The sequence below is a fragment of the Myotis myotis genome, unplaced genomic scaffold (assembly GCF_014108235.1).
Source record: "Myotis myotis isolate mMyoMyo1 unplaced genomic scaffold, mMyoMyo1.p scaffold_m19_p_2, whole genome shotgun sequence".
NCBI classification, from domain to species: Eukaryota; Metazoa; Chordata; class Mammalia; order Chiroptera; family Vespertilionidae; genus Myotis; species Myotis myotis.
The window spans coordinates 158,593,855-158,738,033 of NW_023416324.1; the positions used below are offsets into that span (position 1 = coordinate 158,593,855).

The 144,179-nt window shown below is 41.8% G+C and overlaps 2 protein-coding genes, 1 non-coding gene and 2 pseudogenes across 4 annotated transcripts; 4 read left to right on the forward strand and 1 right to left on the reverse strand.

Moving 5' to 3' along the window:
- Positions 1-13,711: 13,711 nt before the first annotated feature.
- On the reverse strand, positions 13,712-14,425 carry LOC118677128 (ubiquitin-conjugating enzyme E2 R2-like). Its single transcript, XM_036351935.1, has one exon. It carries the CDS (start codon positions 14,423-14,425, stop codon positions 13,712-13,714), a length of 714 nt encoding a protein of 237 aa, XP_036207828.1.
- Positions 14,426-14,588: 163 nt separating this feature from the next.
- Positions 14,589-16,428, forward strand: LOC118675733 (annotated as a pseudogene).
- A 4,423-nt stretch (positions 16,429-20,851) lies between these two features.
- Positions 20,852-114,904, forward strand: CASR (calcium sensing receptor). 2 transcript variants are annotated; one of them, XM_036352617.1, is made up of 7 exons: positions 20,852-21,207; positions 72,339-72,739; positions 74,362-74,668; positions 78,444-79,328; positions 88,632-88,862; positions 110,414-110,537; positions 111,786-114,904. In XM_036352617.1, exons 2-7 carry the CDS (start codon positions 72,555-72,557, stop codon positions 113,282-113,284), a joined length of 3,231 nt encoding a protein of 1,076 aa, XP_036208510.1. In that variant the 5' UTR covers positions 20,852-21,207; positions 72,339-72,554; the 3' UTR covers positions 113,285-114,904. The 2 variants fall into 2 exon arrangements, with proteins under 2 accessions (XP_036208510.1, XP_036208511.1); XM_036352618.1 differs by having other exon boundaries at positions 20,852-21,180.
- LOC118677997 lies at positions 70,417-70,618 on the forward strand (annotated as a pseudogene).
- A 1,350-nt stretch (positions 114,905-116,254) lies between the features above and the next one.
- LOC118677983 lies at positions 116,255-116,391 on the forward strand. The gene has a single exon (XR_004974680.1). It is a non-coding gene; the product is annotated as a small nucleolar RNA SNORA42/SNORA80 family (small nucleolar RNA).
- Positions 116,392-144,179: the final 27,788 nt, after the last annotated feature.

Genomic DNA, 144,179 nt, shown 5'->3' on the forward strand with positions numbered 1-144,179 from the left:
GTTTTTTTATTTGTTGGCATACTATCTATATATATAAAAGCCTAAGCAACCATCAGACCGTTTGACCATCCAACCAGTAGCTATGATGCGCACTGACCACCAGGAGGTGGTTCTCAGGTGATACACCCAGAACCAGAGAGGAGAGAGCCCGATTCCAGGATGCATCACCCAAGAACCACTCTCTTGCAATCCAGGACCCCTCAGGGGATGTCGGAGAGCCAGTTTCAGCCCGATCCCCACAGGCCAGGCCGAGGGACCCCACCAGTGCATAAATCCGTGTACTGGGCCTCTAGTTTTTAATAATATTCTTTAGTAAGCCTCTTTACTTCTATAAAGTCTGTAGTAATCTCTCTTCTTCATTCCCTATTTTAGTAATGCATGTCTTATCTCTTTTTTTTAGTTTAGCTAAAGTTTTAAAAATTTTGTCAATCTTTTCAAAAAACCAAATTTTATTTTATTGATTTTCTTTATTAGTTTCTATGCTCTATTTCACTTATTTTCCTTCCTTTTGCTTGCTTTGAGTTTAGTTTTTATGCCTTTTTGTTTGTTTCTTATGGTGAAAGGCAAGATTATTGATCTTTCTTCTTTTCCCCTACAGATGTTTATAACTATACATTTCCCTCAGATTTATCCGCATCCCATAAATTTTGGTAGGTTGTTCATTTTAATTCATCTCAAAGAATTTTCTAATCTGCCTTATTATTTCTCCTTTGACATATTAGCTATATGGAGTATGTTGTTTAATTTTCAGATGTTTACTAATTCCCCAAATTTCTTTATGCAATTGATTTGTAATTTCATTCCATTGTGGTCAAAAAACATACTTTGTCTGATTTCAATCTTTTTAAATTAATTGAGGCTTGTTTTATGGCCTAACATATGATCTGTCTTAGTCTGTTCAGGCTACTATAACAAAATAGCACAAACTGGATGCCTTATAAACAACAGAAATTTATTTCTCACTGTTCTGGAAGCTGAAATGTCCAATACCAAGAAGCTTGCAAATTTGGTGTCTAGTGAGGGCTCTCTTCCTGGTTCAGAGATAACTGTTTGCCATGTCCTCACATGGGGAAAGGAGGCAAGGGAGCTCTCTGGGCCTCTTTTATAAGGATATTAATTCTACTCATGAGGGCTCTACCTTCATCACCTAATCACTTCCTAAAAGCCCCATCTGCAAATACCATCACATTGGGAATTAGGTTTCAACATATGAATTTTGGGGAAACACAAATATTCAGTCTACTCTATAGTATTGTCTATACTGGAGAATTTCCATGTATACCTGAGAAGAATGTGTATTCTGTTATTCAGGGGTGTTATGTTCTACAAATGTCTGTTTAGTTCTAATCAGTTTATACTTTTATTCAAGTCTTCTATTTCCTTGTTGATGTTCTTCCTAGTTGTTCTATCCATTGTTGGAAGTGGGGAATTGAAGTCTTCATCATTGTTATTGAGTTGTCTATTTTTCTCTTCATTTCTGTCAGGTTTTAGTTTGTGTGTCTTGCCACTTTATTGTTATGACACATATGTCTATAATTGTTGTCTTTCTGGTGAATTGACCCTTCTATCACTAAAAGATTTCTTTCCTTGTTTCTGGCAATAATGTTTGTCTTACAGTGTATTTAGTCTAATATTGGTATAAATGCTCCAGTTCTCTTTTGGATACTGTTTGCATGGTATATCTTTTTCTTATTTTAAAACTATGTGTGTTTTTTAATCTAAAGTATGTCTCTTCAGAGACATTGTGTGCTGAAGGCCTGGGGTGAGAGGGCAGGGGTAGGCTGGAAGGGGTCAGTGCAGGGAGAAGGGGACATATACTTTCTACAATAAAAAAAATTTATTTAAAAAAAAGAAATTCAACATCAAAAAAATAAAGTATATCTCTTGTCACAGTATATAGTTGACTCATGTTTTTTATCTATTCTGCCAATTTCTGCCTTATTTTCAAATAAGAGATAACAAATGGATTCTGGGCACAAGAGACAGATAGGTAGCTGTTGATTCCAGGCAAAATTCAAGAAAACAAAATAAATTATTAAATACTTTTTTTAGTATTTAGAGTCAAGAGTCATATTGAATTGATTGATACAAGTTGAACCAAAATATTATAATTGCTTCTTGTTTTAACAGAATTACTGGGCATACAATAGGGAAGGTGTTATTAGATTTCTTGAGTTTAGCAAGTCTCTCATGAAAGTAAAGTTACTTGGATGGTTAAGTAAGAACTAGATGGTAATATGGTCAGCAATTTTGTAGCTTACTGATCAAATACATCTAAAGAGGGTTGGTAAAGCGATTGGTATTTACCCAAAGGTATAAATAAGTGAAGAGCAGCAGGACCTGGACTTTAGCCTTGTCTAGGTTTATAGGTGTTAAGTTACTTGGACCTGCTTATCAAGTTTTCTAGATATATAAGGCAGTTAATAATATAATTGATGATTGCATCAAGACTCAAAATGATCTCAATTAACTGGAATTCTAGTTTAAAATTTAGTGGAGTCAGATCCAGGTTTCGCGAGGCCTGAAGCCTATAGAATTTGGAAGCCCCTCTTTAATTTAAAAAAGTAACATTATGAACACAAAACGTAAAGTACAAAAGTAAGTATTTATTAACATAATAAAGAAATCATCACAGCCATGGAGTTAGCTCACTTTATTCAGCTTTCAGAATCTCCTTGCATTCACAGGGGCCTGACAAATGAAGGCCCTTGAAGCTTAAGCTTTCATTAGCTTTAGGGTATAACTACTCTGGCAAAAAAAAATTTGCATTTATGTTAAAATAACTAAATTTTATTTCAATAATATAGGCTGGGGGGTATCGTCTGATTACAATCTTACTATGCATCAATATTGTGACACAGCAAATAAAAAATGAGCCAGCTCAGGCAAGTAGTATTCTAAATTCATCATATGCATTGGTCAAATGAGTTCTGGAAGCCCAGATTGAGAGGGAACATTGGCAAACCAAAGCACATATGAGGGAGCAGACAATCTGATGAAAGTCTCTAAAACTTGCCTGTGAGGAACTTCTGAAGGACTGAAGTGCTTGTCTTTGGGAAGGAGATGCTGCTGCGGTACTGCAGAAGAGCCATCAAAAAAAAATGAAATGTATTCTGTATTGTCCTAGAGCAGTGGTCGGCAAACTGCGGCTCGCGAGCCACATGCGGCTCTTTGGCCCCTTGAGTGTGGCTATTCCACAAAATACCGACTTCTGCGCATGGGTCACGAAGTTTTGATCGCACTGTACATGTGCGCCCACACGTGGTATTTTGTGGAAGAGCCACACTCCAGGGGCCAAAGAGCTGCATATGGCTCGCGAGCCGCAGTTTGCAGACCTCTGTCCTAGAGGAAGGAAGTATGGGTTGCAAGAAGAAGATTTCGACTCAATATATTCAACAATATATTCTACTCAATTCAGCAATATTTATGGTGCCTATTATGTGTTAGGAACTGTTTTGGGGCATGGGATAAAACTGTAACCAAAATGGGCAAAAATCTCTATTTTCACAAAATTTACTTTTTGTGAGACATTAACATAAATATATGTCAGGTGATGATTTGTCCTAAGGAAAAACTACAGCAACAAACAATTAAGATTAAAATTTTAAAAGGGTACAATTACATCAAAAAGCATAAAAACCTAGGAACAAATCTGTCAAAATATGTGCAAGGCTGATAAACAGAAAACTATAAATTATTAGTGAGAGAAACTAAAGATGACTTAAACAAGTGGGAGGATATGCCCTGTTTGTGGCATATCTAAATATTATAAAGATGTAAAGTTCCCCCAAAATTGACCTAGTAATTCAATGTAGTCCTAATCTTTTTTAAAAAAAGTATTGGTGCCCTGGCCAATGTGACTCAGTTGGTTGGAATGCCATCCTGTGCACTAGAAGGCCATGGGTTCAGTTCCCTGCTGGGGAGTGTACGGGAAGCAACCAATCAATGGATCTCTTTCATATCAATTTTTTAAAATGTATTGGTGTGTGTGTGTGTGGGGACAAGCTAATTCTAAAAATATATATGGTCCAAGAGGAGCCACAATGATCTTAAAGAAGAATAAATTTAGAGATCTTACTGTACCAAATTTCAAAACTTTAAAGCCACAATAAATAAGACTATAGTATTTTGGCAAAAGAAATGACAAATAGACCAATGAGATACAATAGAGTCCAGAAACAGACCCACACATATATGGGTACTTTATGGCAAAGGTGATACACAGAACAGTAGAAAAGGTTGATCTTTTCAATAAATGGTGACAAGTCAACTGGATATTCATTGGGGGAAAATGAAAGTTGAACCAGGAGGATTGTAGATCTTAATTTAAAAGGCAAACAGTAAGATTCCTAAAAGATAACATTGGATAACAGGGTCTGGCCTATAGAGGGGCTTTCAGTCCCAGCAACAACAACAACAACAACAACAACAACAATCACAGACATTTCCAGAAAACTGGGATCTTAAGCCAGCCAAAGGAATGACATTTCAATTTTTCATTTTTATTTTTTTATTATTATTTTGTTAGCTTTTTTGTTGCTTTTTTTGCTTCTTTCTTTGTTCTCCTTTTGTTTGTTTGTTTCTTTATTTGTTTCTTTATTTCCTACTTCTTTTCACATTACTTTTTCAACCACATGAGCAGCAGACATGAGAGCGGTGCGCTCTTGTCCAGGGAGCATCAGCCCTGTGAGCAGCATGCCTCGAGCCTAAGAGAAGCAGCCTCATGTGGCCTGCCCCTGTCCAAGGAGCAGCAGCTATGTGAGCAGCCACTCCCCCGTCCAAAGAGCAGCAACCACGTGAGCAGTCCGACCTATCCGAGGAGCAGCAGCTCCACGAGCAGTCTTCCTATCTCTGAGGAGCAGCAGCCCTGTGCAGCCCGCCCCCATCTGAGGAGCAGTAGCTGCGCACAGCCCGCACCCTGCACTAGTCCGAGGAGCAGCAGCTACACAAGTATCTTGCCCTCGCCCAAGCAGCAGCAGCTGCACGAGCAGTCTGCCCAATCCAAGGAACAGCAACTGTGAGAGCAGCCCGCCTCCATCTGAGAAGCAGCAGTTCTGTGAGCGGCCCAGCCCCATTAGAAGAGCAGCAGCATCCCATCCCAGTCTGAGGAGCAGTAGCCACAGGAGCAGACCGTCCACATCCGAAGAGCGGCAACCCTACGCAGCACACACTGGTCCGAGGAGTGGCAGCCCTACGCAGCACACACTGGTCCGAGGAGCAGAGCCAAAACAGCCTGCACCTGTCCGACGAACAGCAGCCGGTCATACGAGCAGTAGCCCCACAAGCATCCCAACCACATCAGAGGAACAACAGCAATGTGCAGCCAGCCCCCATTCAAGGATCAGCAGCCACGTGAGCAGTCTGTCCCAGTTCAAAAAGTAGCAGCTGTGTGTGTAGCCCACCCCCATCCAAGGAATAGCGGCCTCGTGATCAGCACACCCTCTGTCTGAGGAACAGCAGCTGTGTGTGAAGCCTCCCCCCACCAGCCAGAGGAACCACCACAACTGTGAACGGCACCCACCAGAGGAGCTGCTGTCACCTGAGAAGCAGCTGCTACCACAACCACCAGAGGAGCAATCACAGCCCGAGGAGCCACTGCCACCCAAGGAGCAGCCCCTGAATGACTCAACATCTAGATATGTCGGTGAGATCAAACATGGGCAGAGAAAGAAACCCCCAAAGGAAAAAAAAGGACTCACCAGAAAAGCAGCTAAGTGAAAGAGAGGCATGCAGCATGACAGAAAAAGAATTCAGATTAAGGGTCCTAGAGTGCATAAACCGGATAGAGGAAAAAAATCAACAACTTATGCAAGAAGCAAGAAGAAACAGATGAAAAAAATCAATAAATTATGTAAGAACCAAGAAGAAATGAAGAGTGATATGGCTGCAATAAAATACACCCTTGAAAGTTTCAACAGTAGACTAGGAGAAGCAGAGGACCGAATTAGCGAATTAGAAGACAGGGGAACAAAACACACCTAAACTGAACAGCAATTGGAGAAAAAAATTAAAAGACAGGAGGAGAGCCTAAGGGAGCTATGGGACAACATGAAATGAAACAACATACAAATAATAGGGGTGCCAGAACAACAGAAAGAGGAACAAGGGTTAGAAAACCTATTGGAAAAAATAATATCAGAAAACTTCCCTGAGGTGGGGAAGAAAAAAGTCACCCAAGCACAGAGAGTCCCAAAAAAGGTGAACCCAAAAAGACCAACACCAAGACACATCATAATTACCATGGCAAATGTTCAGGACAAAGAGAGAATCTTACAGGCTGCAAGAGAGAGACGGAAAGTTACATACAAGGGATCTCCCATTAGATTATCAAATGATTTCTCAACAGAAACACATCAGGCCAGAAAAGAATGGACGGAAATTTACAAAGTGATGCAAAGCAAAGGACTGAATCCAAGAATACTCTATCCAGCAAGGCTATCATTCAAAATTGAAGGGGAAATAAGCTTCACAGACAAAAAAAGGTGAAGGGAGTTTATCACCACCAAGCCAGCAATACAAGAAATGCTAAAGGGACAGGTGTAAAAAGAAGGAATAAAAAGCTCAGAAAGAAAACAGCCACAAAAAATAGAAATGGCTACAAACAAGTACCTTTCAGTAATAACTTTAAATGTAAATGGACTAAGTGCTCCAATCAAAAGACATCGAGTGGATGAATGGATAAAAAAACATGACTGATACATTTGCTGTCCACAAGAGACCCACCTCAGAAGAATGGACTCACACAGACTGAAAGTGAAGGGATGGAAAAATATCTTTCAGGCAAATGGAAATGAAAAAAAAAGCTGGAGTAGCAAAACTTATATCGGACAAAATACACCTCAAAGTGAAAGCCATAACAAGAGATAAGGAAGGCCACTTCATAATACTAAAGGGATCAATACAACAAGAGGATATAACCCTGATAAACATATATGCACCCAATGCAGGAACACCCAAATACATAAAAAAAAAAAAAACAACTCCTGGAAGATATCAAGGGAGAGATCGACAATAATACAATCATAGTAGGGGACTTTAATACGCCACTGCAATCACTCGATAAATCCTCTAGACAAAAAAATCGGCAAAGGAACAGCAATCCTAAATGACTCACTAGATCAGATGGACTTAATTGACATCTTCAGAACATTACAACCCAAAGCCATGGAATATACGTTCTTCTAAAGGGCTCATGGAACATTTTAAAAAATAGACCACATATTGGATCACAAAGTCTCCCCAAATTCAAGAAGATTGAAATCATACCAAGCATCTTCTCAGACCACAGTGGCATAATATTAGAAATAAACTACAATAAAAACAACCCAAAATACTCAAACACTTGGAAGCTGAATAGCATGTTATTAAATATTGATTGGGTTACCAATGAGATCAAAGAAGAAGTTAAAAAAAAAAAAACCATCCTGGAAACTAATGACAATGAAAACACAACAATCCAAAACCTATGGAACACAATGAAAGCAGTCCTGAGAGGGAAGTTTATAGCTCTACAGGCCTATCTCAAAAAACAAGAAAAAATGGTAGTAAATCATCTAACTCTACATCTCAAAGAATTAGAAAGAGAGCAACAAGAAAACCCCAGAGTGAGCAGAAGGAAGGAGATAATAAAGATTAGAGCAGAAATAAATGACATAGAGACCAAAAAAACAATACAGAAAATCAATGAAACCAAGAGCTGGTTCATTGAAAGGATAAACAAGATTGATGAACCCCTAGCCAGGCTCACCAAGAAGCAAGGAGAGAGGACCCAAATAAACAAAATCAGAAATGATAAAGGCGAAATAACAACAAACCCCACAGAAATACAAATGATTGTTAAAAAATGCTTTGGACAACTCTACTCCAACAAACTAGACAACCTGGAGGAAATGGACATATTCCTAGAAAAATACAACATTCCAAAACTCAATCAGGAATAATTTAAAAATCTCAATAGGCCAATAACTATGGAAGAAATTGAAGCAGTCATCAAAAAGCTTCCAGCAAACAAAAGCCCAGGACCAGACGGCTTCACAGGGGAGTTTTACAAAACATTCAAAGAAGAACTAAAACCTATCCTCCTCAGGCTACTACAAAAAATCCAAGAGGAAGGAACACTTCCAAGCTCATTCTATGAAGCCAGCATCTCCCTAATACCAAAACCAGGTAAAGACAACACAATGAAAGAGAATTACAGGCCAATATGTCTCATGAACATACATGCCAAAATCCTCAACAAAATCTTAGCAAATAAGATCCAGCAGTACATCAGAAAGATCATACACCATGCCCAAGTAGGATATATCCCAGGGATGCAAGGATGGTACAATATCCGCAAGTCAATAAACATGATACATCACATAAACAAATTGAAAGAAAAAACCACATAGTCATATCAATTGATGCAGAAAAAGCAATTGACAAAATCCAACACCCATTTTTAATAAAAACTCTCAGCAAGGTGGGAATAGAAGGATGATACCTCAACATAATAAAAGCCATATATGACAAACCCACAGCCAACATCATACTCAATGGACAAAATCTAACACCATTTCCCCTAAGAACAGGAACAAGACAGGGATGCCCACTCTCACCACTCCTGTTCGACATAGTACTGGAAGTATTAGCCATTGCAATTAGACAAGAAGAAGAAATAAAAGGCATCCAAATTGGAAAAGAAGAAGTAAAACTGTACCTATTTGCAGATGACATGATATTGTACATAAAAAACCCTAAAGACTCCATCAAAAAACTATTAGACTTAATACATGAATTTGGCAATGTAGCAGGATACAAAATTAACGCCAAGAAATCTATGGCATTTCTATACACCAATAGTGAACTTACAGAAAGAGAGACTGAAAAAACAATCCCATTTACCATCGTACCAAAAAAATTAAGCTACCTAGGAATAAACTTAACTAAAGAGGTAAAAGACCTCTACTCAGAAAACTACAGGACGTTGAAAAAAGAGATAGAGGAAGATATAAACAGACGGAAGAACATACCATGTTCTTGGATTGGTAGAATGAACATTATTAAAATGTCCATACTACCGAAAGCAATCTATAAATTCAATGCACTTCCCATTAAAATACCAACGGCATATTTCACAGACCTAGAACAAACTCCCCCAAAATTCATCTGGAATAAAAAAAGACCCCAAATAGCTGCAGCGATCCTGAGAAAGAACAAAGTAGGTGGGATCTCAATACCAGATATCAAGCTGTATTACAAAGCCACTGTTCTCAAAACTGCCTGGTACTGTCACAAAAACAGACATATAGATCACTGGAATAGAATAGAGCCCAGAAATCGATCCGAACCAATATGCTCAATTAATATTTGACAAAGGAGGCAAGAACATACAATGGAGTCAAGATAGTCTCTTCAATAAATGGTGTTGGGAAAATTGGACAGCTACCTGCAAAAAAATGAAACTAGACCACCAACTTACACCATACACAAAAATAAACTCAAAATGGATAAAGGACTTAAATTTATGAGGGAAACCATAAAAATACTAGAAGAACCCAAAGGCAACAAAATCTCAGACATATGCCAAAGCAATTTTTTCACCGATACAGCTCCTAGGGCAATGGAAACTAAAGAAAAAATAAACAAATGGGACTACATCAAAATAAAAAGCTTCAGCACAGCAAAAGAAACCATCAACAAAACATCAAGAAAGCCCACTGCATGGGAAAATATATTTGCCAATCTTATCAGTGATAAGGGTTTAATCTCCAACATTTATAGGGAACTCATACAATTTAACAAAAGGAAGATAAAATATCCAACCAAAAAATGGGCAAAGGACCTAAATAGACACTTTTCAAGAGAGGGCATTCAGAAAGCCAAGAGACATATGAAAACATGCTCAAAGTCACTAATCATCCGAGAAATGAAAATCAAAACAACAATGAGGTACCATCTCACACCTATCAGAATGGCTATCATCAACAAACGACAAGTGCTGGAGAGGATGTGGAGAAAAAGGAACACTCGTGCACTGCTGGTGGGAATGCAGACTGGTGCAGCCACTATGGAAGACAGTATGGAGTTTCCTCAAAAAACTAAAAATGGACTCCCATTTGACCCTGTGATCCCACTTCTAGGAATATATCCCAAGAAAACAGAAACACCAATCAGAAAGGATATATGCACCCCTATGTTCATAGCAGCACAATTCACCATAGCTAAGATCTGGAAACAGCCTAAGTGCCCATCAGCAGATGAATGGATTAGAAAACTGTGGTACATCTACACAATGGAATACTATGCTCCTGTAAAAAAGAAGGAACTCTTACCATTTGCAACAGCATGGATGGAACTGGAGAGCATTATGCTAAGTGAAATAAGTCAGTCAATGAAGGAAAAATACCACGATCTCACTCATTCATGGATAATAAAGACCATTATAAATTTATGAACAAAAATAGATACAGAGGCAGTGCTGCCTCAAACAGACTGTCAAACTACAGCAGGAAGGCCGGGGAGGGTGGGGGGGCAAGAAGGGGGAGTAAGAGATCAACCAAAGGACTTGTATGCATGCATATAAGCATAACCAATGGACATAAGACGCTGGGGGGAAGGGGAGGCCAGGGGATTGTCAAGGGAGGGGGGGAAAAGGAGACATATGTAATACCCTTTGTAATACTTTAAGCAATAAAATAAAATAAATAAAAAATAAAATAAAATAAAACAATTAAAAAAATAGATACAGAGGCAGAGCAGCCTCGAGCAGACTATCAAATTACAGCGGGAAGGCCAGGGAGGGTTGGCCAGGAGGGGAGTGGTAAGAGATCAACCAAAGGACTTGTATGCATGCATATAAGCATAACCAATGGACATAAGACACTGGAGGGAAGGGGAGACCAGGGGATTGTCAAGGGCGGGGAAAAAAGGAGACATATGTAATACTCTTTGTAATACTTTAAGCAATAAAACAATTAAAAATAAAAAAAATTTTAAAAGATAACATTGGAGAATATATTGATGACTTGGTATAGGGAAAGATTTTTTTAAGCATGACAAAACACACTAACCATAAAGGAAAATAGATAAATTGAACTGCATTAGAAATGAGAACTTCTGCTCATGGACAAAGCACTCTAAAGAAAGTGAAAAGTCAAACCACAGGATTGGAAAAGATTATTTTCTATATCAATAATTAATAAAGAACCTAGAATATAAACCTAGAATATTTTTTTAAAAAATAAACACATATGGCCCAACCAATGTGGCTTAGTGATTGAGCATCGACCTATGAACCAAGAGGTTGCGTTCGATTCCTGGTCAGGGCATATGCCTGGATTGCAGGCTCAATCCCCAGTGTGGGGTGTGCATGAGGCAGCAACCAATCAATGATTCTCTCTCATCATTGATGTTTCTATCTCTCCCTTCCTCTCTAAAATAAAAAAGTATATTAATAAAAAATAAACACATATGGAAGTAAAGAGATCACTCAGTTTTGTAAAAGGGGTGGGAGAGGGAGACATGAAGAGACACTTCATTAAAGAGAATATTCAAATAATAAATATATAAAAAGGGACTCAAATTCACTGGTCATAAGAAATGCAAATTAAAACTGCAATAATGAGATACCACTTTACACCTACAAGAGTAATAAATATTTTTCAAAAGATATCTGTAATAACAAGTGCTGGTAAGTAGGTGAATGAATAAGAACTCTCATTGACTACTGGTGGACATATAAATTTTTATGACTACTTTGGAAAATTCTTTGGTAGTATCTTCTAGCGCTACACATATGCATATTTTTTAACCTAGTAACATTACTCCTATATATTGTCCAATGCAAACACATGTACACCAAGAAACACATAAAGAAACATCCATGGCAACATCCTATATAACAGAAGCCTAATATGTTAAGTGTCTGGTTGTGCGGTGACTGGCTGACTGTTCAACCAATTAAAGCATAATATGCTAATGATATGCTAAGGTCGCTCAACCGCTCACTATGATGTGCACTGACCACCAGAGGGCAGACAGTTGACCAGTCAACCAGTTGCTATGATGTGCACTGACGACCAGGGGACAGACGCTCCAACTGGTAAGTGAGCTTGCTGCTGGGATCTGGCGAATCGGGGCTGAGTGAGATGGGCCAGACATGCTCTGGAGCCCTCCCCAAGTCCCTCCCTGGCCACGATCATGCACAGGTGGGGGTCTCTTGGACTGGCCTGTGCCCTCTTGCAATCTGGGACCCCTCGGGGGATGTCAGAGAGCCTGTTTTGGCCCGATCCCACAGGCCACTCCCCTCAGGATGGCGGCAGACACAGAGCTCATGGCTGGTGAGAGCTGCTGTGGCGCTGTGAACCTGTCTCGATCGGGACTGATTGGGCATGAGCCCGCAGCAGGCACAGTGGGGCCAGGATGAGCGAGAGCAGCAGGTAGGAGCTGCAGGAAGTGTTGGACTGAGGGTTTTGGCCCCGATCCCCACAGGCCACCCTGAGGGACACCACCCGTGCATGAATTCGTGCACTGGGCCTCTAGTTACTCATAATAGCTCAAGACTGGAAGCAACTCAAATGCCAACAAACAGTAAAATGAATCAATAAACTGATATTGTCACAAAATTGAATATTATACAGCAATGAAAAGAAACAAATGCCTGCACACTATGGGTGAATTTCATAAATTGTGGAATGAAAGAAGTTAGATATAAAAGAGCATTTACTGAATGATTCCCCTAATGTAAACATAAGTAATCCATGGTATTGTAAGTCAGGACAGTAGTAACTCTCTGGGTTTTCCTAGAATAGAAAAAGGTATTGGTGCTGGTCAAACTGCACATATTTCTAAACATGTTATACTTCAATAAAAGTCATCAATAAAAACAAACAAAAGAGATAGGCCCCATTTGAGTGTTTTAGAGTATCCTGAGAGGAGGTAAAATAAAAAGATGACATGAGCCACAGGTCAGAGTGTAAGAAAACCCTACAGAATGTGAGTAAATAAGAGACTGGGGACCCAGGAGGAAAGACAGTTATCAAGAAAGTCATAGTGGCTGAATACCCTATGTGTTTTTTTTATTATTATTTATTTATCTAAGAATTTTTGTGAGTTTATTTGAGCCAAACTGTCAACATATGCCAGGAAGCAGAACTATAACAAATTGAGATAATGCTCCAGAGAATGGCGGGGTTACATTTGTATTTATACATTTGCAATCAAAGGAGGGACACAGGTGTGTTACATGAAATTCATTGGTGATAGATTAAGGAGGAGGGATAAAGCAAAGCAGGGAAACACCTGGGATTGGATAAAAGTAAAATGATGGACACATACTTAGGTGGGTACAGGTAAAAGTTGACCTTGTCAGGTAAGATACCGGTCTAGGACAAAAATGCCCACCATAAGTGCTTTTAGCTAAAGTTTAATTTCAGGCCATCCTTTGTGGTGACTTTAGGTCTCTGAGTTTGTAAGACTGCCATGCAGGCCTCCCCTAAGCTTGTAAGGTCACCATATGGCCCCTTTCATTCACAATTACCTTCTCTCCGTTAAGAAGTCCATCAAAAGGAGCAAACTCAGATCCACAAGGGAGTCAGTAGGAGCCATGTTTGTTTTCCCCACCCCCCCGGTGATACGTTCTTGCTGAGGGGCCACTGCTAGGTCCCCACTTGCTTCCCTCCCTTTGGCCTGAGATGGCAGGGCAGTCCAGGGGCTCCAAAGGAGCACGTCACTACTCCTCATTCCCAGAATCATCATCATCATAACAGTCAGCATCTTCCTCCTCCTCATCTTCATCATCAATGTCAAGGTCGCACAAGTCATCATAAAGCCAATCTGAGCTGTTGTCATTGGAAGGCACTTCAGTTTCGATGCAATATTCCGCCAGGGTCATGGGGACTTTCACTCCATCCTTTTCTCCTTCGGCTTTAGTGGCTGAAACTTGTTTTCTAGTGATTTCAGCATATTCTTTGTCTTTTCCTTTATTGTCCCTCCATTTCCTGAACATAACTGAAGCCTCCACATTGGCTGGGAAGAAGGTGTTGGGCTCATTAAGCAATGAGATTACACTTAACAGGATAGTCCTGACATTCTGAGTAGGATTCCACCTTTCGGAGGGCAGTTCACCACTCTGTGGGTCATCTACGGGTGGATGAAGAATTGAAATGCATACGTGTCCATGGTCATAAATGTTGGGGTGCCACATTTTGGTCAAGAATCTGAAGGTAGGTGGTGAATATAGGTAGTCCATAGGAAATTTAATATGAGCCTTGAAGTAGCCGCCTTTGTAGAGGGTGTTGGGGGGTCCGAAGATGGCAACCTCCCAGTTGTAGAGGTCGGACTCATTCACCGGGGTGATGCGGAAGCCCTCCACCTGCTCCTCCTGCAGGGACTTCAGCTCCAGCATCAGGGCCTTCTGGGAGCTGGTCATCCGCTGCTGGGCCATCGAGGCGCGCCAGGCCGGGGCCCCAGTCCTCACTCACCGACCCACCCACCGACCTTTTCTTTAGAATAGTGCAAATGGGCAATTATGCGCTCACCTAAGGAGCAGATCCAGGGCTTTCCATAGCAGGAAAAATGGAAGAGGTCAGCTCAAGGATCAAGCCTTGATGTGTGGTTGCAGTCTCTTCCAGAAGTCTCCCCAGCCAGGTGAGTTCCCAAGACACTCTGTTCTGGAGAAGGTTGAGTTGTGCTCCCTGAGTGTTCTTATATTTGATTCTCTAGAGGCCACGCTTACTTCTTCTAAGGATTATATTTCAGAGGTCTTTAGATAGGATTAATTTCACACCCTAATTAATCTCCCTAAATAACCTCTATAAACATAATCTAATCAAGAGTCACCGATTTTACAGCAAACCAGCCCTAACGACCTGCCTTTCTATCTAAATATCTATACCCCAAGATCAGTATAAAATCATATCACCTAGAGAGTTATTTTGTTTTTGTTAATCCCTACCCAAGGACATTTTTCCCATTGACTTTTAGAGAGAATGGAAAGAAGTGAGGGGGTGGGGTGTGGGGTTTTGGGGGTGGTGAGTGGGGGGTCCCCACGTGCGCGGGCCGGCGATGGCAGCACTGTTGGCCTCCGAGGCGGCCCTGGCAGAGGTCGAGTCCCTCGGGGCCGCTTGGCCAATCAGGTACCCCCTGAGATCCTGAACAACCCCCAGCTGCAGGACGCCATTCAAGTCCTGCCTTCCAACTATAACTTTGAGATCCCCAAGACCATCTGGAGGGTCCAACAGGCCCAGGCCAAGAAGGTGGCCCTGCAAATGCCAGAAGGCCTTCTCTTCTTCCCTGCACCATTGTGGAAATCTTGGAAAGGTTCACAGAGGCCGAAGTGATGGTGATGAGTGATGTGACCTACGGGGCTTGCTGTGTGGATGACTTTACTGCAAGGGCCCTGGAAGCTGACTTCCTGGTGCACTATGGCCACAGCTTCCTGGTTTCCATGGACACCTCTGCCCAAGACTTACGGGTGTTGCATGTCTTTGTGGACATCCCGATAGACACTACCCACCTACTGGACTCTATCTGCCTCACCTTTCCCCCAGCCAGTGCCCTTGACCTGGTCAGTACCATACAGTTTGTGTCAATCTTGCAGGCAGTTGCCTAGGAGCTGAAAGCTGAGAATTGCATGAGTGTCTCACAGTGTAAGCCCCTGTTCCCTGGGGAGATTCTGGGCTGCACATCACCCTACCTGCCCAAAGAGGTGGAGGCTATTGTATATCTTGGAGATGACCCCTTCCATTTGGAGTCTTTCATGACTGCCAACCCCAATGTCCCTGCTTACCGATATGATCCATACAGCAAAGTCCTATCCAGAGAGCACTATGACCATCAGCGAATGCAGACTAACCGCCAAGAAACCATAGCCACTGCCTGCTCAGCTAAATCCTGGAGCCTTATCCTGGGCACTTTGAGCTGTTAGGGCAGCCCCAAGATCCTGGAGCACCTGGAATCCAGACTGAAAGCCTTGGGACTTCCCTTCGTGAGGCTGCTGCTCCCCAAGATCTTCCCCAGCAAGCTCAGTCTGCTTCCACAAGTGGACGTGTGGGTACAAGTAGCATGTCCACGCCTCTCCATTGGCTGGGGCACAGCCTTCCCCAAGCCGCTGCTGACACCATATGAGGCGGTGGTGGCCCTGCGGGACATTTCCTGGCAGCAGCCCTACCCCATGGACTTTTATGCTGGCAGCTCCTTGGGGCCCTGGACAGTGAACTATGGGACGAGACCAGCCCTCCCAAGCACCCCACAGGCCTGCTCTGGGGAAGATGCAGGAGGAATCTGAGGGTGCCTTTCTCCAGCCTTGACTTGTGAGGGTTGCAGCTGCAGAGAGGAGGAAGTGGTGCCACTCGCTCCGTGAGACTTTCGCTCCTGAGTCTCAGGGTCCTGCCCTCCGGAGGAGCAGCCTCGAGGCTGGTGGTTTTCAGAACAGGGGGCAGACATTTTCTCCGCACTTTTTCTTCTTCCTCTTCTTAAGGAACACCTTTCAGCATTTCATATAATACTGGTTTGGTGGTGATGAACTCCTTTAGCTTTTTCTTATCTGTGAAGCTCTATCTGACCTTCAATTCTGAATGATAGCTTTGCTGGATAAAGTAATCTTGGTTGTAGGTTCTTGCTATTCATCACTTTGAATATTTCTTCCCCTACATGTTTTAAAGAACAGAGTATTTAATGCTCATTTAAAGTTGTTTTCTATGCTTTGATTTGCTCTAGCCTCTCTGTGATCCCATTAAGACCCCCCACAATTTATTGCTTTCAAACCATCAGTAAAGTGTGCAACACCCTAAATGTAATAAAGCAGGATAAGAAATGGTGATGGAATGGAGTGAATGGGAGAGGGAGGCTTTGCCACTAGGGGCCAGACACCCCAAAGGAACACCTCTCTGAAAAGGTAAAATGAATAGAGAGCAAAAAGCGTGAGGGAGAAGGGTGTTCCATGCTAAGAAAAGTAAATGCAGAGACTCCAAGGCAGGCTATGCTGGGCACATTTAAAGACCAGCAAGGAAACCAGGGTGTGTGGAGCCAAGAAAGATTTTAAGAAATGGCATCAGAGAAATAGCCAGGAGCCAGATAATGCTGGCCATGGATTTTAGTCTGAGTGAGACAGAAAGTCATTACAGTAAGGGTTTTGGGCAGAGAAATGACATAATTAAAGTTAATTGAAATGTATCACTCCAGTTGCGGTGGAAAGAATAGACTGTAGAGAGGCAGAAACAGGGAGGAGGTTTTCTAAAAGAAAGATGCTGCTGGCTTGGGTGAGGTCATTAGTGGTCGGGGTGGGGAAGAGAGGTTGTTCTGAGTGTATCTGGAAATTACAGCCAGCAAGACTTGCAGGTGGGTTGGATATGGAGTGTGAGAGAAAGAGAGCCATCAGGGGCGCTCAGGAAAGACCTTTCTAACCCAAGGAGCTGTCTGACATGGAATGAGCTGTCCCCAGATGCAGTCATTCAATAGTGGAGGCAGTTGGTCCTTCAGAGGGCTCTTCTCTCTCTAGCTTACCTGCCAAGTAAGCTCCTTAGAACATTTCTACCCTTAGAGGCAATGGGCCCAGCTGACCTCTAAGATACCTCGTGTGCCAAATACTTTCAGGCAGTTGGAACAGGGTTCTGTACTTCATAAATGTACAGGCTAAATGGTTGCAAAGTAAATTTCTTACACCAAAGTAACTTTTTGACTGCTGTGTACCTTTCCCACACACACACTCATTTTTATACTGATCAAAATGGGTTAAAGGGAACAGCAGGGACAACGGCTTTGGGATAAGCAGGTACCACACAAAGAAACCTGAGAGTGGGAAATGCTGATGTATGGAAGGAAGGGGGAGCAGCCCCATCCTTTTAGCCTTTGGGGATGGTTATGAATAGAGGCTACACCAGAAGAAGGTGTAATTGTAAATGACTGAATTGTAAGCAAACACCCTAACATTTTCAAATCCCCCCAAATGTTGTCTCTTTCAAAACAAGAACCTTGGGGTAATCTAGTGCTCCATAAACTATACAGTTGTCATAGTGGTGCTGCCATTGCTCAAAGCTTGCTTGGAACTCTTCTTTGTTTTTTTTTTGTTTTTTGTTTTTTTTCTTTTCTTGAAGAGAGTTCATGTAACTTACTCCAAAATCCAGTCTCTGAGGTCCCTGGGAAGCTCTGCTGTCAGGAACTTCAGATTCTTCTGGCTGGCAGGAACGTTAAAGCTTCTAGCCTATTTGGTGTTTGACTTCCCATGGCATCGTTAGTGACAAGCAGGCATCTAACCTCTAAGTCAAACCAGGAGAGAAATGAATGTGGTTAACACCCTCCAGGCAGCCTCAACACATCTTCCTATTCAGCTCTGATTGTCAGAAAGTTCTTTCATTTCTAACTAAAACCTGCCTCGTTGTACCTTCCTCCACTGGTCATCATGGAGTATGGAACAGAAGTCAGGCATTTGTGTACCACCTCCATTATTTTGCCATTTTTATCCTGTCCAAGTATCACTAGTCCTGTTGGTTTTTAATATCTTTCTTTCAAATGACCCAATTTCATAGGTGAGTAACTTTACCTTAAATGTAAAATACATCCCTTTGTAAGTGGAAACCCTACATCAATCGGAGCCTGACAGCATGAGGAATAATATCAGAAGGAAGAGAAAGTGATGATATTAAATTCTACTTAGGAAGTGTTGCCTAGCAAAGGTGCTGAGCCTGAGGCAGCCTCTCTGTTAAAACAGAGATTAGCAGATGTGGAGAGGTGTAGAGACAAAGTACCACAAAATGATACTTCTTCCTTATTGTAGGCTCAAGAGAACTGAAGGGGGCATACTGTTTGCACCATGTGGTCTCTTACTTAACCTCACTGCCGGTGTACCATTCAAAAGCATCTCCTATACCTCTAGTGGGAGGTGTACACATTGAGACCCACGGTGAAGGGGTCGAGCACTTTGGCTATGGTCAAGCTGATCAGATTGAGGTCATGGTTCTTCTGCCTCCTAGCTGCTCCATCCTATACACCTTAACCACTGTAAACATCAGTTTCTTCATCTTTAAGGTGGGAGTAGTATTAGCTCTTCAGAGTGATACTTTATGCCTGGGTCGTAAGCTGAATATTGAATATAAATTCAGCCTAAGACTCCAAGATCATTCAGCTTTGGGGCTGAATTAATTCGTCCTGTAGACACCAACCAGGCTGTGCTTGTAGCCAACTAAAATCGCTAGGCTACATTGGCATGTTCTGCCTGTCAACCAAATCCCCCATTGTGAACTTGTGTTACTGAGCATTTAGGCCCGAGGGAGGACTTGGCATTTATTCTTATTACCTAGATTCTCCCCTTCACTTTAACGTGGTGCTTGAACATTTGTTCAATGCCTTCGGCTACCCTGCATTTGAGGGAAAGGGAGTCAAATGGACAGAGCGGGGCTATGATGAGAATGTATTTGAGACTCTAGATATGAGTCTGCATTCTTTTGAAATAAGAGAATGGAAACTTTTTGCTGAGTATCCACTATGTTTCAGGTACTTTCCTCTAACATCTCATTTAATAATCCAGGAATCCTTTAAAATAGGTGAAATCCTCACTTTACGGAGCAGAAATCTGAATTTTTAAGTTGTTAAGCATGGTAATTATGCAATTTTTTTTACTATTTTGGCTTAATATTATTTCATAAACACTTTATCTGCTTTATCGTATTGCTTAATATTTTTCTGTTTTTTTCCCTTTTATAAATAAATGTCTTCTCCTTATTCTAAAAACTTTATTTTGTTGTTGTTAATCCTCACACAAGGATATTTTTGTTTTGATCTTTTTAGAATGGAAGGGAGAGGGAGACACAGAGAAACATTGATGTGAGAGACACATTGATTGATTCTCTCCGCACACCCCCAGGGCCAGATTAAGCCTGCCCTTGACAGGAATCGAACCCAGACCTTTCAGTCCACGGGCCTATGCTCTATCCACTGAGCCAAACCAGCAAAGGCTCTAAAAACATTTTGAGACCCTCTTACCTTGATGTTTATCATTTTAATGGTTGTATAATAACCCTAAGTTACCCAACCTTAATTTATTTAACCAATTTCCTTTTGTTGACAGTTTAGTTTTGTTTGTTTGCTTTTTGTGGTTTTTTAAATTATTTCTGTAATAAATGATCCTGATAGGGACATCCCGCACAGCATTATTTTGTTCTGGAAATTTCCCCAAGAATGGAATTACTACATCAAAGGGGATTTGGCTCTTTACAGAGACTAACGAACTGCTTATCCAAAGGAGTGTGTGGTTCTTGAGGGTAAAAAGAAAAATCTGGTTTCTACAAAAGAAATTAACTTTCCACTTATTCATAAAATATTTGAGCGCCTGATAGATGTTAGGCTCCGTGCCAAGGGCTGGGGACGGGGATGAGCAAGGTCTGGCCTGGTAGAGGCAAGGGCGCTTCAAGTCCCTTCCTCTGGACAGGGAGGACCGCACGCCCCTCCGCGCGGAGGGGTGGAAGGAGGGAGCTGTTGCGAGTACCGGGGAGATCTCCCAGTGCAGACAGCTCTCGGCCTGAGCCTTGCAGAATGAGTAAGAGTTTGGGTACGGGATTTATATTTATTTTATTGTGACTCTCTGCCCTTCCATCAGAAAAATAATTTCCCACTTTTGGCACAGAGACCATTGGAGCCCGAAGCCCCCAACGTCGTAAGCCTCTTTCCATCTCCTAGGAGGAGGGCAGGGGGTGTCTTCGACCGCGGGTACGGGGTCCCCGGTCCGGGAACTCCGGGCGCGGCACTGCTGGCAGAGGACAGGAGAGGACCCGAGCGCGGGGCCCGCAGTCCCCCAGGACCAGACCCGACGCGTGGCCCTCGGGGGAGGGAAGACGCGCCCTGGGCGCAGGGCTCCCGCGGAGTCAGCTCGGCGCGGTCAGGTTGGGCAGACGGTGAGGGAAGCGGAGCTGCTCGGGGTGCAGGGTTAGAGGGCCTCCGCGAGGGGCTCCGAGGGGAGCGGGGCTCAGAGCTCGCGGACCCCGCGGGGGCAGGCGGGCGGGGAGCGGGCCGGGGGCGGAGCTCCGAGTCCGGGGCCGCGGCGGCTGCCCAGAGGGTCTGCGGGGGCTGCTGTGGCCAGGCCCGAGGGCGGGCGCCTCTCCGGGACCCGGACCTTGGAACCGGGAGCGGGGACCCGCGCGCCGTCTTAGCTAAGCTGAGAGCCCATCCTCGCGGGGACCCACAGCCCACGGGCCGGCGCTGTCCCAGGTGAGGAAGCCCAGGCCTGGGCGCCAGGTAGGACCGAGGGCCTCCAGGAGGGCGGGCAGAACGCGTCCCAATGCGGGAGGGGCGGTGGCGGGTCTGGGGGCTGCGGGCTCCGGGGGCCAAACGAAGGGCGCAGGGCAGGCCCGAGCAGCTCAGCCCTGGAAACACTGGGTGCCGGCCACGGGGCAAGTCAAGTTGCAGGACCAAAAGCTTCCCTGCTGGACCCAGCGGCTCATTTACCCACAAGGGGCGGTGGGACCGACGCCTTCGCGGATGAACCGGAGTGCGCGCCAAGACTCGGGCTGTGGATGGTGTCCTGTGCCTGTGCCTGTGCCTTGTTTCTTCTGTCTGTATGTAGCATTGTCACAAAGAACACCTTTTCCGTGTGTGTTAAGGGGACAGACAGTTTTCTAGGCTGTTTGGAACGGAGGGCCACGGCATCTGCACCCATCCTGCTGGGCCATAAGCCCTCTTGGAGGATCTTGGCCCAACCCTCCAGCTACCTTAGGGACCTTGCCTGGGTGGCACCAAATTAAGGCCTTAGCCTCTGGGCCTGATCACCAGCTTCCATATTCCATATTCCTCAGGGAGTGAAAAAAAAAAAATTATATATATATATATATATATATATATATATATATATATATATATATATATTGAGTCTTTTATTATTTTTAAAATTATTTTTAAATTATAGTTTCAATAGATAACACATGCACATGGTTTTTAAAAATCAAGTGCAAGTTTAACTTCTAGAATAACGCCTATACTAGCATTTGTGTTTATTTTCAATTCCCTTGTTTTTTCACCCATATTCTTTCCTACTCTTTTTGTTCTGTCTCCTTTTGATTCTGTATCCCACCTCCTGCCTGATGAAAGTACTGGAAGATAATGACGTCACCCCACTGTCTGCAAACCTTAAGCCCACTAGCACTACCCCTGCTTTCTTCAAAGTCTTTCACTGCAGTTGCCCTTGGGGTAGGGAGCCCACTACCCAAGGATGTTTCCTTTATTTGCCTTAACTCTCCAGCAATGTGAAGAAAGCAGCATTGGGGAATTGTCCCTGAGAAGTTCTGTATTACCTGTTCTTTCCCTTAAACTGGACTTTCCAAGTGCAATTTCAGTGGAGGCTGGTAGCGAGGGGAATCAAGGAAGGATACTTCCTAAAGTGCTTTAGATTTCCAGGAACCAGTACCTCACTGGTTCTGATTCCTGAATGTGAAACTCTGCCAGTTACATCTTTCCATTGCCCTCCTCTTTCCCCCCGGGACCAGCATGGAGGTTTTATATTTGTGAAGGGTGGGGAGAGGTGGGCTGTAGAGGAAAGAGGTACAGGCCAAGACCCCTGAGTGGAGAGGAATCCTGGGGTTCAGGGCCCTGTCACTCAGGAATAGCCTCCAGATAATTTTGTAAGAGACCATATATGTGGCTTACTTCTTGCCAACCATCAGCACAATCAACTTTTTTCCAAGGCTTTTTCTATGCAGAGCAAAACAGGTTGAGAAGTAGAAAAACAATTAGCAAATAAGCCCATTTTTATCAATATGATAAAATAGAAGTTGTTCAAATTCCTTTTACTGAATTATAAGGTATTTTAGGAGTTGTGTAGAGTGTCTAAACCTAGTAGCTACTACAGTCACTACATTTTTCCTTTATTTTTTCATGTTGCATGACCCTGACCTGGATCCCAAACATGTCGAAATATACAGGTTGGTTAGAAGCTGCCACTTCTAAGAAGCCTTGTGGATTGGGGGGTTGGGAGGGAGAAGATTACAAAATAAGGACTTATCCTTTTGCTAATGTAGGGAAATAATGGAAAGGAATGGATTAAGTATCAGCTTGAGTTTGGTAAGAAATTGATATAAGAAAACAGGGAAATGAGTAAGAGGTGAAGGAATCACTCACCATTCATTCATTCAAAATGAGTACAGTGCGCCTGGCAATGTGCCAGTTACTGGGGGAGAAGGGGTAAGGGTGAATGGAACCAGGCAGAATCCCTGATCTCCTGAAGTTTACAGATGCTTTGGGGGAGGCAACTGCTAGTAAAATAACTATTGAAAATGTAATTGCAAACTAAGCTCTCTAAAGGAAAGAAGAGTGTGTACGTGGACTGCACTGCATGACCAAGTAAGGCTTTCTCAAGGAGGTTTCTCTTGAGCTGATATTCAAGGGGAAGTGGGAATGTTGGGGCTAAATACTTGGTTTTGAGATAGGATCATAAAGTATCAGTTAGGAATTGCATTTAGCTGCTTGGAATCAAGAAGTCTGTCTTCCATGTGGTGTTTGCCATACAGTGTGTGCACGCACGTAGAGTTGGCATTTCTGGAATTTGGGGAAAGGATGCTTTGTTATCATCGCATCATTTGTCCTGTCTTGAGTTGGTCATGGTTTTCCATTGCTGTCATTCTTGCTTTTAAATTAAATGTTTAAATTAATTTTATTCTTACAGTGGCAGTTTATTGTTATCACTGAGTGCTTTCCCAGGTGAAAACAGGTGTTGCAGGTAGACTGCAATATCTTCTCCCCAGCCCTGAAACTGCTCCTACCTTTTCAAAGTTTCATATGTAGTCCTTAAGTAAAGGGGGGGGGGGGACTAATTGCATTGATACTGTAAGTAAAAGTAATCTAAAGCTCACAATGGGGTTCTCTGACAAGCAACATATTTTATGTGCAAATAAATATTTTCATTTCTTCCAACACTACTTACAGCAAATTTTCTAATGTCCAGCACTGTGTTAGATACTATGGATAAAATGGGTTAGTAAGACATGGTCCCAGCATTTAAGGAGTTCATAGAAGTCTAACAGGTGGGACTCATACTCATCCATGTACGGCTAGGAAAGAACTGTGGTTGCTATAATAAAGTTACAGTGATGCACCGGGGAGGGAGTGGTCAGTTCTACCAAGGAAAGGAGGGGCTCAGAAAAGTTTCATGGAAGAGTTAACATTTGAGTTGAATCTTGAAAGATGAGATATTCCACAATCTAGACAAAGGAAAAAGGGCATTATAGAAGAGGGTTTAGTATGCAAAAACAAACAAACAAAACCCACAGAGGCATAAGGTCCAGGACATTCATGTGGCTCAAAGAACTGAAGCATAAGGAACAAAGAGGAGCTATTAAGAGATAAGACTGTAGTGGTGGGCAAGGCAGGTCACAGAGAATCTGCACGCCATCATATGGATAGCCTGGTGGTGAAAGTATGCACTCCAGGGTCATATGGACCCAGATTTGAGTCATAGCTTGGCCACTTTCTAGCTGTGGAACGTTGGTTAAGTAACTTGGCCTCAGTATATAATGGTAATGAAGGTTGTACCACCCTCATTGAGTTGCTGCAAGAATTGAGAGAAATCTTGTAGTAACTGGCACAGATTATAAACCCAGTTATTGTTGGCTATTGTTTTCATTATTCATCCTAGACAAAGGGAACCACTGGAGAGTTTTAAGTAAAGGAGTGATTGAGTGAGCATTTTGTTTAAAGCACAATCATTCTGGCTGCCTGTGGATTCCGGGTTAAAGGGGAGTCAGTTTGGGGCAGAGGAACCACTTGAAGAGATTATAATCATTCAGATGACAGTGAAGATGGCATGAATGCTGGTGGCTGGGGTAGTAGCCCTGGAGAAAAGGAGACAAATGCTTGAGATGTCTGTGGGGTAGGCTCCACAGAACTCAGTTACTCATTAGGTGTGGGGAACGGGATTCTGATCTGTCATCCTTTGGTTCTGCCATCCAAGTGACCTCAGGGTAAACAAAAAGAAGCCGGCGCCAAGCAGGACTAAGGATCCGGTATCTAGGAAGTGCTTATGTGAAGAGGACTTAATGATTGGTACCCATAAAGCTGTCTTCTAATTCAGAAGGTCCCTTGACAACTAGTGTGTCATAGAGTAAAAGGATCAGAAAGACTTAGTTGATCCAGAACAAATAAAATTCTTTGTTTCTCTCTCTCATCTCTGGGAGGCTTTTAGTTCAAGGTAAATGAACATTAGACTTTATCCATTTGCCATTGTCATAAAGTGGCTCATATAACCCTCACTCATGCCTGGCAGTTTTGATTCAACTCTTTCCTGACAATAACCTGATTGAAGTTTTTCTCCTCTTTTCTCGTGTCCTGCAATCCCATAAGCACTGGCTGAAGTGCCTTGATTAATGCCAGTGAGAATTAGAGGACTTAGGTGGACCCTACTGTATAATGCAGGGTAATGTTGGTTACCATTGCATCCATTCATAAAAGAGAAAATAACCCAGACCTGTGTGATAGTGTTTGCTGAAAAGTTTCCGGGAGCTTTATGCCTATTTCCCCCAAATGTGGATCCTGGGAAAAGCTGATTGATTGTAGTAGCTTGAACAACTGTATCATTACTCAAAGGCACAGAAATGAAAAGACATTATAATTAGGCAGGGCCAATGAGTGAGGTGGCAAAATGTGAAGTGAGGAAAGACTTTGGATATAAGTGGACTTTCCATGTCTGTGACCTTGGGCAATATATCTAACCTCTCCGAGCCTCGGTTTTTACTGGTGGACATTCTTTTGATATCTGTAAAACTGCGGTAATATCTCCTGCAAGGGCTGGTTGTGAGCTGTGTATGGAGGTGCCCAGCATAGGGCGGCTGCTTAACTGACCTGTATCCTTTGACTCGACTGCCTCTGAGGTCTCTCCTTACATTGAAAAAGCAGGAAGAATGAAGATTTCTCGGGGTGAGTAATCTGAATTAATTGGCTTTTATGTGTTTCTCATCTATGATTGATTTTTGCCCCCTGGTAACAGAGCAAATACCTGTTTTCCTCCACCCTCAGGGAATGCTTGTCAGTGATGATGGGGCAAAGGTAAAATGATTCCTGCAGAGAGGAAGCTAATTTTAGCTACTCTTCTTTCAACACACACACACACACACAAGCAAAATTACTAACACATAGAAAAATGGAGTGATTTGACTTCTTTCTCGGTGGAGTTCCTAACAAGCATTTTTCTTGTTTACTTGTTGTTTTTCATGGAGAAAGAAAGAAGCAGGCTCAAAGAGATTGTAATGGTTCTCCCATGCCCCGACCCCCTAATAATTGTGAGCTGTTTGTTCTTAAGGAAAAAAGTTTTGTTTTTCTCCTCTTAATAGGAGTTGATGATTGAAAGAAGTCTCATACCCTCCATATAGTTTTTCTAAATATTCTGTACTTCGATCAAAGCCTTCAGCTTAGTTCAGCAAGCATCAGTTGAGCTCCAACTGCATGCTATGGGGTGCATTGGCACTGTGGACACAGAGATGCCAGCTGTGGTACCCAGATCTCCAGTTGGTAGCCCTTGCAGAAGAGGCTGAGTAGGGAGAGGAGGTGGGTGCCAGCTGATTTAAGGGAGCCAATGAGAAGGGACCCCTCAGGCCAAGGTTCTCTCCTACAGTTTCAGAGCCCTGTCCATCAGATCATGAACTCCTTTAGGTCAGGATCCAGGTCTGCTCATATCTATGCTCCATGTCCTTGCATATGCGAGCCCTTTTGTGCTAAGTGTTTGTTGATTGAGAGATCAGGAGAAAAAGGCATGAGGAGGCCAAGTGGCCTTCTATTTCTGCACTCTTAAAAATGAAAATATTCCAAATAAAGGTTTGCTCTATGCAATTAGCCAATTTTCACGCTTATCTTTTGAGAGGCAGTGCAGTATAGTGGTTAAACGTCTGGGCTCTGGAATTAGAGTGCCTGGCCCTGTATCCCAGCTCCACAACTTACTAGGTGTGTGACCTTGGGCAAGTCATTTAACCTCTGTGTGCCCCAGTTTCTTTATTACCTACTTTATTGGTTGTTAAAAGGCTTAAATGAGCTAATACACATTGTTCACACTCATCAAGCACAGATACTATGTTCTATTCAACACTGAATCCAGCATGGTGCTTGGTACACTGGAGAAGCTGAGTGAATGAACAAATCTCAATATGTAGGCATTTGACTGACAAGGCACTTTCCTACCATTAACTCACTTGATCCTCAGAACATCTCAGGAGATAAATAAAGGAGATGGGCAGGATAGGTACCATCATCTCCATTTTACAAATGAGGAAGTAGGGCACTGCAAGATGGAGTAACTTGACAAAGAAAGACCATCTCTGTAAATGACTCATGCTTTTTTAAATTATTGGCTTAGAGAGCAGAAGGGCGGGGGGGGGGGAGAGAGAGAAGGAGAGAAACATCGATTTGTTGTCCCACTTATTTATTCATTCATTAGTTGCTTCTTGTTTGTGCCCTAATCAAAGATCAAATCTGAAACCTTGGCATATCAGGATGATGCTCTAATCACTGGGGCCAGGGCCTGATTCGTGCTCCTAACTCCATTTGTTCTTAGCCCTATGATCTTCCCACTATCTGGCTCTGGCTGCCCCTCAATCTTATGCAGGTTTCATGGAACTCAAAGGTTATCCACCAGCAAATATGAGCGCACATAGTTTTTTTTAGCTTTCTGAAGAAATGAACTTCTTACTGTAAATACACATAGTCAAATTGTAACTTCAAGTTAAAAGTTGAAGTTTGGAAAGTTTCGATTTGGGGGGATGGGGAGAAAAGCAGAGGATATTTTATGGGAATGAGGAAGTTCTTTCTATGTGTGAAAGTAGCAGAGAATCATGAAGGAAAATATGGACAGATTTTGCTACATAAATATTTAAGATACTTATGTATAAAAAGTCACAATTAAGTTAAAAGGAAAATAAACTTTAAAAAGTTGAATTAGCCCTGGCTGGTGTTTCACAATGGTTAGAGCATTAGCCCAAGGACTGAAGGGTCTTGGGTTTGATTCCCAGTCAAGGGCACGTACCTAGATTTTGGGTTCGCTTCCCGATCCTGGTTGGGGTGTGTGCGGGAGGCAACCAGTCGATGCGTCTCTCTCACATGGATGTTTCTCTCTCTTTCCCCCTTCCATCCTCCCTTCCACTCTCTGAAAAAAGCAATGGAAAAAATATCCTCTGGTGAGGAATGAAAAAAAAATTGCATCAAATATGTCAAAAGGTTAAACATTTCAGTATCTAAAGAGCTCACAGAATTTAATAGAAAAAAACATTAAGACCTTCTTTTCAAAAAAAATGGGCAAAGGATTAACAGTTTTCAAATGAGGAAAAGCACATGGTTGATGAACATATAAAATATTTTAACTTTACTTGAATAAAAGAAATAAGGTTTTTTAAAATGATATACCAATTTGTTTATCAAGACTATTACAGCTTTAAAGATGCTGGTGGAGTGAGATAAAATGGTTACCCTTATAAGAAATTATCCTGAAAATAATCACTTTAAAATTGTTTATAGAAAAGAAACAAGATATCTAAGAAACTATAAACAAAAACATGCTTGGTACTATTGTATGTCCATAATAACTACAGTGCTGAAGAACTATAACACAAACCTAAAAAAACTTATGCCTAAAAATGTTCTTCATAGTATTTATTTATGAATGTGAAACACTAGAAACAACCCATGTCCAATAATAAGGGAGTGTTTAAATAAATTATGATTGGGATGAAGAAGCATAGACTATCAGCTAAAAGCAACAAGTCTCACCACCTGGATTTAAATCCTGAATTGACTGCATATTAGCCCTACAATACCTCTTCATGCCTCACTTTCTTTTTTAAAAAAAATTAAATTCTTTATTATTTATGGTATTACCTATGTCTCCTTTTTCTCTCATTGACCTCTCCCCAGGTGCTCCAACCCCCCCCCCCCCCAGCACATGCCATTACCCCCCTACTGTCTGTGTCCATGGGTTATGTTTATATACATGCATACAACTCCTTTAGTAATACAGCTTGATACCCGGTATTGTGATCCCTCCAACTTTGTTCTTTGTTAGGATTGCTGTGGCTATTCAGGGTCTTTTTTTACTCCATATGAATTTATGGAGAGTATGTTCTAGGTTTGTGAAATATGCCGTTGGCATTTAAATGGGAATTGCATTGAATTTAGAGATTGCTTTGGGCAGTATGAACATTTTAATGATGTTGGTTCTACCAATCCATGAACATGGTATAGTCTTCCATTTGCTTATGTTTTCCTCTACCTCTTTTTTCAACGTCCTGTAGTTTTCTGAGTACAGGTCTTTTACCTCTTAAGTTTATTCCTAGGTATCTTAATTTTTTTGTTGCAATAGTAAATGGGATTTTTTTTTTTTTTTAGTTTCTCTTTCTGTGAGTTCATTATTGGTGTATAGAAAAGCCATAGATTTCTGGGTGTTAATTTTGTATCCTTCTACATTGCTGAATTCAGTTATTAAGTCTAATAGTTTTTGGATGGAGACTTTAGTGCTTCCTATGTACAATATCATGTCATCTGTGAATAATGACAGTTTTACTCCTTTTCCAATTTGGATGCCTTTTATTTTTTCTTTTTGTCTGATCACTATGGCTAGCGCTTCCAGTAGTATGTCAAACAGGAGTGGTGAAACTGGGCATTCCTGTCTTGTTCTTAAGAGCAACAAGAAAAGACCAGAGTAAGCAGAAGGAAGGAAATGATCAAGATCAGAACGGAAATAAGTAACATAGAGACCAAAAAATTATAGAAAAGATCAATAAAACCAAGAGCTGGTTCTTTGGAAGGATAAGCAAGATTGATGAACCTCTAGCCAGGTTCACTAAGAAACAAAGAGAGAGGACCCAAATAAACAAAATCAGAAATGAAAGAGGTGAAGTAACAACCGACCACACAGACACACAAAGGATTATGAAAAAAATACTATGAACAACTCTACTCCAACAAAATGGACAACCTAGAGGAAGTAGACATATTCCTAGAAAAATACAATCTTCCAAAATTCAATCAGGAAAAATCAAAAAACCTGAATAGACCAATAACTACTGATGAAATTGAAGCAGCAATCAAAAGACTTCCAGCAAACAAAAGCCCTGGTCCAGATGGCTTCACAGGGGAGTTTTACCAAACATTCAAAGAAGAACTAACACCTGTCCTCCTCAGAGTATTTAAAAATATTCAAAAGGAAGGCACACTTCCAAGCTCTTTCTAAGAAGTCAGCATTACCATAATCCCAAAGCCAGATAAAGACACTACAAAGAAAGAGAATTATCCCTGATGAACATAGATGCTAAAATCCTCAACAAAATCCTAGCAAATCAGATCCAGAATTACATTAAAAAGATCATACACCATGACCAAGTGGGATTTATTTCGGGGATGCAAGGCTGGTATAATATCTGCAAATCAATAAACAATTTGAGAGAAAAAAATCACATAACCATATTAATTGATGCAGAAAAAGCATTTGACAAAATCCAACACCCTTACAGCGAAGTGGGAGATTTATATGACAAACCTACAGCCAACATCATACTCAATGGGCAAAAACTAAAACCATGACTCACTTTCTTCATTTATACAGAGGTGACGAGAAGGGTACCTACTGCATGGTTTATGTGGGTTAAATGAGTCTATATAGGTCCACAATTCCAAAATTCTCAAAGCTCTACAAACCTAAAAGTTTTTGTAAATTTATTAGCAGCAAAATATGATTGAACTGACATAACTTTATCCCACTTTCTATTACTACTAGTATATTCTGGGGCTATAGTCAATCTTAATCCTTTCCATAGTTTTATTTTCTCCGCAGAATCTCTAAGGTTCTCTTATGAATTAATAACCCTCATGAACATGTGAAAAGATTAACTGAGGTCAATGCTAATTGGAGTCAGGTATATCTACTTTGAGCTAATCCCTTAGCCTAGAAACCTTCCAAATCCTCCAGCCCAGAACTTTCAAACTTTAAGATGGAGTATTTTTATTTTATTTTTATTTTTTTGTTAATCCTCACCCAAGAATATTTTTCCATTGATTTTTAGGGAGAGTAGAAGAAAGAGGGAAAGTCAGAGAAAAGCATCGATGTGAGAGAAACACATTGCTTGGTTGCCTCCTGCACAAGCTCCTATCAGGACCCGGGCCGGGGAGGAGCCTACAACCGAGATACATGCACCTTGACCAGAATCAAGCCCGGGATCCTGATAGGCAGGCGAACACTCTATCCACTGAGCAAAACTGGATAGGGCAAGATGGGGAATATTATTAACTAGATTGCTGAGCTCCATCCCCAGAAACTCTCACTGAGTAGGTCCGGGGTTGGGTAAAATGTCTGTAGTTCTCACAAATTCCCAGGTGATGTTGATCGTAGACCACGAGTTAAGTACCCTGCTCCAACCCACCCCCTCTTTAATTCGTATCGCCCCTTACACTGCACCTTTTTTATGTGAACATTTTTATTTCTGGAAATCTTCAACTTGTGTTTTTTTTTATTCTCTTATCTTCTCATTTCTATGCTGTGCTTTTGTTTCTAAGGGTAGTCACCTAATAAAATTATCACTTTCTAAGCACTAATGTGCCAGGGACTAGTGTTGTATTAATATTAATATGTTAGTGCTGTATTAATATTTTTTTTCATCTTTTCAACCACCCTGAAAGGATATTATCCTCATTTTAGAGGTGAGAAAACTGAGGTCTCAGTAAGTGGAAGGAAACAAGTCCTCTTGGCTCCAAAGCCCAACCTCATTTTATTTTACTGTGCCATCCCTTTCACGTGGTGGTTCATGTCACCAGGTCTCCGGGCTACATGTTTTCTCAATCCTGCCTCGGCTGTGTGGCTCCTGCTGAGTCCCTAATCTGTAATCCCATCTCTATTCATCACTTATCCAGATCCCATTGATTAGAACTTCTAGCCAGGAAGCTCCCCCAGCTACGCCTGGCCACAGCCTACACTGCAGTGCGTCTTTTGTTCTTACCTAGCATTTACCATATGGTGTGTTTGCTTTTTCATACCAAGGGATTGTCTTCCTACCTGGATTAGGAACTCCTTGAAGGCAGGGCCCCTCTCTGGCATCTCTGGGTCCTCCCTTGAAATAGCCATCGTGGGGACTGATTGCCTTCCTTACCCCTCTCGTACTTTTCTCCCTTCCTGTCCTGCCATCCCCACCACTTGTCCCTCCTTATCTTGGTGGCTTCCTTCACTGACCCTTTTGGGGACCCCATTTCTGTTTCTAGAGAGTGGAAGTGTCTGTCTCTGATCTCTTTATATTCTTCTAATCCTTAATATCATAATTTCAGCCTTTGATTTGGGCCTTCCCTGAAGCTTTTTATTTTAAAAACATGTTCTACCACTTGACTCCTGAGATGGGTGAAAAGCTTTCAGACTCATGCCCTTTTTTAGGGCATAATCAATTATAGAAGGAACAGTTGGACCTCAGAAAGTAAACTACTAAAAAAAACATTAATTAGCATTCCCTCTAATAAAAATGTGTGTATGTGTATATATATGTGTGTGTGTATGTATATGTGTGTGTGTGTGTGTGATTTTTTGAAAAGAGTAAGTTATCCCTGAACAATAACAACAACAAAAGTTTAATAACATAACATTAAATGAATCATAAGGGGATATTGGACAAGTGTTAAAGAAGTATTTGAAAATAGGTTAATTAAAATGTAATAGTAAAAACAAAAAAAAAAAGAAATATCTTAAATGTCCAGCAGTAGATGATCGGCTTTGTAAATTTTGACTCATATACCATGAGCCACTATGAAGTAATTAAACATGCTTATTACACACTTATAACAATAAATATATATTGTCAAATAAAAACAGGTTGCTGACCAAAATGTATATGAATGTTTCCAATGCTGTAAAATGATATATGTATGTGTATACCTAGTCACCAAAAGGAGGTCTTCTGGTGATGGACTTTTGGGTGATTTTAAACTTTCTGTTTCTTTTCATTTTTTTTTTATACTTTTCTATGTTGCTTGTATATTTTAATTAGCAAAAAAATCCAATTTTTTTTGTAAATTTCACAACCAACTTTATTAAATAAGATACTTTTGATATCTGTTCATTATGTTACTAAACTGGCATTTTCCCCTGCGAAAATGTTAAAGAGAAGTGATGATGGGATATCCTTGTTTGTTCCCAATTTTGAAAGGAGGGCTTTTAACATTTGATTATATAGTGTTTGGCACCTTTAGCAGCCAATTGCCATGTGTTCTGGAGCAGACTTTTCTCATACTTTTTGGGAAATGTTCAGCTTGAGTTTAGCCTTGGAGAAAGAGACACACTGCATGCCTTCAGTCTAGATTACTTAGACCAGTGGTCGGCAAACTGCGGCTCACAAGCCACATGCGGCTCTTTGACCCCTTGAGTGTGGCTCTTCCACAAAATACCAACTTCTGTGCATGGGCCATGAAGTTTCAATCGCACTATACATGCATGCCCGCATGTGGTATTTTGTGGAAGAGCCACACTCAAGGGGTCAAAGAGCCACATGTGGCTCACGAGCTGCAGTTTGCCAACCACTAACTTAGACTAATAGTAGGGTTTGGTGCTCAAGTCCCAGCTAGTATTCTCTTTACTTGCATTTCCTCTGAAACCTTGAAGGCAGGATTTGGATAGTTCTGAATCCTCAGCCAAAAACCACCTACTAAGGCAGTGGGTGAGTATCAGAATCACCTGTGGACGGTTGGGCCCAACCTCAGGTTGAATGATTCAGCAGGTGTGGGGGTAGGGTCTGATTATTTACATTTCTAAGAAGTTCCCAGGTGATGCTGATGCTGCTGGTCCTCGAATCACACTTGGAAAAAGTGTCCCAATTCTGTCTCCTTAAAACATCCCAATAGTGGATAGTCCAGAAACCAAGAAGCAAAACTATTAAAGTGCCTGAGAAGGAAGGAGGAAGACGGCAAAGAGACAGCAGCTGCAATGAGGACCAGCCCTGGAGAGTGACAGGTGGCCACCTCCAAACATGGGAGAACGGAAGGAGAGGGAAACACAGGAGAAAATGGGAGTTTCGGGACAGAACAATGGAAGGAGCTCATGGGAAAGTATGAAGGGAGACCACAAATAAACACATGCACCAGGTGCAGCTCATTTATTCAGTCTGCATCTCACAAAGAACATAGAGGGAAGGATGGCAGTGCGATCTGTGTAGCTTTGGGGAGGGTAAGTGACAGGATGGGCAGGGTAAGTGACGGTTCCTTATAAATATTCCACATAGAGAAGGGCCTCTGCCAAGTAAGACAGTGGGTACTAGATAAATCAGAAGCCCAAACCCCAGAAAGTAAGAGAATTAATGCAAGCTCCCTATTAAGCAAGTAAACTGGATTTATTCTTAAAGTAGAAAAGAAAAGGGGAGATACTACAAGTAGACAAGGCTTAAGGTTATGTTCATCATGGCAGGAGCTGCAGCCTACCAGAGACTCTTTGAATTGGGCCCATGGCCAGCGAGGTGGGACAGGGACAGTCCCTCAAGGAGGATGAAGTTCAGGCAATTGTCCTACTGGATGGAACGCAATAGCAAAGGTGCCAGGGAGAGCCAAAGGCTAACTCTGCACCAGGGGCTGGAATCATATGATGTTTTTGATACTGGTTTGTTGGGGTTTTTTTACTCAACAGTGTGAATAAGCAGCTAATAAAAATTAGAAAGGGTTGCCCTGACTGGTTTGGCTCAGTGGATAGAGCGTCAGCCTGCAGACTCAAGGGTCCCAGGTTTGATTCCGGTTAAGGGCATGTACCTTGGTTGTGGGCATATCCCCAGTGGGGAGTGTGCAGGAGGCAGCTGACCGATGTTTCTCTCTCATCGATGTTTCTAACTCTCTATCCCTCTCCCTTCCTCTCTGTAAAAAATCAATAAAATATATTTTTTAAAAAATTAGGAAAGGTGTAAGTTCTCCATTTCACTTCTATAACTCCTGCCAGCCACCTGCCTGTCAAAGGCTAGCTGGCTTTCTAGGGAATCATGTCTCAAAGCTGTCTCTGGCTTTGATAGTCATGTACAACATATCAGCTGGAAGGAACCATAGAGGAGATCCTCATTGGTCCAGCTGGGCCCATTCAGTAGGAGTGCCTGCCAAAGGTCAACTAGGGTAACTGCGTTCATTTACTTTTCATATTTGTCAGTAGAACTGCTTGTTTCAATTGATTGACTTATTGAAACATATACCCATATTTCCTGTATGGAATCTGAAAAGGTTGCCTTGGATTTATATAGTATCTTGTCTCTGGGTAGACTCAACTAGTTTCATCTGTGTAACTGTATAAAAACCAGTGAAAATTACATTCCTAGGAAAAGTTTTGAACTAAAAATAGATACCATTTTTTAGCAAGTTGCTTCATTGATCTGTGATTCATTGACTCTTGTGAGACTAAAGGTAAAAGCATTTTAAGTTTCAAGAAAAAAAGTTGCAATATAAATTCAAGATGGTTTTTAAAATTTCAGGTTCTTCTAGTCACTAGAATCTAGTGGGACATGCAGATCCTGTGTCCACACTCATTCAGTGCTGGATACCCTCTCCACTCCCTTCACACCTGAATACCCAGCTTCTTCCTGAACACTTTTACACCCACACTTCAGGAGACATGTATTTCCATTTTTGTGTAGCCCTAATTGTTGCAATAGGAAATTTTTCTCATGCCATGTTGGAAACCTAGAGCATTGCTGTATAGTTCTGATGGATAAAATATTCTTTATATCACACCAAAACCTGCCTCCCTGAAATTTCTGCCTAGCTGCTCAATCCTATTCTCCATACCCACCTAGAAAAGAAACAAAGACCTTTATCAGTATCCTGAAGACCTCAGTCATGTCCCAACTAAGAGTTCTTTTCTCCAGGCAAATTCTCAGGATTAGCTCCCACAATCGTTTCCTCCTCTTGGCTTCATTTCCAATCTTTCATTGTACTGTTTGCCTTCTCCGGTCATGGGCCAGCTCATCTGGGTTCCCTTCTCTAAGACTGAGATATACATATACTTGAACACCGTACCACATATGAAGTCTAGGTCAAGGGCTCTTAGTCCTCCTGATCCCTGTTAACAACCCACTGCTTTAGCAGTCACTGACCCTGTGGCTCATATATTGCTTATAAGTACCATAGACCCTTCTATGTCTTTTTTTCTGTACTATTTGGGTACAGTTGCTAGGCCAGTGTCAAAAACATCTACCTGAATTACTGAAACCAACACTGTCTTTTTTAGTCTGCATTTGGACAACCATCACAAAGAGAGGTCAGGGATAATCTAGGATGACTTGTTCAAGCTGGCTCCCAACTCTTTCAGCTGCGGTTTCTGGGAGGAACAAGCCCTGCACTTGAAAATATTGTTCTCATTTCTCCTGTGTGGTTGTTCCTCCTGACCAGGATCTGCCAGTTGTCCTGGACCTGCATTACCTCCTCAACATTTGACGCTGTGTCATCCCTTCTTGAAAACTCCAAGATGACTTTTGGAAGGGCCTGCGTATTGTTGTTGTTATTGTTTACTAATTTCTTATCCCATTGTCTCTCTGATATCTGTGCCAGATTCTGTCATTGGCTCTTTTAGGTTTGTTGATTCTACTTTATGACTCTGCTTTCTTTTTTCTGCCTACAGTATCCATTTAAAGATTCTTTAATGGAGAATGTTCACTTTACTCATTGAAGTCTTTGATTTGTGCTGCCTTCTAAAAATAAATGCTTTTCTCAGAACTTCTTTAAAACTATGCCACAGTAGCTGTATGGTATCTTAAAGAGGAGTGTGCAAAGCTGGAAGAGACCCTAGTTCTTCAATCTCTCCTTAGTTTGGCTCAGACAAGAAGATGGAGACACAATATTGCTATTCAGAATGTTCATAAACTTTGTGGGGATAATGGAGCTGGGCAGGAGGGGGGCAGTGGGCCAGCAACATCAATGTCATCTAATGCCACAAGCTGAACACATGTGAGTCCCAACTCTAGCCTACTAGGGAAAGGTACACTACTAGTCAGGTAAACTCAGTTGTCGTTTACTTTGTACTTGGATTGTAAAGGAATGCTTTATAATCTAGACTTTACTAGCTAGAATGTAGTCGAATATAAGCTCCCTTGGCTGCTAAGGAGTTCTTGGAATGAAAGTGGCCAAGAAAAGACCATGTCTCCTGACTGAACACGTGACAGCAGGGCAGTAAGGCTAATTCCTTATTTGAAAGTGCCCATAGCACAATATTTCTTCACCGACTGAACTAAAGGTCACACAAAAGTTCATGATAAATGACTTGCTTTTCTTCAGAGTCATTTATTAACCTCAGGAGTGTGGAATGCATCACCAAGAGGCTAATCTGTGCCACCGAAAGGACATAAACCAGAGTTTTCTGGACCACGAAGCGGGAGAGTGGAAGAAAGGAGGGAATGAGTTTACCCTTGCCTTTGCTACCATTCGAAACATGGCTGCCCCACCACTGTGAATAACAGCTGCATAGAGTCTTTGCCTACACATATGAGAAAGCTGGGCCATACTATGATTATAGCCCTCTTCCTCCAAGAGTGAACCAAGGGCACAACAAGTTGGGCTATGAATGAGGCATAGAATAACTTACTGATTTATTTCAAACCAACACACTGGTGTGGGCACAGCCAAATGAATGTGGTCTCCTTTTAAGTAAAGCTCCTTGAAAAGGTTTCCATTCATTCCATGATGTTTCTGTTGCTCAAATGATTGTTGGGAAGTTGAGTGAAGGAAAATACACATACACGCACAGATGACAACCATCTACATCTACAACTCAGAATTAGCTACTGTTACTATCTTGGCATATTTGTTTCCAACATTTGTTTTTATTTAAGAAATCTCTATTGTTTCTCATTAAAATAAAACATGGCTTTTTATAGATTTAAATAGTGTAGAAAAGAACAAAAAATACAAGGTTTTTAAAAGCATCTAAAAGTCCATCATTAATATTTGGTAAACATTACTCTGGGCATTTCTCTTTATATTTCATTCATTTGAATATCATTAGTTTTGGCAAAGTTTCCACCTTTGAGGAAGGATTTGGTTTTTGGAAATAGGTCAAAGTTGCCGGGAGCCAGCTAAGTCTGGTGAATAAGGTAATGTTTAAGCTGAGTAACGAGATTTTGGCACCAAGTCAGTGTGATTGGTTTTCTGGGATACCTCACATTGGCTCCAAGAGAGGCCCCTTGTCAGATGTGTTCTGAGCGCCAACACGAACTGCCCTCCGAGGGGCTCTCTATGAAGGACATGTGCATGTGGATAGCGGACGCCTTGGAAACCATAACCTCTGCAGCTGGGCCAGGAATGTGCCCCTTGAGGCCTCTGGGCCTCTGCCAGGTCCTTATCCCCCTGGATCCACTGTTTGCTCATCTTTAATGGGATGTTCATAATGTCCACTTTCCACGAACTGCTATGAAAATCAAATTAGGTCATGGAAATGAAAGCTCTCTTGCAAACTGTCAAGCCCTGTACAAATATAAGGCGTATTATTTATGTTTGTCAAATTCATCTTATTTCTTGATGGGTACATCTGCTACAAACAGCATCACTCCATTGATGGGCACAATCATCAAAACATAATTAGGTAGAACTATTCTATCTCTTTCCACTCCTCTCAGGCTACAGGTTTATCCCTTCATGGCTGCCTTACCTTGTGGTCATTTTACTTGATTTTTCCAACACCCAAGTCTGAGCAAGAGAAATCAGAGAAGGCAGGTGGGACACAATTTGAATCCCTACTGCTAGCATTCCTAGCTTTCAGCAGCTGTGGGGCGGGGAGGGGTGGGGTGGTGGTGGTGAATGATTGTAGTCTTGGATGTCTATTTTGGAATTTAAAAAGGATCTGATCAATTTACCGTTTACCTGAAAGTTCTTTTGACGTTCAACGCTTATCGACTACTTTTTCATGGAACAAGTGAATCTGAGATCTAGAAGACTTCTTAGGAGTTCCCATGATGCATAAAAAAGGGAAGAAAGGTTTAAAACTGTAGCTGTTGCATCTATTTTAAAAAAGGGGAAGTAATAACTGTACTATCCTAATAAATAGGAGGTTGAAAGGACTAAATTTCAGGCATTAGGACAGTCTGGCACATAAAAAGTGCTCCATAAGTGTTAGCCATTATTTTGGAAAGCAGCAGCATCTTTTTTTCTAGGAGTACTTATTTATTTGGTCTATTAACACCAAGATCTGAAAAAGCAAAACAAAACAAAACAAAACAAACAACAACTTCTAAACATAGGATAAGAAAACTTGGCCCAGCTGATGTGGCTCAGTGGTTGAGCATTGACCTGTGAACCAGGAGGTCAGAGTTCAATTTCCGGTCAGGGCATATGCCTGGGTTGTGGGCTCAATCTCCAGTGTGGGGCAGGCAGAAGGCAGCTGATTAATGATTCTCTCTCATCATTGACATTTCTCTCTCTCTCTCGCTCTCCCTTCCTCTCTGAAAAATAAATTTAAAATATTTTTTATTGATTTGAGGGAGAGAGGAAGGGGAGAGAGAAAAAAACACATCAACTTATTGTTCCACTCATTCATACATTTGTTGGTTGATTACTGTGTGTGCCCTGACAGGGGCTCGAACCCAAAACTTTGGCATATTGGGATGATGCTCTAACCAACTGAGCTGCCAATAAAAATATATTTTTAAATGATAAATGAAAATTTGAACATTAACATTCTTCTTCAATTTTGTGAAGCTCTGCAGTACAGAAAACATGTATACTTCAAATAGCTGAAAATCGTGTCTTTGGGAGAAATAGAGTTTCTATATTGATACAAGAAAAATGGGCATTTTCCTAATACAATCTAGTCCTGGGCAGGTGGAGGGTATAGAGTCACCACTTACCAACTGGAGGAATGCCAGCTCTCCCTTTCCCCCACTACCCACCTAGGGCTGGGCAGGCTGGACTGGGGCTTAAGACAATCTTAGGATGAAAGTAGAGGAAAATGCCACTTGGGAAAACACCAGATTCTCCACCCTGCTAGTATAAATATTGGAATTTCTAGATTCTATAAGTTAGAAAGGTGTCAGTGTACATGCCATCATTGACTTTTAACACATGAACAAGTGATTCATCAATAATGAGTTACTGTTACTAATACATAATTTATAGATATAATTTCATCATTTGGAATGTCTGCTTTTTATTTGCATTCATTCATTCAACATATATTTATTGGGTGTTTACTATATTTAAGGCATTGTGCCATCCACTGGAGATATAGCAGTGAACCAAATAGACATAGCCCTCATCCCCATGGAGCTATTGCCAAATGTATAAGATAATTCAGTAAACAAATTAATTACAGAAATGAAAATCTGATTATGACTTGTTTTAAGTGCAATACTGGGAAAATATAACTCTATGGATTCATGTAACTGAGTGGAGCCAAACTTATGTAAATGGGTGGGGAGTGGGCAGGGAGGATTCAGGGAAAGTTTCCTTAGGTAAATGACATGTGAACTGAGATCCAGAGAAAGAGCTGGACTAACATAGCAAAGGGTGAAGAGAAGCAGACTTCTGGTGGAAAGAACACCCGAAGCAAAGGCTGGAGGGAACAGGACATAGTCACAGCTGGAGTAGTGAGAGTGATGGGTTGTGGAGCAGAAAATGAGGTTGGAGGCTGAAGGCACTAAACCAGGCAGGGCTATGCAGACCATGATAAAAATCATGGCCTTGACCCTCACAGCAAAGGGAAGCCATTTAAGTAAGGACATGAGATGACCAGATTTGTGATTAAAAAATAACTCCCAGTGCAAGGAGAAGAATGGATTGGAGGGGAGTGAATGTACAGAGACAATGTAAGGGACTACCATAGCAAGCCACATGCAGGTTGATAGTAGCTTGACCTAGGGTAGTAGTGGTGGAGCTGAAAAGAAGTAGGAAGAATCAAGTTATTGAAGAGGAAAAATCAACAGGATCTCATGATGAAAATTGCATGGAGACGGTAGGACAGGGGAAGTTGGATAATCGATTCATTCATTGATTCAGCAAATATTTATTGGACTCTAATTAAATTCTAGACACTGTGCTAAGTACTGTGGATTCAGCTCTGAACAAGACAGACAGGTCCCTGCCCTCAAGGAATTACAATCTAGGTTTGGAATTAGAGAGTTGATAATGAATAAGTAAACAGAAAAATAATCACATGTTTGCATTTGTATATCATAAATATGTTACAGAGTATGTGATTACAGATTAGTGCTATAAGAAAAAATGAACAGCATGTCAGATGACTAGGGTAAGAGCAAACTTTTGATAGGGTAGTCAAGAAAGCCTGACCTATAGAGATGACATTTAAGGCCAGACCTGAAGATAAGAAGAAGGCAGCCAGAAGAAGAGCCAGTGGAAGAGTATTCCAGGTAGAGGAAGCAGTTAGGTAAAAGAGCTTGGTGTATTTCAGGAACAGGTAGGAGACTCGGGCAGCTGAAAATAATGAGCACAGGAGGAGTCATACAAAATGGGGTTGGAGGGGCAGATCATTTGGATGTCATACTAAAGGTTTGGGATTTTTCCCCCTTCTTTGCATAGCCAATATAACGATCTCATTGGTGTTTAAAAGGTTGCTCTTAGCATAATACTCTCCAGGTCCATCCATGCTGCTGCAAATGGTAAAAGTTATTTCTTTTTTACAGTTGTGTAGTATTCCATTGTATAAATGTATTGTAGTTTTTTAATCCACTCATCTGCTGATGGGCATTTAGGCTGTTTCCAAATCTGAGCTATTGTAAATTGCACTGCTATCAACAGAGGGGTGCATGTATTCTTTCTGATGAGTGTTTCAAGTTTATTAGGATATATTCCTAGAAGTGGGATCACTGGTCAAATGGGAGTTCCATTTTAATAAACTGATGAATAAAAATAGACTCAAAAACATAAAAGCCACAACTTCAAAATGTTTGAAAGTCACTAAATTATAATCTAAACCAAAAGTAAAAAATCGAAGTCTAGAGAACCAAGATGGCGGCATAGGTTAAAGCTGGAGTTTGCTGCCTTGAACAACTACTTCAAAAGTGAAACTAAAAAAACGGAACGGACATCACCCAGAACCACAGGAACGCTGGCTGAGTGGAAGTCCTACATCTAGGAGGAAAGAGAAACGCATACGGACACTCGGAGGAGGCGCAGTGCTGAAGTCAAATTCTGAGGTGCGGAGTGCGCAGAGCGGGCTGGCGGCGGAGGGCGCGGTTGGCGTTTTCAATCTGGAGGGAGTCGCAGACTCTGAGCTCCAGATACAGGCGAGTCTTTAGGGACCCAGACTCAAATGGGAGAAGCAGGACTGTCTGGCTTCAGTCAGAGCGAGTGCAGCTTTCTCTCCGAGGTTTGCAGCGGGTGCTGGGACTCAGAGAGGCAGAGCCCCTGGGGACGGGACTGAGAGCCGCCATAACTGCTCTCTCCGGCCCACCCTGTTGATCCTGTGCGACCCGCCCCGCCCAAGCCCTGCACAGAGGCATTTGCCGGATAGCCTCAGGCAAAGGCTAGATTAGCACCTCCCTAGAGGACAGAAGTTCTCTCACTGCAGACACAGCTGATTCTCATAGCCACTTGGCCTGGAGGTCAAACCCTCCCTGGTATTAGCTACAACAATCAAGGTTTAACTATAAGACTGTGCACAAAGACCACTAGGGGGTGCACCAAGGAAGCATAACAAAATGCGGAGACAAAGAAACAGGACAAAATTGTCAATGGAAGATATAGAGTTCAGAACCACACTTTTAAGGTCTCTCAAGAACTGTTTAGAAGCCGCCGATAAACTTAATGAGATCTACAAGAAAACTAATGAGACCCTCGATGTTATATTGGGGAACCAACTAGAAATTAAGCATACACGGACTGAAATAACGAATATTATACAGACTCCTGACAGCAGACCAGAGGACCGCAAGAATCAAGTCAATGATTTGAAATGCGAGGAAGCAAAAAACACCCAACTGGAAAAGCAAAATGAAAAAAGAATCCAAAAATGCGAGGATAGTGTAAGGAGCCTCTGGGACAGCTTCAAGCATACCAACATCAGAATTATAGGGGTGCCAGAAGATGAGAGAGAGCAAGATATTGAAAACCTATTTGAAGAAATAATGACAGAAAACTTCCCCCACCTGGTGAAAGAAATGGACTTACAGGTCCAAGAAGCGCAGAGAACCCCAAACAAAAGGAATCCAAAGAGGACCACACCAAGACACATCACAATTAAAATGCCAAGAGCAAAAGATAAAGAGAGAATCTTAAAAACAGCAAGAGAAAGAAACTCAGTTACCTACAAGGGAATACCCATACGACTGTCAGCTGATTTCTCAACAGAAACGTTGCAGGCCAGAAGGGAGTGGCAAGAAATAGTCAAAGTGATGAATACCAAAAACCTACAACCAAGATTACTTTATCGAGCAAAGCTATCATTCAGAATTGAAGGTCAGATAAAGAGCTTCACAGATAAGGAAAAGCTAAAGGAGTTCATCACCACCAAACCAGGATTATATGAAATGCTGAAAGGTATCCTTTAAGAAGAGGAAGAGGAAGAAAAAGGTAAAGATACAAATTATGAACAACAAATATGCATCTATCAACAAGTGAATCTAAGAATCAAGTGAATAAATAATCTGATGAACAGAATGAACTGGTGATTATAATAGAATCAGGGACATAGAAAGGGAATGGACTGACTATTCTTGGGGGGGAAAGGGGTGTGGGAGATGCGAGAAGAGACTGGACAAAAATCGTGCACCTATGGATGAGGACAGTGGGTGGGGAGTGAGGGCGGAGGGTGGGGCGGGAACTGGGAGGAGGGGAGTTATGGGGGGGAAAAAAGAGGAACAAATGTAATAATCTGAAAAATAAAGATTTAATTAAATCAAAAAAAAACATAAAAGCATGGAACAGACTGTCGAACCTCAGAAGAAAGGCATGGGAGGGTGGGTGAGAAGAGATCAACCAATGAACCTGTATGCATATATGCATCTCCCATGGACACAGACAGTGGGATGGTGAGGGGCTGGGGTGGGGGTCGGGGACTGGTTGGAAGAAGTCAATGGGAGGGAAAAGAGGGACGTATGTAATACTTCCAACAATAATGATTTTTTAAAAAGATTATTCTAACTGTGATGTGGCAGAGGTGGAATGATCATTTCAGAACAAGTGTGAAAGCAGGGAGACCAGTTAGGAGCCCGTCATTCAGATGACAAAAGATGGTGGCTTAGACTAGGAGTGTGTCAGTGAATCAGGGAGAGGTCGGCAGATAAGAGGTAGACAGATGCATTTTGTAGATAAATTCACTTGGCCTCATTTAGGATCCAAATGGCCCCGAAAGCAGTGGTAGCAAGAATCATTTGCAGAGGTTGATAGCCTGGTGTAACCTACCTATAGAAACAGAATCTACAATTCATCTACTGAGTCCAGGCTAGGATGGGGCTGCATTGTCCAAGCTCCAGAAGAGCAGGTTGTTGGCATTAGGGAGATCCAGCCCCACTGAAGCATCAGAGGCCCAAGCCAGGCACTAGACTAGATGGGATCAGGGCTCACCAAGATTACAGTTGCTGAAGTCACAGCAGCCCAGAGTGAAGGGGGAATTTGTTGAGCTAGGTCTTCACAAACGTGGCCTTCCTGGGGCCAGAAATGGGAACTAGTTAAAAACCCTGTCCACTGTAAAGGTTAGAGTGACAAAGCTACCAGTTAAAGGTTAGAGGGATGGAGATGTTCCACCTATCACACCAGTTTGATGAAACATTTGATGAGTGGTTCAAACATTTGAGATCTATTTGTAGAATAGCAAATAGTGGAGCACCAAAGCCCCACTGAAGCAAGTCTTGCCCTGGAGGGGTATTTCCAGCACAGAAGTTCTCCCACTACAGACACAGCTGATTCTCACAGCCAATTGGCCTGGAGGTCAATTCCTCCCAGTGATACATACAACAATCAAGGCTTAACTACAACAAGACTGTGCACAAAGCCCACAAGGGGGTGCGCCAAGAGTGTCCACCTCAGGTAATTGGGGAGGCTGAGCCACTGGGCCCTATAGGACACCTAGCACAGAAAGCCACTCAATCAACACAGGGAAGCATAAAAAATGTGGAGACAAAGAAACAGGTCACAAATGACAGAAATGGAGGAAAGCAAACTACTGGATATAGAGTTCAAAACCACACTTTTAAGGTTTTGTAAGAACTTTCTAGAAACCGCTGATAAATTTAGTAAGACCCTCAAAAAGTCTGGTGAGACCGCCGATAAATGTAGTGAGACCCTCAAGAAATTTAGTGAGACCCTCGAGGTTATGAAAAAAGACCAACTAAAAATTAAGCATACACTGACTGAAATAAAGGATATTATGCAGCGTTCCAACAGCAGACTAGAGGATCGCAAGAATCAAGGCAAAGATTTGAAATACGAAGAAGCAAAAAACACCCAACTGGAAAAGCAAAATGAAAAAAGAATCCAAAAATGCGAGGATAGTGTAAGGAGCCTCTGGGACAGCTTCAAGCTTACCAACATCCGAATTATAGGGGTGCCAGAAGAAGAGAGAGCATGATATTGAAAACCTATTTGAAGAAATAATGACAGAAAACTTCCCCCACCTGGTGAAAGAAATAGACTTACAAGTCCAGGAAGTGCAGAGAACCCCAAACGAAAGGAATCCAAAGAGGACCACACCAAGACACATCACAATTAAAATGCCAAGAGCAAAAGACAAAGAGAGAATCTTAAAAGCAGCAAGAGAATGACAGTCAGTTACCTACAAGGAAGTACCCATACGACTGTCAGCTGATTTCTCAACAGAAACTTTGTAGGCCAGAAGGGAGTGGCAAGAAATATTCAAAGTGATGAATGCCAAGAACCTACAACCAAGATTACTTTATCCAGCAAAGCTATCATTCAGAATTGAAGGTCAGATAAAAAGCTTCACAGATAAGGAAAAGCTAAAGGAGTTCATTACCACCAAACCAGTATTATATGAATGCTGAAAGGTATCCTTTAAGAAGAGGAAGAATAAGAAAAAGGTAAAGATACAAATTATGAACAACAAATACACATCTATCAACAAGTGAATCTAAAAATCAAGTGAATAAATAATCTGATGAACAGAAAAAAAAAGAAAAGAAAGAAAGAAAGAATAGCAAATAGAGTAATCCCAATGTTCTTCAGCTCTTTGTGGACTTGGTTTGATCCAGAGCATGAGACCTTTTGGTAGCCTTACTGGGAGCATACTAGCCTTCCTTGGTGCCATCCTCTGTTTCTCTGCCATTGCAACAGCATAATGCACGTAAGTGTATACACATGATGAGCCAACCATGATATGTGGCAACTGGGGTGTGAGTAATGGCTATTATAAGGTTCATTAACTTGCAGGGCAACAAGCATCTTCATCCCGTGAGTTACATTCAAAGTTAATGAATAAGCAAAATTAATCTAAAGTGATAGATACCAGAATTGTAGTTGGGGTGTAAGTGACTAGCAGGGGGCATGAGAGAGCATTTGGGGTGCTGGGAATCTCTGACATCTTGATTTGAATGGTGGTTACATGGATGTGTACATTTGTAAAAATCCATCAAGTTGTACTTTTACATTTTGTGAACTTCGTTATATATAAGGTATACCTCAATGAGGAATGTTTTTATGAAAGAGACAGAGAAAGAGAAGAGATACCTGATCCCAAAGCAGATAAGACAAAGGATGGTCTACTCTGGTGTCAGGCACAAAGAGCAGCAACGTGCCTCCTCTTGGAGCTGGTTTGCATTTCACCACTCCTTCCTGCTCTTGTTCCAATCTCAACCCCCAGCCAAGGCTAAATGCTACCCAGAAACATGTAAAAAGGCTGCCAAAGTATGACAATAAGCCACGAGCCAGTGAAGTGTCAGATCGTGCTGATTATTTCCAAGTCTTTCTTGTCTCCAGCCTTTTCCCACCCCAACTCCAGGACATCCCCTACCCAGAGCAAATCTTTACCTAAATGATCCACAGTGGGGGAGAGTGAGGATCTACAAAGGTTCAAAGGAAACTCTTGAATTCATTAATCTTTCATTCAACAAATATGAAGAATACACCTGATGGAATGGAAAAGGCTCTATTTCTGCAGTGTTTATTAAGCCACCTTGAGAATTGAACCCTGAACTCAAATCTTTTACCAAAGATGCAGAATGTTTAGTGATCTATTGCAGCTAGAAAGACAGTAACAATAAAACAACAACAAAAATCTCCAGTACACCAGTCAGGTCTTCTGGGAAAAATCCAACCTTGGTTTAAATTCTTTCTCCGTCATTTATTACAGTGTGACTTGGCCAAGTTGCTTTACCTCTATGAGTCTCACAAAGTTTATCCTGTGAATAGGGATAACATCGTGGAAATTGTTAGGAGGATTAAAGGAAAAACTATGGCAAATATAAAGTATCTTTTACTCACCTCTCTCTTATTTGTACATTTAACTCCCATCTTCTCACACTTCCTTTTAAATCTATTAAGCTAACACATTCCCCACACAGACACCTGAATCCACATCTGTTCTGCTCCAGGCACATTAACTGAATTCTACCAGCAAGGGCAAACTGGCCACTTTCTTCCAGGACTGAGATGGGATCAGTCTTTTTCTGGAACAGACTCTAAAAGACAACAGCATTGTTTCAGAGTAGAGTCTGCAAAGTGTGATAATGGGGACCAGAAGAGGCCCTTGGGAGGGTCCATTCCCAGCTGGGGACAATTTGCTTTGTCTTGGGTTTCTCATTTGCTAAGCAGTTCCCTAGGTCCCCACCAGTTCTGGTAGCCTGGGTACACAGGATATTTGCATAAAGTGCCCTGCAACTTGCCCACACCACTTGCCCGTGAGAGATTCAGGAAGCAGGGAGGACATCTGCTGAGCACATTTCTGCATCATTTCTTAAAATTTTAAAAAATTTCCCCTAAGGGCATCAAAAATGACTCTGTGGCCATGTCATTAAGGCTACTTTAGTCACATGTCCTTCTTGGAATGTATATACCTGTGAGGGACACCAGCAATCTGAGGAAGGAGTGGATTAGGATGGTCAGTGGAATTTAATGAACAAAACAAACTGTCCAACAAAATAGATCTGGAGACCTGGAGGCATGGAACAGACTGACAAATCTCAGATGGAAGGGGGTGAGGGAGAAGAGATTAACCAAAGAACGTATTGCATATATGCATAACCTATGGACACAGACAATAGTGCAATGAAGCAGGGAGTGGCGGGGGAGGAGTCGGGTAGAGGGGGTCAATAGCGGAGTGAGGGGCGGGGCAGGGGAAGAATGGTCAGTGGAAGAATACTGAATCAGGAATCTGAAATCTGGTTCTAGCTGAGGCTTTGCTGTGACTAATGTTGAGCAATTCACTTAACCCCCCAAATCTTAGGTAATTTTGTTGTTGCTGTTGCTTGTTTTCAGCCTCATGGGACTAATACTAGAAATCTCTTCCCTGTCTAGTGCACAGGGATATTAATAATGCTTCATCTTTTCTTCCTATGTCTTTTCATATTTTTAAAACAAATTGGTTGCATGGTACATGCTGTTCTATAAGTCTGTTTTTAATTTTTAACAGCATACCATGAGTATTGTCCCAAGTCTTCAGGTAGCTTTATTACATGTTTTTAAGAGCTGCACAGTCTACTATTATGAGGCTGTCTCATCTTTGCATACTAATCCTCACTCGTTGAACATGGAATTTCATTATTTGCTGTTATAAATAGTGTTGCCAGGTGCAGAGAAAATGAAGGAATCCGGGCTCCTCAAATGGAGATCACACCTCTTGCTTTCTACTTACATAGACCCATCTGTCCCTGGCTGGGATCAAGACCCTGAAAACAGGAGGGACTGAAGGACTGGCCGCTTAGATGAGAGGAAGGGGCTGAGTAGAATAGGGAAGGAGCCCTATGTCTTTATTGGGGACTGATGTGCCAGACAGTTTTAGATGTATTACAACAACAACCCTATGGAGATAGGTTATCCTCCAGCAAGGGCTAAAGTGAATCCGTGCTCACACCAGGTTCAGAGGGGAAAGTGAGCAAGAGGGGACCAGAACCAACACTGTGCCACCCCTCCTGTGTCTTCACCTACCCTACTCTCCCCACCAGGTGTCCTTTCTCCCCTCCCCCTCACCTGTCCAAGTCTTCCATCCCCCAATGCCCACTCCTGTCAAATACACCCCTCAGATACCCTCTCCGCACCATTCCCTGACCCAGGACCCACTGCTAAGCCCACCCCTCTACTGATTTGTCTTTTCTGGAATTCTCAGTCACATATTTAGTATTTTATTATAAACAATCTAATTTACACAGCCCTGCCTGTGTGCAATAAAGTCCCCACAATGTAGAAAATCTCCTTGTTTTTCTGAAATTATTGTTCAAATTTAATAATCCCACAACACTCAGAAGATACTCTATGCTAAGAATATATCATTATTGTAAAGTCTTAAATTTAAAACATACATTTTAAAGACTGCTAAGCACATTTCGCACCCCACACTCAAAATCAGGACACACGCTAGAAGCAAAATTTCCTGCTTTCCTACTGGAGTGAACATATGGGGTTTGTTTGCATTTTTATGAAGGTGGGTTTCTCTATTTGTTTAATAACAGCTGTGGCAGTGAGCAGGGTCCCTGGGAATCTATATTCTTCTCTGCCAGTTGAACAGATGATAGCTGAAAAGAGGGAATGAGCTAGAAGACTTCTAATATATTTCCAAATTTAAAGTTCTGTGTCATCTGAACATATCATTTTAATGTTCCAGTGAGATGGATCTTTCCTTTGTGGTTTACTTTCTTTTCAAAAAAGTTTGCACACTATAGTTTGCACACTAAAGTTAAAAATGAGAAGTTTTCCATTCCTAAGTAAGCTCAATGGAGTGAGAGAATTAAGGAACATTCATATCCAACTCCTAGCACCGCTCAAGCCTGGCCATGTGACATTAGCAAGCCTTTTCCCTCTCTGTGCCTCAGTTTACCCATTTGTAAATGCTAGACTTTAAACTAAACTTATTCTGAGATGCCTTCTTGCCAGGGCATTATTGGATTTTAATTATGTATTCATTTTGCTCAGTGTGTGTCTCTTGTCTTACGTTATCAATAGCCCCTCCAATGAGACGGGGTCTCCCAAGCCCAGCGTAGGCCTGCAGGGGCCGAGGTTTGGAGGGGTCGCCCTCATGGAAGAGGAGAGCTCAAAGGCCGTGTTCCCTCGCCAAGGCCAGAGAGGGCCTCTCCTTTGGCTCCACGAATTGCAAGTCAAAACAACCTCTCTTCCCTGCTGACGCCACGCCCGGCCGGTCTGGGGCTGAAAATCTACCTTCGATCTTTCTGCTCCAGCGGTGGATGCGGGTGCGTGTGCGTGGACGCATGGGCAGGGGCTGCTGACGGCGGGAAAAGGAGCCCGCTCCCTAGGGCACCCTCTCCACACCATTCCCTGGCACAGGACCCTCGCTGAGCCCCAGGGAGGAGTGAGACCCTCTCACCTGAACAGGGTGAGGGGAAGGAACAGGGAAGGGGGTGGCCACTGCTAAGCCCACCCCTCTACTGACCTCCTCCTGCCGAGAAGGGACTTAGAAAGACCCACCACACCCTGTCGCCCACCTCAGCCATCTTGCAGATGAAGAAACCAAAGCCTAGGGAAGGGCAGCAGCTGGTCCCCAAGGGCAGTGGCAGAGCCCAGACTAGGACCATGGTCTCCTGACCCTTCTAGTCTTCTGTCTCCTCGATCTGGTTTCTTCACCAAAGGGCTTTCTCCTGTCACACTGACCTATGCTTCTAAACCAGTGGTTCTCAACCTTCCTAACGCCACGACCCTTTAATGCAGTTCCTCATGTTGTGGTGACCCCCAATTTCATTGTTATAAATTGAACATAATTAAAGCATAGTGATTAATCACAAAAACAATATGTAATTATATATGTGTTTTCCTATGGTCTTAGGCGACCCCTGTGAAAGGGTCGTTTGACCCCCCCCAAAGGGGTCGCGACCCACAGGTTGAGAACCGCTGTAAAAGGTCACATTGACCTATCTGACTGATACATAAAGGGCGGGAGATTTGCACCTGAAACCTGAAACCCATCTCTCCCTACTGAGGCTACAGCAGTCTTCCCTTGATTGTTTTGCTTGCCATCAGACTTTCTGCAGCTCTCGGGGTGCCCTCATCCGGCCTGCAATCATCTTAGAGACATCAGAACACATCCTGATGGTGATCCCATCCTGATTGTATAAGTGAGTCACGCAGCTAATCTCACCCACCCTTTGGGCAGGATGCTTACTGCATCTCAGAGAGTACCGTTCCTCTAACCGAGCTGTTGGGTGGCTGCCTGGCTTCTGCCCCAGTCCCATCTCATCATCATACACTTGCTGTTTGAAGGTAGCCCTCCTTTCTGCTGGGTGAGCTAAACCAGGTGCATTCAGAGGGAGATAACAAGTGACTGTTCTGCTAAATTCAAGAGGGGAGACATCACTGTCATATTAAGAACTATGTTTATTAAGCATTTACTATGTGCTAGGCTCTATGCTAAGGGCCTATGAGTATTATTTTAATATAATTCTTATAGCAACCCCGCTACTGTTATTCCTGTTCCACAGATGAGGAAACAGGCACAGAAATTGAACAACTTGCCCCAAGTCACCAACTAGTACTTGTCAAAGCAGAGATTTGACCTCTGGCTTCATCCAGAGGCCCATGCCTTCAACTGTTATGCCCCATTGCCTCTTGTGATGAAATAATCATCTTGGTGCAAGGGAAAGGATTCTAGATGAGGAATGAGGAAACTTGGCTTCTATTCTTACTCTACCTCTGTGATCAGGGTCACATAACCTTGCTTTTCAGTCCATGAAACACCTGAAACAAATAGAATTATGGGTAGATGTGCATTTTTCTGGGAAGAGCAGCCATAATTTTCATCAGAATCTCCAAGAGATCCATATACTCCTCCCCTCTCCCCCAAACAGTCTAGTCTACATTCTCTCATAACATTTTAAACATGACAAAATGAGGGCTTCGGACTCCAGGACCCTCCCTGGTTCAGGAGTGTGAAGAGCTCCTGGCTGCACACTGGATTTTCAAGCACACCCGCATGTCCAGATAGTGATCACAGGAAGGACGACGCTGGGATGGGATCATCAAATTCATCCTGCACCTACTTGCAACACCTCAGCATTTTTCTTTTAGCCCATTGTATTCTTCACTTTCAGTCAGACTCTATGTTTATATAGATGCCCTAAGTAAAGATATTAGAACCCTTTTTTGATTATACTATAAAAAGAATTCCAGTGGTGCAGCTTCCACAGGGCTTGGGGCAAAGCGTCCATTCATTGTTGGGCATTATCTGTGTCCTGAGCATACAGCAGTGAATGAGATGGACCAGATTCCTGACTGCAGGGAGGCTCAGAGGGACTCAGGCAGGGAAGTGCTGGGCAGGTGCACAGAGCACCCGGAGAGTGAGGTCTGGAGTGTCCTTGAGAAGTGGTAGCATCCAATCCCTGAAGGATGGGTAGGAATGAGTTAAGAGGTGTAGGTCAGAGAGTAGGAGAGCATCCAAGCAGGGGAAGCAGCTGTGGAAAGGGCCCCAAAATGTAAAGAACTGACCCATTAGAGGACCTAAAGGGATGGGCAGGCTGGAGCACAGACAGAGGGACAGTGGTAGAGGCTCTCCCTACACCTACAGATAAGGCTGCTAAAGGAGGTAGGGCCAGTGTATGCAGGGCTCCCAGGGTCAAGAAACATGGGTCCCAGTACCAGCTGTGACATTAACTGGCTGTATGGTGTTGGCAAGGCAGGTAACATCTCTCATCTTCCACTTCTTTAACTTAAACATTAGAGGTTTAGCCCGGCCAGTGTGGCTCAATGGTTGAGCATCGACCTATGAACCAGGAGGTCACAGGTCAGTTCCCAGTCAGGCACATGTCCAGGTTGTGGGCTCAATACCACAATGAGGGGGCCAACAGGAGGCAGACAATCAATGATTCTCTCTCACCATTGATGTTTCTATCCTCTCCTCCCTTCCTCTCCAGAACAAACATTTCTTCCCTCACATAAAGCACTGGGCTTTGTCCATTCAGGCTTTCTCCTTCACACCCAACATGGGCTACTTGAGAGGTAGTGGTGTTTCTTTCCCAGCTAAACCACACCAATCATACCTCCCTTAAAGCCATCTTCACGGGAAGGTAACCGGCTCCAGGGAACTGACTCATTTGGGAGTATCGAAGGGGACAAAACCTGTGGCTGCTGATGACTCAGCTTCTTGGTTTGGAATTCCCATCCTTAGCTGAAGTTTTCTCACTAGGGGAAGGGGTATCCCCACCACCCAACCCACTCTATTCTGTTCATGTGAGCAAATGGCTAACAGACATGACCCATGATGCCTCCTGAGTCTGCTGGCAACCAGGGGGAAGAAGTGACCTGTTTTTCTGGCCACAAAACAGACTGTGTTCAGTTTAGTGCAGGTTAACAAACTTTCTCTATAAAGGACCAACTAGCAAATACTTTAGGCTTTATGTATCAGGCAATCTCTGTTGTAAGAACTCAAATATGCCTTTATAGCCCCAAATCAACCACAGATAATATGCAAGTGAATAGGCATGCCAGTATATCAATAAAATTTTATTTACAAAAATAAGAAGCCCATAGTTTGCCAACCAATCCCTGGTCTAAGGTAATCAATACATAGGAACAGCTGAATAAGAATGGGAATAATAACCTTTCCCATAACTATTTTTTCTTTTTATTGAATTTATTGGGGTGATACTGGTTAATAAAATTATACAGGTTTCAGGTGCACAATTCTATACTACATCATCTGTACACTGTATTGGGTGTTCACCATCCCAACTCAAGTATCCACCCATCACCATTTATCCTCCTTATACCCTCTTCCAACTCTTCTCATCCCCCTTCCCCGGCAATCACCACACTGTCGTCCATGTCCATGAGTTTTTTCTCTTTCAGCTGTCAGCCTGCTCTCTATGTATGAGTTTGTCTCTGTTTTGCTTGTTAGTTCATTTTGTTCATGAGATTCCATATATGAATGAAATCATATGTTACTCGTCTTTCTCTGACTGGATTATTTCACTTAATATAATGCTCTCCAAGTCCATCTATGCTGTCTAAAAGGGTAACATTTCCTTCTTTTTTATGGCTAAGCAGTATTCCGTTGTATAAACGTACCACAGCTTTTTTACCCACTCACCCACTGATGGACACTTGGGTTGCTTCCAAATCTTGGCTATCCTATACAGACAGTCCTCAGGTTATGTCAGACTCGACGTACATCGTTTCGCAGTTACGTCGCCATCTCCCATTTATTTATATTTTTTAAAAAAAGTTCCATCATTTCAACGTATGTGCATATGTGCTTTATGTTTTTTATTATTTATTACTACAAGTAAATGCCAGGAATTGTTATCTTTCTTTTAAATTTTTTTTACTTTTTCACTTCATTACTGCTGTGTGTGTGCTCCATGTGAGTGACATAGGTGCTTATGTAGGTGGGTTCTGACTTACGGCGAAAATCGCATTACCTCATGCCGTAGGAAGGGATCTCCAATGTAACCCAAGGACCTACTGTATATTAAAAGCCCAGTGACCAAAATGGTGGAACGACCAGTATGATCAGAATGACTGCAGCCCCTCACCCCTGCTGGCCCCACCCCCCGCTAGGCCCCTCCACCCTGATCAGGGGTGGGACCAGCTTGCAAACTGCTTGCAGCCCCTTGCCCCAGCCATCCCTGCCCCCCAGCGAGGACCCTCACCCCAATCAGAAGCCCCCATCAGGGCAGGCCAGCAGGCCCCCACCCAGGCACCGGCCTCTATCCTATATAATAAAAGGCTAATATGCAAATTGAATGATCGGTGGAATGATTGGTCGCTATGACACGCACTGACCACCAGGGGCAGATGGTCAATGCAGGCTCATGGCTGGTGAGCGCAGTGGCGGTGGCGGGAGCCTCTCCTGCCTCTGCGGCAGCACTAAGGATATCCGACTGCCGGCTTAGGCCCGCTCCCCGCAGGAAGTGGGCCTAAGCCATCAGTCAGACATCCCCCAAGGGCACCCAGACTGCAAGAGAGCACAGGCTGGGCTGAGGGACCCCCACCACCACCACCAAGTTCACAAATTTTGTGCACCGGGCCTCTAGTTGTAAATGCTGCAGTGAACATAAGGTTGCATATATTCTTTAGAATTAGTGTTTTGGGTTTCTTCAAATAAATTCCCAGCAGTGGAATCACTAGATCAGAAGGCAGTTCCATTTTTAATTTTTTGAGAAAACTCCATACTGTTTTCCACAGTGGCTGCACCAATCTGCAACATTTCCCAAAACTTTTAAAAGAGTTATTTGCATCAAAGAGAATAGAAGACTTAAAAAGTAGTTTGACCCAGTCACCGTAGCTCGGTGATTGAGCGTCAACCTATGAACCAGAAAGCCATGGTTCAATTCCTGGCCCAGGTTGCGGGCTCGATCCCCAGGGTGGGGCATGCAGGAGGCAGCCAATTAATGATTCTCTCTCATAACTGATGTTTCTATCTCTCTTCCTTCCTCTCTGAAATCAATAAAAAAAAATTTTTTAAATAGTTTGGAAACTTTGGGGGAATCAGAGTGGAAGAGCTCTTCATAAAACCTTCTGTGGCCTCTTCTTACCCTGACCAGCTCTTCAGGACCACCCCTGGCTTGGAGCAGGCAGAGGGACACTGGGAGCTCATTGGATAGCCACAGATTGCAGAATGTTCAGGACCATCCAGCTCCCAAAGAAGAGGCCTTTATGAGCCCCTAGAAAGATTCCCAGAGAGAGAGAGTGGAAGAGACCAGGGGGTGCTAGACAGAGGGGGTTTGTGAAGGTGACTTCTAATGGCCACATGTAAACAGCATCCTGGACCACCCCATCTGGGGTGAATGTACAGGTTGTGAGGAATATGTATTCATTTTGTAAATTTGAAAAAGGAATTTAATAATGAAAGATTTAGGTTTTAAAATAGAGCTCTCAAGATTCTGTCATGGAAAGGTAGAGGAGAATGATAACCAAATGTGTAAATCCCCTCCATGTGGCTGGGAGAGAAGGCAAGAAGTAGCTAATCTACAGTTCATGGCCATATTCTCTAGTTCATAGATCCTGCATACTGATTACAGATTCAGAAAATTACCCTAGCTACAGAGCAATGATTTCCAAACTGTGTTTTCTGAAATACTGGTGTAATAGCAGGTTAGCAATTACTATGTGAGAGATTTCAGGGAAACTGAAGAATGAATTGACATTGACAGGAAACTGTTGTGTATCTATTCCAATGCATTTTTGCTTTTCTAGGTTATGCTTGGTTTAAAAAAAGAGAGAGATAGTATTGGAAGAACAGGTTCATTTGGAAATCATTCTTAGGAAACAGATTTTTTGGAGTCAAGAACAGACTACCAACCTGAGCCAATGCAAATAAAAGAGTTTTTCAGATAAGTGTTGCAGTGGTTCTCAAAATTTGGGTGTACATTCGATTCACCCACAGGGTATGTTAAAACTTAGGTTGCTGGGCCACACTCCCAGAGTATCTAATTCAGTGGGTCAAGGTGGAACCCAAGAATTTGCATTTCTAACAAGTTCTCAGGAGATGCTGCTGATGATGGTGTCCTAGGACCTCACTTTGAGATCCACTGCCTTACACTCGGCCCAATGCCTGACAGATATGAGACTTTATACCATAACATTACATTTATGCTTGAGGGTTACCACATTATAGGAAATCTGTTGGATGGCTTTCCACCATGCGTGAAGGTGTGTTGGATAAACCAGCCTCAAAGTCAGAAACATAGATGGGCTTTATTTGGGGGAGCTTTATTTCTGGGACACAATCTTCCTCCCAAACAGCTGCACTTGTCATAAGCAGCGGCAACTGCACATAGCCTGTTTCAGGATTTAGTTTCTTGGTTCATGATTCTTCTGTGCAAATTTGGAGATGCCAGTTAATAAATCAATAAATATTTCCTGACAGGGACATGGTTCTTCAAAATTGGGAACAAAATTCAAAATGAAGTTAACAGGGGGCCATAGTTGTTCAGAAAAAAATAAATTCAGCTTGAACAATTGCAATGTGACATATTTGGGGATTAAAAGTACAAATACAGGTTCTGAAAGGACTACTCCAGCAAGGAGAACCTAAATATCTAGAATGTGGATCTGAGTCAGCCAAATGACGGAGTTATGGACAAAAGGCAACAAATACACCCTGAGATCTGTCATGTAATGGCTGGGACACAGTGCCTCTCAACCTCAGGTCTGTCTTGAACATGGTCCTGATTTTTGCTAGCATACTCTAAAAAATAACATGAAGCAGTTAGAAAATGTTCACGGGATATTGACATATATTCTAGAAAAAAACATGAAAAAGCAGAAAGGTTTGAAAGAAATTTGAGTTGTTAAGCCTAGAAAAAATGAAGATAACTATTCTACCTTTAAATGAGTAAGAGTTTTATGCCTCTGATCTTTCATTGCAGTGGTAAACTTAGCAAGAGGAAATATAATTCAAAAAATATATGTGATTTTAATTAACTGTGAGGAAAATATTCTTCAAAACCAGATGATAAAACACTGGGTGTGTGTCATTTTGGGCCTTGGAAATTTGCAAGAATCTAAGAGCAGTTATCCATTTTATTTGCCTTTAGAATTTCATAATCTCTTCCATGGGTGCTATATCCTGGAGCAAACTTGAAGGAAAGAACTGCCAAATTATCGAAATAGCTCAAATGTCGGTCAATAGGAAGGTGAATAAGTTGTGATATATTTGCACAGTGGAATAATAAACTATAGTAACATACAACAATATAGATAAATATAATATTAAGTTAAAAAGGTTTCAGAAGATTACACGCAGTAGGATACCCTTTTATAAAGTTACTAGAGGCCCGATGCACGAAGATTCGTGCAAGAATGGGCCTTCCTTCCCCTGGCTGCCTGCACCACCTTCACTCTGGCCGGAGCCGCCTTTCCACCTTCCCACACTGCCCAGAGGCCAGGAGTGGCTAGAGCGGTGCGGAACGCCTGCATCCTTGCACATCCCACCTTGCCCCCGGCCGCTCGGCGCCTATGTATGCAAATTAACCCGCCATCTTTGTTGGGTTGATTTGCATACTCACTCCTGATTTGCTGGTGGGCATCGTGAAGGTATGGTCAATTTGCTTCTTTCTCTTTTATTAGTGTAGATGAACAACTAAATTTTTTTAATCCTATATAATAAAAGGGTAATATGCAAATTGACCCTAATGGCCGAATGACCAGGAACAACCAGTTGCTATGACATGCACTGACCATCAGGGGGCAGATACTCAATGCAGGAGCTGCCCCCTGGTGGTCAGTGAGCTCCCACAGGAGGAGCACCACTCAGCCACAAGCCAGGCTGACAGTTGCGAGCATAGCGGTGGTGACGGGAGCCTCTCCTGCCTCCTCGGCAGCGCTGAGGATATCAGACTGTGGCTTAGGCCCACTCCCGAGGGCTCCTGGGCTGCCAGAGGGATGTCTGACTGCCAACTTAGGCTCGATCCCCCAGGGAGCAGGCCTAAGCTGGCAGGTGGACATCCCCTGAGGTGTCCCAGATGGTGAGAGGCACCCCTGGGGGCACCCCCCCACCCCCCTCCCGAGTGCATCAATTTTTGTGCACTGGGCCTCTAGTATTTTTATAAAAGGAAAACAAGAGATGACTACAGTGAAAATGACTGACAAGGATATGAATCAATGGAAATTCACGTATACTGTTCATGGGAAGATACATTGGTTACAACCATTTGAGAAATGTTTTGGCCCAGCTGGTGTGGCTCAGTGGTTGAGCATCAACCCATGAGTGAAGAGGTCCCTAGTTAGATTCCTGGTCAGGGCACATGTCTGGGTTTCAGGCTCAATCCCAGGAGGGGGCATGCAGGAGGTAGTCAATAGATGTCTCTCTCTCATGGATGTTTCTATCTATCCATCTCCCTTCCTCTCTCTAAAATCATACTTAAAAAGAAAAATGTTTTGGCATAATATCTACTGAAGCTAAACATACACAAACTCTATGTCCCAGCAATTCTCCTTTAGGTATAAACAACATATATCCATGGAAAGACATGTTCAAAAATGGTCATAGCAGCACTATTCATTAAAACCTCAAACTGTTCATTAACAGAGGAATGGATAATGTATGATATAAAAATATGTAACAATTAGAAAAAACAATCTAAGATTACACACAACAATATAAATGAGTCTTACAAATACAACATTGTACAAAAGAAGCCAGGCACAAAAGAGCACTAGTATATGTTACATAATTCCACTTATATAAAGTTAATAAGCAAGGAGAACGGATTTGTGATGGCAGCAGTCAGGCTACTGGCTACCTTGGGTAAGGACGATGACTGGGAGGAGGCATAACTGGGGTCTCTGGCGTCCTGGTTCTGTTTTTTATGTGGATGCTAGTTACAGGGATGTGTTTATATTGTGAAAATTTACTAATGATCGCACATGTCTGATACCTTATACTTTAATTAAAAGTTTATTTCAAGAGAAAAGAGAAGCAAGATAGAAGAGGGAAGGTGAAAATAAGAAAAACAAAATCAGCCCTCACCGGTGTTCTCAGTGGTTAGAGCATCAGCCCAAGCACAGAATGGTCTTGGGTTTGATTTCTGGTCAAGGGCATGTACCTGGGTTATAGACTCAATCTCTAGCCTGAGGCAACCAACCAATGTGTCTCTCTCATATCAACATTTCTCTCTTTCTCTCTTCCTCCCCCTTTCTAAAAACCAATGGAAAAAATATCCTTGGGTGAGGATTAACCAAAAAAAAAAAAAAAATGGAAGATGTAAAGAAGTAAGAAGTATCTAGCATATTTATCAAAAATATTTCAAAGTATACATAGTATGACTAGACAGTGAAATCTGTTACTGCAATGTTTTTCATTTGTGTTTAACGTTTATGTCTATTTATATAATCATCTCTTGAAATAATATTTTATAACATGTCAAATAACATTTAAAACATATTATGTTTATTTTTTTATTTAAAAAAACACAAGGAAAAATTCATTATTCCATCACTGAGGTCTAATTACTCTTAACATTTTCATGTGTATTTTCTTCTTTTTGTAAAATATATTTTTATTTATTTCAGAGAGGAAGGGACAGGGAGAGAGAGAGATAGAAACATCAATGATGAGAGAGAATCACTGATAGGCTGCCTCCTGCATGCCCCCACTGGGGATCAAGCCCACAACCTGGGCATATGCCCTGACCTGGAATCGAACCATGACCTCCTGGTTCATAGATTGATGCTCAACCACTGTGCCACACAGGCTGGGTTGATGTGTGTTTTCTTAATCTTGATTATGATTTTTTTAAAAAATTTTAAAGCAGGGTTGGTGTGTGTGGAGGAAAGCAAAGAAGTGATGAACGTATGGTTTAGGATGATGGTATTGGGTGGAAGAGGGAGGAGAACAAGATGCAAGAGGGGAAAGTACAGGTAGGGAACTATTGATGTTCTTTGTTGTGGATGGTAGAATATCAGATTTTCATTCATTATTTAAAATAATTCAATTATATGGCAATTTTTTAAATTAAAAGTATTTCTAAAATACAAAAGAATTAATGAACAATAAAAATAATTTAAGTAATATGAGAGCTCAGTGACATATCAGGACATATAATTAACATACAAAATCAATAGCTTTCATAGACAAAAACAATAACCAGCTAGAGGAGATAATGGTAAAGAAAGCCCCATCTACACTAATAAAAGACAAAGATGCTAATTGACTGTACCTTTGCTACACCCACCAGCCAATCAGAAGAGTATGCAAATTAACCCAACAAAGATAGCTGTTAAATTTGCATACTGCAGGTGGGGCAGGCAGCACCAGACGCCACCCGGGGAGGCAGAGCCAGCGATCACCCCAGCCAGAAGCTTGAGGCTTTGGCAGGGGCAGAGCCGGCGATCGCACAGGGCTGGGGGTCACCTGCCCAGGCCTAACGGCCCAGCCAGAGGCCTGAGGCCTGGGTAGGTGATTGGAGCAGGCTGGGGGTCCCCTGCCCAGGCCTAATGCCCCAGCCAAAGGCCTGAGGCCTGGGTAGGTGATTGGAGCAGGCTGGGGGTCCCCTGCCCAGGCCAAAGGCCACGGCCAGAGGTCTTAGGCCTGGGCAGGCGATCGGAGTGGACTGAGGGTCCCCTGCCCAGGCCTAATGCTCCTCTGGCCTGGGCAGGGGCAGAGCCTGCTATCAGAGTGGGATGGGGTCCCCTGCCCAGCCTTAATGCCCCAGCCAGAGGCCTGAGGCCTGGGCAGGGGCTGAGCTGGGGATCGGTGTGAACTACAGAGGAAACACCTTTTCTGACCGCTCATTGGCTAAGCTCCCTGTATGCCACTGGTAATATTCTTAGTAACTTGGGCAATAAGAATCCAAGAAGGTGATGTAGGGTTTTTCCACCTCATTCCTGGGAAAAAAAACACAAAGGTCTGCTGCTGGAGGGGCTAAGAAATATCATATCCTGTCCTAGCCGGTTTGGCTCAGTAGATAAAGCCTCAGCCTGCCTACCACAGGGTCTGGGTTCAATTCTGACCTAGGGCATGTACCGAGGTTGCAGGCTCTTCCCTGGCCTGGGCCCAGGTCAGCGCTCATGCAGGAGGCAACAAATCAAAGTATTCCTCTCACTTTGATGTTTCTCTCTGTCTTTCCCTTTATCTTCCACATTCTCTAAAAATCAATGGAAACATATCCTCAGGTGAGGATAAAAAAATAAATAAAGAAATGTCATATCCTATGAAAGACACATCTTGAAAATGCCTAAAGAAAGTTGTCATTTTTTCATGGTGAAGGGACTGGAGTCCATGTTGATGAAAACACCTTGGTGGCTGCGGTGACTGGCAGTGGCTGCAGCAGCAGGGTTATGGGGCTGGTTCCTTCCCCTGATCAGCCCGGTCACCTCCCAAAAAGGGAGGCCAGACTGTGGTTAGGCCCGCTCCCCAAGGGGAGCAGGGAGTGGGCCTAAGCCGTCAGTAGGACATCCCCTGAGGGCTCCCAGTATGTGAGAGGGGGCAGGCTGGGCTGTGGGACCACCCCCACCCCACCCCCCCAGTACACGAAATTCGTGCACTGGGCCCCTAGTTTATAATAACAAAAAATATTAAGTAATTAGGAATACACTACTAAAATGTGCAAAACCTGTAAGAGAAAATGCTGCTGACACAGAATTCATATTGAACAAAAGGAAAGTCATAGCTGTTTTTAAATAGGACAACTCAGTATCATAAAAATGTCAATGGAATATAATCCCAATAAAAATATTTGCAAGCTTCTTTTTATGGAGCTAATCAAGTTGATGCTAAAGTTCATAAGGAAAAACAAACATACAGGAATAGACAGGAACAAAAACTACAAAGGTGAACTAGTCCTACCAGGTATTAAACCATGCTGTAAGTCTCCTTAGTTAAAACAGGGTGCTACTGCCACTGGAATAGACATACAGACCAGTAGAGCAGATCTAGGGTAGATCTACCCCTGGGCTAAATCTAAATAAATTTGGAAATACTAAAGGTGGCCTCATAAATCACAGAAGTGAAGATGGGCTTTTTAATAAATGCTGCTAGCACAATTAGACTGGCACTTGGAAAAAAGATAAAATTAGATCCATATCTCACACCATGCCCAAAAATAAACTCTGTACTGATCAGGGAACTAAAGGTACAAAAACAAATTAAATAGAAAATAATTTAAGCTAGAAAAAGTAAGGTGAATTCCTCTATAAACCCTGTGTAACACTAGAAAAAGCTTTCTAACACTGGCAAAATCCAAGGGCTATAAAAGAAATGGTTCATTAATTTGACTACATAAAAAAGATTTTAATTGTATGGTAAAATGAAGACAAAGACCTGCCAAATAGAAGAAAACCTTTACAGTATTTATCACAGATAAAGGGCTAATACCAAAATATATCTAAAGAGCTATCAAAAGTTGAGGGGAAAAGGACCAAGCTCTGATAAAAAAATGGGAAGGGGGAGGTGGGGAAGAGATTAACCAAAGAACTTATATGCGTACATGCAAACCCACAGAAACAGACAATAGTGTGGTGAAGGCCTAGGGGCAGGAGTGAGAAGGTGGGAACAATGTGGGGAGGAGGGAAAGGGAACATCTGTAATACTTTAAACAATAAAGATACATTATTACAAAAAGAAAAATGGAAAAAATATAAGAACAAGAAAAAATAAATAAAAATAACAGTAAAGAAAGAAAAGTGCACCAGGCATAGATCAATGATGGGGATGTCACCAGCAGGTTAATCCAGTTTTGTGCACCTGAGGTCCAATTAAAACGACAAGAATGTCCAGAATAGATTTTATGCTGTAATTGAAAGTACGTTTGGACTTCTGGAGACCTAGAATGATATTAAGACACACTAGGGCACACTGACAAATCACAAAAAGAAAGGAAGAAAATGAATTTCTTTTCATCCCTAAACCTCACTCAGTTTCTGAATAACAACTCCTACACATGATAAACTTGGCCACCATGATGCAAACATTGCTGCGTCAGAAGGTTTCAGTGTGAACCAGACAAACTTCCCCGTTCCCTTCTGCCTCTAAAGTTCTGCGTTTCAGATTGATGGCCTGGTGTGCCCAAACAGTCTGCTTAAATCCACCCAGTGAATGAGGCAAAGGATGACCTTTCCAGACACTTTCCTCCTAATTACACAGGAAGTTTCCCCTGGGGATACTTCTCACTGTGTTCAGCCAAACTCCAGATTTACATATTTGTTCATGTGTTTATTTCCTATCATTATTTATGAAAATGAAAGGTTTACTAGGGGGAGGAAATTGGGGTGAAATAAGAGCAGAAATAAAAAGTAACACCATGCGTAATATTAAAACACAAAAATGCATGCTTTTGGTTTCTGTCTTACACACATTTGGCTTGCAGTTTCCTAACAGTCAGTGCAGAGAGGGAAACAGGAGATAGAAGATGAATATGCCTATGAAGTCATTTGGGTCAGTTTTTCCAAAGAAGACCAGTATTTCTGCTCGTTTAGACATACGTCCCCATGGTATGCTGGAGCGAGCAGGCTTCCACCATCATGAGAGCCAATGGTTAAATATCAAGGATGTTTGCAAGTTGGCTGTGAAACCATAATAGCTGGAAATCTGCCATGGTGGGAATATTCAGCAAACACTACAGATCAAGGCGCTTTTACCCTTTGGTTTTGTTTGTTTGTTTCGCCTTCGGAGAGCACACCACTGCATGTTCCAGTGGCACTTGTAGGGAGACACCATACGAGGCCAGAGTTGCTGCAGGAAAAAGGGAGAGAGGCTCCGTGTGCAAGCTTGTTGAGTGCAGCAGAAACATCCCTCAGGAGAAGAGAGTGGGAATATATGCCCAGGGCCAGAGAATGACTGGAGGAGTATGTCTCAGCACTCACCTATCCTACCTCAGTCCTGCCGGCTTTCCAATACTACCCTTTGGAATTTCATACATGGGCTTACAAAAAATGCTATGCCCATTGAGCAGTGAAAATGGGAGCAGTGAAATGTTCAATGCCAACGTAGATTTGGGAATGAGCAGGTTACAGTAAGCAGTTATCTTTTTTAACTTTATTTTGATGGTTGGCACTATTACAAATGTCCCATTCCCACCCCTTTGCCCACCTCCACCCAGCTCCCACCCCCCTTTCCCTCTGGCTATCACCACACTGTTATCTGTGTCTATGTGTTACGTATATATGTTTTTTGGCTAATCCCTTCACCTTCTTTCATCCAGCCTCCCCATCCCTGACAAATGTCAGTCTGTCCCATGTATCCATCCCTCTGTTTCTATTTTGTTCATTAGACTCCACATATAAGTGAAATCATATAGTATTTGTCTTTCTCTAAGCAGTTATCTTTAGGAGGTGAATGTGCCCTTGTGTCCCAGAGTGCACAGCAATTATCATATTTATTTTACCCCCAAAACATTTTGTGGTGGCACAGTTTGGGACACCAGACCAAAAATACACTCCCTTGGTAGTCAGGGCTCCTTGACAATTTTGAAAGACAATCTGGGACATTATTCCACAGAAATATTTCTTTCCTGCAGGACTTGAAGCTCTGGCATTTTTCTTATTCTTCTTTTTTTTTTTAAATATATTTGTATTGATTTCAGAGAGGAAGGGAGAGGGAGAGAGAGAGAGATAGAAACATCAATGATGACAGAGAATCATGGATCAGCTGCCTCCTGCATGCCCCCAACTGGGGATCAAGCCCACAGCCCGGGCATGTGCTCTTGACCAGAATCAAACCCAAGACCCTTCAGCCCATAGGCCGACACTCTATCCACTGGCCAAACCGGCTAGGGCTGGCATTTTTTTTTTTTATGACAACATGACTTGCACGTCTGCTTTTCACCTGAACGATTTCATTAAGCCTGTAGGTGTCCACACATCCGTCAGCAGAGCTGACTTAAGGGAAACGTTTCAGGACATCAAATTTCTTAACTCGCGGCCTGTGTGGGACACAGGCATTGGCCATATCAAAGCCCCAAAGCCAGTGTACATTTCAGCTCACAAGGTTCTGGAACAGAGAATGTGCATTTCTTTCATTTTTTAACCTTGAGTTTTTACTCCCACCCCTCAAATCCCATTCTGTTTTTTTATTCTTTTTCTGTCTTTCCCTTTCTCCTGGAGCTAGCCCTATAGACTCCTACGATGGTTTAGCATGTCTTCAAACTCCACACATGCATTCATTCACTCAGTCACTTAGGGGGCCCCTCCGTGTTCCAGGCCACAAACGAGACAGACCAGGCTCTGTCCTCAGGGAGCTCATAGTACAACATTTATAAGTGTTTGTTTCCTGTCCTACTTATTGTCTTTATTTGCTTTGTCTTGGCCATTTCTCCCCTCTTTGCTGGGTGCCCATGCTGCTCCCGCCCACCCTGGTTCATCCTCTCTCCTCCCTTCCCTGATAGCTTTTCCAATGACTAACAGGAACCCAGCTCAGCTGGTTTTTATCACGCTCCTGTCCTTGCATTTTTCCGACTCAATTAAGCCATTACCCGGGCTAAATGAGGCATGGACTCTCCAAAAGTCACACCTGTTGTCAGGGAGATGGAGGGTAAACCTGTGCAGCTGGCCGGCAGAGGCAAGTAGGCTGGAGGGAGGCAGTTGAGTGTGACCAGAAGTTTGTGTCCCCTCAGTGCTGACAGAGGACCCTCATTTTATTTTTTATTTTTATTGAATTTATTGGAGTGACATTGGTTCATAAAGAGTGTCCTCATTTTAAACAACATGCCCCTTGCTTTAATGCAGAAGGAATGAAGTCTGATACAGAACTGGGGAATGGTCACATTGGTGATGACAGATAAAATACCCCTAATTCTTTGGCAAATGTGCACCAGGTGTGCATAAAAACCCACATTGTGGACTTGTGCTCAGCAAGAGGTAAAAACAAAAACAAACACGCTGTAATCTGAGCCAGGTACCCACACAGTTTTGGTTGAACTTGCTCAGGGTTTCCCCGTCCACTCACTTTAAAACATACACCTTTCTCTCAGAGTGGCTTCCCACCTTACTGTTCATATTCTTTGTGATGCGTGTGACAAAAGAGGGCACTGATTACAGCACAATCAACCAGAGACAAATCAGCATAGTTCCCTAAAGAACATAAACCATCTCTATTGGGAATACATTTTGGTTTCATAATCACCTTTTTGCTAGGCAACCTAGAGTTTTTATGTCTGCTGTCTAGGAATTGAGAAATCATAGATTTTGAGCTTGCCACACCTCTAATTTACTGAGTGGTTTTATGTTCCGAGGTCTATGCCTCGGTTGCCTCTAGCTGGAATGTGGGCAAAATCATTCTGCTCTAGAATTACACAACTTCCAGGAATTGTAAAGCTCAGGGTGGTTTTTACTTTGATGAAAATTGAAATAGTGCAGTGTTCGATCTAACCTTGCCTTGCTATCCTCTGTTAATTTGTCCTCAGCTCCGGAGCTTGGATTAGCCATCCAACTTGTTGGACAAATGCAAGTTCACCATGTATTTTTTGAGCATCCATTCAGTACCAGGTTCCTTGTTCAATTCTGGGGATGCAACTGGGATCATGATGAAGCCCCTTCCTTTAGGAATCTTCAGTCTTGTGGGGTGACCCCTTCTCTATCCCACCCTAGAATTGCTCAACCAGCTTCTAGTTTTTCCTGATCATGTTTCACTCATTCATTCAGAAAATATCTGTGCAGCTTCTATTAAGTTCCAGGCACTGTGCTTGGTGCCAGGCTACAATGATGAAGAAAAGAGACAAACCATACCCTCAGGAAGGTTCCAGTCCTCACTTGAATTAATTCTCTCTTCTGGAAGCCACCAGAGAGAACATCACTCTTCCCTCTGTGCTCCCTCAACACTTAGTTTATGCCTCTTCCTAATATTTGCATCACTGTAATTATAATGCGTCCTTTTCTCTCCTTTTAAGCCATGAGTACATTGAAGTTAACAATCTCAACTTTTTCCCCAAGTGCCTTACACTCCCTTGTGTCTAGCACATAGAGGAGTTTAATAAATGTTTTTAGAGTGAATAAATAATCATATGAATTTAGAAATTCACAAATCTATGGAACCATAGACCAGTCTGCCTTGAACTTTCATCCCACATCTCTCTCTCTCTTTCTTTCTCTCTCTCTCTTTTAAGTATGAGAGAGAGAGATCGCTCTCTCTTTTAAGTATGAGAGAGAGATAGGAGGGGAGAAGGAGAGAGAGATAGAAACATCAATGATGAGAGAGAATCATTGATCAGCTACTTCCTGCACGCCCCCTATTGGGGATCGAGCCCACACCTGGGCATGTGCCCTGATCAGGAATCAAACTGGTGGCCTTTTGGTTCCTGGGTTGACACTCAACCTCTGAGCCATATTGGCAGGGCCATTCCACATCTCTTGGATGAAGAACTCATTGACCCATCATCTGTCAGTACTGGAACACTCCTCACAATTTCAAGGACCTTCTAAACATAAAACCAGCTGGTCCACGGATCATTTCTTCCAAATGTACCTGTCATTGAAATAAAGAACAAATAAAGCTTTAGCTTGTGTTTACAGTACTCTTTTTTTACAGGAAGGCAAATATGATTACATATGATTTAAATGAAATAAACTTATAGCAAGGAGAACAAATGAGTTTATTTGTGACTCTTGGATAGATACGGTTAATACAGCTACAGTAGGAAAAATATAATAACAGTGGCTTAAACAAGCTAGAAGCTTTTTGTCTCTGTCACGTAAAAGTCCATATGGAGGTTCTGCTCCATGAAAGCCTCACCTCGTGGCACTGAGTTCCCTGGGATATGGCTCATGGTTCAAGATGGGCTCCAGCTATCACTTCTCCTCCATACAGCAGAATGGAGGAAAGGGGGACGAAGGGACAAACAAGCACCAACTCTCTCTTAAGCAAAGGTTCCTGGAAGCTGCCACAGGGCACTTCAACTTAACATCCCCTTGGCCAAAACGTGGTCCTATGACCACACATAATTATAAAAGAAGTTGGGGAAAGTAGTCGTTTTATTTTGAACAATCACTTGTCCAACTGGAAACTATTTCACTATGGCACAAAAGGAGTATAGATGTGAAGGATACAATTAGAAGTCTATCACAAATACTAAAACTGAAGTGTTAGTGATTATTCAAGAACTTTTGTATTCTCACTATTATAGGCTGAGGTGACAATAATGAACTCCAATTGTTCATCCACAGTGTAACAATCATGGTTGGTACTGCTCTGGTTGTCCATAGCTAGGAGCAGGAAGGAGTGAAGAAGAAAGAAAAAAAAGCTTTTGTAATAAGGAAGTTGGGGTGGAGGTGATGCACTGAGGAAAGGAATGAAAGGAGGAAGGCAGAGTGGAAAGAGATGGTAGAATCAACAGGACAAAGTGATTGGATATTGGAGGAAAGGGAGAAGAGGGACCTAGAATGATTCTCTAATTTGAAAGCAAATTAGACCCTGGTAACTGGACTAAAAAGGGTGGTTTGGAGACTACATTAGACTGATGGAGTTAACTACTGCAAATTGACCTGAAATCTCCCCTTCATCTATTATTTCTTGCCATGAATTTTCTCTTGAATGGACTAATGAAGTTAATAAACTTTTCTAAGTAGTTAATCTTTCACAGGAAAAAGTTAACAGGTCTTAGTGACTTACCCAAGCCAGTTATAATGTTCCCTCTCTTAATTCAGTACACTACACAGGACTCCTTAAAATTTAGTTCTTAGGGCATTTTTAACTCAATGTCAGAATTTCTCACTTGACTAAGCTGACTGTTTGGAGAATCTATCCCCACAACTGGAAAGTAGAGTTGGTGCTGTTGCCCTCTTTACATTGTGAAGTTTAAAATACATTGAATGTTTAAAGGACCCGCCTCATGACTGGTTCAGTAAATGCTAGTTTCTGTCTCCCTCCAAAGTGCTTTTTCGAATGCATTCATACAAACATTTATTCAGTGGTTACTATTTCACACTGTGCTAAGTGCTGGGGAGAAAAAAATGAATTTAATCATTGAAAACAAAGTTATAATATTTTTTCTCATTTCTGGATGTTGAGGTAAAATGCAATCCTTTACACCAGAGTGCCTGCCCCCTGGACTGGGAGTTTCTGAGGACAAGGAACAGGCAGGTGTTTGTTACTTTATATCCCTGGGCCTTAGCATGTGTGTTTATTAAATGTACTAGAGGCCTGGTGCACAAAAATTTGTGCACTCAGGGGGTCCCTCAGCTCGGCCTGTGCCCTCTCGCAGTCTGGGACCCCTCAGGGGATGTCCACCTGATGGCTTAGGCCTGCTCCCCTGAGGATCAGGGAGGAAGGAGGAAGGCAGAGTGGAAAGAGATGGTAGAATCAACAGGACAAAGTGATTGGATATTGGAGGAAAAGGAGAAGAGGGACCTAGAATGATTCTCAGCTTTGAAAGCAAATTAGACCCTGGCAACTGGACTAAAAAGGGTGGTTTGGAGACTACATTAGACTGATGGAGTTAACTACTGCAACCCAGGCTCCCAGCCCCTCCTTGAGCGGAGGCCAGGCCAGCTGGAAGCAGGTATCTGGGATTTATTTATCTTCTATAATTGAAACTTTGTAGCCTTGAGCGGAGCCCAGTGTGGGCCAGGGCAGGTGGGAAGCTTGGCTTCCTCCATTGCCGGGGGCAACTCAAACCTCCTGCTGGCTCCAGCTCCATGGCCGCCGCCATCTTTGTGACAGAGTGATGAAGTGATGGTTAATTTGCATATTACTCTTTTATTAGATAGGATGATTGAATGTATGACTAAGACCCAAGGAATAAAGCCAAAAAATCTAAAAACAGGACTGGAGTTAGAGAACCGGGATGGTCAGTATTGTTCAGACATTACTGGAGGCCCTTCCATGAATCCTGAGTATCTATCTGCCGGGCTGCTCATGCCATGTGGGGCTTAGCACCGTCTTCTTGAATGGCTGTTGGAGGAGGTGGGGATCTTAAGAGACAAGGGGCGCATATGACAATGATAACAGCTTGACATTTATGCATATAATTATAATAAAGTTTGATGAATCTTTCAAGAATACTTACCTGGCAGGGGAGATACCATGATCACGAAGGTGGTTTTCCCAGGGTGAGGCTTATCCATTGCACTCCAGATGTGCTGACCCCTGTGATTTCCCCAAGAAAAAAAAAAAGAAGAAGGGAACTCCAAGATCCAAGATATAAAAGACTATTACAGGTGGACCTACCTGGTCTGAGGGTTCAGGGAAGGCCTCCTTGAAAAGTCCTATAAATTGCTTATTGCACAACTGAGGTGTTAGCATAGGTGGAAATCCAGACTGTGTTTCACTCCCCAGGCAGTAGGTTCACATTGGCCCAGGACTGTTTCTGCCCCCAGAGGCGTTCTTTTCTCCATTTACACAAAGGCCTCACAGTTCACTATGTCTTCCTCACTGCTACCCCTCAGCCATGCCTCCGAAGTTATAGACATCTGAAAGATAAGCAGATGTTTTCCAGACAAAGTTTAGGCCAGGTGGACCAATAAGGGGAGCATCATGTATGAGGCCTGGGGGATATAAAACAAGCCTGTGGCCTGGCTGGCATGGCTCAGTGGTTGAGCATTGACCTATGAGCCAGGAGGTCATGGTTCGCTTCTGGCCAGGGCACATGCCCAGGTTTTAGGCTCAATTCCCGCATCCTGCGGGGCGTGCAGGATGATTCTCTCTCATCATTGATTTTTCTATCTCTCTCTCTTCCTTCCCCTCTGAAATATTTTTTTAAAAAATAAAAGAAGCTGGTGCATTTGAGGATCTGAAGAAAGTTCACTATGGCTGGAGTGGGGAGTTCAAGGGGAAGTTTAGCAAAAGTGAGGCTGGAAAGGTGCTCATTACAACTGGCATTTTCTGTGACTTTACTAGCTGCACTCTGCTAATGGATATCTATGCATTATTTTATTGAGATCACAGAGGTTAAGTGACTTGCCCAGAGTCATATGTTAGGAAATAGTGGAATTATGATTCAAAGCCACGTTTAACTTCAGAGCTGGTGCTCCAAACCACTTGTTCCGTGGCATCAAATGATTTGCAACAGTGGGTTGCAAAGGGACATAACTGGAGGAAGGGAGGCCAGTGAGGAAATAGCTGCAGAAATCCAGGTAAGAAATGTTGGTGGACTTAACATGGCCTTGGAAATGGGAAGGAGTGGGAGGATTCCAGAGATATTTAGGAAGTACAATCTATGAGGCTTGGTGCTTGTTTGAATATGAAGGGCAATGATGAGAAGAGGGAGGAGATAAGGATGACCCTTATGTTGTGTCTTCGTGGATGGCATGTCATTTGTTGAGATAGAAAATGGTGGAGGGACAAGTTGGAAGCACCTGGGGAACATTCAAGTGCAGATGTCCAGTTGGTGGTTGGATGCTTGGGCCTGAAACTCAAGGGAGGCTGTGTAGCTGACGTCAACATGTAATTGTTAACCCACAGAGTGGATAATAGAGAGTGTAGAGTGAGAAGAGCAGAGAGTTCCTCCTAGGACAGCCATGCTAAAGCAGATCCAGCTGTTGAGCTTTGTAGAACATAACTGGACTCTTGGTTTACTTGCATCCTTTATCCTTTTCAAGAACTAGTCTTCAAAGGTTTGTGGAGTGTCATGCTATATAAATTGTAACCAGAGATCTGTGTTGAAGAAGCACAAAAAAGGGAGGCTACCATAATAAAGAAAGAATAACTGGCCTTCCTGACATTTTTGTTTGATTTAAAGTCAGATGTAAACTTAAATATGACTCATAAGAACATATGTGCTCAATAAGGTATTATTATTATTATTATACAAGGAATTGCCAATTGCCTATGCATTAATTACACAGAAGGACAAGAGCCATGCCTTCCCCTGCTGCCCTACAGCTTCTCTAAATAGAAATTCTGAACCACTTTTGTTGCAGTCGTCATAACAAGATGGAGAGTTAGGCTTAGTTGAATTCATTTTGTCTCTCTTTTCTCTTAGAAAGGCTCGCAGCAGTCTCTACATGATGTGGCTTCTAAAGAGTCAAGGACCATCCACCTTCCTAGTTTGCAATGGAAACGGCAGAAATGGAAATTCAAACACCACGACTTCCATTCTGTTATTAATCACTCTGTAGGCATGTGCCCCCACCGCAAGGAGTGAACTGCACCAAACTTCAGCACTTCTTGTCTCTCCCCCTGGAGAGGAAGCAGAACTATGGCGCTTTATAGCTGCTGTTTGATCCTCTTGGCATTTACCTGGCACACTTCTGCCTATGGGCCCGACCAGCGAGCTCAGAAGAAAGGGGACATTATCCTCGGGGGACTCTTTCCTATTCATTTTGGAGTAGCAGCCAAAGATCAAGATCTAAAGTCAAGGCCAGAGTCGGTGGAATGTATCAGGTAAGGGAAGGAGCCAAGTCAAAAATCTCTTCTCTTCTGGGTGGTTGGAGAAAAGCTGTACCAAACCCAAAACAATTCTTCAAACTTGGTTTTCTCTTTTCAAAAATGGTGATTGGTAATCATGCTGAAATTTATTATCCTCCCACCCCTGACTTTTTAAAGAAATTTTTCCAAAAGTATATTATCACCTTCCTTAACCTGGACACGAGAGACCATTACTGCACCCCAAGTCTTGACCCATCTTCTAAGAGAGAATAGCACCTTCATTTTGAGATTTGCAACTTCCAAAAGTGATCCAGCACTTTCCTTGGTCTTCCTAGTAGCTGAAAAATGAAAATGAAAAGTAGGATTATTCTAAAAAAAAAACTGGATTTTTGTTTATGTACTAGTGAGAGCTCACAAATTAGATAACATTCTCACATTTTTTTTACGAATTCAGAAAAACTAAGTGCAGAATTTTACTGGTCCTGATTAAATCCTTCACATAACCCCTGTGGACAAGAACCCCTTTGCTGCACCCTGCTGGTCAGAGTGTTGCATGTGCCACATGTATACCTAAGATCAAGCAAGAAGCTTGACATTGAGTAATATGTATTATATTAAGAAAGATAGCAAAATTAGCTTAACAGTACAGATGTTTTGTGTAATCAAAAATTCTATAATATCTCTTCACAACTTTTCAGATTTAAAATAAATAATTAAATAACAGAAACATAAAGAAAATGACTAAGAGAAAACATTAAAAGTTAGATCAGGACCTTCAGCACCCTAAACAATATAGGGGAGATTGTATTTCTCACCTCCTGTCATAGAGTTCAAGTAGTACAGCCCACGATGCAAAGGGAGAACCTGCAGAGTTGTTTTGGGCACAGATACACTGACTCAGCACATTTTTGGAGCCTTGACTCTGAGCCAAGTCTTCAGAGGATAAAACTATGTCACTGACCCTATTTCTCTGGGTTAATTTGCTTGATTTTTTTACTTAAAACAATATCCTTTGAAGAGCAATCCATGCTCATTTTTTAAAAAGAGGAAGTATAAATAAACCAAAAGCACACAATTTTAAAATCATATTCCACCACCCAGAAATAACCAATGCTTGTGAACAACCTTTCTATGCATAATATTTGCTTACTTGTTTATTTACAAAGGTGACACCACCCATTTCCCTTTCCCCTTTGACCTCCAGGACTGTCGTGGTCTAAATTTGTGACTTTGCAAATCTGAGGTTATTCTTGGGCTCCTACATATTAAAATCCTAATCTATTTTTATGTTCCCTAGTCCTTTTTCTTTTTAAATCTCTATATTACCAAGGAACCTCAAATTCTTTGCTGGGTGAGTCAGATACAAATTATTAATTCTGTTACTAATAACAGTCTTTATTCGTATTATTCCCTAACTCTGTGAGGCACCATGCTGAGAAGTTTGTATAATTATCGCTTGTTCCCAGCCACCCTATGAGGTCTGTGTTATCCCCATTTACAGAGAGGACCTTGAGTCTCAAAGAACCCAACATCATGAAACCAAAAAGTAACAGAGCCAACCCAGCTTTGCCCAGTCCTTACTCTAAAGTAGGTGACCAGAAAGCCTTCCATTTTCTTCCATTTCTTCTTTCTTCCAGGTACAATTTTCGGGGGTTTCGCTGGTTACAAGCTATGATATTTGCCATAGAGGAAATAAACAGCAGCCCGGCCCTTCTTCCCAACATGACGCTGGGATACCGGATATTCGACACTTGCAACACCGTTTCTAAAGCCTTGGAGGCCACCCTGAGTTTTGTGGCCCAGAACAAAATTGATTCTTTGAACCTTGATGAGTTCTGCAACTGCTCACAGCACATCCCCTCTACCATTGCTGTGGTGGGTGCAACCGGCTCGGGCATCTCCACAGCCGTGGCAAACCTGCTGGGGCTCTTCTACATTCCCCAGGTATCCGGGCCTTCTTAGGTGGGGCGATGTGGGCTGGGGTCAGGAGAACCGCCTTGGGGGACTGCCATCCTCAGTGTCTAAACAGTTTGCTCTTTTCCTCTCTCTGGCTTTACATGGACACAAAAGTCCTCTTAATCACTTGGGACATTGGATCATGACCATTGGGGATTTTTGAGACACCCCCCCCCCCCAATGTCAACATCAACTAGACCTTCACAAGTCTTCCAAAATTCATTTAAATATACCTTATGTAACACTTTGTATATGACTTCTATTTATTTATTTGTATACCTTGCATAGAACTTTCCCCCCCAAAGTGTTCAGTTCTTTAACTTCCACGCCATTCCTTTAGTAAATGACCTTTCTTCTGCCTTTACTAAAAGGAATGAGACCATATGCGTTAAGCCGTTCAAACCTCAAATATGTCCCTAATCCTACTCTACTCCCTTAAACATCTCTTCCTCTCAACTATCTGGTTGGAAATTTAGCTCAGAGAGAAGCAAAGCATGTTTTCTCACAAAACAAGAACTTGGTTGCAGATTCTAGAAATGGAAAATATTCTATTCCATTCAGCAATTATTTATAGAGTATATATGAAGAAGCATCTCCACCCTGTAGGAAGTCAGTGTAGGTGGGGGAGATGTCTGTACTTTCAGTGAATTGCACATTGACTGAAACATGTGCTTTGATAAGTGTTTGTTCAAAGTTGTATATTTTTTTTCACCAAAAAAAAAAAAAGACAGCAAGCTTTCAATGTCATTTTATAACCTAATTTTTCTCCCTTAATACTATAGAGCAAACTTTTTCTCATGCCAATATTTATAGATCTATGACATCATTTTATAATAGTGAAAAATTGGAAACAACCTAAATGTCCATGGGTGGGAGAATCAGCTCAATTGTGATATATTTCTTATATCATTTTTTTAATTAAATTGTAAATCACGTTTTAAAAATCAAATTTTAAAATTTTTATGTCTAATATTTAAAATTTATAAATTCCTTCGATAAATCCACATTTCTATGTTGTGAGATCCTTGTTTTGCTGGATGCTAGCCATTATCCCTTTACATACACGTGACAACTGAGAAAGTCTTGTCATCATTTCCCGAATCCTTACTTTCAGGGAATTAAAGGTGTTTCCCATGGGGAAGCCCTGGCTCTGTAACTTTTGTGCTAAAATGATCTAACAAAGTGAATGTGTTGGGCAAAATGCAAATGTGTATCTTGTAAGTTTCACATATGGTGCAGTATTATTTTCAATACACAGTTAAAGTAGATTGTTGTGATCTCATGTCCAGCAGGTATAAGATGCAATTGTCATCAATAAAGAACATGAAGGGAAAGATTTTAATTTTTTGTGATTTGAATGAAAGATAATGTTAGCTTGAATTTGAATATTAGAAGTGCTGAGAAGACGACAGTGATTATCAGTCAAACCAATGTAAGTGTATCTACAGCAGTGGTTCTCTGCCCTGGCTGCATGTTGGAATCATTGGAGAGTTTTCAAGATACTGTTTCCTGGGTCTTATTTCCCAGAGATCGTGGTTTCATTGATATGAGATGCAGCTTGGGTGTTGGGAGTTTGGGAAGTTCCCCAGGCAACTCTAATGGGCAGCAGAGTTGGGAACCACAGCTCTGCAGGGTGGGGTCAGTGGTATTTCCGTGCCACTCACGCCACCAAGTGGATGGAATGAGCAGACCAGCTAGCTTGTTCTAACCATAATAAGTTGTGGTCAGAACAGGTTAGTGAATCATCCATGAAATTCTCCCCTTATAATAAAAAAATTTTTGTGTTTTTTTAAGGAGTTTTATAGGGGGAGGGAGTACAAAGTGGTGTTTATCCCCCCACTGGACAAATGTTATGAATGCATTCTTTAAGAGAAACATACACATGAGGGATATGTTTGTTTTTCAATTGTATTCCTTTAAAACTCTTTTTGGCCAAATTTTCAAAAATCAAGAAGTAAGCAATAATGAATGGATTTAAAAATGCCCAAGTAGGTTTTTCATTTGCAAAAACCTGATTTAGAAGCCTATTGGTTGGGTCTGCAAATAGAGCATCTCAACAAATTATTTAATCTCACTATCCATCTTATTAACTCCCACAGTACAGCAAGCAGGGGCTTATTCTGAACAAAATTTTTTTTTTGTCAATTTCATATTATAACTTCCAAATTCAAAGTTTTTATTTTAAAAATATGCCTGCCCATTAGCAATATTGGTCCAGTTTTTCATAGACCAATGCCTTTTATGTTTTGGTATAGAAATGATTCATTGTTAAGAAGAAACATTTTAGAAAAATTCATTTTAAAAGCACTGAACATAGGAAATTAATTGTTTTAATTGGTGATAAATATCTAAAAAGGCATTCTCCAAAATTTCTTTAACTTCATATTTTTAAGAAGTTTAAAAATCTCCCTAGAAAACTGGAGAAAAGTGATATTAACATCCCTCATTACCTAAAAGAAATTCCATTAAATATAAAAATGCTTTGTTCTTCAGAAGAAATGGTCCAATAACTTGGAACTTCCTAACTGGTGAGCCAGGACACACAGGAGTGCTACAGATAGGCCAAAGCCTGCCAAGATATTGATCCCCTCAAAGTTTTGGATGGCTAAGTCAGAGCACCCTCCACCAGGGCTGCTCAGCCTCTTCCATTAACCTCATTTTCTGTGTTTGCCACAATGTTGGAGGGGGAGGGGAGTTGGGAAGCTCTGTACTAACAAATGCTTTACATGATATTCAGATACTTCTGCAGGCAATGATCTTTTACCATCAAAGAAAAGGCTTTCTTCCCTTGGTGCCTCAAATATAGAACGGGCTATGTCTAAGAAAGTGGAAAGACAGCAAGGCAGCTTTCCAAGGTTCCTTTTCAGTCTCTCTAGGATTTAGAGACCCACCTAAAAGCCTGTCAAGAGGCTTAGGCCATCACCTGAAATGAACAGAGGAAGGGGCTCTGAATGGTGACAGAACCCACTGAGAAGCCAGGCGGGGAAAGGATGTATTTCTGACTACATTTAATAATGCATGTCATTGTTATGGTGGTGCAGGGAAATTGAGCCTAATAAACCTAATGACTAATTGAGCCTAAAAGATAAACAGTTCTTGTAAATGACTACAATTAAGGATACTTTTATCTAAAGTACTGTGGGGAGGAGGAGGGGGAGAAAGGAGTGGGAAGAGAGTGAACTGCTAAAGACTAGAGATGGACAGGAAGAGAGAAACTAGGCAGACTAGGAAAGGGGAACCCCTTGGGGCTCCTCTGAAGAGACTTAGGCTCATAACCCAAAGGGAACCTATACCTTTCAGAAGTGAGTCATGGAAAATGTGTTCATCGCAGTAAAGGGGGAGCTAAAATGTTCATATCAGAACCTGGACCCAACAAGCAGATGTGTACATGGGTATAGTGTAACCAAGAGGCAGTACCGAGGAGGTTAGGAGAAACGATGGGACAGTGCATAAATACTCTCCGTGAAAGAATAAATGGACCCTACTATTGTTGAGCTGACTTTATGGCCAGACCCATTTTTGAGGGTAGCATTGTGAAGATCCAGCCCCTGCGAATTAGAATGCTCCCTGATAGACTGACTGACAGGTGCTTGGATGCTCACACTGGAGATTCTGGTTGTCCTCACCCTTTCATCATGTCTGCAGTGAAGAACATATTTGATAAATTATATTAATAAATGCTCAACAAGCCACCTCCACACAGCCTTGAGGCTCACCTAGCACCTCCCCCAGTCATTCATTCTGTGTTCTGTATTCTTTCCAGGTCAGTTATGCCTCCTCCAGCAGGCTCCTCAGCAATAAGAATCAGTTCAAGTCCTTCCTGCGTACCATCCCCAATGATGAGCACCAGGCCACCGCCATGGCAGACATTATTGAATATTTCCGCTGGAACTGGGTGGGCACCATTGCAGCTGATGATGACTATGGCCGGCCAGGGATTGAGAAATTCCGAGAAGAAGCTGAGGAGAGGGACATCTGCATTGACTTCAGTGAACTCATCTCCCAGTACTCTGATGAGGAAGAGATCCAGCAGGTAGTAGAGGTAATCCAGAATTCCACAGCCAAAGTCATCGTCGTCTTTTCCAGTGGCCCAGACCTTGAACCCCTCATCAAGGAGATCGTTCGGCGCAATATCACGGGCAGGATCTGGCTGGCCAGTGAGGCCTGGGCCAGCTCTTCTCTGATCGCCATGCCGGAGTACTTCCATGTGGTCGGAGGCACTATTGGATTTGGTCTGAAAGCTGGGCAGATCCCAGGCTTCCGGGAATTCTTGCAGAAAGTCCATCCCAGGAAATCTGCCCACAATGGTTTTGCCAAGGAGTTTTGGGAAGAAACATTTAACTGCCACCTCCAAGAAGGTGCTAAAGGACCATTACCCATGGACACCTTCCTGAGAGGTCAAGAAGAAGGTAGTGGCAGGATAAGCAACAGCTCCACTGTCTTCCGACCTCTCTGTACAGGGGATGAGAACATCAGCAGTGTTGAGACCCCTTACATGGATTATACACACTTACGGATATCCTACAATGTCTACTTAGCCGTCTACTCCATTGCTCATGCCCTGCAAGATATATACACGTGCTTACCTGGGAGAGGGCTCTTCACCAACGGTTCCTGTGCTGACATCAAGAAGGTGGAGGCTTGGCAGGTACATCCTTCACTTAGATAGCAGTTCTCTGTGTAATAAAGCAGAGTTTGGCCGATCTGGGCAAGACAGATAAAATGGTTACTGTGAAACAACAAGATCCTAATAAAATCACTAAATGTAGCTGTGAATTCAAATTGCCTTTACAAATGTCTGAGCAACTGGCTCTGGACAATTGATATTAATTTAATTTGATTATCTGTTTAAAGCTTTGGCTCAATTGTCCTTTAGCCTAGTGGTTCAGAATATCTACAGTATGGCCCCTAAAAGGTTTTTAATATCCTGGGATAGATTTAGTACTGAGGGGAGGATGTTTTTCTAATGCTTTACTTTAATGATACTGCTGTGAGTAACATGTATTTTTTTAGTATTTATTACATTTCATATGCTAACAGACATAAAACTAGTGTTACTGTGTATAGTCACCACTTTGCCATTATATTACTCAAAATATAATGTACTAAACCACCCAATAGAACATTTAAGCTTAAGACACAAGCAAGTCAAGGGTACAGATAAAGCTTGCCTTAAAAGTATTTGATATTGGACATTTCAAAAAGAAGCACTGAAATAGTTACAATAGAAAATAATCAGAACTTAAGTGGAATTCCAACACTCATTCTATGGTTTAGTCTAACTTCGTATTTTTAAATTACATGTAGGAGAGACATCATAATCTTTTCATTTCATAGAACTTATGAAGATAAGTCTGACTTGACTTATGTCTTACATAACCATTCATGTCTTGCATATGTATCTTCATTTTTATTTTTTAAGTATAGTTGGTATACAATATTATATTAGTTTCAAGTGTATGAAGTAGTGATTTAACATGTATATACTTTACAATGTGATTACCACACTAAGTCTAGTAATACTCTGTCCCCGTGTAACCTTGCCACAATATTATTGACCATATTCCCCTTCACCTTGTTACCCATACCCCTCACTCCACCTCCCCTCTGATAACGATCATTTTGATCTCTGTTTCTATGAGTCCATTTCTGTTGTGTTTTCTTTGATTGGCTGTTTTTGTGTGTTTTTTAGATTCCACATATAAGTGAAACCATACTAATTTGTCTTTTTCTGCCTGACTCGTTTCACTTTGCATAATGCCCTCTAGGACCATCCATGTTGTTGCATATGGCAAGATTTCATTCTTTTTTATTGCTGAGTAATATTCCATTATATGTAATTATATACCACATCTTTATTTGAAGAAAACAAAAACAGTAATTCAAAATGATATATGCACTTCTAAGCTCCTTGTAGCATTATTTACAATAGCCAAGATATGAAAGCAACCTGGGTGTCCATTGATAGATAAACGTACCTTGATTTTTAGATGGTGAACCTGCAACCCAGATACATGCCTTGACCATGAATCAAACCTGAGACCCTTTGGTGCTCAGGCCAACATGCTAACCACTTAGCAATGCTACCCTAGGTTCTTTTGAAGATGAAATGAGATGATGTATATGAAAGCAATTTGTAAAGTTTTAAACTCTAAACAGGTGGTGGTTATTATAGTAGGATTTCAATATGTCTCTAATTAATCAATTAGGAAAAAAAACACTAAAGTAGCTTTGTACACAGAACCAAATCACCATAGACCCTTTGGAAAAGATACCGAGACACAAAGAATGTACAACCTATGTCACTCATGTTAGAGATTCTCAGGGGATAAGGCGTGACTGTTGAGGCTTGGCAGAATGAGTCAGGACACACACAATTTTGGTTGTCCTTGTGTGGGAAATACCTTACTCAGACATCATTGTTGGCTGAAGTTTCTAATCTCTATGAGGTCCTTAAAGTTTCCTTCCTTGCATTGCACACCCCCCACCCCCAACCCTGTCAAAGAAAGAGGAGCTTTAATGAATGTCAAAGGCCAAAAAGAATTCAGAAGCCATGACTCTAAGTTGTGGAATTTTAAGAAGAAGAAATAAATAGACAATCTTTGTGTAAATGTCTTTTCTCTCTTCCCTTGCACATCCCCTGGAAAGAGGAACCCAGCTTCTGAGAGCCTATAGAACCAGGGTGGGGTTGAAGAGGAAAACACTTCCAGTGGGTACTTTGACATTCTGCTTTTCAGTAAATCCTCTCCCAGGCAAGGATATAAGACCCAGATGGTCAATATCAAAGCTTGGACATATGAGAAAAAAGCCAAGAATCAGGCTATAGTCAAAATATGAACTTTTAGTTGCATGCTATAGAAAATACAAGCCAACGGGCTTAAACAAAAGAAGGAACATTATTAGTAGCTCATAATACTGAACATCTCAGAAGTACAACTAGATGCTTTCATCTCCATGTCTCTCTTCCTTAATCCTCAGGATTAACAACAGTTTCAGGTTCATAAAATCCTTGCTGCTAGGCTCTCCTTAGTTTCCAGGATCTCCTGTAAAAGTCCCAAAATCCACATTGATTGACCAGTCCAGGGCCACATATTCATCCCTTAAGCTAGACTTCGTAGACTGAGAGTAAGGCAGGGAATAGATCCCCCACGTTAAATCAGGATGCTATTACGAAAAGAAGGTGGAAAGAGAAGGAAAATAGCAAAATAAAGTGTTCTCTACACAGACACCTCAGTTGACCCTAGTACAGGTAAAGATTTGGCCTCCTGACTCACATACAGTCTGGTGTAATTCATCCAGGAGAGGAAACAGGAAAATAAGGCCAGAGCTCTAAAGAGGAATAACATGTGGGCACCAGCCAAAATATCCTGTGCTGTAAGTCTCCTTTGAACCTCAGGATTCCAGGCGGTTGGGTGGGCGTTCTGGAATTTAAGATCTTGGCCATGTGTCTATCAGAAGATGGACCAGCAATGATTCACACTCATTATTAAGACCTATATGGAAACTTATCACCCATACAATCTAATCCAAGAATCTCAGCCTGGAATTCCACTTTCTCTCAATTGTCTTATAAGCCAAGCATTCTGTCACCTTCCCACAAAACACTAGTTACTTTTGGCATAGAATTTTTGCTTACATACTATCCCACACCCAAAGAGCCATCATTGTTTTCTATCATTGTCCACAGCAAACTTTTAACTTTTTCAAAATTTACTTTCTCCTGAAAGTCTTTTCAAGTCATACCCGCCCCACACACACACACACACACATGCTTTCTGACCATTCTTTCGTCCTCATTTTTGCCATTTATACACCCAGCTTAAGCTTCCAAAGCTCTTCAGTTGACTGAAATAGTAAGGTCAATTATAATTTTCTTTTGTTAACCATTTCTTCCCTTCCCCCCCTAAAATTTATCAACCAACTAACTCATATGCCTCAAAAGTAATACTAACAGGTAATTTATGAGCATACAACACACAATTACCTCCTGACCTCCACGGAGACACTCCCCACCCTGACCCTCCTCACGATGCTCATCAGCTCTCTCTTCACTGTGATTTCCCCCATTATACTACTATAAGCTTCATGAGGGCAGGAACCATGTTTGTATTCAGCACTGTGTCCAGAACGCCTGGCACCTGAATATGTGTAGAATAACGGAATGAATGAGTAGCAGTCTAGTTGATTTGACCTGACAACACTACTTAGAGTCCTTTGCAGAGAATTATTCAACCCTCAATCAAGCACTGGCCAGTGCATTCTAGGCTGTGATTGGGAGAACCTGGGTCACACACCCAACAATCAAGTTTGAATGGGGCATCATGTAAGTAAGTATGGAACTGCCTTCTTCCTCTGTTAGGATGATTGTGCACAAGACATGCTTCCTACTTTCCTCCACCATACACAAACTACTCAGTAGACAAAAAAACAACAAAAAAACAGGCATGCATGATGACAGTACCATGGTAATAACAGAAGCCAAACAAAATTGATCTTTCCAGGAATTTCTGGTACTGTTGGGGGTTGAGAGAGGGGAAGTGAATTGAGGTGAGAGCCAAAGGAGATGCAAAAGATGGAGCCAGAAAATAAGGCTGAGGTTAGAGAAGGGAATTGGTCAAGGATTTTCCCTATACTCTTAGCACAGGAAGTGGGCAAGAAGCAATAGGATCCTTATCTGTGTGAACTCTCCCTCTTAGTCCATGTGAATGGGGTGCTTTGTGCATCTTGTGCCACTGTCCCTCTGTGCTGGGAAGTGATGCCAAGAGTAGAGGGGGAGGGTAAATAATTGATTATTAATGGACACGGTGAAATTTTTAACTTGAAAAATTCAACACTCATATGATTTTACTTATATGCCTGCTGTGAGGATGAAACACTATTCAGGTTAGGATTTGAAGTAAAGAAGAAAATAAAAGATGTCATTCAAGTTGGACCTTGAAGGCTGGATAGGATTTGTGGAAGGGATCTGTTCCTTGGAGGAAATGTAAACTGCAAGGCAAACACACCCAACAATGAAGGTGAATCACAAAAACATTATGTTACGTGGAAAATATTCAGACCAAAAAAAAAAGAATACATAACTGTGTGTTGTATTTATACGATATTCTACCTCTAATGATAGAAAACAGATCAGCGGTGGCCTAGGGCTGCAAGTGAGGGTGGGATTAATTTGGAAGGGACATCGTGGTACCTTTGGGAGTGATGGTAGTGGCAGTTACACAGACATGTACATTTGCCAAAACTCATAACTATACTCTTAAAATGGGTGTATTTTATTCTATGTAAGTTGATTAAGAATACAAAACAATGGAAAGTCCCATGGGTGGGAAAGTACAGGCCTTTCATGGAGATCTGGATGTCACTCAGTTTCTACCCTTTTCCCATTATGGCCTCTTGTGTTGCCATAGTATTATACATGTCTCCACCTCCCACTTTTAAAATATGTCCATTTTCTCAACCTCAGTTTTATACTAGTTAACCTGTTGTAACTAGGGATAGACAACTTAATAGATACTGTCTACTCTGACTCCTACACCTGCGTAGTAGTATATAGTGAAATGGTTAAGAGTTTGGACTCTAGAACCAGACTAACTGGATTTAAATCCCAGTTGCTACCTAATAACTTTATGACCTTTGGAAGTCATTTAATGTGTCTCGATTTCTTCACCTGAAAAAATGGAGATATGAAACATAAATTTATTATGAGGATAACATTAGTTCATATATATAAGGTACTTAGGATACTGCATATGTATATATATAGTAAGTGTTCAGTAAATATTAGTCTTGAGTATTATTCTTTTGTAGGTGAGGAAAGTAAGACTCAGAAAAGCCAAGATGACTTGCCCAAAGTCATATTTAGCCGATAATAAGAAAGGCAACATCTGCCACAGGCATTCTTTCTCTGATGAGGCCAAGGTAACTGTTAAAAGAACCATGTGCCCAGTTGGTTCTCTGGGCACATGTTTTCTAGCTCCTGAGAGCCTAGCCAGGTCAACTGATGGTTTCATAGTAAAGATACTGATCCATAGCCCTTAGTCTTCTGGTGTACTGCTGTCATCATTCTTATATGGAACAGTTGTTTTTTTGTACTTACCCTTCTCTTCAGGTAATGCTCAGCTGTTACTAAAACATTATTGCACTACTAGAGGCCCAGTGCACGAAATTCTTGCACTCATTGTGGGGAGTCCCCTCAGACCGGCCTGTGCCCTCTCACAGTCCAGGAGCCCTCAGGGGATGTCTGACTGCCAGCTTTGGCCCACTGCACTTGCCAGCCATGAGCCCAGCTGCTGGCTCCTGCATTGAGCATCTGCCCCCTGGTGGTCAGTGTGTGTCAGAGTGACCGGTTGTTCTGCCGTTCGGTCGATTTGCATATTAGCCTTTTATTATATAGGACTAGAGGCCCGGTGCACAAAAATTTGTGCACTGGCGGGGGAGGGAGTTAGGGGTGTCCCTCAGCCCCACTTGTGCCCTCTCACCGTCTGGGACCCCTTGGGAGATAACCATCTGCTAGCTTAGGCCCACTCCCCGGGTGGCAGATGGGAGGCCCAATCCCTAGGTGCCTGGCCCGCCTCCCCAGGTCGGGCACACGGCAAGGCCGATCCAGGGGTTGGGGTGCTGCCCCAGGTCGGGTTGCACATGGGACACCCCGGGTGGGTCACACACAGGAAGTCCGGGCGGGCCGGCCAATTGCTGCTGCCCCACCCGGCCGCCCTGGGTCAGGTCACACACAGGATGCCTGGATGGAGGCCAGGCGGGCTGGCCGATCGCTGCTGCCCCGCCTGGCCATCCCGGGTCGGGTCGCACACAGACGCCCGCCACCCTGGGTCACAGATAGCAGGCCCGGATGGTGGCAGGGCATGCAGGATGGTGCTGTCCTGCCCTGCCTGCAGTATGCAAATTAGCTGACATCTTTGTTGGTGATTAGCTTGCATATCACGCTGATTAGCTAATGGGAGGCATAGTGAAGGTATGGTCAATTACCATGTTCATCTATTATTAGATAGGATGGTGATTCCAACTCCCCTGTTCCTTAACAAATTGGTGGAAGTTTTATAATAAGTTTATTCCGTGTTTTGAGTATTTACTGAAAATTAAATATGTGCTCATAATAAAAACTTGACATGTAGCCCTAACAGTTTTGCTCAGTGGATAGACCAGCCGTGGTCTATCCAGATCCGGCCCGTTTGAAATGAATAAAACTAAAAAAAAAAAAAAGACTACCCTTTTATGTAATAATGTTTACTTTGAATTTATATTAGTTCACACAAACACTCCATCCATGCTTTTGTTCCGGCCCTCCGGTCCAGTTTAAGAACCCATTGTGGCCCTCAAGTCAAAAAGTTTGCCCACCCCTGGGATAGACTGTCTGCTTGCTGCTTCGATTCCAGTCAAGGGCATGTACCTTGGTTGCGGGTTTGATCCCCAATAGGGGGCATGCAGGAGGCAGCTGATTGATGTTTTTCTCTCATCGATGTTTCTAACTCTCTATCCCTTTCCCTTCCTCTCTGTAAAAATCAATAAAATACATATTTTTTTAAAAATTGACATGTAAAATATGATATTTATTTATTTTTTTAAATATATTTATTTATTGATTTCAGAGAGGAAGGGAGAGGGAGAGAGAGATAGAAACATCAGTGATGAGAGAGAATCATTGACTGGCTGCCTCCTGCACGCCCCCTACTGGGGATCGAGCCTGCAACCCAGGCATGTGCCCTTGGCCGGAATCAAACCTGGGACCCTTCAGTCCGTAGGCCGATGCTCTATCTACTGAGCCAAACAGGCCAGGACTAAAATATGATATTTAGCTGTAGCTTTCTTAAAAGATCACAAAGGAAATATTTCCCCCCAAAAATCCAAAACTTCTCTTTTTCTTTCATAAAGAGAAAATTAACATTTTATCCTATGAAAACCACAATTCTTATGACATGTCTACCCTACCACTATTAAGTAAAATCTTCTAGCACATTTTAAAACAAATTCTACTAATATTTCTCTGTTTGCCTGTTTGTTTCTTTGTCTTAATCTGGAAGGTTATTTTTCTTTTTAAGTCAGAACACAGAACATTGATTATAGTTATAGCTCAAAGAAAGAAATTATATTGGCCCTTTATCCTATAGTTATACTATAGTTTTCAGTAATTTGCTTTTCAATATATAGGTTTAAGTTCAACCAATTACATAAAAGCCTTAAATTCTATGGTCCTCAATGGTAGATTTTTTAAAAAGTGACCTATGTCTTTTCACTTTATTTGAAAGTTCTTTTGTTTGTTTGTTTGCTTATTTGTTTTTGTTTGAGTGTAGAACTTAGATCTTTATGTTTTTATCCTAAATCAGCCTTATCCAGCTTGGCTAAAACTTCCAGTACAGCCATAGTGGGAACAGACTTCTTGTCTTGTTCATGATCTTAGGGGGAAAGCAGTCAGTCTTTTTTTAAAATAAATTTTGATTGATTTCAGAGAGGAAGGGAAAAGGAGAGATAGAAACATTAATGATGAGAGAGAATCATTGATTGGCTGCCTCCTGCACACCCCCTACTAAGGATCAAGCCCGCAACCTGAGCATGTGCCCTTGATTGGAATCAAACCGGGGACCCTTCAGTCCGCAGGCCAATGCTCCATCCACAGGCTGATACTCTATCCACTGACCAGCTAGGACAGCAGTCAGTCTTTTACAATTAAGTATGATGTTACTAATGTAGGTTTTTCATAGATGTCCTTTATAGCATTGAGGAAGTTCCCTTTTATTCTTAAATGGCTGAGAGTTTTTATCTGGGATGGAGGTTGGAGATTATAAACATGTTTTCTGTAACAATGGAGATGATCATATGGTTTCTCTTTTGTAGCATGTTAATGTAGTCAAATGCTAAACTAACTTTGCATTCCTGGGATAAACTGAACTTGGTCACAGTGTGTTTTTCTTTTTGTAGATAGCTAGATTTGATTAGAGATACAGTGGAAGCGAGCACCCCTACACTTAGAGGCGGGATCGTGCCTTACTCTTTCTTGGTGCCTCAGTGACCTCTAGCCCTGGGTAGGTCCCACATGAAAGACCAGCTGCTGAGTGCCCACTGCCTCCTCTTGACCCATGTCAGGGGCACTCAGGAAGCAGAGCCAGGAGCCTAGTGATGCTTCTGTAGGGCATACCCATTAAGAGCACAGGCTTTGCACCCCTTGCTAGCTGTATGGCCCTGAAAAGATACTTTTGTTTTCTGTGCCTCAGTTTCCCCAAAAATGAAATGGGGTAGTAGTACTACTTGTTGTGAAGATTAGATTCGATAATAAATTATTTAGCATTGTTCCCCAAAGGGAATAAAATAACTAGGGAGGTTTAGTAATTATTATCATTACTTTGTTTTGTACAAGGGCTTTGTGACCCATAAGACCCTGTAAAAATAAGGGATTGGCCATAACTGTTACAATAAGACTCCACCCACAGCCTCATGTATTTCTTCCTCCCACTCCCCTCCGTTTGAGTTTTGGTAGCGAGACGCTTCCACAAAAACAGTAGCACAGAGAAAGATGGTGCAGATTATAAAGGCACGTAGTGCCTCACTCCTTCCCCAAATCCCATCTCAGAAAACACCAAGAACGGCTCTGGCTTACAAACCCATCCCTCCCGGGGCACCACCGGATGGTAATGCACCTGTAGAAGTCTTGTCTCGGCCTTTGGTGAGATATCTCTCCTTTCCTTCCCTAATTTCAAGAAAGTCCTTCCTACCCCAGGTACAATTTAAGTACCACGTAAAGCCCCTAGCTTACCAGGGCTGCTGCTAACACATGAAGTACCCCAGCATAAATTAGAAAAAGGGGCCTCTTCCTCAAGTCACGTTCCTTCCACTTTATTAGATCAAGATTGTTTACTGCCCTTTCTCTGTGCAAAAACCTACATAACCATATGTGGCAGCCCTGCGGCTTATACTCAGAATATTCATCTCTGTTCCTCTTTAGGTCCTGAAGCACCTACGTCACCTAAACTTTACCAACAATATGGGGGAACAGGTGACTTTTGATGAATGTGGTGACTTGGTGGGGAACTATTCCATCATCAACTGGCACCTCTCTCCAGAGGATGGCTCCATTGTGTTTAAGGAAGTTGGATATTACAACGTCTATGCCAAGAAAGGGGAAAGGCTCTTCATCAATGAGAAGAAAATCCTGTGGAGTGGGTTCTCCAGAGAGGTATGTGCTGCCCATCTGAACACCAGATGCCTCCACCATGGCAGGAAATGTGCTGGGCTTTGGAGGGCCTTGGACTGTTCACCACTGGACTTCCAGAATTAGTCCACTTCCCTCAGCTCACTCTGCATCGCCAGGCTCCCCATGAAATCCATGAGTGTTTGGTGTACAGCAGCGAATCCTTGGGACCTGAGCCCCATGCTTATTATTTTAAAACAATTTTATTCTTTACAAATATGACTCCCTGGTTAGTAATAGTTTCCTTAACTAAAACTTTCCCCAACTGGAGCAAAATATTTAAGCAAACATAAACATCAATCAAGGCAGGGCCTGGGTAATTAATTCACAAAGAGGTAGTTCCCTATGATTCAAACATCACAGGGCTGCTGACTTATTAACCAAAATGACCATTTATTTTTCTCCCTGGGAGATCTGTAACACATAGGAGGATGTTTGTGACCATGATCAGGGTCCTACCCCTTGAATATCACTGCATTTAGACGCCTGGTTAATAATCAGAAGCCTCTCACCCAGTGAATATGCTCTCCAGGAAAAGACACATGATATGCTAAAATGATGACCATTTTGTGGTGATTGAGTCCCAGATGTAATAGGCTACTGAGGACCCAGGTCCTCTGTAATACAAATCCTGGACAAGAGTTAAATCCTCTTTAACTCTCCCGAGATGCCTGGATGAAGCCCACTGCATTACTCTTTGCGTTTGCCTTCCTAGTATCACTTTTGAGTCTCTTGAACTATTTTATAAAACGTGACCAAAGATTCAACTTCATCTTTTACCAAATGCTCCTTAGGTTGGTTGGTGGGTTTCTTAACAGATACTATAATTTTATTGGTTCCCAATGTGTAGGATAGTTACCCGTGCAGAGGTCTACTATAGATAGTGAAGCTTATCCAGTGTGCGAGTCATTGCTAGCCTCTACCTCAGAAAATGGATTCTCAATTTTAAACATGTCACAACCCTTTCCAGAGATTTGGGGCTTCCAGAGGTTATACAACCCTGTCCACTAATTATACCCTTGTCTAACTTATCACAAGTTTCAACTGACTATAATCTAAATTGATCAGCTATACCGGTGATGGCAAACCTATGACACGCGTGTCAGAGATGACACGTGAACTTATTTTTTAGGTTGATTTTTCTTTGTTAAATGGCATTTAAATATATAAAATAAATATCAAAAATATAAGTCTTTGTTTTACTATGGTTGCAAATATCAAAAAATTTCTATATGTGACACAGCACCAGAGTTAAGTTAGCGTTTTTCAAAATGCTGACACGCCGAGCTCAAAAGGTATGCCATCACTGAGCTATGCTATCACTGATTCCCTGCTGTTAAATCACCCAGGTTATCTTTTACCTCCATTAATGTACATAATTGATTGTCTCTAATAGGTGTATGTCTCGTCTCCCTTCTTGCATGGAAACTATTTCCTGTATAGTTCTCTATAACCTAAAACAGTCTGTGCACACTGTAGGTTTAAACATTGGAAAATGAATAATAAGGATTCTTTATGAACTCAATCATTTATGTTCCTGAGGTAGATGACAGAGTTATAAATTAAATCTAATTTTTCCACAGAAACATTACTTCAAACTTAGTACACATAGGCACTCAACAAATATTAGGGTCTAATCCACTTTCTTCTGCATTTTTTAATAGAAATGGCCACAAAGATGTCATCTATATTTAACTATAAATAATGTATTAATAATTTCCCTACATAGCTCACAAAGTTAACAAAATCAAGGATGCAAAAATTAGTAATGCAAACTGTTATTAATATAGCATTTATGTATATAAAAGCCCAGTGACCATGATGGCAGATTGACCAGAACGACTGGTCACTATGATGTGCACTGACCACCAGAGGGCAGACACTAATAGAGGAGCTACCCCCTGGTGGTCAGTGCGTTCCCACAGGGGAAGTGCTGCTCAGCCAGAGGTCGGGCTCATGGCTGGCTAGAGTAGCAGCGATGGCAGGAGTCTCTCCCACCTCCACAGCAGCGCTAAGGAGCAGCGAGCCAAATGGTCAGGAGCAAGCAGGCAGGCAGTTAGGAGTGAGCAGGCAGGAGGTAATGAGTGAGGGGTCCCAGATTGCAAGAGGGTGCAGGCTGGGCTGAGAGCCCTCCTTCTCCTGTGCACAAATTTTGTGCATCGGGCCTCTAGTTATAATATATTAATCAATGTCTCAGTTCACTTTCTAATGAAGCACTTTAGAGCCAAAGGGTCTTTTTTTGAGCTAGAGGGGCTTTAAATATCTTTGTATCCAACACCCTAATTTGAAGGGTCTTTTTTGGAGCTAGAGGGGCTTTAAATATCTTTGTATCCAATACCCCAATTTGAAGTTGATGACACAGGTTTAGGAGGGCAAAGGTGACTTCCAAGACAGGACAGATGGTCAGTATAAGAGTTGAGACTAGGATCCAAGTGCTGTGACTCAGACCCTAGTGCTCCATCTTCTACACTATACTCTCTGTAATTATTTCCTTATTTTATTACAACAAATAAGAAGAAAAAGAAACATCATCTTTGTGGTCTTGGAATTCAGATGGGCTTCCTTGGCCAGAATTGGATAGGCATCTTTGATGAAGCTATTCAGAAGAATTAAAGATACTTGCTGGCTTTTTGCAAAATGGATTTTTCTTGGTGGTTTCCCAGTCCACTCCTTTGGTGATAGGATTTCTCTTTAGCTAAGGGATGCAGAAGGAGGCAGTAAGAGGGCTCAGAGGTTGGCATTATTCTAATTCTTCACTACTATAAAGCAGTATTTTGGTACAATGAAAAGTACAGACTTTGGAATACTTACCTGGGTGTGAATCCAAGCTCTCCAATAAGTCACTATATGACCTTGAGCTTTTTTTTAACGATTATGAAGAAAAAGTTGGCATGACAGAGACTGCTAGAGGCCCCCAATATTTGTTCTCCCTTTTTTCTTTAATAATAGAACTCAATTTTAACTGGGCACATGACCACCCAGAATAAAAAAATTTCCCAGTCTCAAGTAAGTATGGCCACATGACTAAATCCTGCAGAATGGGATGCAAGTGGCAGTGTTATGTGATGGAATCTGGGAACCTTCTTTTAAGAAAGTGCCTTTAAGAATCCTTTGCTCTCTTCTTCGTCTTTTCCTTGATCCTGCTTCCTAGAAAACAGATGCCCGTCAGGTAGCAGCTAGACTTGGTGTACACGGGGTTTTTTGCTGAGTGGCCTCAGACCTTGTACTGACATGGAGATTGAACCTATATAAATCTGGTGAACACCATTCACCCTACCTGGTGACACACTGAAAACTTGCCTCATACCACCAGAGGCTCTTTCAGTAACTGAGCCTAATAGGCAGCCAGCAGGTGGAGGCAGGCAGAAATGGACCTAGGGGTCCCTTAGGCCTTTTTGCTGATATGTCCCCAGGCTTGGTGCTGGTGGAATCCTGCCTTAGTGCACACCTTGGTCCTTCCCACACACATTCAGGCCCAGCAGAGGCAGCCACAAAGTGACAGGTAGCTCAGGACCAGTCACAGGCAGTGTCTGATATTGACCTGCACCAGAGTTCCTCCTAAGAGGCCCTAGAACCAACACCCCCAGTGGCCAGGAACCAATTAGTTTTCGCAAGTGGCATATCCAAAGGGAGATCTCGGCAGGCACCAGAATCTGCTGAAGCAAATTTTGCTTAGTGTGGTCAGTACCTACACAGCAACTCATACACTGTGCTCAAGGTTGAACCTCACAGCCAGCCAGCCTGAGAGCTGAACTCACCCACAAATGGGCCAATAGCAATAAAAAGTCAATTACAACAGAGGAACGCACATAACCCATATAAGGAACATTCCTAGAGTACCCAACTCAGGTTATCAAGGAGACTGCACCACTAGATCCCACAGGACACCTATTATATAAGGACACCTACCAATACTAGAAGACATAGCATATCTACTTAATTCATAGAAACAAATACAAAAAGGCAGCCAAAGTTGGAAGACAAAGAAACATGCCCCAAGTGAAAGAATAGGAGAAATCTCTAGAAAAAGGGCTAAATGAAATGGAGGCAAGCAATTTACCAGATATACAATTCAAAAAACATGGTTATAAGGATGCTAAAGAAACTGAGTAAGAACTATAAGGAACTTATTGAGAACTCCAACAGCATGAAAATAGCCATAGAAACCATAAAAAAGAATCAGTCAGAAATGAAGAATACAGTATCTGAAGTGAAGGAATCACTAAAGAAATAAATAGTAGGTTGGATGAAGCAGAGGATCAAATCAACAATTTGGAAGACAAGGTAGCAGAAAACACCCAATCAGAGCAGCAAAAAGAAAAAAGAATCCAAACATGTATGGATAGTTTAAGGGACCTTTGAGACAAAAAAAATATATAACAATATCTGCATCATAGGGGTACCAGAAGGAAAAGAAAGAAAACAACAAATCAAGAACCTACTTGAAGAAATAATGGCTGAAAATTTCCCTAACCTGGTAAAGAGAAAAGCCACTCAAGTCCAGAAAGGGCAGAAAGACCCAAACAAAATGAACCCAAAGAGGCCCATACCAAGACACATCATAATTAAAATGGCAAAGTTTAAAGACAAAGAGAGAATCTTAAAAGCAGCAAGAAAAAGACAGTTAATGGCCTACAAAGGAGCTCCCATAGGACTTTCAGCTGATTTCTCAATAAAAACATTTCAGGCCTGAAGGAACTGGTATAAAATATTCAAAGTGAAGAAGCAAAGACCTACAGCTAAGACTACTATACCTAGCAAGGCTATCATTTTATTTTTTTTAACTTTTTTTTATTGCTTAAAATATTACAGAGTAGTACATTTGTCTCCTTTTTCCCCCCTTGACCTTCCCCAGCCTCCCCTACCCCTCAGTGTCTTGTGTCCATTGGTTATGCTTATATGCATGCATACAAGTCCTTTGGTTGATCTCTTACCTCCCCCCCCACACAACCCTCCCCAGCCTTCCTGCTGTAGTTTGGCAGTCTGTTTAATGCTGCTCTGCCTCTGTATCTATTTTTGTTCATCAGTTTAGATTGGTCTTTATTATCCATAAATGAGTGAGATCATGTGGTATTTTTCTTTCACTGCCTGGCTTATTTCACTTAGCATAATGCTCTCCAATTCCATCCATGCTGTTGCAAATGGTAAGAATTCCTTCTTTTTTACAGCAGCATAGTATTCCATTGTGTATATGTACCACAGTTTTCTAATCCATTCATCCGTTGATGGGCACTTAGATTGTTTCCAAATCTTAGCTATGGTGAATTGTGCTGCTATGAACATAGGGGTGCATATATCCTTTCTGATTGGCGTTTCTGGTTTCTTGAGATATATTCCTAGCAGTGGGATCAATGGGTCAAATGGGAGTTCCATTTTTAACTTTTTGAGGAAACTCCATACTGTCTTCCATAGTGGCTGCACCAGTCTGCATTCCCACCAACAGTGCATGAGTGTTACTTTTTCTCCACATCCTCTCCAGCACTTGGTCGTTTTTTTTGATTTGTTGATGATAGCCATTCTGACAGGTGTGAGGTGGTACCTCATTGTTGTTTTCATTTGCATCTCTCGGATGATTAGTGACTTTGAGCATGTTTTCATATGTCTCTTGGCTTTCTGAATGTCCTCTTTTGAAAGGTGTCCATTTAGGTCCTTTGCCCATTTTTTGATTGGATTGTTTATCTTTCTTTTGTTAAGTTGTATGAGTTCCCTATAAATGTTGGAGATTAAACCCTTATCAGAGATAACATTGGCAAATATCTTCTCCCATGCAGTGGGCTTTCTTGTTGTTTTGTTGATGGTTTCTTTTGCTGTGCAGAAGCTTTTTATTTTGATGTAGTCCCATTCGTTTATTTTCTCTTTAGTTTCCAATGCTCTAGGACAGTGATGGCGAACCTTTTGAGCTCAGCATGTCAGCATTTTGAAAAACCCTAACTTAACTCTGGTGCCGTGTCACATATAGAAATTTTTTGATATTTGCAACCATAGTAAAACAAAGACTTATATTTTTGATATTTATTTTATATATTTAAATGCCATTTAACAAAGAAAAATCAACCAAAAAGATGAGTTTGTGTGTCACCTCTGACATGCGTGTCAAAGGTTCGCCATCACTGCCCTAGGAGATGTATCAGTGAAGAAATTGCAAGGCTATCATTTTAAATTGAAGGAGAAATAAAGAGCTTTCCAGAAAAGAAAAGGTTCAAGGAGTTCATTACCACCAAACCAGTGTTACAAGAAATGTTAAAGGATCTTCTTAAAGAAAAAGAAAAAATAATAATAATAAAAAACAACAGAAGAACATAGTTACAAAGAATAAAATGGCAATAATATGTAACTTCAATAATCACTTTAAATATAAATGGTTTAAATGTTCTAATCAAAAGAATAAGGTAGCTGAATGGATACGAAAGCAAGACCCATACATATGCAATCTACAAGAGACCCACCTCAGAATGAAAAATACACAAAGACTAAAAAGTAAAGAGATGGAAAAAGATATTTCATGCAAATAGAAATGAAAACAAAAGCTGGGGAGAGCATTTGAGATCTTGCTCCCCATAATGTTGTCAATTTGGCTCAAATAAACCCTTATAAAAATTCAAAAAACAAACAAACAAAAAGCTGGGACAGCAATACTTATATCTGACAAAATAGATTTAAAAATAAAGGCTATAATAAAAAACCAAAAAAGGACACTACATAATGACAAAGGAATCAATCCAACAAGCTGTATAACCCTTCTAAACATTTGTGCAGCCAACTTAGGAGCACCGACCTAAATATGTAAAGCAAATCTTGATTGACATAAAGGGAGAGATCAACAGTAATACAGTCATTGTAGGGGATTTTAACACCCCTTTGACCTCAATATATAGATCTTCCAGACAGAAAATTAATCAGAAAACAGCAGCCTTAAATGACACACTATATCAAATGTATTTAATTTGTATCATCAGAGTATTCTACCCCAAAGCAATGGGATTTATGTTCTTTTCAAGTGCTTATGGAACATTTTCTAGGATAGACAACATGTTAGAACACAGAACAAGTTTCAATAAATTTAAGAAGATTGAAATCATATCAAGCATCTTCTCTGACCATTATGGTATGAAACTTGAAATCAATCACAAGAAAAAACTGAAAAACACACAAAGACATGGAGGCTACATGTTACAAAACAATGAATGGGTTAACAATGATATCAAGGAAAAAATCAAAAGATACCTTGAAACAAATGAAAATGAGAATACAACAAGCCAAAACATATGAGACACTGTAAAAGCAGACCTAAGAGGGAAATTCACAGCATTACAGGCCTACCTCAAAAAACAAGAAAAATCTCATATCAACAATCTAACTTTACACTTAAAGCAACTTGACAAAGAACAACAACAAAACCCAAAGTGAGTACAAAAAAAGAAATAATAAAAGATGAGAGTAGAAATAAATAAAATAGAATCTAAAAGAAACAACACAAAAGATCAATAAACCAAGAATGGTTCTTTGAAAAGATAAACAAGATTGACAAACTTTTATTCAGACTCATCAAGAAAAAAAAAGAGAAATGACCCAAATAAATAAAATCATAAATGAAAGAGGAGAAGTAACAACTGCCACCACAGAAATACAAAGAATTGTAATAAAATACTGTGAACACTATATGCCAACAAATTGGACAATCTGAACAAAATATATAAATGCCTAGAAGCATGCAATCTTCCAAAACTGAATCAGGAAGAAACAGAAAATCTGAAAGACTAATTACAACTAATGAAATTGAATCAGTAATCAAAATTTTCCCAGTAAACAATAGCCCTGGACCAGATGGCTTCACAGGTAAATTTTACCAAACATTCAAAGAACTAACACTTGTTCTTCTTAAATAATTCCAAACAATTCAAGGTGAGTCCAGCCAGCATGCCTCAGTGGTTGAGCATTGACCCATGAACCAGGAGGTCATGGTTCAATTCCTGGTCAGTGCACGTGCCGGGGTTGCAGGCTTGATCCCCAGTATGGGGGAAACAGGAGGCAGCCAATCAATGATTCTCTCTCATCATCAGTGTTTCTATCTCTCTTCCTCTCCCTTCCTCTCTGAAATAAATAAAAACATATTTTTTTAAAAAGTCAAGAGGAGGGAGAGACCATGCCATCTTGAAAAGGAGAGTGGCTGTGATAGAAAGCCCAGCCTTACCTTCAACTGGGGAGGCATCGGATACCTCCTGGGACCCTACAACCACAATGCCCAGGGACCAGCTGCCTCAGCTGCAAACCCACAAACACAGAGATTCCAGCCTCCCTGACTGCAGGTACCAAAAAGTTTGTCCAAGGGGAGACAAAGTGGAGCTGAGTACGTGCACAGGTGCTGTACCTTCTCACGGAACAGATAGAAGGAACAGCTGAATTGAATAACATCCACCTTGAATTGGCAAATTAAACACAGCTGGTAAGGCAATCCATGGATGGAAAGGTCAGAGATCAACTAGAGAGAGCTCTGCCTCCTCAGATTCATCTGGGTGTTTGTTGTTTGCATTTTTTGGATTAGTTGTTGTTTGTTGTTTGCATTCATCTCTGGGTGTTGGTTGCATTTTTTTAATTAGTTGTTATTGTTTTGGAGTTTTCTCCCCATATACATATATTTTTCCCCCTTCTTTTTTCTTCTCTTTCTTTTCTCTCTTACCTTTTTTCCTTTTCTCAATATCATTTTTGCACTCTTCTCTCACCTAATTCTCTTTTCTCTGGTGGTCACCTTTATTTGGGGTTATTAGTATCGTGAAAACAATTGTGTTTGGTGCCCTGTGCATTGTGTCTTGTCATGTTGTATTTTGTGCCTTAAAGTCAACACAGGAAAGAGAGAGCTACATAACCAGACACCTTTCAAGGTGCAATCATGGGGAGGTAAAAAAAAAAAAAAAAAACCCACATACGAAAGAAAAGGAGGAATCACCGGAAAAGGAAGTAAACGAAATAAAGGCAAGCAATATGTCAGAGAAAGAATTCAGAGCAATAGTCATAAGGATGCTGAAAAGGCTGGAAGACAAATTCAACAATATGTGTAAGAACAAAGAGGAAATAAAGAAGAACCAAGAAGAAATGAAAGATGACATCCCTGCAACAACAACAAAACACAAGAGAAAGCATCAACAGTAGACTAGAAGAAGCAGAGGACCACATCAGTGAGCTAGAAGACAAGGTAGAAAAAAATACCCAAGCAGAGCAGCAACTAGAAAAAAAAAAACAACTTAAAAACAGGAGGAGAGGCTAAGGGAACTTTGGGACAACACAAAACAAAACAACATCCGCATAATAGGGGTGCCAGAAGGAGAGTAAACTGAGCAAGGAATAGAAAACCTGTTTGAAGAAATAATGACAGAAAACTTCCCTGATATTGGGAAGAAAAAACTCACACAAGTTCAAGAAGCTCACAGAGTCCCAAACAAGATGAACCCCAAAAGACCAACACCGAGACACATTATAATTAAATTGGCAAACACCAATAACAATGTAAGATTCTTAAAGGCTGCCAGAGAGAGACAGAAAGTTACCTACACAGATATCCCATCAGGCTATTGACTGATTTCTCAACAGAAACACATCAGGCCAGAAGGAAATGGAATGAAATATACAAAGTCATGCAAAGCAAGGGTCTGAATCCAAGAATACTGTACCCAGCAAGACTATTGATCAAATTTGAGGGAAAAATCAGGAGCTTCACAAACAAAAAAGGACTACGGGAGTTTATTACTGCCAAACCAGCAATGCAAGAAATGCTAAAGGGTCTGCTGTAAAAAGAAGAAATAGTAAGGGAAGAAGGAACACAGGCATAAAGAATAAAAATGGCAACAAACAAGTACCTATCAATAATAACTTTAAATGTGAATGGATTAAATGCCCCAATAAAAAGACAAAGAGTAGCTGAGTGGATAAGAAAACATGACCCATATATCTGCTATCTATAGGAGACCTACCTTAGAACAAAGGACTCACACAAACTGATGGTGAAGGGTAGCAATGCTTATATCTGAAAAATTAGACCTCAAAGTGAAGGCCATAACAAGAGATAAGGAAGGCCACTTCATAATATTAAAGGGAGCAATTCAACAAGAAGATATAACTCTGGTAAACATATATGCACCCAATACAGGAGCACCCAAATACATAAGAAAACTTCTGGAGGAGATCAAGGAAGAGATTGACAGCAATACAGTCATAGTAGGGGACTTTAATACCCCACTAACACCACTGGACAAATCCTCTGAACAAAAAATCAGCAAAGAAACAGAAATCCTAAATGACTCACTAGATCAGATGGACTTATTTGACATCTTCAAAACATTTCAACCCAAAGCCACAGAATATACATTCTTCTCAAGTGCACATGGGTCATTTTCAAAGATAGACCACATATTGGGACACAAGCAAAGTCTCTTCAAATTCAAGAAGATAGAAATCATATCAAGCATCTTCTCATATCACAATGGCATAGAATTAGAAATCAACTACAATAAAAACAATTTAAAAAATCAAACACCTGGGGCTAAATAGCATGATTGGGTTACCAAAGAGATTAAAGAAGAAATAAAAAGCATCATGGCAACAAATGACAATGAAAACACAACAATCCAAAATCTATGGGACACAGTGAAAGCAGTCTTGAGAGGGAAGTTCATAGCTCTACAGGCCTGCCTCAAAAAAACAAGAAAAAATGGTAATAAATTATCTAACTCTACAACTCAAAGAGTCAGAAAGAGAGCAACAAGAAAGGCCCAGTGTAAGCAGAAGGAAGGAAATAATAAAGGTCAGAGTGGAAATAAATGACATAAAGACCAAAAATAAAAAATACAAATGATCAACAAAACCAAGAGCTGGTTCTTTGAAAGGATAAACAAGATTGATGAACCTCTAGCCAGGCTCACTAAGAAACAAAGAGAGAGGACCCAAATAAACAAAATCAGAAATGAAACAGGTGAAATAACAACTGACCCAACAGACACACAAAGGATTGTGAAAAAATACTAAGAACAACTCTATTCCAACAAAATGGACAACCTAGACGAAATGGACATATTCTTAGAAAAATACAAGCTCCTAAAACTCAATCAGGAAGAATAAAAAAAAACCTGAATAGGCCTATAACTACCAAAGAAATTGAAGCAGCGATCAAAAATCTTCCAGCAAACAAAAGCCCTGGTCTGGATGGCTCTACAGGGAAGTTCTACCAAGCATTCAGAGAAGAACTAAAACCTATCCTACTCAGGCTATTCCAAAAATTTCAAGAGGAAGGCACACTTCCAAGTTCTTTCTATGAAGCCAGCATTACCTTGATTCCAAAACCAGATAAAGACACCACAAAAAAAGAGAACTACAGGTCAATATCCTTGATGAGCATAGATGCTTGCTAAAATCCTCAACAAAATTCTAGCAAATTGGATTCAGCATTACATTAGAAAGATCATATACTATGAACAAATGGGATTCATCTGGGCATGTAAGGATGGCACTATATCCACAAATAAATAAATGTGATACATCACATAAACAAACTGAAAGACAAAAACCACATAATCATATCAATCAATGAAGAAAAAGCATTTGACAAAATCCAACATCCTTTCTTGATAAAAACTCTCAGCAAAGTGGGAATAGAGGGATCATACTTCCACATAATAAAAGCCTTATATGACAAACCTACAGCCAACATCATATTCAATGGGCAAAAACTAAACATATTTCCCCTAAGAACAGGAACAAGACAGGGATGCCCACTTTCACCACTCCTGTTTGATATAGTACTAGCAGTGCTAGCCATAGCAATCAGACAAGAAGAAAAAAATAAAAGGCATCCAAATTGGAAAAGAAGAAGTAAAACTGTCCTTATTCACAGATGACATGACATAGAAAACCCCAAAGACTCCATCAAAAAACTACTAGACCTAATAAATGAATTCAGCAATGTAACAGGATACAAAATTAACACCCTGAAATCTGTGGCCTCTTATACACCAATAATGAACTCACAGAAAGAGAAACTTAAAAAAAAAATCCCATTTACCATTGCAACAAAAAAATTAAGATACCTAGAAATAAACTTAACTAAGAACGTAAAAAACCTATACTCGGAAAACGATAGGCCATTGAAAAAAGAGATAGAGGAAGACATAAACAAATGGAAGAACATACCATGTTCATGGATTGGTAGAATTAACATAATTAAAATGCCCATACTACCCAAAGCAATCTACAGATTCAGTGCGATCCCCATTAAAATACCAATGGCATATATCAAAGAACTAGAACAAACTCTCCAAAAATTCATCTGGAATGATAAAAGACCCCGAATAGCCACAACAATCCTGAGAAAGAAGAACAAAGTTGGAGGGACCTCAATACCAGATATCAAGCTATAAATATGTCTCTCTTCTCCACATCCAGCTCAGCTAGAGAGTGATCTGGTTCCTGAGTAGGGGTTGCTGGGGATTGAGAAAATGAAAGAAAGAGACAGACACAGAGATGGAAAGAAAAAGCTGGGCCCAGGTGGACCACTGTCCTCTGACCAGGACAGGGACAGAGACAGTGACAGTGACAGTGACCAGAGCCGATACAGCGTATTTATTTTATACAACAAAAAACAGGAAGTTTTATTAAAAGTCAAGACAAAGGAGATTATTTGCAATCTTGGGTGGGCCTGAGTCGTATTCATTCCTGGTGCTTGGCTGGATTTAAATAACAAAACCCACCCCCTGGCACCTGGGCTGAAGGTCAAGCTGACAACACTCCTGCCTTTTGTCAAAACGTGTTTCCAGGACATGGCTTTGCCAAATGCTGTTGGAAATAGCTGACATTAATTAAAGAAATGCCCATGTGCCTTCCCAGGTGCTGTCTACATCAAGCTATATTACAAAGCCACTGTTCTCAAAACTGCCTGGTACTGGCACAAGAACAGACATATAGACCAATGGAACAGAACAGAGAACCCAGAAATCGACCCAAGCCATTATGCTCATTAATATTTGACAAAGAGGGCAAGAGCATATAACAGAGTCAAGACAGTCTCTTCAATAAGTGGTGCTGGAAAATTTGGTCTAATACATGCAAAAAAATGAAACTAGATCACCAACTTACACAATACACAAAAACAAACTCAAAATGTCTCAAGGACTTAAATGTAAGACAGGAAACCAAAAAAAATCTTATAAGACTCTATAGGCAGCAAAATGGAAGACATATGTCATAGCAGTATCTTTATAGACACAGCTCCTAGGGCAGTGGAGACTAAGGAGAAAATAAACAAATGGGACCACATCAAAATAAAAAGCTTCTGCACAGCAAAAGAAACCATCAACAAAACAACAAGAAAGCCCACTGCATGGGAGAGCATAATTGCCAATGTATCCAATAAGGGTTTAATCTCCAAAATGTACAGAGAACTCATATAACTTAACAAAAGGAAGATAAACAATCCAATCAAAAAATGGGCAAAGGACCTAATTAGACACTTTTCGAAAGAGGACATTCAGAAAGCCAAGAGACACATGAAAACATACTCAAAGTCACTAATCATCTGAGAGATGCAAATGAAAACAATAATGAGGTACCACCTCACACCTGTCAGAATGGCTATCATTAACAAATCAACATATGACATGTGCTAGAGAGGATGCAGAGAAAAAGGAACCCTCCTTCACTGCTGGTGGAAATGCAGATTGGTGCAGCCATTGTGGAAAACAGTATGGCATTTCCTCAAAAATTTAAAAATGGAACTGCCGTTTGACCCAGTAATACCACTTCTAGGACTATATCCCAAGAAAACAGAAACACCAATCAGAAAGGATATATGCACCCATATGTTCATAGCAGCACAATTTACCATAGCTAAGATTTGGATACTGCCTAAATGCCCATCAGCAGATGAGTGGATTAAAAAACTGTATTACATCTACACAATGGAATACTATGCTGCTATTAAAAAAAAAAAAAGAAAAAAAAAAACTTTTACCATTTGCAACGCATGGATGGAACTGGAGAGCATTATGCTAAGTGAAATAAGCCAATCGGAGAAAGATAAATATCACATGATCTCACTCATATGTGGGATATAATGATCAACATAATTTGATGAACAAGAATAGATCCAGAGACAAATGGCTAGGCAGGGGGAGGGGGGATGGGGGAGGGGAGGTTTAGAGATCAACCAAGGGACTTGTATGCATGTATATTAGCATAACCAATGGACACAGACACTGGGGCAGTGGGGGCTTGCTTGGGGTGGGAATGTTTGGCGATCAGGGGGCCCAATTGGGGGAAAAGGAGACATATGTAAAACTTTAGACAATAAAAATTTATTTAAAAAATCTTTGAAAATATACATGTATTTTTCAACTGACTGTGACAAACATGTATTACACTTTTAATTTAAAAATGAATAAAATAAATTAATATAATAAAAAATAATAATAATCAAGAGGAGGTAAGACAAAGCCAGCATTATCCTAATTCCAAAACCAGAAAATCACACTACAAAGAAAAAAATTATAGGCCAATATCCCTGATGAACATAGATGCTAAAATTCTCAACAAAATATTAGCAAATTGGATCCAGCAATACATTAGAAATATCATACACTATGACAGGTGGGATTTTTTTCTGGGGATGAAAGGTTGGTACAATATCTGTAAATCAATAGATGTAATATACCACATTAACAAAAGAAAGGATTAAAATCACATGATGATATCAATAGATGCAGAAAGAGCATTTTATAAAATCCAGCACCCATTTACGACAAAAACTCTCAGCAAAGTGGGACTAGAGGGAACATACCTCAGCATAATAAAGGAGATATATATATATATATATATATATATATATATATATATATATATATGTCACAGCCAACATCATACTCAATGTACAAAAAGTAAAATCAGACAAGAAGAAGTAATAAAAGGCATTCAAATTGGAAAAGAAGAAATAAAACTGTCACTATTTGCAGTTGACATGAAACTGTATATAGAGAACCCTAAAGAGTCTACCAAAAAAACCCTATCAAAACTGATAAATGAATTCAGTAAAGTATCAGGATACAAAATAAATATCTAGAAATTGGTTGCATTTTTATACACCAATAATTAACTTTCAGAAAGGGAAATTAAGAAAAATCCCATTTATAATTGCATCAAAAATAAATCAATACAATACAATACAATACAGAGGAGTAAATTTAACCCAGGTTGCAAAATTGTGCTCAGAAAATTATAAGACACTGAAGAGAGAAACTAAAGGAGATACAAATAAGTGGAAGCATATTCCATGTTCATGGATAGGAAGAATTAACTTCATTAAAATGTCCATACTACCCAAACCAATCTATAAATTAAATACAATTCCTATCAAGATACCAATAGCATATTTCACAGAATTAGAACAACTATCCCAAAATTAATATGGAACCACAAAAGATCCTTATAGTAACAGCAATCTTGAGAAAGAACAAAGTTGGAGGAATCACACTTCCTAATATCAAACTATGCTATAAGGCCATAGTAATCAAAGCAGCATGATATTAGCATAAAAACAGACATATATTATGATCAATGGAACATAATAGAGAGCCCAGAAATAAACCCACACCTTCTTGGTCAATTAGGGTTTGACAAAGGAGGCAAGAACATCCAATGGGATAAAGACAATCTGTTCAATAAATTGTGTTGAGAAAATTGGACAGATACATGCAAAAATATGAAACTAGACCACTTCTTTTTTTATTATTATTGCTTACAGTATTACAAAGGGTATTACATATGTGTCCCTTTTTTTCCCCCGCCCTTGACAATCCCCTGGCCTCCCCTACCTCCCAGTGTCTTATGTCCATTGGTTATGCTTATATGCATGCATACAAGTCCTTTGGTTGATCTCTTACCCCCCTTCCTCCTGCCCCCCACCCCTAGACCACTTCTTATACCATATACAAGAATAAACTCGAAATGTATTAAAGACTAAAATGTAAGAGTCAAAACCATAAATATCCTAGAAGAAAACATGGTCTTGGACATTTCTCATAGCAATATTTTTTTCTGATATATCTCCTCAGGCAAGGGAAACAAAATAAAAAATAAACAAATTGGACTACATCAAACTAAAAAGTTTTGCACAGCAAAGAAAACCATCAACGAAATGAAAAGACAACCCAACCACTGAATGGGAGAACATACTTGCCAATGATACATCTGCTAAGGAGTTAATATTCAAAATTTATATAGAATTTATCCAACTCAATACACAAAAGAACAAACAATCCAATTTAAAAATGGGCAAAAAATCTAAATAGACTCTTCTCCAAAGAGGATGTAGAGATAGCCAATAAACATATGAAAAGATGCTCAAAGTCACTAATCATCAGAGAAATGCAAATTAAAACTGCAATAAGGTATTACCTCACACCTGCCAGATTGTCTATCATCAATAAATCAACAAAGAATCAGTGTTGGTGAGGATGTGGAGAAAAGAGAACCCTCTTGCACTGTTAGTGGGAATGCAGGCTGGTGCAGCCACTGTGGAAAATAGTTTCCTCAAAAAATTAAAACTAGAACTACCATATGGTACAGTGATTCCACTTCTGGGAATATATCCGAGGAAACCTGAAACACTAATTTGAAATAACATATGCACCCGTATGTTCATTGCAGCAATATTTACAATAGCCAAGATTTGGAAGCAGACCAAGTGCCCATCAGTAGATGAGTGGACACAAAAGTTGTGGTACATTTATACAGTGGAATACTACTCGGCTGTAAAAAAAAAAAAAAAAAAAAAAAAAAAAAAAAAAAAAAAAGGAAATCTTACCTTTTGTGACAGCATGGATGGACCTGAAAAGTATTATGCTAAGTGAAATAAGCCAGTCAGAGAAAAACAAATACCATATGATTTCATTTACATGTAGAATCTAATGAACAAAATAAACTAACAAAGCAGAAATAGACTCATAGATACAGAGAACAGAATGACAGCTGTCAGAGGGGAGGGGAGGTGGGAGCCTGAGTGGAAAAAGGTGAAGGTATTAAGAAAAACCCCGCAGAGAGTATGGTGACTGTAAGAGGAAAATGGGGTGGAAGGAGGTAGAAGAGGGTAAAGAAGGGATAAATAGTAATGGAAAGAGACAACTTTGGATGGTGAACACACAATATAATATACAAATGATGTGTTACAGAATTGTACACTTATAACCTATATAATTTTATTAACTAATGTCACCCCAGTATATTCAATAAGAATGTATATAAAATCAATTAAACTTGGATTTCATTTTCAAGAACACTGGTAGGCTGTGATATTTTAGCCTGGAGCTTCTCTCCAATTATTTTTAACTAAAGGCCCAGTGCATGAAATTCATGCATGGGAGGGGGGTGTCCCTCAGCCCGGCCTGCACCCGCTCCAATCCGGGGCCCCTCAGGGGATGTCCATAGGGATCAGGCCTAAACTGGCAGTCAGACATCCCTCTCTCAATCCTGGCTCCTAACAACTCACCTGCCTGCCTGCCTAATGCCCCGACTGCCCTCCCCTGCTGGCCTGGTCACCCCCAACTGCCCTCCCCTGCCGGCCAGATCACCCCTAACCCCCTGCTAGCCTGATCTCACCCCAACTGCTCTCCCATGCCAGCCTGATCGCCCCTAATGGCCTCTGCCTCGGCCCCCACCATCATGCATTTGTCCGGAAGGAAGTTGGATGTCCAATGGCCAGTCGACCCAGTTTAATTAGCATATTACCCTTTTATTAGTATAAACTAGAAGCCTGGTGCACAAAAATTTGTGCACTCGGGGGGGAGGGGTCCCTCAGCCCGGCCTGTGCCCTCTCTCTGTCTGGGACCCCTCAGGGGATGACCACCTGCTGGCTGAGGCCTGCTCCCCAGGGGATTGGGCCTAAGATGGCAATCAGACATCCTCTGGCAGCCTGGCAGCCCTTGGGGGATGTCCACTTGCCAGCGGGGAGCAGACCTAAGCTGCAGTTGGACATCCTTAGTGCTGCTGAGGAGGCAGGAGAGGTTCCCACCACCACCGCTGTACTGGCAGCCATCAGCCTGGCTTGTGGCTGAGCAGAGCTCCCCCTGTGGGAGCGCACTGACCACCAGGGGGCAGCTCCTGCATTGAGCATCTGCCCCCTGGTGGTCAGTGTGTGTCATAGTGACCAGGCATTCCCAGTCTTTCTGCTGTTAGGGTCAGTTTGCATATTACCCTTTTACTATATAGGATAGAGGCCTGGTGCACGGGTTGGGGCTGGCTGGTTTGCCCTGAATGGTGTCCCAGATCAGGGTGGGGGTCCCACTTGGGTGCCTGGCCAGCCTGGGTGAGGAGCTGATGGCTGTTTTCAGGCTGCCCACATCCCCTTCAGGGTGGGGGTACCCACTGGGGTGCCTGGCCAGCCTGGATGAGAGGCTGATGGCTGTTTTCAGGCTGCCTGCACCCCCTTTAGGGTGGGGGTCCCCACTAGGGTGCCTGGCCAGCCTGGATGAGGGGCTGAAGGCTGTTTTCAGGCAGGCCAAGCCTGCAACTGAAGCTCCCAGTCTCTCCTTTTTTTCTTTTCCTTTTTTTTTATTCCCGGATTTATTTACCTTCTGTAATTAAAACTTTGTTGCAGCTCCAGCTCTGAGGCCAGCTGGCTGAAAGCAGGTATCTGGGGATTGTTTAGCTTCTATAATTGCAACATTGTTGCTTAGATTGGAGCTCAGAGCCTGGCCGGGGCAGTCGGGGAACCTTGGCTTTCTCCATCGCCGGGGCAACCAAGCCTCATGTTCACTTCAGCTGCCTGGCTGCCGGCCGCCATCTTGGTTGACAGTTAATTTGCATATCGCCCTGATTAGCCAATGGGAAGCATAGCGGAGGTACGGTTAATTACCATGTTTGTCTATTATTAGATAGGATAATTTGATTGTTGACTCTTTTGGATTTTCTATGTGGACAATCTTATCATCTGCAAATAATAACAGTTTTATTTAGTCGTTCCCAATATTTAAGCCTTTATTTTTTCTTATTCTACTTGCTAGTTAGGAACTCCAGTGCAGTGTTTAATAATAGTTGTGATAGTAGGCACCCTTGTTTTAAAGAAAATGCTATAAATACTGTCTTATTTGGATAATTATTTTGTTACCCTTTTGCAAGTTAAAGATATTTCTTCCTGCCCCTTTTCATTAAGTTTTTATCACTAGTCTTTATTGAATTTCATCAAATGCTTCTTTTTAAAAAAATCCTTATTGGAGGAAATGTTTCCATTGAATTTAGAGAGAGAGAAAGGGGAAAGAGACGGAAAGAGAAAAACATTGATCAGTTGTCTCCATATATGCCTGACCAGGAATCAAACCCACAAACTATGTGACCTGTTGGGGAACCGAACCTGCAACCTTTTGGTATACAGGATGATGCTCCAATTAACTGAGCCACCCAGCCAGGGCTCATCAAATGATTTTTTTTTTATCTGTTGATGATCATATTTTTCTGTGTTAATTTACCATTGCAGTGATTGACACAGATTTTCTAATCTTAAACTTGTTTGTATTCCTGGCATAAACCTAAAATTATGTGTTTTCTTTTTTATGTCCTTTGACTTTGTTTGTTCATTGTTTTCGTATCTTTCATCTATTTTCAAGAAGTGGAAAATAGTTGTACTCTTCTCAGATCCTTTCACATTCCTTACACTTTGCGTGCACCTCCAAGACTTCAGCATATTTTTGTTTCCAATAACCAGAACTTGCTGCTCTTTCTCAGAAGACTGCCTTGCCTGCAGGCTAATAGAACCCACTTTGCCCACAGGCTCAGAGAGGCAGAAGAGCCTAGGAGTTTACATTTCCCTAAAATGACTTCTTAACCAATGAGTGGGGGAGAAGTCTGAAAGCCCTCACCCCTTCTCCTCAGATCAAGACTGTTCTGAGTTCCCCTGGGGACCAGTCAGGAGCTACCCTCTGAGGGACTTTGCTAGAGATCACGCCCTTGCTTCTCCCCTCCCTTCTGTGTTGTACTTCCTCCATTCTCTTCCTGTTTCCATTGGGAGAACTTTCTTTATAAATTACTCAAGCATAAATTCCTGACTTAAGTCTGTTTCTGAAAACAAATTAATGTGTGAAATGGGCCTGTATTTATTTTTTTCTTTTTCATACTATTCTTGTCTGGTTTTGGACTCAGGGTTATAGTGACTTTACAAGAATGAGGTGGAGGGTATTCTTTTTTTATTTTTATTTTTCCTAATTTCCAGTAGAGTTTGTATAAGATTAGATTGATCTGTCCTTTGAAAATTTAGTGTTACTTGCCTGTGATGAACCCAGGATATGAATATGTGGTGGGGGTGGAAGTTACGGGCAGAGGAAGGATATAGTTAGATGTAGTGTTATTGTTTCAGTCTTAGCTTTTGTTTTGGGTGGTTGTCATTTAAAATGACTAACTAAAAGTGAGTCAAACATGAACAAGTAATGATGGAAAGAAACAAGGATTATGATTAAATTCTGTGCACTTGAAGTCCATTAAGGAAATAAATATGTCAACTAAAATCTATGTTATCTGAAATTAATGTCGCTACTGCAGCTTTCTTTTGGTTAAGAGTTGCCTGATATATCTTTCTGATCCATTTACCTTCAACCCCTTCATGCCTGTACTGCCTGCCTCCCTGAGGATATCAGAAATCTCCCTGCAAAGCCTAAAATAAAATTGCAAGAATTGCAATTCACTGCAAAGTTTACAGTCTCCTTTTCAAACAAATTTCCCTTCATCTCCGAATTTCCCTTGTAATTGTCCCTCTGTGTGTAGGTACATGTCCTTGTATCTTTTAGTCTGTCTCAAACTTTTACTTCCATGGAGAGTAAACAGATGGCTTGTTCTGGGACCTGGAGGGAATGGAAGGGGGGTTATTTAAGAAGGATTTTGGTCATGGTGTCTTCCCAACAATGAATTTTCCTAGAATCCCATAGGTGTATGCACACGTGTGTGTGTGTGTGTGTGTGTGTGTGTGTGTGTGTGTGTGTGTGTGTGTATGCGCGCAATTACATGTTCACTGGTCCATAGGCATTTCTCCCCTTTATAGACCCCATGAGGTAGAGTCTCTGGACCTTCCTCTGCCTGGAAAGGGCCTAGAGCAGTGGTTCTCAACCTGTGGGTCACGACCCCTTTGGGGGTCAAATGACCCTTTCACAGGGGTCGCCTAAGACCATCGGAAAACACACATATAATTACATATTGTTTTTGTGATTAATCACTATGCTTTAATTATTTTCAATTTGTAACAATGAAAATACATCCTGCATATCAGATATTTACATTACGATTCATAACAGTAGCAAAATTACAGTTATGAAGTAGCAACGAAAATAATTTTATGGCTGGAGGTCACCACAACATGAGGAACTGTATTAAAGGGTCGCCGCATTAGGAAGGTTGAGAACTACTGGCCTAGAGTCTGCTACACTGGTTCTTGAGCCCAACTTCTCCTTATATGTGACAAAGGAGCTATAAGACTGATCCCACAGCTGCAGCCCCTCACTTTTGTGCTCTCCATCTTCCAGGTGCCTTTCTCCAATTGCAGCAGAGTTTGCCTGGAAGGGACCAGGAAGGGAATCATTGAGGGGAAGCCCACCTGCTGCTTTGAGTGCGTGAAGTGTCCTGATGGGGAGTACAGCGATGAGATAGGTAACGGAACAGCCCTTTGTGGGCATCAGGTAGAGCTTTGGGGACCTGAGGTCAGTGAAGTCCCTCGAAGGGCTAGGCTGAGATGATGTTTAGCACAGTTTCTCATTTAACAACGTATATCTGAGCATCATGCTGGGCTGGCCTCTGAGGGAGATAGAAAAAAAATGTTAGATGTCTTACAACACCATGAGAGCTTACAAACACACCTGTTACACATCTTCCTTTTGCTTTAATACTTCTTTCCAATAGTTTTTCTTTGCTTATAGCTCAGAGGCCCTGAATAGACAAACTTCTGTCTGATCCAGGCTCCAGAGTTAATAGGCCATGACAGATGGCCTCTGGGTGCCTGGCACTGTACTTGCTGTCTTACTCATGTTTTTCCTGTGCCTCAGTTTCCTCACCTCTAAAGTGAGACTTCAATGAGTTAATATTGGTAAAGCACATGGTAAGTTCAAGGTAAATGTCTATTCAATAAAATCCTTGCTGAGCACATTGGAAGCACTCTATAAATATTAAGTATAATTGCTATTATCTAATTTCATCCTCCCCATAATAAGGGGTTATTATTGCTTCCAGTTCATACATGAGAAAACGGAGGCCCAAAGTTCATACCGCTAGTAAATGGCAGGGCCAGGATTCCCATCCAGCTCTCTGACTGCAAAGCCCATATTCCTTTCACGTCCCCAGACTTCATGGGCGAGGGACACACCAGAGACTTAATACACGTTCCTTGATTAAATGAGCCTATAGCCTCCTTCATTGGAAAGCCTTGGAGGAAGGCACAGGTCATAGTGTGAGATACGCTACCTAGATCTGAGGATGTCTCCCTCAGGCATGTCTGCAAAGCCCATCCACATATCCAGAATGAGTCAGGCTGAGCTTGAATCATTCTGTGAAAAGTTGGTGGACTATGCCATACCTCTGGGCAGCCACCTGTCCAGCAAGATTGATCATTCTCTGCTGCAAACCATCAGCAGATAGTCTTAAAGGAAACATGTACACCACCACCACCCCATGTACAAAGGGGCAAAAACTATAGATAATCAAAGGTATATGAAATTAAGTATAGAATTAAACATGTCCGAGTTCAGTATATTACTTGATCATGTAAAAATCACAATTTTCATCAGTAAGTACAATGTAAAGTGACCAGACCCACTAGCCTGTGTACGCTCACCACCACATTCACACTCATAAATTTTAGTCGATGCTACTCGGTCACTCCCTCTTCGCTGGGACATTTTACAGATGCAAGTGCCTGCGACAAGTGCCCGGATGACTTCTGGTCCAGCGAGAACCACACTTCCTGCATCGCCAAGGAGATCGAGTTTCTGTCCTGGACGGAGCCCTTTGGGATCGCGCTCACCCTCTTCGCGGTGCTGGGCATTTTCCTGACGGCCTTCGTGCTGGGGGTCTTCATCAAGTTCCGCAACACGCCCATCGTCAAGGCCACCAACCGAGAGCTCTCCTACCTCCTCCTCTTCTCCCTGCTCTGCTGCTTCTCCAGCTCCTTGTTCTTCATCGGGGAGCCCCAGGACTGGACCTGCCGCCTGCGCCAGCCGGCCTTCGGCATCAGCTTCGTGCTCTGCATCTCCTGCATCCTGGTGAAAACCAACCGCGTCCTCCTGGTGTTCGAGGCCAAGATCCCCACCAGCTTCCACCGCAAGTGGTGGGGGCTCAACCTGCAGTTCCTGCTGGTCTTCCTCTGCACCTTCGTGCAGATCGTCATCTGTGTGATCTGGCTCTACACCGCGCCGCCCTCCAGCTACCGCAACCACGAGCTGGAGGATGAGATCATCTTCATCACCTGCCACGAGGGCTCGCTCATGGCGCTGGGCTTCCTGATCGGCTACACCTGCCTGCTGGCCGCCATCTGCTTCTTCTTCGCCTTCAAGTCCCGGAAGCTGCCGGAGAACTTCAACGAAGCCAAGTTCATCACCTTCAGCATGCTCATCTTCTTCATCGTCTGGATCTCCTTCATCCCGGCCTACGCCAGCACCTACGGCAAGTTCGTCTCTGCCGTGGAGGTGATCGCCATCCTGGCGGCCAGCTTCGGCTTGCTGGCCTGCATCTTCTTCAACAAGGTCTACATCATCCTCTTCAAGCCGGCCCGCAACACCATCGAGGAGGTGCGCTGCAGCACCGCGGCGCACGCCTTCAAGGTGGCGGCCCGGGCCACGCTGCGCCGCAGCAACGTCTCCCGCAAGCGGTCCGGCAGCCTCGGGGGCTCCACGGGGTCCACCCCCTCCTCCTCCATAAGCAGCAAGAGCAACAGCGAGGACCCCTTCCCGCAGCCCGAGAGGCAGAAGCCCCAGCAGCCGCTGGCCCTGCCCCAGCAGGAGCCGCCGCCGCAGCCGCCGCCGCCCTCGGCCCTGCAGCCGCAGCAGCAGCCCAGATGCAAGCAGGTCATCTTCGGCAGCGGCACCGTCACCTTCTCGCTGAGCTTTGACGAGCCTCAGAAGAGTGCCGCGGCTCACAGGAATTCCACGCACCAGAACTCCCTGGAGTCCCAGAAAAGCAACGACACCCTGACCAGGCACCAGGCGTTACTCCCGCTGCAGTGCGGGGAGCCGGACTCAGAACTGACCGCCCAGGAGACAGGCCTGCAAGGGCCTGTGGGTGGAGACCGCCAGCCAGAGGCAGAGGACCCCGAAGAGATGTCCCCAGCTCTGGTCGTGTCCAACTCCCGGAGCTTCGTCATCAGCGGTGGAGGCAGCACTGTCACAGAGAACATACTGCACTCCTGAAATGGAAGGAGAAGGCCCGTCCAGGGAGGATCCAGAGAGCTCCTGGGATCCATACACTCTCCCACAGGGGTGAGGGACTGCTCCCAACTCCTTGCCTCTGAGGAAGGAGGAATAATAGACATGCCAGACGCCTGGAACTTAGCTGCACTGTTTTATATGGCAGTGAGTTGACTAATGTTCCCTTTAAAATTTAAAAAAAGAAGAGCCGTGTGCTTCTGTGGTTGGATTCGTCAGAGCACTGAGTCGCCATGGTCAGATTTGCTGTTCATGTCTCTTCTTTTGTTCTCTTCTTCTGTTCTAGCTGACCCAGCAGCCCAGAGAGGGAACCAGGCTTTAAACCAATCACTTACCCTCCACCTACCCCCTCTCTTCTTTGTTCTTTTCTTTCCTACTGACATGACCGCCCTGAGCATTGCGGACAGCCTGGCCCAGGGACAGTGTGCAGCGGCAGGACATCATCTTGGCCACCACTGGAGTGAAGAGTCTCAAAGGCAGGATGTCACCAGTGTTGCCCAGCACCTTGACAGGGGAAGAACTTTACATGTTCAAAACCGTAGGTGAATGTGTCCCTTCCTATTTATGGAAGCCATAAGGTGTGTGGTCTTCTACTTGCTGCTGCTGTCATGCGGCACCTAGAAAGTTAGCTCTCCTCCTGTACCAGTGCACCTGGTTTCATGCAGCATGTGACCGTGATGCCACGCTTAGATTCCCGGAGGATAAAGAACCACCTCAAATTGTTGGGAGGGGACTGCATAACTCCACTGAGCTGTATCTGAAATTAATATTGCTCTAGGTACCTTTCTCCTTAAGAAAATGCTTCTGTTGTCACAGTCCATGGACAATATAAACTGAAAAAAGTCACAGTTTGGCTTATATAAGGCAGTATTACTGAGCTCCGTATTCCTTGCCCACCCCCCCACCCCCACCCCATAAGCTAAGCCCTATGTGAGCCCTTTCCGGGCCCCAGGAGTCCAGAATCTGCACCCATCCTTGCCCCAAAGGCTTCCTGAAGCCAGATTTATCCTTGTGCCTGTGGAGAATAAGCTCTCAGTCATTAGTCCCCTACCAGTTGCTGGGGTGAGACAGTGTGGTTTCAAGAGAGCTCTCACAAGGCATTAGCCTGGCCCTCCACCCCCCAAATGCCATACCATGTTCCCTCCAGCAGTGGCAGCCTGCCCATGGGTAGTTAAAGGGGTTGAATGGCATACAGCCGAGATGTCAGGCTCTAAACAGAGAAACCTAGGTTCAAGCCCTGGGTTGGCCACTTATCAGTTGGGTGACTATAGACCAGGAACGCTGGCCTTGGTGAGCCCCAGCTTCTTTGTCTCCAAAATGGGGATAATAATCATCCTTTTCCCTCAGAGCTCTTATGTGGATTAAATAAGATAATGTATGGGTCTCTCTCTCTCTCTCTCTCTCTCTCTCTCTCTCTCTCTCTCTCTCTCTCTTTCCCTCTCCCTCTCCCTCTCCCTCTCTGTCTAGCACACCCATGCCTTTCCCTACCCTCTTCCCCAGGCATGTTTTCCTTGCCTCTCTTTCTCCTAAGCTCCAGGGGCCCTTCTTTTGCCTCTGCCACTTGTTTCCTGAGCCCATTTCTTCTAGGCTCACTTCTTCTACCTCTGTGACTTTCTAAATAAACTTTCTCTTATTAAAAAAAAATGAGATAATGTATGTAAAGTACTTTAGCATGGTGCCTAGCACATAGTAAGCACACAATAAATATTAGTTAATATTATTACTGATATTGTAATTATTTTTTCACTTGTTTGAAATACAAAACAAACTTGTTTATTTATCATTCAGATTTTAATGACAAGCCCACTGATGACAATAACGTTCTCCATAATAAACCCAAGAACTCAGGGCCCAGGTCACGGTGTGAGCCCTGGTGATATAGCTTGTGCTGAAGAAGAGAGGTCAGGCACTTGCCCAGAGGCTCCACACTCTGCCTCTGTGATGTCAGCACCCAGATCTCCAGGACCAGCGGAAAACTGTCCCAGTCTGGCCGTAGTTTCTCAGGTAGTTTAGATGACAGTGAATTGACTAATGTTCCCTTTAACATTAAAAGAAGAGCCGTATGCTTCTGTGGTTGGATTCGTCAGAGCACTAGGATCACCACGGTCAGGTTTGCTGTTCGTGTCTCTTCTTTTGTTCTCTTCTCAGTTGCTGCTCCTAAGCCAAGGCCAAACGTAGCAATTGTGTCTGGGTGAGGCCTCAAACTTTATAGCTGCCGATAACTTCTTCCTCTGATCGCCTTCCTCCAAAGAGCTGCCTTTCCATGCATGATTTTTAAAGTAACCTATCAATTGATATGACAGTTGTTCATTTGGATGAAAAGACAATAGAGGGCGCCACATGGAAGCATGACTCAGATTAAGAGAAGGTTTCACACAGGAAAGCCCCGGTGAGGCATCTGCTCCCCTAGCCAGGCCAGCCTGCTGTTCCCACCCTGGTCACACCTATGAGCAAGGCACAGAGCTGAGTGAAGGTTCATATGTAACATTTTACTCGGCCTGTTTTTTTAAAGCTGAAAGATTGATGGCTTGGTTTTTATGTGTCAGCATAGTTATGTGGAAATAGCTCTTAGCGATGCAAAATATCGCATACTTATCGTTCCCAAGATTGATTTCACTGTGCAGCTCACCCATCATGCAGCGATCTGGAAGGGAGCAAGGGGGCTCATCACAGACAACACACCGGTTACACTGAGCTTCATTTCACCAAGTGCTTGCAAATAAAGCATTCTCTCCCATTATTCTTGTCAGAAAGGGAGACTCAGTGTCATTGTCCTCATTTACATGTAGCTGGGATAGCTCTCAGCACAAAATCAAAGGTATGAAATAAGAACGCGCATTACTTTTCTGTGATAAACTAGTTTCTATCTCAAATTCCCATTCAGCCTTGTGACAGAAACTTCATCTTAGTCAACTTGGGATTTTTCCCAGTGACTTCAAAGGTTTCTGAATCAGAGCATGGCAATGGATTTATGGTGGGCCCTGCTCTGTAGGCCTCTCATAGTGTACCCATGCCAGAATAAACTGCAGCCCCGAATCATTGCCCCACCTCCTTACCCATGGGCTGTGAGCACTGAAGGGGAGTACACAGTTTTCTGAATCAATTTGAATTTCTGGGGGTCTGACTTCAGAGGTTTGTTCCTTTCCCCTCTCAGGAGGGTTTTTTGTAGTGTAAAAGGGGCGGGATTCCTCATATATGGGCAGCTGCTGTTGACATCTCTGAGAACATTCTTATCTTGTCCCCCAATAATTAATATGCCTCCATGCTAGCATTCTCTGAGGCATTAATTGCATCCCCATAGGGTCCCCACACATGGGATCCACAGTGATTTCCTCAGCTGCATCACCCCTCCCAGGCCTGCCAGCTCTCTCATGAGAGGGGGCACTGGGGCCTGGGAACTACCGGGCAGCTCTCAGGCCCCTCCCTCCTGGCACCCTACACTGCCACGTCTACTTGACCGCTGCCTCCCATGCAGGTATGAAGAATTCAAGAAGGCCAACAAGCTTCCAAGACGCCAGAAGAAAAACAGGGCGCATGCCTCTAAACCTGCATAGGCATTTGTGGAAGGCCGAATAAGGTTCCCCAAAGATGCCCATATTCCAATCTCCAGAGCCTGTGATGATACGTTATACCACGCGGGTAAATTAAGGCTGCAGGTGGAATTAAAGTTGCTAATTAGCTGACCTTGAGATAGGAAAATGAGTCTGAATGATCCAGGTGGGCCCAATGTAATCACAAGGCTCCTCAAAAGCAGAAGAGGGAAGCAGAAGAATCAGTGTCAGAGTGATGCAATGTGAGAACAGCTCCACTGGCCATTGCTGCCTTTGGATAGGGAAGGGGACCATGAGGCAAGAAAAGCAGGCAGCTTCTATAGGGTGTCCCAAAATTCACGCAAAATTTGCAATTGAATTGAATTGCGAATCTTGCGTGAATTTTGGGACACCCTATAGAAGCTGGAACAGGCAAGAAGACCAATTCTCCTGAGTTTCCAGAAGGAACCAGCCCTGTGAACACCTTAATTTTAGCTTAGTGAGACCCTTTTTGGACCTCTGACCTCCAGAACTGTAAGATAATATCTTTTTAAAATATATATATATTTTTATTGATTTCAGAGAGGAAAGGAGAGGGAGAGAGAGATGGAAACATCAATGATGAGAGAGAATCATTGATCGGCTGCCTCCTGCACGCCCCCTACTGGGGATCAATCCTGCAATTCAGGCATGTGCCCTTGACTGGAATTGAACCTGGGACCCTTCAGTCTGCAGGCCGATGTTCTATCCAGTGAGCCAAACCGGCTAGGGCAAGATAATATCTTTATGTTGCCTTAAGCCACTAGGTTTGTGGTAATCTGTTCCAGCAGCAACAGGAAATTAGCACAACAATCTTACTGTCATCTCCTTCCCTGAGTGTTGGCAGCTCAGGGAACAAGCCTGGGCCTTCCTCAGAGATCCACATCTGCTCTTGTAGCGTTCTCCCCACCAACTAGTTTCCTCTTTCTCCCCTCAGAAGAAAGTTCTGATAATACTCTATTTCTCCAAATCTTTTTGGGGAGAAGTATAAACCTTGTTTTCTGAGTCTTTCTGGATTTTAGTTTTAGATAATAGCCATTTTCTCTCAATCTACTAGTATTATCTGTTAGTTGTAGAAATCTGAAAAACAGTGGCTTCAACAAACCAGGGTTTGTTTTTCTCTTGTATAAAATAGACCAGGTTGCTTGGCCGGTGTGGCTCAGTGGTTGAGTGTCAACCTATGAACCAGGAGGTCATGGTTCGATTCCTGGTCAGGCACATGATCGAGTTTCAGGCTCCATCCCCAGTGTGGGGCGTGCAGGAGGCAGCCAATTAATGATTCTCTCTCATCATTGATGTTTCTATCTCTCTCTCCCTCTCCTTTCCTCTCTGAAATCAATAAAAATATTTTTTAATTAAAAATAATAATAAAATAGGTCAGGAGAGTTTCCTTTAGATTCTCTGGCAAGATTCTTTAGAGTCGTCTGGCAATGGGAAACTATTTACTTTTCTTTGGAAAACAAAAATGAATTGTACAGTTATAAAGGACTTTCATTCAAATGATAGCATTTCCTAGAAGACTTTAAAAATTTATGTTGGTAGTTCAGAGGTAACAATTAGCATATAACATTGTCCCCCTGAAAGTCCCTATGCTCATTAAGAGTTGTATAATTGCATTAGTTTCAATTTTGGGGAAATCAGGGCTGCTCTACCTCTATCTACAACCGTTGTATTTAAGGTCAATGTTATTTCTCCTTTTGGCCTGGCTAAAATAATATAAACTGTGGGCTAGTTCTGCATGGAGCCAGAGTTTCCCTCTGCTCATCTGCATTCAAACTTACCAGTGATAGAAGAATATGAGAACATCAGTAAGGAGAGCTGGTTAATCACTGGAGGAGGTGGCCTGCATTGGTCTAACACAGCTGGTCATTTTAGGAGCCTGCTGGGGACAAAGGCATCTCCCAAAGATGGGTGGAATTTGGGTAGGTGGAAGAAAGTTCTTGTAGTGAGATCACTGGTCTCCAGGAGAACCCGGATTTCCTGTCCCGGGTCATGAAAGAATATTCGGGGGTGAATGAGAACTTCGCTATTGTACAAGGAGTGAGGTAAGGGTCAGAGATACTATAGGTACAGGGTAGAACTAGTCAGGAGAACCAAGTTGCATTTCATTTCAAAGATAGGGAGAGGTGTTTTAGCCTTAAGGGAAACTGCTCAGCCAGTGGTATGAGAAGTGGAGAATTAATAGAAGAAGGCCAAATTGGGGTGGGTGGAGGGCAGAACCAGCATGAAAGTTTATTTAGGGTTTGGAGGGACAATCAAGGCATCAAATAGAGTTAAGGGGACCTTCTCATCTGCTGGAATGACCAGCACATCCCCACCCTCCCATGAATCCTACACAAGAATGGAGTTTGGAGTGGAGGTAGGGGTACCTACTTATATCAAGAGCTGGATTGGAGGAAGCAGTGAGCTATGGAGATATGTCACCAGCTGCCTCCCTCTGAAATTTAGACACTAGCTAGCTGGATAACTAACTAGAGTAGGAGGCTAGAATTAATGAAAACAATTAACTAGGACTGAGCTTCCAGCACGTGATGGGCAAATGCTTATGAGTATAGTGAAACAGGTAAGAGAGCAAAGCCCAAGAATAACCTTCAGGGTCAGTATAAGACTTGATCCCTGCCGAAACCGGTTTGGCTCAGTGGATAGAGCGTCGGCCTGCGGACTGAGAGGTCCCAGGTTTGATTCCGGTCAAGGGCATGTACCTGGGTTGCGGGCATATCCCCAGTAGGAGATGTGCAGGAGGCAGCTGATCGGTGATTCCCTCTCATCGATGTTTCTAACTCTCCATCTCTCTCCCTTCCTCTCTGTAAAAAATCAATAAAATATATTAAAAAAAAAAAGACTTGATCCCTGACAAAAGCATCAGGAAATGATTTTGGAAAAATGTGGCTATTCTTCTTAACATTAACCCAAAGATGTGGTTATTGCTTAAAATCTCCCAATTTTCTTTAAATGTTTTGTTTCTACCTGACCTCTAAAAACATTCAAATTATAAACAGAGACTTTGGCTTCTTTAGAATTGTCTATACTTCCAAAATTTTATACCTTAAGCACTAAATTATATTAGAAAATAAAGAATTTTAAATAATAACCATGTAATAAAATTTTAAACAGATAAGCATACAAAGTTGGGTAAGAATAACCCTGTTAGGTCAGTTGCCACTCCTATAAAGTTTTGCTAGAACTATATTTGGTCTCAGGAACTATCTTTTATCTGTTTTATTTACTCATGAACAGGCTGGGTATATGAAATAGTGGAAAACCAGAAGTGGGATTCTAAGCAATATAACAGATACACTAACGTCTTTGAATAAGGTACTTAGTCATTCTTTGTCTCGGTTTCTTATATAAAGAGGATATAATATTACCTGCCATAATTCCTAACTATTGTTATTTGCCAAATAAAATAATTGATGTAAAAATGTCACCTTCAGAAATATAGGAAAAATATAGAAAATCATTAAAACCATAGATGATTGAAGTTTAGAGGGATTTTTTATAGATACTCAAGAAGTAGGAGAGAACCAAGATGGCGGCATAGGTTAACGCCGGAGTTTGCTGCTCTGAACAACTACTTCAAAAGTGAAACCAAAAAACGGAAGGGACATCACCCAGAACCACAGGAACGCCGGCTGAGTGGAAGTCCTACAACTAGGAGGAAAGAGAAACTCATACGGACACTCAGAGGAGGCGCAGTGCTGAAGTCAAATTCTGAGGTGCGGAGTGCACGAGCGGGCTGGCGGTGGAGGGCGCGGTTGGCGTTTTCAATCGGGAGGGAGTCGCAGACTCTGAGCTCCAGATACGGGCGAGTCTTTAGCGACCCAGACTCAAACAGGAGAAGCGGGACTGTCTGGCTTCGGTCAGAGCGAGTGTAACTTTCTCTCCGAGCTTTGCATCGGGTGCTGGGACTCAGAGGGGCAGAGCCCCTGGGGACAGGACTGAGAGCCGCCATAACTGCTCTCTCTGGCCCACCCTGTTGATCCTGTGCGACCCGCCCCGCCCAAGCCCCGCACACAGGCATTTGCCGGATAGCCTCAGGCAAAGGCTAGATTAGCACCTCCCTAGAGGACAGAAGTTCTCTCACTGCTGACACAGCTGATTCTCATAGCCACTTGACCTGGAGGTCAAACCCTCCCTGGAATTAACTACAACAATCAAGATTTAACTATAAGACTGCGAACAAAGACCACTAGGGGGTGCACCAAGGAAGCATAACAAAATGCGGAGACAAAGAAACAGGACAAAATTGTCAATGGAAGATATAGAGTTCAGAACCACACTTTTAAGGTCTCTCAAGAACTGTTTAGAAGCCGCTGATAAACTTAATGAGATCTACAAGAAAACTAATAAGACCTTTGATCTTATATTGGGGAACCAACTAGAAATTAAGCATACACGGACTGAAATAACGAATATTATACAGACCCCTGACAGCAGACCAGAGGAGCGCAAGAATCAAGTCAATGATTTGAAATGCGAGGAAGCAAAAAACACCCAACCGGAAAAGCAAAATGAAAAAAGAATCCAAAAATGCGAGCATAGTGTAAGGAGCCTCTGGGACAGCTTCAAGCGTACCAACATCAGAATTATAGGGGTGCCAGAAGATGAGAGAGAGCAAGATATTGAAAACCTATTTGAAGAAATAATGACAGAAAACTTCCCCCACCTGGTGAAAGAAATGGACTTACAGGTCCAAGAAGCGCGGAGAACCCCAAACAAAAGGAATCCAAAGAGGACCACACCAAGACACATCATAATTAAAATGCCAAGAGCAAAAGATAAAGAGAGAATCTTAAAAACAGCAAGAGAAAGAAACTCAGTTACCTACAAGGGAATACCCATACGTCTGTCAGCTGATTTCTCAACAGAAACTTTGCAGGCCAGAAGGGAGTGGCAAGAAATATTCAAAGTGATGAATACCAAGAACCTACAACCAAGATTACTTTATCCAGCAAAGCTATCATTCAGAATTGAAGGTCAGATAAAGAGCTTCACAGATAAGGAAAAGCTAAAGGAGTTCATCACCACCAAACCAGGATTATATGAAATGCTGAAAGGTATCCTTTAAGAAGAGGAAGAGGAAGAAAAAGGTAAAGATACAAATTATGAACAACAAATATGCATCTATCAACAAGTGAACCTAAGAATCAAGTGAATAAATAATCTGATGAACAGAATGAACTGTTGATTATAATAGAATCAGGGACATAGAAAGGGAATGGACTGACTATTCCTGGGGGGGAAAGGGGTGTGGGAGATGCGGGAAGAGACTGGACAAAAATCGTGCACCTATGGATGAGGACAGTGGGTGGGGAGTGAGGGCGGAGGGTGGGGCGGGAACTGGGAGGAGGGGAGTTATGGGGGGAAAAAAAGAGGAACAAATGTAATAATCTGAACAATAAAGATTTAATTTAAAAAAAATAAATAAATAAAGAAGCCACATGGAAAAAAAAAAAAAAAAAAAAAGAAGTAGCATAGAGTTCAATGATTTCTCCTATAGAGTTTCTTAGTTGGAGACAATAGAATCCGCTCTAACTAGTTTAAGCAGAAAAGGATTTGTTATAGGGCATTCAGATGCTTCTAAACTTCTGAAGATCAAGCTTGCATGCTACATAATCAGGAACAATGCAGCCAGGAGAAATACTGAATCCCTCCATGGGTTTGCTCTGACAGAAACTTCACTACCTCACCTGCCTTACACTTAGCACCCATGACACAGGGTGCCAAACACTGGAGCCTACACTGGAGCCAGAGGAACCAAACTTCTCTGCCATTGTGCTTGGTCCTATTTACATCAGCTTTCCAAGTCTCCCACTCACCATGCACAGAACCGTAGCTGCAAGGGAGTCTGGAAATGTAGCTTTTGCTGCCCAGCCTCTATTGTCTAAGACTAGGAACACATGCTCAAAGGACTTAAAGTGAATATTGAATAAGTCAATCTGGAATATTCACTGCCCACAAAGTATTTTTAAGATCAAACACAAAATGAAAAACACTCCTGAGGGGGGAAAGAAAAGCAAAATATGATTCCCTTTCATCTTAACAGCTGTGGTAAATCAGAAAGATATTGTACTTAAAACAGAGCTGCAGCTGGCATTTTTCCATGAGAGGGCCTGCTATCAGATACAAGAGAACAAGCAAGGGCAAGCACTTCAGGGGATGGGTCTGGAGGGAATAGGAGGATGGGAATCATTACTACTGTTTGACTTTTTATATAATGTGCATATGTTTGTTTGTGTGTCTATGTGTGTATTTGTGTCTGTTTAAATAGCCTAAAAAATACATAATCATTTAATAGTTATTAAGTCTGGGTGTTAGAAATATGAGTAATTTTTATGTTCTTTTTAAATATTTTTGGGGTTTTCCCTTAATTTCTTTCCATGAGCATAACTTATAGAAAATAAGAAAAATCTGTTCCTGGATTATCAGGTGTGATGATATTATAGTGATTTTGTTTGTTTGTTTGCTTTTACTTTTTATTTAGAAATAATTTCAAACTTACAGAAAATTTGCAAAAATAAGTAGTACAAAAAACACTTGTACTCTTTCTACCCAGATTTTATTGATAACATTTTACCCCATTTACTTTCTCATCTACACTGTGGTCATTTAAAAAAACATGACAAACACTGAAATATTTGTGGGTGAAACTATATAATACCCAGGATTTGCTTTAATATACCATGAGGTGGGGGGAGGAAATAAGCATCTAGGGAGAAAGATAAGGAAGAACAGCAGAAAGTTCATGTTATGAAGTTCGGTGATTGGTACATGGGGCTTCATTTTTCTATTTCTTCTTTTTGTGTTACTTTTAATTTCTATAATAAAATTTTAATTTTAAAAAAAAAAAAACAGCCAAAGGATAACAAAAATTCATCAGTTAAAAAAAAATCACACCAAAGAATTTCAAAATTTGACTGGTTCCATTTGTCACAAAAGAAGTCAGTGCATCAAACACTCAAACAAAAAGAACCTAAAAGTCTGACATTTTAGTTGAAAAGAAAAAATTTTTAAATAAAATTAAGGTCTTTACAACAGGTTTAAAAAGTAATTTTTTGAGGCTCCAACTGCAAGCTGAGGAGAGAGGCTTCACCAGAAACCAATCCTGCCGGCACTTTGATCTTAGACTTCCAGCCCCCAGAACTGTTAGAAAATGAATTTCTGTTGCGTAAGTAAAACAAAAGGTAATGATTTGAATTACTTTTTTCAGAAAGGCCTTCTTGAGAGACAAGTCTCCCTGGATTTTCTGACATGATCTATTATGATCTATCTTATCCTGAGATGAATCAACTGAGGGCTGGTTTCAAGTTTTCTAGATTGTCCTCTGGCAAAAGGTTTAAAAGTCTTTCAAAAATCCTCCTCAGCCTTTGCACCGGTCATTTCTCTTTTATGTACACACTCCCAAGAAAATAATGCAACAGGCAACAAAATTAATTAGCACCAATGTGTTTTGGCTAAATGAAAAACTGCCTGGGCCACGTGCCAAGAGGCCTACACCCAGGGGAGCACTGACACACTGCCGAGGTCCTGTGATGCAAACAGAGAGAATCCAGATGCCCAATACCCAGGGGATGGCTAAGGAAATGAAATTACGCTCTAATCCCATTGTGGGAGATTATACATCAGCTATGACAAGTGTGTGTACTATGTCAAAACGGGTAATCAAGTTTAGAAGGTTAAGGGGGAGAGCAGGACACAGAATAGTATGTCCACACAGAATAACGTGAGTAAAATTTCTTTGGAAAGGAAGAAAAGGGAATGAATGCAGGGGAGGAAAGTCGCTTATTATTTGCTAGCTTCTTTCTTTTGTAAAGTTATATAACTTCACTGAAATGAGGAAAGAAGCAAAGGGGGAAAAGAGGAAGAAACACAGCCTTGGCTGAGGTATTTTAGCTACAATTTAAGGACCAATAATGCCAAGACAGTAGATTAGTAGAAATCACTTGTGGGGGCTCTTGATTGGATAAGCTATGGACAGTATTAATCCATTTCCCTACACCCTAGCCAATCTTAAATGACTTTATTTTTTTTTAATTTATCTTTATTGTTGAAATTATTACAGATGTCCCTCCCCCCCCCATTGACCCCTTCCACCCTGCCCCCACCCCTCCCAGCCTTCACCACACTGTCCATGGGCTATGCATGTATGCATATAAGTTCCAATACTTTCCAGGTCCCTCCATGCTGTCTCAAATGGTAAGAGATCCTTCTTTTTTACAGCTAGATAATGTAAATGTCCCACAGCTTTTTTATCTACTCATATACTGATGGGCATTTGGGCTGTTTCCAGATCTTAGCTATTGTAAATTGTGCTGCTATGAGCATAGGGTGCATACATTCTTTCTGATTGGTATTTCAGGTTTCTTAGAATATATTCCTAGAAGTGGGATCACTGGTCAAATGGCAGTTCCATATTCAATTTTTTGAGAAAACTCCACCTCAGACATCTCTCATAGCAATATGTTTACCAGTATATCTCCTAAGGCAAGGGAAACTAAGGAGAAAATAAACAAATGGGACTACATCAAAATAAAAAGCTTCTGCACAACTAAAGAAACCATCAACAAAGTGAAAATGGAACCTACTGCATGGGAGAACATATTTGCCAATGATAATCTGACAAGGGGTTAATTTCCAAAATATATAAGGAACTCATACAACTGAACAAAAGGAAGACAAATAATCCAATTTAAAAAATGGGCAAAGGACAGAGAAAAATTAATTCATTCATTCATTAAAACAAAACAAAAAATGGGCAAAGGACCTAAATAGACACTCTCCAAAGTGAGCATATAAAAGGCCAAGAGACAAATGAAGAAATGCTCAGTCACTAATCCTCAGAGAGATACAAATTAAAACGACAATGAAGTATCACCCCACACCTGTCAGAATGGCTATCATCAACAAATGACAAGTGCCGGTGAGGATGTGGAGAAAAGGGAACCCTAGTACTCTGATGGTGGGAATGCAGACCGGTGCAGCCACTGTGGAAAACAGTATAGTGCAGCGGTTCTCAACCTGTGGGTCACCAACCTGTGGGTCGCGACCCCTTTGGGGGTTGAACGACCCTTTCACAGGGGTCACCTAAGACCATCGGAAAACACATATATAATTACATATTGTTTTTGTGATTAATCACTATGCTTTAATTATGTTCAATTTGTAACAATGAAAATACATCCTGCATATCAGATATTTACATTACAATTCATAACAGTAGCAAAATTACAGTTATGAAGTAGCAACGAAAATAATTTTATGGTTGAGGGTCACCACAACATGCGGAACTGTATTAAAGGGTCGAAGCATTAGGAAGGTTGAGAACCACTGGTATAGAGCTTCCTCAATCTTAAGTGACTTTAGATAAGGTGGAAGATAAAACATTCAAAGAATACATTTTATTTTTTTTTTTTTTTTTTTTTTTTTTTTTTTTTTTTAAATATATTTTATTGATTTTTTACAGAGAGGAAGGGAGAGAGATAGAGAGTTAGAAACATCGATGAGAGAGAAACATCGATCAGCTGCCTCCTGCACATCCCCCGCTGGGGATATGCCCGCAACCCAGGTACATGCCCTTGACCGGAATCGAACCCGGGACCTTTCAGTCTGCAGGCCGACGCTCTATCCACTGAGCCAAACCGGTTTCGGCTAAAGAATACATTTTAAAATCACTTTTTTTGTTATACAATGTAGTTAAGTAAACATTAAGCCAAATATAAAACAAGCACAATGGTATTAGTATTCCTCCTTCTCACCTCTTTTCTCAGTCTCTTGACCCTCCTACCCTTCTCCCCCGGCATGCTAATTACGGCACCAGACATCTCTGTCCTAGACTTTCACAATTGTAACAATCATACTGAACAAGCAAGACTCATGAGATATAATCCTAAAGTAATGTTTATTTTCCATCATCCATCTAAAATCTGTTCCATGGAGCTAGTTCTGCCTCTAAATAAAAAACTTGGGTATGACTTCTCTGGTAACTCTTAGACGATACATGGTCCTAATCCGTAATTAAAATGTCCAATTTCATGTTATAGCCTGAATAACATGGTTTCATTTAGGCCTCCTCCCTTTCCTCAGCTCAGGTCTCCTGCAGAAAGAGAAGCCACCAGTCAGAAAGGGGGTGTGGGCAGCTATTTCCCAATTTTCCCCATGTGTGATATGACCTTTCCTCCCTACATGTATGGTTAACCCCTCTAAGGCTGGGGCACAGAGAGAAAGAAAAGTTAAATTGGTGCCTGGTGAGCATGGCAAAGTGGTTGAGCATAAACCTATGAATCAGGAGGTCATGGTTCCATTCCCCATCAGGGCACATGCCTGGGTTGCAGGCTCGGTCCCCAGTGTGGGGCATGCAACAGGCAGCCAATGATTCCCTCTCATCACTGATGTTTCTATCTCCCTCTCCCTTCCTTTCTGAAATAAAATATATATATATATATATATATATATATATATATATATATATATATATATATTAAAGAAAGGTTAAATTGGGCAGAAAACCCTCATTCTGACTGGTACGCAGTGGGTGTTTAAAGCTGACCCTTTTGTTCAAGGGGCCTTTATACATTCTTTGGAGACCACCTCCATTGCTAGAGACCCCTCTCCTGCAGGTTCCTTAATGGAGGTGATATACTCTCCTCACTTAACTCCCAAGCATCCTGCAGTATCTCCAGTTTCTCTGTTTGCCTCTACTGGTGGCCCTCTTGGTCAGGATCTAAGAACACACAGAAGAAATAAGCTCTACATTCTCATTGCCCTGGGATTCTTTCCCACTGGGTAGAATAAACGATGCAATGCAGATACACAAAAACAGGGGTCCTCAAACTACAGCCCGCGGGCCACATGCAAATACAAATATTGTATTTGTTCCCCTTTTGGTTTTTTACTTCAAAATAAGATATGTGCAGTGTGCATAGGAATTTGTTCATAGTTTTGTTTTGTTTTTTAAACTATAGTCCGGCCCTCCCATGGTCTGAGGGACAGTGAACTGGCCCCCTGTTTAAAAAGTTTGAGGACCCCTGCACAAAAACATTCAGATTTACTTCCCCTGACCCAACCACAATGGTGAGATGTTCAACACAGTTAAAGCTCCCAAGATATTCTTGATCTTTCTGTGATTTGTAATCCAAAACCATGCCCTCAGGATCACTTCCTTGGTCCACTGCACAAGCCCCTCCCAAACGCCTTCTAGACCTTCCCCCAGCTTAGAGGTTGTGGTTTTCCCAGTGCAGTGTCATTCATTTAAAGAGTAAGTCTCATAAACAGGTCACCCAAGAATCCCCTGATACACCTAGGTCAACTCTAGCTATTTTTTTTTAGCTCATCTCTCTGTTGTATACTCAAGATTCTATAGTTTCTTCCCTCTTATTTTTTCTGACTCGCCCAATGAACTCCCTAAATTCACTCACTTAAGACATTTCACTTCTACCAACTAAAACCTCATCATTTTCCTTTCCCAATAAACTAGATTTCCCTACCTGATTAGTAATACTTAACAATTTTCATTTGCCACTTCAGAAAAAACCCCACCATTAGTGGGACAGATTTTATTGTATCTAATGAGACATCAAGGAATCTGATTTTTTTTAAACCTGAGAAAAGAATATTTATTTAACCAGTAACAAAAATTCTATTGCATTAGCAGTTATAAAAATTGTAACAAGAGACCAGCACCCAGAAAGCCCTGTGGACGTTGAGTGGTCCCAAGACCACTCCAGAACCTCACTTTTCAATAAAGTGTTAAGTCCTGACACTACACCAGACTAAGGGTCAACAGCAAGGTCCTCCTCAAATCTGATTTGAACAGATAACCCAGCGAGGAGGTGTGTGAGCCCACCTGCATTTTTGGACTCTTACTATACCTTGAAGAGATGGAAGACGACAACTTAGAACGTTGGGTCGAACTGAAGTGGAAGATTTAAGTCATTTGGATTCTGTAATTATAGTCACAGAAAACACAACTTCCTTATCAAAATCAAATGAAACTAACAAGTGAAACAACCTGACTTCAGATATATCAGATACACAAATCAGCACTACCCTCCAGAGCCACATGGTTATGAGAATTTAATTATGTAATGAAATCCTTCTAATGCCTCTTTCATTAAAGTCTCATAGACAGGATTAATCTTAGAATCGTATTTTACTGAATTCCCAGGCAAAACAAACAAACATATAAGGTTGCAATGTATTAAGAGGACTCTTGTGAGTAACTTACAAATCTTTTTCAGATCACTTCCTGTCCTAGGCAGAATAATGACCCCAGTAATGCCTACATCCCGATGCCCAAAACCTGTGAATATGTTACATTACATGGCAAGGGAAAATTCGGCTGTGTATGCAATTAAGATAGCTAATTGCCTGACCGTGAAATATGGAGAGTATCCTGGATTAATTCAGGTTGGCCCTTTGTAATCACAAGAGTCCTTTTAAGTGGAAGAGGGAAGCAGGAAAGTCAAGGTCAGAGTCAGAGAGAAACCTGAAGATTCTATACTGCTGTCTCTGAAGATGGAGGAGGGGACCATAAGCCAAGGAATAGGGTGGCCTCAAGCTGGGAAAAGCAAGGAATGAGTTTCCGAGTTTCCAGAAAGGAACACGGCTTTGGTTTTAGCCCAGTGAGACACATTTCAGACTGCTGACCTCTGTGTTGTTTTAAGCCACTATTTTTTTTTTTAATATATTTTACTGATTTTTTACAAAGAGGAAGGGAGAGAGACAGAGAGTTAGAAACATCGATGAGAGAGAAATATCGATCAGCTGCCTCCTGCACATCCCCTGTGCCCGCAACCCAGGTACATGCCCTTAACCGGAATTGAACCTGGGACCTTTCAGTCCGCAGGCCGACGCTCTATCCACTGAGCCAAACCGGTTTCGGCTAAGCCACTATTTTTGAAGTAATTTGTTAGAGCAGCAATAGGAAACTATTACACTTTCCCTTTTAAGTGTTGGTGTGGGGTAGGCTTTCCTGCTGGGGCATTCTATGGTTGCATGTCTTCCCAAACCATGAAAGAATCAGTCAGACCAAAAGATTTTGTGGCTTCAAACCACTGCAACCCCTGAAAACTTTCACATGGTAATAGGAATTAGTTGTCTTAAAGTTAATTTGAGAAAAATATGCTCTTAGAACTAAATGATACTACAAGTCAGACAACTGTCCTAATGTCGTCAAAAAGTTAGTGTCATTGTTTTCAAGGCCTTCCTCGATTTAAAAAAAAAATTCTAAATAGCAACCAAAAGTAATGTGGGAAACTTGAATTTGGGGGAAATTTGGAAAATGTGAATATGGACTATTTATTAGATTAAATTAAAAATGAATTGTTAATTTTTTTAGGGTGATAATGTCCTTTTATTTTTAGGGATGCTGACTGGACAGTTTAGGGGTAAATGTCACAATACCTGCAACTTACTTTTCAATGTTTCACCAAAATATATAGAAATTTATTAAAATATAAGGCAAAATATTAATAATTAGTTAATCTGTGTGGTGGTATAGAGGTGTTTATTGCTCAGAAACTTTACATTTTGGTTTTAAATGTTCTCTGTGAATAGAACTAACTTTCTTTTTTTTTTTTTTAATATATTTTATTGATTTTTTACAGAGAGGAAGGGAGAGAGATAGAGAGTTAGAAACATCGATGAGAGAGAAACATCGACCAGCTGCCTCCTGCACATCTCCTACTGGGGATATGCCCGCAACCCAGGTACATGCCCTTGACCGGAATCGAACCTGGGACCTTTCAGTCCGCAGGCCGACGCTCTATCCACTGAGCCAAACCGGTTTCGGCAGAACTAACTTTCTAACATGACTTGTAATGACTTAGATTTGTGGCTAGGATGTGACAAGATAAGTAACCATCATATGTAAAATAGTTTAAATGAGTTTCCAGTTAGAAAGCTGATGGGGAAAAAGTGATGTCATTCTATGAATCATTGGAAAGTTGCTGCCCTGCAATTGAATAAAGCAACCTGGTGGGACGGGGATTTTTGGTCTCAGCAGATCACATATTTCATTTCTTGATTTTTGCCAAGAGAAGGGATAAAAATGAAACTTTGAAAATAAAAAAAAAAAAAATGGAAACTTAAGGTCAAGTAAAAGGCAGGCACAAAATTATTCCCTAAACCCCAACATCCTAGAACTAGCAGCAGAAGGAAACTGCAAGAAAATTAAGTTACCCAGTTTCCTATTGACATATTATTATAAGCAAACATAAGAGGATATTAAGAAATAGCATTCTAGTCCGAGCCAGTTTGGCTCAGTGGACAGTGTCGGCCCGAGGACTGAAGGGTCCTGGGCTCCTGGGTTGCAGGCTCGATCCCTGCCTGTTTAGGGCCGAGTGTGGGAGGCAACCAATCGATGTGTCTCTCTGACATTGATATTTCCCTCTGTGTGTCTTTCCCCCTTCCTTCCACTCTCTAAAAATCAATGGAAAAATGTCCTCGGGTGAGGATTAACAAAACAAAACAAAAAGAAGGAAAAAAATAGAATTCTAGTCAGTCCAGAGATAAGAACAGGATTAGCTGATAATAGAAAAAAAATATATTTTTGTATAATTTGCCTTTTAGACTTTTTAAATACGTATATGTGAATGGTCAATGCTGATTTCTATTTGTATTAAAGCAACACTTCATAATTCAAAGTTTTTATTAAAATGCTCAATGTTGTTAATTTCTATTTGAAAAATATTCAGTTAAAATTCACAATGGAATTTAAGCAGAAAACTATTTGATCACGTAAACAGCATAGCCAAGATGTCTGGTACCACCTAGTGGAGCATAACTGAATTACAGGAAAAACCGCCTGAGGTAAACAGGAAAGAGAACTAATTAAAAAATCAAAATTCTGGTTCTCTGATAAGCTAACAAAAACCAAACAAAACAATACATAACAAAAGAGAAATAATCATTGAGACAGAAAATATTTTTAAGTTGTAAGCAACTACTTTGTATATCACTATGTAAATGCATTTGAAAAGTGAGATAAAATGGATAATTTACTACTAAAATACAGTCTACAAAAATGGACTCCAGTAGAGATAAAAAGCTTAAACAGACCAAAAAAAACTGGAGAAAGTTATCAAAGTACCTACAAAAAGGCACCAGACTAGTTTCAAAGGGAAATTATATCACATCTCCCAAGACCAGATAGTCCCAAAGCAACATAAATTATTCTAGAGAAGAGAAAATATCCAAATTCTTTTCATGAGTTAAAGCATAACATTGATTGCTAAACCTGACAAAAATGGCACAAAGAAAATGTCAAGACAATACTTCTTATGTACATTGATGCAAAAGTTCTAAAATGAAATGTTAGTGAATAGGATCCAATGCCATGTTAAGAAAATAACACACCAAATCTAATGGATATTTTTTCAGGAATAAATTACTATAATTCACCATATTAAGAGCTCTAAGTGAAAAAATCATATGATAATCTTCAGAAAGACTGAAAAAATATTTGACAAAACTTAACACCTATTCCCGGTATTAAAATAAAAAAGCATTCAAGAACATGGAAAATAGCCCTGGCCAGTGTTTCTCAGTGGTTAGAGCAGCCGTGGGCAAACTACGGCCCGTGGGCTGGATCCGGCCCGTTTGAAATGAATAAAACTAAAAAAAAAAAAAAAAAAAGACCGTACCCTTTTATGTAATGATGTTTACTTTGAATTTATATTAGTTCACACAAACACTCCATCCATGCTTTTGTTCCGGCCCTCCGGTCCAGTTTAAGAACCCATTGTGGCCCTCGAGTCAAAAAGTTTGCCCACCCCTGAGTTAGAGTGTTGGCCTGTCCACCAAAGGGTCTCGAGTTCGATTCCCTGCAAGGGCATGTACCTGGGTTGCAGATTCGATCCTGGGCCCCAGTCAGGGGGCATGCAGGAGGCAACCAATCGGTGATTCTCTCTCATCATTGATATTTCTATCTATCTCTCCCTCTCCCTTCCTCTCTGAAATCAATAAAAATAAATAAATAAGATAAACAAACTGTGAAAAAAACTATTTAAAAAATAGTTTTGGATACACTTTATTTCTTTTTTAGATATATTTTTATTGATTGTAGAGAAGAAGGGAGGAGGGGAGAGAGCTAGAAATATCAATGATGAGAGAGAATAATTGATCAGCTGCCTCCTGCACATCCCCAACTGGGGATCGAGCCTGCAACCCAGTCATGTGCCCTGATAGGAAATCAAACCATGACCTTCAGGTTCATAGGTCAACACTCAACCACTGAGCCATGTCGGCTGGGCTAGGATACACTTTAGAACATTCCATTAGGATCGATTTTTTGGAGCTAGAAATGTTTCAAAGGGAGGAGAGCATTGCCAACTGGTAATGATAACTAAGAAGAGACAGACTAAAAGAGATATCATGAATAATACTAAGAACCTCCTACTGTTTAACCTCTGAGCTTGGGCGAGCCAGTTACCCTATCAAGGCCTTGGTTTCTTTGCCTGATCTCTGAACTAGATCAGGAGTCTGCAAATTTCCTATAAAGTGTCAGATAATAAAATGTTTTAAGCTATGTGGACCATTGTCACAATTACTCAACCCTGTCGTTGCAGTAATAGATAATACATGAACAAATAGCATGGCTGTTCCGATGAAACCTTAGGCAGCCCTGGTCAGTGTGGCCCAGTGAGTTGGGCATTGTCCCAAGCACCAAATGGTCACATCATAGGTAGCTCAGATTATTTTTAAAGTAGTTATTTTTGGTCTTCCAAACACATTTACAAATATGGGTTTTCAAACTTTACATGTCTTTCCTCTCTCCTTGCCACAAAGAGATTCCAAGCCTTGTCCTCTTGACTTTGAGAATCATTGCCTTACAGCTTTTACTTGAAAATTTCCAGTTAGAAAGTCCCCCTAAAGCCTTACTTCTCCTTTCTGCTGGAAAAGAGCATGTTTTCCACGAACTCTGCTGTGAGTGAGGAGGCAGCTTAAAGTACTTCGTGGAACAGCGTCTTCCAGGTAAGACTGGGCTGGACTTCCTGTCAGTGCTTTCCTTCTTCCCCATGGCCAGACTCCAGAGTGTGCAAGGGAACAAGGATCCCTGCATTTGTCCTTTTTCCCTGGTCAGTTTGATGGCTATAATAGCTACAAGAACAAAACGTAGGGAATCTACAGTTACGGGCAGTCCATGTAAAATGTCTTTAAATTATAGATAAGGGGAGAAAGAAATTAGCTACTTTTAGATCCATACCTGGCAATGAGCAGCCTTACAACTTCTCCTGGAACGACATAGGGATTATAAAGTGGCCCGTTCCCATATAAGTCTTTCTCTGTTAAGGGGCCTCATCCGAAAAGAACAGAATCCTGGGGACGTGAACAGGGAATGCCCACGGTAAGCCAGCATCCTTGCAGCATTTGGTCACATCGTCTCTCATGTGAGCCTGTGCACAGTGTAAAGTCAGTAGACACTGTTAGCACCCTGTGGCACATGAGGAATCGGGGCCTCCAGGCTTAACCCACTTACCCAGGTCCCGTAAGTACCAAGGGGGAGCTAGGACTCTAATTCAGACCCTCCCTAGAAAAGCAGTTATCCATTCATTATATTAGTCTATCTCTGTCTCTATATCTTATCTGTCTGTCTGTCTCATCTCCACATCTGCTCTCTGCAAAGCATTAAGTCACTTATGTTTGAATAATTAAAAGTTCTCTGGGAGTTAGGTGGCCAGTCAAACCAGGTTAAAAAAAATAATAAACACTCCAAAGAGAAGTTGCCCACTGGAAACCAACCAGATAATATAACCTACAATGTTCTCTGTCCAATCCTTATCACAAATCCAGCTATGAGAAATGTTATTTGTGCAGGGTAGCCGGGGGGGGTTGGGGGAGGCGGGGTGGTGAAGATTATGCTTTAAGTACTCCAAGTTTGACTCTTAAATCAAGCCAGAAGATTAGAGACCCTAGAAGCCACCATTTGACTTTACTGAATTGTAAAACATGTGACATTGTTACTGAGAGTTAACATAAATAACAAAACAAGAACTAAAATATGCTTTTAAAGTTCTAAAGCAAATTCTAAAGTTACTAAATATGAGTTAATTCTTAAAACGTCCAAATCACTGCTTCATTCCTTTGAAATAATATGAAAGAAAATCATATATATTTTTGAACTCCATGATATTATCAGAATTGGCATGAATTATGACCTACAATTCTGCCTCATAAAATTATGTGACAGCCCTGGTGTTGCTTAGTGGTTGGAACATCAGCCTTCAGACCAAAGGGTCTCAGGTTTGGTTTCCAGTCAAGGGCACATACCTGGGTTGCAGGTTTGATCCCTGGCCTGGTCAAGGTGCATGCAGGAGGTAACCAATCTATGTATCTCTCTCACATCAATGTTTCTCTCCCACACACCCCCCCCTTCCTCTCTAAAAATCAATGGGGAAAAATATTCTTGGGGGGAAAAATTTTTCTTGGGTGAGGATTAATAACAGCAACAAAAAAAATAAAACACCTTTATGCCCCAGACTTCCAGTCAAGATGGTGGTGTAGGTAAACACACTACTCACCTCCTCCCACATCCATATCAAAATTACAACTAACCAACAGAACAACCATCATTTGGAATCACCTGAAATTGATCTAAATGGAAGTTCTATAGCTACAGAGTTAAAGAAGAAGCCACATCGAGACTGGTGGGAGGGACGAAGACACAAAATGGGCTGGCCCCACACCCACATGTGACAGATAAAAATCTGGAGGGATATCTGAGCCGTGGAGGGCCCCCATGAGGAGCAAGAGGTCCAAGCCCCACATGAGGGTCCCCAGCCCAGAGTTCCAGTGCCAGGAAAAGAAGTCCCCATAACTTCTGGCTGTAAAAATCAGCAGGGGTTGAGGCTGAGGGAGACAGAGGCTGCTGGAGTCCCAGGTAGTTCCTCTTAAGGGGACAGCACACACAGACTGAATTGTAAAACTGAATTACATTTCTTTAAGAAGAAAAAGATAAAAAATACGAACAACAAAATGGCAATAAATACATATCTATCAACAATTGAATCTAAAAAACAAAATAAATGAACAAGCAGAACAGAAACAGAATCATAGATACAGAGAACATTTTATTGTTGTTGGTTTTTAAATATATTTGTATTGATTTCAGAGAAGGGAGAAGGAGAGATAGAAATATCAATGATGAGTGAGAATCGTTGATTGGCTGCCTCCTACACACCTCCTACTGGGGATCGAGCCCACAACCTCAGCATGTGTCCTGACAGGGAATTGAACGGCAGCCTCCTGGTCTATAGGTCAATGCTCAACCATTAAGCCACACAGGCCAGGCAATCCAGAGAACACTTTGACAGCTGACAGATGAGAAGGGGGTAAGAAGGGATTAAGAAGTACAAAATGGCCGAAACCGGTTTGGCTCAGTGGATAGAGCGTCGGCCTGCGGACTGAAAGGTCCCAGGTTCGATTCCGGTCAAGGGCATGTACCTGGGTTGCGGGCATATCCCCAGTAGGAGATGTGCAGGAGGCAGCTGATCGATGATTCTCTCTCACTGATGTTTCTGACTCTCTATCTCTCTCCCTTCCTCTCTGTAAAAAATCAATAAAATATATTTTTAAAAAAAAAAAAAAGAAGTACAAAATGGAGAGAGAAAAAAGAAGTACAAAATGGTTGTTACAGAATAGTAATGGGGATGTAAAAATACAGGGGAGGGTTACAGTCAATAGTAGCCTAATAACTATGTATGGTGTCAGATGGGTTTGAGATTTATTGGGATGATCACTTATTAAGTTATGTAATGTCTAATCACTGGGACATACACCTGAAACTAATATAATAATGTATGTCAACTGTAATTGAAAATAAAAATGATTTAAAAAAACTTTTTGCCTCATAAAAATATGTCTCTGAAGTTGAAACAATGTAGCTGAAAATTACACTGTTCCCATTAGTAGTACTCTTGTTAAGATTATATAAATTTTTATTAATTTCTACAAAAAATACTAAGAAAAGGGTAATATGCTAGTAAGACCGGGAGACCTTCTGGACGTGCTTCAGGACAAAGCCATGGTGGTGGGTCAGAGGCAGAGGCGGTTAGGGGCAATCAGGCCAGAGGGGAGGGCAGTTGGGGGTGATCATGCCAGCAGGGTGGGGGGCAGTTAGGGGTGAGCAGGCTGGCAGGGAGGGGCAGTTGGGGTCAAGCAGGCCAGCAAGGGGGGGGGCAGTTGGGGGTGAGAAGGCCGGCAAGGGGGGGGCAATTGGGGGCAAGCAGGCAGGCAGGCAGATGAACAGTTAGGAGCCAGCAGTCCCAGATTGCGAGAAGGATGTCCAACTGCCGGTTTAGGATCCTGTGGGATCGGGCCTAAACCAGCAGTTGAACATCCCCTGAAGGGTCCCAGATTGGAGAGGGTGCAGCCTGGGCTGAGGGACAACCCCACCACCACCACCATGCATGAATTTCATGCACCGGGCCACTAGTTTCTACAGAAAATATAAAAATTAGAGTGGAGCCCTCAGTGGTATGGCTCTGTTCATTGAGCAATATCGCCTGCACCAAAAGGTCACGGGCTGGATCCCCAGTAGGGGGTATGCAGGAGACAGCTGATTGATGTTTCTCTCATTGACACTTCTCTCCCACCCCCCTCTTTCTCTCTTTCTCTCTCTTGCTTTCCCTTCCTCTCTCTTTAAAATCAATTTTAAAATCTTAAAAAAAGAAGGTATAAATACTCCTTGACTTAAAATGGAGTTGTGTCCCAATAAAGCCATCATAAATAGGAAAAAAAAGGTGACAAGAACAGAGTGACCACTAGCTTGAATGGCCAGGGAGGTATACTAGTATAAGAAGGGCAGCCAGCTGGTGTGGCTCAGTGCTTCCTCGTCCACCCATGAACCAGGAGGTCCCAGTTCGATTCCCAGTCCAAGCACATGCCTGGGTTGTAAGCTTGATCCATGGGAGGTGTGCAGGAGGCAGCCAATTGATGATTCTCTCTCATCACTGATGTTTCTATCTCTCTCTCCCTCTCTCTGAAATCAATAAAAACATTTTTTTAAAAAGAGTAAAAATATAGGTAAATATCTGAAATATCATCTGGCCACACTTGTATTTTTCAGAATTTACATGGGTTTTTAGATGCCTTGCTTATACAATTTTTCATCTATCATTATCATCCCATCAACTGAAATAAGCTTGCAAATTTACTTTCTACTTCTAACCCCAATTTTCTCAACTGAGTTATTTCTCTCTACTCTGGCCCTAAGGTTCCACAAATACCAAGGATCCTGGGACTTGAAAGTATAAACTAAACCTAACTCACCAGATCAGGGCACCTGATCATCTTCATTAAGGAAAGTGGAATAGTAACATCCTCTAATCAATAAATACACGAGGGCAGGTCTTTATATAAAGTAACATTTATACAGCATTATTTATATTGGCAAAAAATTGGAAACAACCTAAATGCTCAGTAATAGAGAATTGTTTGTTTAAAAAGAGTAAGATCATATGCCCTAACTGGTTTGGTTCAGAAGATAGAGTGTCGGCCTTCGGACTGAAGGGTCCCAGGTTCGATTCCGGTCAAGGGCATGTACCTTGGTTGAGGGCACATCCCCAGTAGGGGGTGTGCAGGAGGCAGCTAATCAATGTTTCTCTCTCATCGATGTTTCTAACTCTCTATCCCTCTCCTTTCCTCTCTGTACACACACACACACACACACAAAAAAAAAAATCAATAAAATATATTTATTAAAAAATAAAAAGAGTAAGATCACATGATAAAATTCTATGCACTGTTAAATGTCAAGTTGTAGAAGAATATGTGGTAATATAGGGTAATATAGGGAATATGTGGTAATATAGGAAAAGACACTACAATAAAAATAATAAAGGAAGTATGGCCTGTGCAGGCAACATTTTAAAAAGCACACATTTCTGAAACCGGTTTGGCTCAGTGGCTACAGCGTCGGCCTGCAGACTGAAAGGTCCCAGGTTCGATTCCAGTCAAGGGCATGTACCTGGGTTTCGGGCACATCCCCAGTGGGGGATGTGCAGGAGGCGACTGATCGATGTTTCTCTCTCATCGATGTTTCTGACTCTCTCTCTCTCTCCCTTCCTCTCTGTAAAAAATCAATAAAATATATTTTAAAAAATGCAGCTTAAAAAAAAATAAAATAAAAAGCACACATTGAATAGAGGCTATAACAAAAAGCTGGAAAGTTCCTCACCGGATTGTTACAAGGGATCTCTGTGTGGTATAATTATGATTTGGATTATCAATAATCATTATTTTCTTTCCATATTTTCAACTTTTTTCTACAATTCTCATATGTGTTTTCATACTCAGAGAAATAATGTTATTTTAAAAACTAAAAGCACTTATTGAGCTTATGATTTGTGCACCACGTATATACTAAACCTCAATAAAAAGAGTTTAAAAAAATAAACAAGAGCAGGGATCTTCAACAATGAGAATCAAAACGAAAAGAAACATCTGAGATCGTCTCAGCCCTGATCGGCTTCCTTGCTCAATAAAGAAATGTTTTGTACTAATTAAATTTCCTGGCTGTCCCAGAGAAAATGTGCTTCTTATTTTTTCTTTTAATTCTCAGATAGTAATGTGCTTAATAAAAGTATTTGGCAAATCAAAGGGGAGATTTGCTACAATTGTACTGTCTCTCCACAGTTGATTGCAGAAACAGGAAGTAACCTGAATATGTCATACAGGTTACGAGAGTCTTGGTTCACAGGTTAGCTGAGTCATTAAGAGCCAGTGGGTGAAAATCTGGTCTGACTACCTGTCCTGGACTTCGTAGCTCCTGACTCCACCCTCTGTCTTGGGGCTCTGGGCTGGCCATGTGACAGCCCCACCTTCTCACGTGGGCTTGCGGAGCAGATGAGGCAGAGTAATTAATGGTGCTCAGAAGGAGGAATGGCACTTGACTGAGGCATGTCTAGCGCAGAATTATGAAAGATAGGAATGCTTCTGTCATTGCTGAATCTGGGTCAAATTTCACTATAACCACCTTTTTCTTCTTCTTATGTCTAAACCAGTTATCTTTAGCTTCAAGGGGGTGGTTATAAAGGGGTTTGCCATCCTCTGTTGTCTTCTGTTTGGCTTTAGGATTGCTGTGTAACCAGAGTAGTAGAAGGAGGATGAGTCCTGCAATTTGTGCTGAGAACCATAACCTGGTTAACATTCTTTATTTAAACTGAATTTATTGGGGTGACATTGGTTAATAAAATTATATATGTTTTGGGTGTACAATTTTATAGTACATCGTCTGTATTGTATTGTATTGTATGTATTGTATTGTATGTTCACCACCCCAAATCAAGTCTCCTTCCATCACCACTTATCCCTCCTGTGCCCTCTTCTACCTCCCCCAAATGGTTAATATTCTTTTAAACTATCTCTGACATTGAATCTTCAGGGAAAGCCTCAAAATTACATCCTGCATCTCTAGATCTCGGATTTAAGCCATCTTCAATTTGTTCATTCATTCATTCCACTGTTTTTTGAGTGGCTGGAATGTGTAAGACACTATGCTAGGCTCAGAGGAGGAAATAGTGAACAGATACAGTCTGCCTATGAAGCATATGGTGTAGAAAGGCATACAGACCAAAGAACAAAAGCAAAATAAGCAATCAAAAAAAGGCAAGGAGAAACCAAGATGGCAGCATAGGTGAACACCTGAAATTGCTGGCTGGCACAACCACTTCAAAAATATGACTAAAAGACAAAACAAACATCATCCAGAACCACAGGAAGGCTGGCTGAGTAGAAATTCTACAACTAGAAGGAAAGAGAAAAGCACAATGAGACTCAGAGGAGGTGCGGAAGTAAAGTGCAGAGGTATGGAGGGACGTGGAGAAAGGGCTGGCAGCTGAGGACGCAGTTGTCTTCTTCAATCAGGAGGGAGACACAAACTCCCGGCGGCCCTGATTCCAGTTCTGGGCGAGTCTCTGGGGACCCAGACTCATATGGAGAGAAACTGGACTGTCTGGCAGCAGGCAGAACTTGAGGGTGGCTTTCTCTCAGAGGTGCTTGCAGCGATTACCGAGGGTCACTGAGACCTGGGACCTCTTAGGGCAGGGCTGAGGATCAGCCATAGCTACTTGCTCCACCCTGTTGATTCCCTGAGACCCTGCCCCACCCAAGCTGCTAGCAGAGGCTTTTGCATATGAATGACCTGGCCCATTGCAATCTAAAATTACCTAACAAACTGCAGCAGGGTCAGAGAGACCCAGATCATCCAAAAGAAGGCTCAAGGCCCCACAGCAGATTGCATTGCTTCACAGCTGGGCCTCATCTGGGCACTTCCAAATCCCAAACAAAGAAGAGGAATCTGCAGATCTCTCCGTACCTCCTGCTAGGTAGCCTCAGGCAGAGGCTAAATTAGCACCACCTTACAGATCCAAGTGCCAGTGTACCCAGTGGTCAGAGTGGGACCATCCAGATTACAACTCCTCAGATCCATAAGGGACACACTCAGGGGACAGACTCAGTGAGCACCAAAGCCCCACTGAAGCAAGTCTTGCCCCAGGAGGGTATCTTCAGCACAGAAGTTCTCCCACCATAGACACAGCTGAATCTCGCAGCCAATTGGCCTGGAGGTCAATTCCTCCCAGTGATACCAACTACAATCAAGACTTAACTACAACAAGACTGTGCACACAGCCCACAAAAGGGTACACCAAGAGTGTCCACCTCAGGTAATTGGGGAGGCTGAGCCACTGGGCCATATAGGACACCTAGCACAGAAAACCACTCTATCAACCCAGGAAAGCAGCCAAAATGCGGAGACAAAGAAACAGGTCACAAATGACAGAAATGGAGGAAACAAACTACTGGATATAGAGTTCAAAACCACAGTTTTAAGGTTTTTCAAGAATTTTCTAGAAACTGCCAATAAACTTAGTAAGACCCTCAATAAGTCTAGTGAGACCCTCGAGGATATGAAAAAGGGCCAACTAGAATTTAAGCATACACTGACTGAAATAAAGAATATTATACAGAGATCCAACAGCAGACTAGAGGATCACAAGAATCAAGCCAAAGATTTGAGGTATGAAGAAGTAAAAAACACCCAACCGGAAAAGCAAAAGGAAAAAAGAATCCAAAAATATGAAGATAGTATAAGGTGCCTCTGGGACAACTTCAAGCGTACCAACATCCGAATTATGGGGGTGCCAGAAGAAGAGAGAGAGCAAGATATTGAAAACCTATTTGAAGAAATAATGACAGAAAACTTCCCCCACCTGGTGAAAGAGATAGATTTACAAGTCCAGGAAGCACAGAGAACCCCAAACAAAAGGAATCCAAAGAGGACCACACCAAGACACATCATAATTACAATGCCAAGAACAAAAGACAAAGAGAGAATCTTAAAAGCAGCAAGAGAAAAACAGCTAGTTACCTACAAGGGCGTACCCATACGATTGTCAGCTGATTTCTCAACAAAAACTATGCAGGCCAGAAGGGAGTGGCAAGAAATATTCAAAGTGATGAAATCAAGAACCTACAACCAAGATTACTCTACCCAGCAAAGCTCTCATTCAGAATTGAAGGTCAGATAAAGAGCTTCACAGATAAGGAAAAGCTAAAGGAGTTCATCACCACCAAACCAGTATTATATGAAATGCTGAAAGGTATTCTTTGAGAAGAGGTGCCGGGGTCCAACCCCAGCAGGTCCAGGGGTTCCCAAAGGCGTAGACGGAGTCGGCGAAGAAGGAAGGACACAGAGACAGTGTTCAGTTGATCAGCAGCCTAGCCAGGATCTCCAGCCAGGATCTCCAGCCAAGTTCTGGTCTGGATCTCCAGAGAGGTTCTGCTGTTTATTGTCTTGTTACATCCGTATTTATACCAGTTGATTTTAATCCTGTCAATTTCTATTACAAAGGTTAGGGCGTTTCTTATCTCCATTCCAGGGAGTAAAGATTATGTAGCTTAAGCATGATTGTTTGTAAAGTGATTAACTACCCGCCTGGCACTTAGTTAAGGAGTTTCATCCCCTCCCTAACTTCAGGGAAAAATCCCTACCTGGGGAAACAACCTTTCTAGGAGAGGCATCCCCTCCCTGACTTCAGGGAAAAATTCCTACCTGGGGAAACAACCTTTCTCGGAGAGGTGACCTTGGTTAAAACACATAGCGCTAAGGGGAGCAAACATATTAAGAACAGTATGCTATATACGCCAGGTCCCTTGAAACATATGCTGTGCAGATGTTTCTTTCCTGCAGCGACTGTGTCAAGCAGCAAGGATGGACCGGCTTCCGGCAAAGAGGAAGAAGAAGAAAAAGGTAAAGATAAAAATTATGAACAACAAATACATATCTGTCAACAAGTGAATCTAAAAATCAAGTGAATAAAAAATCTGATGAACAGAATAAACTGGTGAATATAATAGAATCAGGGCCATAGAAAGGGAGTGGACTGACAATTCTCCGGGGGTAAGGGTGTGGGGGTGCAGGAAGAGACTGGACAAAAATCATACACCTATGGATGAGGACAGTGTGGGGGGGGGGGTAAGAGCAGAGGGTGGGGTGGGAACTGGGTGGAGGGGGGGCTATGGGGGGAAAAAAGAGGAACAACTGTAATAATCTGAACAATAAAGATTTTATTTTTATTTTTTTAATTAAATCTTTATTGTTCAGATTATTACATTTGTTCCTCTTTTTTTTCCCCCATAACTCCCCTCCTCCCAGTTCCCGCCCCACCCTCCGCCCTCACTCCCCACCCACTGTCCTCATCCATAGGTGCATGATTTTTGTCCAGTCTCTTCCCGCATCTCCCACACCCCTTTCCCCCCCAGGAATAGTCAGTCCATTCCCTTTCTATGTCCCTGATTCTATTTGTAATCAACAGTTCATTCTGTTCATCAGATTATTTATTCACTTGATTCTTAGATTCACTTGTTGATAGATGCATATTTGTTGTTCATAATTTGTATCTTTACCTTTTTCTTCCTCTTCCTCTTCTTAAAGGATACCTTTCAGCATTTCATATAATCCTGGTTTGGTGGTGATGAACTCCTTTAGCTTTTCCTTATCTGTGAAGCTTTTTATCTGACCTTCAATTCTGAATGATAGCTTTGCTGGATAAAGTAATCTTGGTTGTAAGTTCTTGGTATTCATCACTTTGAATATTTCTTGCCACTCCCTTCTGGCCTGCAAAGTTTCTGTTGAGAAATCAGCTGACAGTCGTATGGGTATTCCCTTGTAGGTAACTGAGTTTCTTTCTCTTGCTGTTTTTAAGATTCTCTCTTTATCTTTTGCTCTTGGCATTTTAATTATGATGTGTCTTGGTGTGGTCCTCTTTGGATTCCTTTTGTTTGGGGTTCTCCGCGCTTCTTGGACCTGTAAG

Bases quoted from the DNA above. Each gene is read 5' to 3' on its own strand.
- CASR (XM_036352617.1), top strand. From the start codon at position 72,555: ATGGCGCTTTATAGCTGCTGTTTGATCCTCTTGGCATTTACCTGGCAC. The intron at 74,669-78,443 runs GTATCCGGGCCT...TATTCTTTCCAG, and splicing joins GGCTCTTCTACATTCCCCAG to GTCAGTTATGCCTCCTCCAG. The intron at 88,863-110,413 runs GTATGTGCTGCC...TCCATCTTCCAG, and splicing joins GGAGTGGGTTCTCCAGAGAG to GTGCCTTTCTCCAATTGCAG.
- LOC118677128 (XM_036351935.1), bottom strand. From the start codon at position 14,425: ATGGCCCAGCAGCGGATGACCAGCTCCCAGAAGGCCCTGATGCTGGAG.